Source organism: Triticum urartu, chromosome 6A (genome assembly GCF_056163025.1).
Source record: "Triticum urartu cultivar PI428250 chromosome 6A, HENAU_Tu73, whole genome shotgun sequence".
Classification (NCBI taxonomy): domain Eukaryota; kingdom Viridiplantae; phylum Streptophyta; class Magnoliopsida; order Poales; family Poaceae; genus Triticum; species Triticum urartu.
Genome location: NC_141878.1, coordinates 379,117,707 through 379,261,885, shown reverse-complemented (window position 1 = coordinate 379,261,885; position 144,179 = coordinate 379,117,707). Strand labels below are relative to the sequence as shown.

At 44.5% G+C, this 144,179-nt stretch overlaps 3 protein-coding genes across 4 annotated transcripts; 2 read left to right on the top strand and 1 right to left on the bottom strand.

Moving 5' to 3' along the window:
- Positions 1-65,371: 65,371 nt before the first annotated feature.
- LOC147965328 (uncharacterized) lies at positions 65,372-103,829 on the top strand. The gene is made up of 8 exons (XM_087530413.1): positions 65,372-65,536; positions 65,621-65,773; positions 67,285-67,561; positions 67,640-67,691; positions 102,864-103,057; positions 103,166-103,246; positions 103,323-103,486; positions 103,575-103,829. Exons 1-8 carry the CDS (start codon positions 65,372-65,374, stop codon positions 103,827-103,829), a joined length of 1,341 nt encoding a protein of 446 aa, XP_087386539.1.
- Positions 103,830-127,629: 23,800 nt separating this feature from the next.
- LOC125513366 (putative membrane protein At3g27390) lies at positions 127,630-132,757 on the top strand. Of its 2 annotated transcripts, none has more exons than XM_048678466.2 (10): positions 127,630-128,349; positions 129,227-129,335; positions 129,449-129,641; positions 129,953-130,089; positions 130,521-130,809; positions 130,921-131,027; positions 131,113-131,263; positions 131,582-131,780; positions 131,859-132,099; positions 132,182-132,757. In XM_048678466.2, the coding sequence occupies exons 1-10, from the start codon at positions 128,256-128,258 to the stop codon at positions 132,429-132,431; spliced, it is 1,770 nt and encodes a 589-aa protein (XP_048534423.1). In that variant the 5' UTR covers positions 127,630-128,255; the 3' UTR covers positions 132,432-132,757. The 2 variants fall into 2 exon arrangements, with proteins under 2 accessions (XP_048534423.1, XP_048534424.1); XM_048678467.2 differs by having other exon boundaries at positions 127,631-128,349; positions 129,445-129,641.
- A 217-nt stretch (positions 132,758-132,974) lies between these two features.
- LOC125513367 (very-long-chain 3-oxoacyl-CoA reductase 1) lies at positions 132,975-135,438 on the bottom strand. Its single transcript, XM_048678468.2, has 3 exons — positions 134,689-135,438; positions 134,147-134,216; positions 132,975-133,477 (listed from the first exon to the last, which is right to left on the bottom strand). Exons 1-3 carry the CDS (start codon positions 135,336-135,338, stop codon positions 133,220-133,222), a joined length of 978 nt encoding a protein of 325 aa, XP_048534425.1. The 5' UTR covers positions 135,339-135,438; the 3' UTR covers positions 132,975-133,219.
- Positions 135,439-144,179: the final 8,741 nt, after the last annotated feature.

The window sequence follows — 144,179 nt, the reverse complement described above, 5'->3', positions numbered from 1 at the left end:
ATGTACGCGTGGCGCAAATTTTGCTGCTTGACTAGGACTAGGATGGAGGCCGAATTGCTAGGCAATCTCTAAACGTGCCTGGCGATCCTCTTGCATGGTACTCCGGACTCGCTTGAAGGTGTCTGGGGTCTTTTTCACCGAATTGGCGGTTTGCCTCATAAGGTTGCTTTGCACTTCTGCTGCGAGGGCCGCAGTGTGCTCCTCTGTGCGGAGAGAGCGTTCTGTCTTTCCATTAACTGTTATAACCCCGTGAGGTCCTAGCATTTTGAGCTTGAGGTATGCATAATGTGGTACCGCATTGAATCTGGCAAATGCGGTTCGTCCGAGCAGTGCATGATAGCCACTGCGGAAGGGGACGATATCAAAGATTATATCCTCACTTCGGAAGTTATCCGGAGATCCGAAGACCACTTCCACTGTGATTGAGCCCGTGCAACAGGCCTCTACACCTGGGATGACACCTTTAAAGGTGGTTTTGGTGGGTCTGATCCTCGAGGGGTCTATACCCATTTTGCGCACTGTATCCTGATAAAGCAAGTTCAGGCTGCTGCCACCGTCCATAAGGACTCGAGTGAGGTGAAATCTGTCAATGATGGGTTCAAGGACCAATGCGGCAGAACCGCCATGAGGGATACTGGTGGGGTGGTCCCTGCGATCGAAGGTGATCGTACAAGAAGACCATGGGTTGAACTTTGTGGCGACTGGCTCCATCGCATAGACGTCCCTCAGTGCACGCTTCCGTTCCCGCTTGGGAATATGGGTTGCGTATATCATGTTTACCGTTTTCACTTGGGGAGGGAATTTCTTCTGTCCTCCTATGTTTGGCGGCCGGGGCTCCTCCTCGTCGTCGCTATGCAGCCCCTTTTCCTTGTTTTCAGCATTCAACTTGCCGGCCTGTTTGAACACCCAGCATTCTGTGTTGGTGTGGTTGGCTGGTTCATTGGGGGTGCCGTGAATTTGACACGAACGATCAAGTATGTGGTCCAAGCTGGACGGGCCCAGATTGCTTCTTTTGAACGGCTTTTTCGGCTGACTGGATTTAGAGCCACTGAATCCGGCATTAACTGTCGTGTCTTCAGCGTTGTCGCCGTTGTTGCGGCGCTTGTGTCTATTGCGACGTGGCCTGCCGTTCCTATCTTTGGCATCTGAATTGCCAGGGTTTCTTGATGTGTTGTTGCTACGAGCCAGCTAGCTATCCTCGCCCGCACAAAAGCGGGTCATGAGTGTCGTGAGGGCTGCCATGGATTTCGGCTTTTCTTGGCCGAGGTGTCGGGCGAGCCACTCGTCGCTGATGTTATGCTTAAATGCCGCTAAGGCCTTAGCATCCGGACAGTCGACGATTTGGTTCTTTTTAGTGAGGAACCGAGTCCAGAATTTCCTGGCTGATTACCCTGGCTGTTGGGTTATGTGACTCAAGTCATCGGCATCCGGTGGTCGCACATAAGTGCCCCGGAAGTTGTCAAGGAATGCGTCCTCCAAGTTCTCCCAACTGCCAATGGAGTTTGCCGGCAGGCTATTGAGCCAATGTCGAGCAGGTCCTTTGAGTTTTAATGGGAGGTACTTGATGGCATGTAGATCGTCACCGCGGGCCATGTGGATGTGGAGGAGGAAATCTTCGATCCATACCGCGGGGTTTGTTGTGCCATCATATGATTCAATATTCACGGGTTTAGAACCTTCTGGAAATTCGTGATCCATTACTTCATCAGTGAAGCATAGGGGGTGTGCGGGCCTCTGTGTCGGGCTATATCACGACGCAGTTCATACGAGTCTTGTCTGCTATATTCAGCCCGGCCGAATTTGCTTTTAGTATATCCGGCGTGACGGTCGTCGTCACGCGTTGGGGCGTGCCCCCGTGATCCGTAGATCAATCTTGTATGTCCTACTTTGTTTTCCAATACATCTCGCAGGTCCTGCGTGTTGCCCCGGGCCTTGGTGTTTTTGTTTGACTAGCGATGGGGCGCGAGCTGGACTTCGGGCTGATACGCCGCTTTGTCTCGGCCACGAGGTGGCCGGTCAGCCGCATCATACGCTGGTAGTGTAGGCTTTAATGCTTCCTCCTCGAGTTGGGGTAGCAACTTGCGCTTTCAGTAACTTTTGGTTGGGCGCTTGAGTTCGTATTCCTCGGCTGCCAGCACCTCGGTCCATCTATCTATTAGTAGATCTTGATCAGCTTGAAGCTGTTGTTGCTTTTTCTTCAGGCTTTTTGATGTGGCTATAAGACGGCGCTTGAAGCGCTCCTACTCGACGGGATCCTCAGGCACGATAAATTCTTCGTCACCGAGGCTCACCTCATCATCGGAGAGGGGCATGTAATTGTCATCCTCTGATTCTCCGTCTGCCGCCTGTTCCTTAGGGCTAGCTTGCCCATCCTCCCACTCGAAGCCTGGCTGGAGGGGATTGTCTTCGTCTTCGGCACTGTCCGCAGCGTTATTGTCTCTTGTGCCGGTATCGCTGCTTTTGCTATGGCGGTACTTAGAGCGGAGCCGATGACGCCGGTGCTTAGATTGCTTCTCGAGGGGATTATCCTCCGTTGCCTTATTGCCATCGCTTTCTTTGGGGGTGTCCACCATGTATATATCATATGATGAGGTGGCTGTCCAGCGCCCTGTGGCGGTGGTTCCTATTTTTCTCCTGCATCGTCGTCCATACCGTCGATGTCTTCGGAGCTGAAATCAAGCATGTCGGTTAAGTCGTCGACAGTTACTATTAAGTGGGTGGTGGGTGGGGAATGAATTTCTTCGTCGTCCGCTTCCCACTCAAGCTGGACATAGTTCGGCCAAGGGTCTCCTGACAAGGAGAGAGACCTCAATGAATTTAGCATGTCGCCCAAGGGGGAGTGCTGGAAGATATCCGCGGAGGTAAACTCCATGATCGGTGCCCAATCAGATTCGATAGGCACGGACGCAGGCGGTTCGGAGCCTGTGGCTGGGGACGAATCCAAGGGTTCGGCAACACAGATCTCTCAGGAGGTGAAGTCAGTATTCGGCTCTATCGCCGATGGGTGTGCGGCCTCCGTGGCGGGGTCCATCCACCTATCCCCGGACGGCATGATCTGCTCCAGATTGAGGGCCGGAGTAGCCACAGGTGTGATCTCCCGAACACCGTCCGGCGGCAGAGCTAAGTCATGCTCATTGCGACTGTGCGGCGCACCTGACATGGGCTCGAATCCGTCGAAGATCAAGTCTCCACGGATGTTTGCAGTATAGTTTGAGATTCCAAACCTGACCTGACGGCCTGGGGCGTAGCTCTCGATCTGCTCCAGATGGCTAAGCGAGTTGGCCCGTAGTGCGAAGCCCCCGAATACGAAGATCTGTCTGGGGAGAAAAACCTCACCCTGGATCGCATCGTTGCCGATGATCGAAGGAGCCATCAAGCCTTATGGTGACGGCATAGTGGAACTCTCAATGAAAGCACCAATGTCGGTGTCAAAACCGGCGGATCTCGGGTAGGGGGTCCCGAACTGTGCGTCTAAGGCGGATGGTAACAGGAGGCGGGGGACACAAGGTTTACCCAGGTTTGGGCCCTCTCGATGGAGGTAATACCCTACTTCCTGCTTGATTGATCTTGCCGATATGAGTATTACAAGAGTTGATCTACCACGAGATCATAGAGGCTAAACCCTAGAAGCTAGCCTATGATTATGATTGTTGTTGTCCTATGGACTAAACCATCCGGTTTATATAGACACCGGAGGGGGCTAGGTTTACACAGAGTCGGTTACAAGGGAGGAGATCTACATATCCGAATTGCCAAGCTTGCCTTCCACGCAAAGGAGAGTCCCACACGGACACGGGACAAAGTCTTCAATCTTGTATCTTTATAGTCCAATAGTTTGGCCAAAGTATATAGTCTGGCTGTCCGAGGACCCCCTAATCCAGGACTCCCTCGGGCCCCAGCTGTCATGGGGATCACTCATTATTTTTCGCTTAATAAGGAGACACCTCCTTCCGTGCCAAGATATAGCTGGTGGGGCCCAGCTGTCATTGGGAGGATTCATTCTTTTTGGCGTAATAAGGAGGTACTTGCCTACGTGCGGCCACGGACCATGTGGGTCCCAACTATCAGCCTCTCCATGTACATCCCTCTTCTGATGTTGTCATTTATTGACAACGTTGACAACGCCATGCCGAGAACACTAGCGCGACGGACGACAGCGAGACCCTGGAAGGGAATGGACCAGAGGCGGCGAAGCCGCAATAGTGGAGGGATGTGGGTGAGTAGAGGGATGGCCTGACCAGTGGTGGGAGTAGTAGGGGGCGGTGAGGCCTGCGCGGTTGCACAGCCGGCCACGGGAGGCGGGAGCAGGCAGCTAGAGCAAGAAGATCAAAGATTGAAGAAGCACGACAGCCGTTGGATTGACATCCAACAATACGTCTGCTAGAATCGTTTGTTGACATATATAATAAGTAAAAAAGCTTGCATACACGTCAACTTAATAGGCCCACAAGTCAGATCATTGCCTATTTTTTTAATAATTTACAGCTCATTGCAACTTCTTATGCAATTTATTGCAGTCCGTTTTTTTGTTGGCCAGGGCCAGGGTTAAAAATTTAAACAAAATTTCGCATATTTCTGTGGCTCCAAACTATTTTTAATACCAAAATGTCGAGTTATATTTAAAGTACTTTGAAGATATATTTAAATTAGGTTAATGCCCAGTGAAATTGGAATCTGAAAATGTGAAAAAAAATCAGAAATTTAAAAGTAATTGCCAATTTTTTGCCTAATTTTTATATTTACAACCCATTTCATATCACTTTCAAGATTTGCAGCCGTCTTGAAAGAGTTGCAGCCCATTAGGGCATAGAAAAATAAGTAGGCCCGGATTGGGTATTCTTTAGATAAAATAAACTGAGCTCATTTTAACAAAGAAAAAATAGCTGGGCTGGTCATGTGGTGAAGGTAAAATATAAGCCTGGGCTAGACAGGCCACAACCCAATTGAAACCCTGCTCTGTCTCAACAATAACAAAAAAATAATGCTCGAGTAGCTACGTCCTAGGTGTCAGCCGATCTTGTGTTGTTCTCTTGTCTACTGACTATATACGCTCATAATGCCAGGGGTCCCGGATGTCAGGAAACCACTAGGAGGAAGCATTTTCTTTTTCTATACGCTGACAATGGAGTATATATAACAAGAAATGAGGAACTTCCTTGCATACGGCCATCGACATGGTGGGCCCCTACTGTCATCCTCTCCACATATAGTCCTCTCCCGATTCCTCTTGTTTATTGACCATGTTGACAATGCGAGAGGGCGGCACCGCGGTGAGCGCACCAATGCGAGAGGCCTCGGACGTCGGCATTAACGATTTAGGAGACGGCGGGGCGGCGATGCGTGCGCCGAGGCGCAGCCAGTCGTGGGAGGCAGAAGCAGGCGGCCCCGCCGGCGCTGGTTTGGTTTTGGTGGCTGGAGGAAGATAGGACTGAAGAAACACGACAGACTGTAAAAGCAGTAGGAGTACTTAACAACCTTAACTGAAACCAGCAGGGGTACTTAACAGCCATAGCTGAAAGCAGTATGAGTACTTATACAGGTCCAACCGTACAAAGCACGCCTCGAACAGTGCTACTTTGCCTATAGTTAACCAAGGGTGAGGCCACCAAGCCCCAGGACAAGTCCCAAGCGCCACCCCGTGCATCCACAACCTTCTGAAAGTGGCTTCATCTCGCAATGTGGTCAATAAATAGGATATTCGCTTTAGAGCCATGGAAAAGCATGAGCATAACCTTCTGTCCTATTCTCCAAGATGGACGGCCTTCATTATTTGAGACCACCCATGAAAATATCTTTTCACCTCCAAGGGGAATCTGTATAGGAACAATAGAACTAGGCAGTTTCTATTTTAAGAAGATCACAGCTGTAAAACTGTGTATAAGTAAAAGTTTATGAACAACATATATAACACATAACAGCTCGTACCATAAGTTTCTCGACACAGTTGTACCTGTTCAACGTGTGCAGCAGTGGCACACATATCTCATGTGGCCTTCCACCATTGAAACGCCCCACAAGGACCTCAAGACAATCAATAAAGTGTAGGAACTTGTGGATGTCATCCCAGTCAACTTCAGTGCCATCAGTAACAGTCAAGTTCTTATAGAACAACAAACGAGTAGCCTTCTTAACTTTGAAATAACCTACATGTGCCACCAATTATAAGAAATATTAGTTAGAAGTAGCATCTTCGTGAGAGAAGGAATTCACAAATCGTTGCTACTTCTAAAGTTAAATTGTGATTAGTTAGACAGAATAGGTGGATTAAGAAGTAATCAAGGCAACAAGCAAGAACCAGATAACATGGATAAACTACTGGAACGATGTCGGGGTGGAAGATCACAATGAAGATGAGACCAGGTTCTGCTATTTCCATCAACATTCGTGCGCCAATGTTCAGTCTGTAACACTTGAGAAAGTTTATCCAAGTTTGCCCATAAAAAAGCAGCGATCTTCTTGGTTCATGAACCCAACTCGGAACGTATATCCATGGCTTATCTTCAATGTGACCATTAAACTGGTGTATTCAGTTATGGAAAGTCCGACCATCTTGAGTACATGTGTTCTGGCAGAGCAAGGAATGCATTGCAGGAAAAATAATATGAGAACACAATGTACTCCCTATCCAAATCTAGAAATAATTTCCTCCTTCACGTCAGTGTTGACCATGGTACTAGTACCTTTTATCCAAATATAGCAATCCAAATTTCCAAATTAGTCGACAGCATGTTCAAAAAACCCCACCCTCCCGGATAGAAAAGAGGATTCTAGGAACATACTGTGCGCGTTTTAAAATCCTGTGTTTGGATGAGAAGGAACAAGCAGTGTGGCATCTCGCCGAGGGCACAGAAACCTATAGGGTCCTCACATTTGGGCACTACAAATGAAACACACTAGATTGAGTAGGAAGAAAAATGTATCAATGGCGGCGGCTGCCATCCTAGGATTACCCGCGACCAAGGGACTTGGATTTCTCGGGGATGGATGAAGAATTCGCACCTGGTTCTCCATGAGAAAACCCTATGCAATCGCCGAGAGGGGGTTTTCTCTGAACAAGCAGACAAGGGAGAAGGGGTTTCAGGCCTAGTGAAACATTGTTGCTTCGTCCGTCCAGCTTACTACTAAAGTTGGAAAGGTGGGTTTTTTTGTGATTTGACGGCTCATTGGGCATTACTGTGGCGCTACGACCGAGGTGAGTCTACCATGTAGTAGTGCACTCTAATTTGTGCATGCCACGTGGACCCCATTGTTGGATGCCCCACATATCAGCGAAAGGAAGTAGAAAGGCAGGAGTAACTAGTTACACATAAATATATTTTTGACAGAGAGATACTCCCTCTATAAAGAAATATAAAAATCTTTTATATCACAACTTTATACATAAGAAAAATCAAGGGGCATATATATATAACATAATACGGGGGTTCAGCTGAGAATATAATATTTAGACAGGCTCACGGTTCTGGACTTTGGGCCACAGGCCGGTGGGCCTGCATGTTTGGGAGCCCATGTGTTCTAACTCAGCGCATTTCATATTGCAAGCGATCGGTACGTTGCTAGTTTTAGATGCTGTCACAAGGCGAATAAAGAAAATTGTATAAAGCACGGCAGTTGTTAGAATGAAATCAAACAACAGTTCCTAACCAGGAATCAAAGTTGCAATTCTTTCATGATATCCTACATGATAAATAATACGGTCGTACTAGTTATACACACGGGACACTTGTTTCACCATGCCATATTATTACATCAAAATCTCTCGGAGGATAGATCAGTTCGGCAGTTGCGTGCTGCTATTGAAGAATTTCAAAGTTGATTTTGACCAGCTCTCCTTGCCGAGAAAGTTTGATTTTCATATCATCCCCAACCGCAAGGTTTGATTTAGATTTGAACCTTGACCATCCTTTAGCATCAATCATCGTGCGACCATCCTTTGTACTTATGGTATATTGAGCAGGTTCACTCACACGAAGGCTACGCATGATAAGAGAAACTTGGCCACGGTCGCCCGGATTGTTGAACGACTCCCTCGTTGCTTTAGGAATTCTCTGATTGCAAACAAGAAGACATACACAGACAGTTAGATCAACACAATGAATCATGTGAAACAACATGGAAAGAAAAAAGAACGAAGCACTTGGGCGGCCAATGCTTACCAAGAAGGTGGAGATGTCAGTTTTTGTAAGGACTTTGGTATATGCAGTGCGAACTGCAGCCCAGTCTGTTGTCGGTGCAACTTCTGGTTCCGTTGCCGCTGCACGGGCCGAAGCAGATGCAAGTGCAACTTCAAGTGTTGGTGCAGGTGCCAGAGCCGTTGCTGGTGCCCATACCGGTGCGACTGGTAGTGTCGCTGCTGCTGCCGAAGATGGTGCTCCTTGTGTAGCTGGTGCCGGTGTCGAAGCAGGTGCCGGTGTCGATGCCCGATCCTCCGGTAGATCAGCCTGATCCGCTGGCGCGGTCAGTTCCCAATCCTCAGGTGGATCAGACTGAGTTGTTGCCGTTGTCAGTGCTAGAGCAAGTGTCGTCGGAGAAGGTGTCGGTGCTCGATCCATTGTTGAAGGTGGTACCGATGTGCTAGACAGCGGCAATCGTCTCTGGTCTGCTATGATCAGCTTTCTAACTTGACTAGGCTCCGTGACCTTGATCCAATCTTTTTCTTCATTTCTTTTAAACGCGAGAAGGACTAATTGTGGCATGTTTGTTAAACCAAATTGCAGTTCATCATAGGGCTTCATATTTTACTCAGACAACAGACTGATCCAATTGTGTCCAGTAATATAAGTGATGGACAGTGCCTTTGTTACTGACACGGCATAAGAAGTGAAACCTACAAAAATAACCATCATAGAGCAAACCAAAAGGTTTATTCTGTGACGAATGTCACATGGCAAAACCTGCATCGTAAAATTGCAGCAAAAGTAAGAAAACATGGCATTAAATCGATAAGATTTAGATGGTAAATCAATAAGATTTACTTGATGTGACACGAGTGAATCCTTACTAGGAAATCACTATGTTGAAGTTCTAAATAGAAGATTGATTGTCCAATTACGCGTGGCATGCAGGGCCCCCACTTACTCCCACAAGCAGGAAAGTCCAAAGGCCATGAAAAATCGTATGGACCGAACATCCATGGGACTAGAAATCCTGATGGGTGCAATAAACCCTACAATGCATACAGATATTGGAGTGGAACCATAACTGATAAACTGTCCTCGCAAAACACATGACCTAGATACTTCAGAATATACAGACTGAATTGAGTGGACAGACATTAACATAGACTGTTCTCAGGACTCACCACACAACAAAAGCGGCAGTACTAAACAATACAGGGTCCACACACACAAATCAAGTACTGAACAATAGTACATACTACAGACAAGCAAAGTTGCACTAATTAAACTCTGCAGACTATTTCTTGCCACTGACCTACAGGATGAACCCCGCATAACTGACTAGGCCATGGACTTCTCGAGAGATGTCTACCAGCACCATCACCATCTCGTCAACCTTGGTGAACCTAGCAGAGTGGCCTTTCCACTCATAAACATGATCATGAAGATGATGACCCACAAGTATAGGGGATCTATCATAGTCATTTCGATAAGTAAGAGTGTCGAACCCAATGAGGAGCAGAAGGAAATGATAAGCGGTTTTCAGCAAGGTATTCTCCACAAGCACTGAAATTATCGGTAACAGATAGTTTTGTGATAAGGTAATTGGTAACGAGTAGAAAATAATAAAAGTAAATAAGGTGCAGCAAGATGGCCCAATACTTTTTGTAGCAAAGGACAATCTTGGACAAACTCTTATATGAAGGAAAGCGCTCCCGAGGACACATGGGAATTATCGTCAAGCTAGTTTTCATCACGGTCATATGATTCGCGTTCAGTACTTTGATAATTTGATATATGGGTGGACTGGTGCTTGGGTACTGTCCTTACTTGGACAAGCATCCCACTTATGATTAACCCCCATTGCAAGCATCCACAACTACAATAGAAGTATTAAGGTAAACCTAACCATAGCATGAGACATGTGGATCCAAATCAGCCCCTTACAAAGCAACGCATAAACTAGGGTTTAAGCTTCTGTCACTCTAGCAACCCATCATCTACTTATTACTTCCCAATGCCTCCCTCTAGGCCCAAACAAAGGTGAAGTGTCATGTAGTCGATGTTCACATGACACCACTAGAGGGATGACAACATACATCTCATCAAAATATCGAACGAATACCAAATTCACATGACTACTTATAGCAAGACTTCTCCCATGTCCTCAGGAACAAACGTAACTACTCACAAAGCATATTTATGTTCATAATCAGAGGGGTATTAATATGCATATTGGATCTGAACATATGATCTTCCACCAAGTAAACCAACTAGCATCAACTACAAGGAGTAATCAACACTACGAGCAACCCACAGGTACCAATCTGAGGTTTGGATACAAGAGATGAACTAGGGTTTGAGATGAGATGGTGCTAGTGAAGATGTTGATGGAGATTGACCCCCTCCCGATGAGAGGATCGTTGGTGATGACGACGGTGATGATTTCCCCCTCCCGGATGGAAGTTTCCCCGGCAGAACAGCTCCGCCGGAGCCCTAGATTGGTTCCGCCAAGGTTCCGCCTCGTGGCGGCGGAGTTTCGTCTCGTAAGCTTGCTTATGAATTTTTTTTTCTCGGATGAAAGACTCCATATAGCCAAAGAGGGGCATCGGATGGCCACCAAGGGGCCCATGAGGCAGGGGATGCGCCCAGTGGGGTAGGGCGCGCCCCCACCCTCGTGGCTGGTGGGTGGCCCCCCTCTGGTGTTTTCTTTGCTCAGTATTTTTATATATTCTGAAAATAACTTCCGTGAAGTTTTAGGACTTTTGGAGCTATCCAGAATAGGTCTCTAATATTTGCTCCTTTTCCAGCCCAGAATTCCAGCTGCCGGCATTCCCCCTCTTCAAGTAAACCTTGTAAAATAAGAGAGAAAAGGCATAAGTATTGTGACATAATGTGTAATAACGGTCCATAATGCAATAAATAGCAATATAAAAGCATGATGCAAAATGGACGTATCAACTCCCCCAAGCTTAGACCTCGCTTGTCCTCAAGCGAAAGCCGAAATCAAAAAATATGTCCACATGTTTAGAGATAGAGGTGTCGATAAAAATAAAATACGGACATGAGGGCATCATGATCATTCTTAGAACATTAACATATATATTGTCATATGATCTCTTATGCTAAAGTAACAATTCAATCACAATTTCAAGTATGAATCGTAAACTTCATTGAAAACTAACAAACTACAATCTCAGTCATTGAAGCAATTGCAATTTATCATAACATCGGAAAGAGTTAAATAAGAGCTTTTCAGCAAGTCCACATACTCAACTATCATTTAGTCTTCCAGAATTGCTAACACTCACACGATATTTATGGTTATGAAGTTTTAGCCGGACACAGAGAAAGATAGGGGCTTACGGTTTTGCCTCCCAACCTTTTACCTCAAGGGTAATGTCAACCATAATAGTTCATGAAAACTCACATCCAATTAGCTATATATATATATATATGGATCTTTCCAACACATTGTGCTTGCCAAAGGATAAAATGTAAAAGGAAAGGTGAAGATCACCATGACTCTTATATAAGGTAGAAGATAAAAGTAAAAGATTGGCCCTTCGCAGAGAGAAGTAGAGGTTGTCATGCGCTTTTATGGTTGGATGCAAAAAAATCTTAATGCAAAAGAACGTCACTTTATATTGCCACTTGTGATATGGACCTTTATTATTCATTCCGTCGCTTTTATTTCTTCCACATCACAAGATCGTATAAAGCTTATTTTCTCCACATTAATAAATCATACATGGAAGGATCTTACTCAATCCATAGGTAGATATGGTGGACTCTCATGGCAAAAACGGGTTTAAGGATATTTGGAAGCACAAGTAGTATCTCTACTTGGTGCAAAGAAATTGGCTAGCATGAGAGGGAAAGGCAAGCTCAACATGTTGGATGATCCATGACAATATAATTTATCTCAGATGTAAGAAAAAACATAACCCATTACGTTGTCTTCCTTGTCCAACGTCAACTCTTAGCATGTCATACTTTAATGAGTGCTCACAATCATAAAAGATGTCCAAGATAGTATATTTATATGTGAACCTCTCTTTATTTATTACTTCCTATTAATTGCAACAATGACCAAAACTATGTTTGTCAACTCTCAACAACTTTTATTCATCATACTCTTTATATGTGAGCTCATTACTCTCCATAAGATCCATATGATCTCTTTTTTCTTTTTATTTCTTCTCTTTTATTTTGTTCCCTCAAGATCATAGAAAAATAATCAAGCCCTTGACTCAACACTAATCTTTATTATATATAGCTCATGTCTCGATTACATAGGAAGATCATAAAGAAAAACTCACAACTAGATCATACTAAAACATTATTCTACTAGATCAAGATATTATCAAAAGGATCGAACTAAGAAAAATAGTAAAGATAAAAGTTGTGATGGTGATACGATACCGGGGCACTCCCCCAAGCTTGGCGGTTGCCAAGGGGAGTGCCCATACCAGATACTCAGTTCTTCTTTGTTGGTGAAGAAGGTGGAGTTGTCGATGATGTAGGCTTGTCGTCCCTCTTCCAAGGCATAGGCTCACCATCATAGAAGGATGATCGAGTCTCATGAATCCTCAAATCTGCAGCCAAACTCATCCTCTTGAAGCTATATTCATACTCACAGTTTTGATTTTGCAGGTCATAGATCTGGGCTTGGAGGTGCTCGATTTTCCCATGAAGCTTGAAGATGGCCTCCTCAATGTCCTTGACGTCCGGCTTGTGGTTGTTGGTGCACTCCATGATCATTATGTGATTGGAGTTGAGTTCACGCTCCACCATCTCCTGAGACTTGAAAACTTGTTGCTCCAATGCCTTGAGCCTTGCCTCTGTGCTTCCGGTCCTCCTTGGTCCCTCAGCATCGCGGATGTGCAACAACCCATCACGCACCTCAATGGTTGGAGGGTGTTGCAGCACCTCCGTGAGGTAGGGGTTGATGACCTTCTCGAAGAACTTGTCCTTGGGGGCACTTGAAGATGACATGACGACCTAGATCTGTCAGAAAAATAGCTCGAAACAAAGACAAGAGATATTTGCGTGATATGGTGGTCAAAACCTTCGGGAGATTATATAATGAATTTTTACCGACCAATAGAAGTATCGTGCAAGAAAACGGAGTCCGGAAAGCACACAAGGTGCCCACGAGGCAGGGGGCGCGCCCTCCACCCTCGTGGAAGCCTCATGTCCTTTTCGGTCTGCTTCCTATTTCTCTATTTTCTTAAATATTCCAAAACGGAGAAATATTGCCATTAGAACTGTTTTGGAGTCGGTTTACTTACCATACCACGTCGTCCCAGAAAGTGTCCCTTTTGTATTCCTCCAGGGTTACGATTTCAATAATATTAGTTTCAACATTTATGGGATTACCTGAGATATAATGTTTGATTCTTTGACCGTTCACCACCTTCGGATTTGTGCCTTCGAAGTTGTTGATTTTTATGGCACCGGAACGATATACCTCCTCGATGACGTAAGGGCCTTACCATTTAGAGAGAAGTTTTCCTACAAAAAATCTTAAACGAGAGTTGTATAGCAATACATAATCACCTACATTAAACTCACGCTTTTGTATCCTTTTGTCACGCCATCTTTTAACTTTTTCTTTAAACAGTTTGGCATTCTCATAGGCCTGGGTTCTCCATTCATTAAGTGAGCTAATGTCAAATAGCCTCTTTTCACTGGCAAGTTTGAAATCATAATTGAGCTCTTTAATGGCCCAATATGCCTTACGCTCTAGTTCGATAGGTAAGTGACAAGCTTTTCCATAAACCATTTTATACGGAGACATACCCATAGGATTTTTGTATGCAGTTCTATAAGCCCATAATGCATCATCAAGTTTCTTGGACCAATTCTTTCTAGATCTATTAACAGTCTTTTGCAAAATTAATTTCAGCTCTCTATTACTTAATTCTACTTGACCACTAGACTGTGGGTGATATGGAGATGCAATTCTATGATTAACATCATACTTAGCAAGCATTTTACGAAAGGCACCATGAATAAAGTGTGAACCGCCATCAGTCATTAAATATCTAGGGACTCCAAACCTCGGGAAAATAACTTCTTTAAGCATTTTAATAGAGGTGTTATGATCAACACTACTAGTTGGAATAGCCTCTACCCACTTAGTAACGTAATCAACAGCAACTAAAATATGTGTACACCCATTAGAGGAAGGAAAAGGTCCCATATAATCAAAGCCCCAAACATCAAATGGTTCAATAACAAGTGAATAATTCATAGGCATTTCTTGACGTCTACTAATATTACCAATTCTTTGACATTCATCACAAGACAAGACAAACTTACGGGCATCCTTAAAGAGAGTAGGCCAATAAAAACGGGATTGCAATACCTTATGTGCAGTTCTATCTCCAGCATGGTGTCCTCCATAGGCTTCGGAGTGACACTTGCGTAGGATCTGTTCATGTTCATGCTCAGGTACACAACGTCTAATAACACCATCTACTCCTTCTTTATAAAGATGTATTAAATCATAGAAGAACTTTTTATTTTGCTGGTATGTGAAACTAGGTGGTATAAATTTAGCAACAATGTAATTAGCATAATCAGCATACCACGGAGCAGTACAAGAAGCATTTATGACATTTATTTGTTCATCGGGAAAGCTATCATCAGTAGGTAGTGGGTCATCAAGAACATTCTCTAACCTAGACAGGTTGTTTGCAACGGGGTTCTCAGCTCCCTTCCTATCAATAATATGCAAATCAAATTCTTATAGCAAGAGAACCCATCTAATAAGTCTAGGTTTAGCATCTTTCTTTTCCATAAGATATTTAATAGCAGCATGATCAGTGTGAATAGTTACTTTAGAATCAACAATATAAGGTATGAACTTATCACAAGCATATACAACTGCTAAGAATTCCTTTTCAGTAGTAGCATAATTTCTCTGGGCATTGTCTAGAGTTTTACTAGCATACTGTATAACATTCAATTTCTTATCAACACTTTGTCCTAGAATAGCACCTACAGCATAATCACTAGCATCGCACATAATTTCAAAGGGTAAATTCCAATCAGGTGGCTGAACAATAGGTGTAGAAATTAATGCTTTCTTAAGTATTTCAAATGCTTCTACACAATCATCATCAAAGACAAAAGGAATATCTTTTTGTAATAGATTAGTCAGAGGCCGAGAAATTTTTGAGAAGTCCTTAATGAACCTCCTACAAAAACTGCCATGACCAAGGAAACTTGTTATACCTTTGATGTCCTTGGGACATGGTATCTTTTCAATAGCATCAACTTTAGCTTTATCCACTTCAATACCTCTTTCCGAAATTTTATGCCCCAAGGCAATTCCTTCATTAACCATAAAGTGCCACTTCTCACAATGCAAGACAAGATTAGTTTCTTCACATCTATGCAAAACTCGATAAAGGTTGCTCAAACAATCCTCAAAAGGGGATCCATAAACTGAGAAATCATCCATGAAAACCTTGCAAATATTTTCACAAAAGTCAGAGAATATAGCCATCATGCATCTTTGAAAGGTAGCAGGTGCATTACATAAACCAAAAGGCATACGTCTATAAGCAAAGGTACCGAAAGGGCAAGTAAAAGTGCTATTTGCTTGATCATCGCCTGACACAGGTATTTGAGAGAAACCAGAGTAACCACCTAGAAAGCAAAAATGTGTATGTTTGGATAATCTTTCTAGCATCTGATCAATAAAAGGCAAAGGGTAATGATCTTTTTAGTAGCTTTATTTAATTTGTGGAAATCAATTACCATCCTATAACCTGTAATAATTCTTTGTGGGAGCAATTCATCTTTATCATTAGGAACAACGGTAATACCTCCCTTCTTAGGGACACAATGGACAGGACTTACCCACTGACTATCAGCAACGGGATAAATTATACCTGCCTCAAGGAGTTTTAATATTTCCTTTCTTACCACTTCTTTCATCTTAGGGTTTAGCCGTCGTTGGTGATCAATAACTGGTTTGGCATCCTTCTCCAAATTTATTTTGTGTTGACATAGAGTGGGACTAATGCCCTTAAGATCATCAAGAGTATATTCAATAGCAGCATGGTGCTTCTTTAGAGTTTTCAATAATTTCTTTTCTTCATGCTCTGAAAGGTTAGCACTAATAATAACAGGATATATCTTCTTTTCATCAAGATAAGCATATTTAAGAGTATGAGGTAACGGTTTCAGCTCAAACACGGGATCACCCTTGGGTGGAGGAGGATCCCCTAGGATTTCAACAAGAAAGTTGTGTATCAAAATAGGTCCCTGTTTAAAGAATACTTCATCTATTTCCCTTCTTTCATTTATAAACATATCATTTTCATGGTCGAGCAAATATTGTTCTAAAGGATCACTAAGAGGCACAACAATAGAAGCAAGACCAATAATTTCATCCTTACTAGGTAATTCCTCATCACGGGGTTGCCTACGAAATTTAGAGAAGTTAAACTCATGAGACATATCACCCAAACCAATAGTAACAACATCCTTTTCGCAGTCTCCTAGCATTAACAGTATTTTAGAAGGGTCTACCAAATAAAATGGGACAAAAGCTATCTTGTGGGGAACCAAGAACAAGAAAATCAGCAGGATATTTAACCTTCCCACACAAGACTTCAATATCTCTAACAATCCCAATCAGTGAAATAGTATCTCTATTGGAAAGCTTAATTGTAACATCCATATCTTCTATCTCAGCAGGTGCAATATCATGCATAATTTCTTTGTATAAGGTATGAGGTATTGCACTAGCACTAGCACCCATATCACATAAGCCATGATAACAATGATCTCCTATTTTAACAGAAATAACAGGCATGCCTATAACAGGTCTATGTTTATCCTTAGCACCAGGCTTAGCAATTCTAGCAGTTTCTTCACAGAAATAAAATAACCTGCCCATCAATATTATCGGCCAAGAGATCTTTAACCATAGCAATATTAGGTTCAACTTTAATTTGCTCAGGGGGTTTGTGTGTCCTAATATTACTCTTGTTGACTATAGTTGAAGCTTTAGCATGATCCTTAATTCTAACAGGGAAAGGTGGTTTCTCAACATAAGCAGTGGGAACAACAGGATCATCGTAAGTGATAGTTTTTTCTTCAACTTTAATAGGTGCAACTACTTTTGTTTCAATGGCAGGATTATATTTAAACCACTTATCCTTAGGGAGATCAACATGAGTAGCAAAAGATTCACAGAAAGAAGCTACTATCTCAGAGTCAAGTCCATATCTAGTGCAAAACATACGGAAAACATCAGTATCCATAAAAGATTTAACACAATCAAACTTAGGTGTCATACCTGACTCCTTACCTTCATCGAGATCTCAATCTTTAGAGTTGTGTTTAATCCTCTCCAATAAATCCCATCTGAATTCAATAGTCTTCATCATAAAAGAACCAGTACAAGAAGTATTGAGCATGGAGCGATTGTTGTCAGAAAGCCGAGCATAATTTTTTTGAATAATCATTTCTCTTGAGAGATCATGATTGGGGCATGAATACAACATTGAATTAAGCCTCCCCAAGCTTGAGTGATGCTTTCTCCTTCGTGAGGCCAAAAATTATATATATATATAGTTACAATCACGATGAACAAGATGCATAGGATAAAACTTCTGGTGAAATTCCAATTTCAATCGCTTATAGTCCCATGATCCCATATCATCACATAGCCTATACCATGTCAATGCATCTCCCTTCAAAGATAAAGGGAAGAACTTCTTCTTCTTCATAACATCATCGAGCATACCTGCAAGCTTAAATAATCCACAAACTTCATCCACATAGATTAAGTGCAAATCGGGATGCAATGTTCCATCTCCTACAAAAGAATTAGCTAGCAGTTTCTCTATCATACCCGAAGGAATTTCAAAGTAAACATTTTTAATACGTTCAGTAGGTTGAGGGGTAACAAACTGTGGTTCCGGACGAGGTGAAGATACCCCGAACAAATCCCTCAAAGGATTATGTTCCATAGTAACATTTGACAGTAAATTTCAGCACACTATATAAATTTTTCCTTACCAAATTCCACCTACCAAAGGCGCTTCACTCCCCGGCAACGGCGCCAGAAAAGAGTCTGGATGACCCACAAGTATAGGGGATCTATCATAGTCCTTTCAATAAGTAAGAGTGTCGAACCCAATGCGGAGCAGAAAGAAATGATAAGCGGTTTTCAGCAAGGTATTCTCCGCAAGCACTGAAATTATCGGTAACAGATAGTTTTGTGATAAGGTAATTGGTAACGAGTAGTAAATAATAAAAGTAAATAAGGTGTAGCAAGATGGCCCAATCCTTTTTGTAGCAAAGGACAAGCCTGTACAAACTCTTATATGAAGGAAAGCGCACCCGAGGACACATGGGAATTATCATCAAGCTAGTTTTCATCACAATCATATGATTCACGTTCGGTACTTCGATAATTTGATATGTGGGTGGACCTGTGCTTGGGTACTGTCCTTACTTGTACAAGCATCCCACTTATGATTAACCCCCATTGCAAGAATCCGCAACTACAACAGAAGTATTAAGGTAAGCCTAACCATAGCATGAGACATGTGGATCCAAATCAGCCCCTTATGAAGCAACGCATAAACTAGGGTTTAAGCTTCTGGCACTCTAGCAACCCATCATCTACTTATTACTTCCCAATGCCTCCCTCTAGGCCCAAACAAAGGTGAAGTGTCATGTAGTCGATGTTCACATGACACCACTAGAGGGATGAGAACATACATCTCATCAAAATATCGAACGAATACCAAATTCACATGACTACTTATAGCAAGACTTTTCCCATGTCCTTGGGAACAAACGTAACTACTCACAAAGCATATTTATGTTCATAATCACAGGGGTATTAATATGCATATTGGATCTGAACATATGATCTTCCACCAAGTAAACCAACTAGCATCAACTACAAGGAGTAATCAACACTACTAGCTACCCACAGGTACCAATCTGAGGTTTGGATACAAAGAATGGATACAAGAGATGAACTAGGGTTTGAGATGAGATGGTGCTGGTGAAGATGTGGATGGAGATTGACCCCCTCCTAGTGAGAGGATCGTTGGTGATGACGACGGTGATGATTTTCCCCTCCCGGAGGGAAGTTTCCCCGACAAAACAGCTCCGCCGGAGCCCTAGATTGGTTCCGCCAAGGTTCCGCCTCATGGCGGCGGAGTTTCGTCTCGTAAGCTTTCTTATGATTTTTTCTCAGGCGAAAGACTCCATATAGCCAAAGATGGGCATCGGAGGGCCACCAGGGGGTAGGGCGCACCCCCACCCTCGTGGCTGGTGGGTGGCCCCCCTCTGGTGCTTTCTTCGCTCAGTATTTTTTATATATTCTGAAAATAACTTCCGTGAAGTTTCAGGACTTTTGGAGCTGTGCAGAATAGGTCTCTAATATTTGCTCCTTTTCCAGCCCAGAATTCCAGCTGTCGGCATTCCCCCTCTTCAAGTAAACCTTGTAAAATAAGAGAGAAAAGGCATAAGTATTGTGACATAATGTGTAATAACAGTCCATAATGCAATAAATAGCAATATAAAAAGCATGATGCAAAATGGACGTATCAGAAGACAGCCCGCATCAGATTTGTCGGGAAGCTTTACAAGAACCACACCCTTCATAATCGAAAGCACAGCCAGGAAATTGTTGTGGTCAAGTACACCCTCGAGAACACGCCTGACAACAATGCTACAGGAAAACACTAGTTTAGGACACGTGGCGACAAGGACACATCAGCTGGATAGTTTAGTAGTAGAACTCATCCTCATGTCTTCCAGTTCACACGGCATGACTTTGAGAACTTCATCTCCACCGCGGACCTGGTTCTAATTCAAACAGAAACTAAATATTTTATTACTACCTCCGTTCAGAAATATAAGATGTTTTTCTATATTTTACTACATATAAGACTACATATACGCATAGAAATGAGTGAACAAAGACACTAGAACATGTCTTCAAAGGCATGAGAGCAGAGGGATTACTTGCAATATCCATGACACAAGTTACTAAGGCAAATATACTCTCTTCAAAGGTAGCATTAATGTTCATAAAGTAGTTGAAAGTAATCTATAAGAAATCAGTGTCAACGTCTCGCATGTTTTGGTCAAAAGAGGAATTTAGAACTGTCATTTGGCACACAAAAATCACATGCAAGATCACCCAGAAAGTTGTACTACTAGTACTAGTAGTGCGTGTTAGATGAAAAAACACGATCAAGATCGAGAAAAAGATCGTCAAGAAGAGATATTACCTAGACTTGCTTAATGAGGGATCCCGGAGAGGGGGGCTTGGACAGGGCGATGGCCTTAAGCTTGTCTGTGGTAGTCTCGGCGGGGTGCTTGCGCTTCTTCATACCCTGAGCCTCGACAGTTTTGGCCAGAGACATAGACATCACTTCGGCCGGTGCTCTAGGGTCCATCAACAAACTGTCAAATAGAACTAAAAAATAGAAACCATAATCACAAACCCAAAAGAAGAACAGAGAGGGAGTTATAGGATCAGTCTCAGGGTTGCAAGACCGGGCCTTGGCCAGAATCAACACCATTGATGCGCTCACCTTTCCTTCTTTGGGAGAGAAGAATAATGGCAGAAGCAGGTCGGGGTTTTCTTGAAGAAACGAGGAACAATATGAGGGAGAAGCGAGTTGGGGTTTTCTTCAAGAGAGGAAGCTGAGGGAGAAGAGTGAAATGATGGTTGCTTCGTCCGTCCAACTTACTGCTAGAAAGGTTGGAGTTTTGTGATTTGATGGCTCATTGGGCATTACTGTGACGCTTCGATCAGGGTAGTCTACTGTGCAGTTGGGCACTCTAGTGCAGAGTAATTTAGTGCATGGCTAGTGGACCCCGATGTTGGTTGTCCCACACGTCGGCGAAAGTGAGTAGCAAGGTTCCCGACGACCGTCGAGGAGGATCCGCACGGTAGAGTGTGTCCGCTGTTTCTGAAGAAAAAAAATGATTACAATAAGCATTTCCACTCTTACGATGGAGGAGTGCAAAACACGACAACCACTTGAACTCAGATAGTGCTCCTACTACTAGGCATGTGTAGTGGTTCATACATGAGTACTACATAATCTTGTTGCTAGTGTAGTAAGATATGACGATAACAAATGATGTTGTGCGCATGTCAACTATATGAACAGTAATGTAACATAGTACCCCATTTTTTGACTATTCGGTCGAGAATGAACGGTGAGATCAATGTTAACAGAACTAGGTCCATAGCGCGCGGAGAGTACGGTGCTACAGTACTCCACGGAACATGAACCATATGAAGCATGAATCAGTGTTAGGCAGGGTGTATGAAGGGTGCATGGGATGGGAGCAAAAGTTCCCTTCTCGACCCACTTTTGGGTGTTTGGCAGACTGCATGAAGGGTGCATGAGTCCACATTTGTGACGCCCCCGATTCAATCGTACACTAATCATACACGCAAACGTATACGATCAAGATCAGGGACTCACGGGAAGATATCACAACACAACTCTACAAATAAAATAAGTCATACAAGCATCATATTACAAGCCAGGGGCCTCGAAGGCTCGAATACAAGAGCTCGATCATAGACGAGTCAGCGGAAGCAACAATATCTGAGTACAGACATAAGTTAAACAAGTTTTCCTTAAGAAGGCTAGCACAAACTGGGATACAGATCGAAAGAGGCGCAGGCCTCCTGGGCCTCGAAGGCTCGAATACAAGAGCTCGATCATAGAAGAGTCAGCGGAAGCAACAATATCTGAGTACAGACATAAGTTAAACAAGTTTGCCTTAAGAAGGCTAGCACAAACTGGGATACAGATCGAAAGAGGCGCAGGACTCCTGCCTGGGATCCTCCTAAACTACTCCTGGTCGTCGTCAGCGGGCTGCATGTAGTAGTAGGCACCTCCAATGCAGTAGGAGTCGACGTCAACGGTGGCGTCTGGACCCTGGGCTCCAACATCTGGTCGCAGCAATCGAGTATAGAAAGGGGGAAAAGGGGGAACAAAGCAACCGTGAGTACTCATCCAAAGTATTCGCAAGCAAGGAGCTACACTACATATGTATGCATTGGTATCAAATGGAAAAGGCTATCATATGTGGACTGAACTGCAGAATGCCGGAATAAGAGGGGGATAGCTAGTCCTATCAAAGACTATGCTTCTGGTAACCTCCATCTTGCAGCAGGAGAAGAGAGTAGATGGTAAGTTCACCAAGTAACATCGCATAGCATAATCCTAACCGATGATCCTCCCCTCGTCGCCCTATGAGAGAGCGACCACCAGTTGTATCTGGCACTTGGAAGGGTGTGTTTTATTAAGTATCCGGTTCTAGTTGTCATAAGGTCAAGGTACAACTCCGGGTCGTCCTTTTACCGAGGGACACGGTTATTCGAATAGATCAACTTCCCTGCAGGGGTGCACATCCGGGAAAATATCCCCGGTGTTTCGCGTTTTCGGACAGATGAATCAGAGGGGGAAAGTTGCGTGTTTGCTATGCTAGGGATGTGTGGCGGACGAACGGGTTGCATATCCGGATTCATCTCGTTGTTCTGAGCAACTTTCATGTACAAAGTTTTTCCATTCGAGCTACGGTTTATTTTATATTAATTTTAAAAGATCTAAATCAATTTAGGATTTATTTATATTCCCTATTTAAATCGGTAATTACTTTTGTCACATAGTGCAGTGCCAGCCACAGTGTATTACAGGTGGGGTCAGGTCAAAGTCAATAGTCCAGATAGCACTTGACTAGGTGAACGTTGACTGGTCAAACTAGCTAGTGGAACCCAGCTATCATAGAGACATTGAAAATTAACAGTTTAATTAATTTAACAGATTAGGTGGGGCCACATGTCATTGACTTCGATATTCTTAAACAGGATTTTAAATGAAAAAGGGCCACATGTTATTTTGAGTTATTCAACTAAACAGTTTTATTAGGTTCTAAGTACTCCCTCCGTCCGAAAATACTTGTCATCAAAATGGACAAAAAAAGATGTATCTAGAACTAAAATACGTCTAGATACATCTCCTTTTATCCATTTTGATGACAAGTATTTCCGGACGGAGGGAGTACGTGGTTAGGGGAATGGTTAAAACAGGCGGGCCCACACGTCAGTGGGTCAACCCACTGTTAGAACGTGTGTGTGTGTGCGCGCGCGTGCGTGTGCTCGCCGGTGAGTTACAGAGGACGGTGGCACACGCGTAGCCGGCGGCTCCAGCGACCAAAAGGGGCAACCTCGGGTGCCAAACGGATAAGCGCGAGGCGCCGCGTCGAGACGTGCCTTCGTCTGGAGCTAGGAGTGGCTGGAACAGCGCCGAGGGCGATGGGTGGCGGTGACTACGACGGAGCTAGCGGCAAACGGTGCTGGAGGGCACGGGGAGGAGGGGGAAAAGGCCACGGAGAGCCGAAGGCTCACAACGGAAGCGGCAGGATGCGTGATGGAGCCAGAGGAGGTCGGGGTCGAGCAGATCGATGATGAGGTTAGCGGCGGCATCCAACGGTGTCGGAGAAGAGGGCGCCGGTCGACGAGGGGACTCCGGCGAGGGGAGCAAGGCGAGGGAGGCCGGATCCGTGACATGGTGCCCGGGATCCGTTCCTCTCCGACGAGGAGGCGGCTCGGCGGCGGTTCCCCGGGCGCGGGCGTGGTCGGGCGGTCGTGTACGGCGAGGCGCCGGCGGGGAAGGGCTCTGGCGCGGGAATGGCGGCGGAGGTGGGTGCAGGGGAGGGTGAGGCGAGCTTGGGGTGGTCTGGCGAGGCAGATAGTCGACGGGGGCGAGCTGGCGGCGACGGGGTCGAGGCGGAGGCGCTCCGGGCGGGCGACGGGCAGCGTCAGGGGCGTCGGTTGCCCCCGATCCTGATCCACTCGGGGCAGGGTGGGGAGACGAGGTGGATCGAGCGAGGAGTTGGGGTTACGGGCGACGTGGGTTAGGGTTTGGAGGGGTTATGGGGGCGCCGGTCGGGCCGGCCTGGCTACCCTAGTGGCCAGCTGGGCCGAGGCCCAGCGGGGGGGCTTTTCCTTTCTTTCTTTTTGTTTTGTTTTCTTTTCTTCTTTTTATTTTTATTTTACTGTTCTGTTTTATTTTAGATACATATTATTTTTAGTTTTAAAAAAATGATAACAACTCTTAAATTAATGTTTGAGAACCACCCACTGCCATAAATGTTTTACCCCGAAATAAATTAGTTTAGAATTTTATTAATTGAAAAAGGTATTCACTTAATTGTTTTTGCTGTTGTTTTAATCACTTTAGAGTAATTAATTATTTTATAAAAATGTTATTTCTCCACCAATACTATCCATGATTTATTTGTCACAATAAGAACATTTTAGTTTTGAGAATTGAAAACTTTTATTGCTTGACTTAAATTCGAATTTGAATTTGAATCGGTTTCGAACTAACACGAGATTAGCGATAGTAATCGAAGTGACGTGGCATCATTAGCAGAGAATTACTGTAGCTTAATTATACGGGTGTCACAATTCTCCTCCACTAAAAGAAATCTCGTCCCGAGATTTAAGAGGTGGGGTAATGGGGGAAAGGTTCTGGTTACGAATTTCTAATGGGTCTTCTCAGTGTTGGTCGCTCTTCTCGAAGAGGTCGATCCATTACATTGATGTCTTGATTCCTCTGCTTCAGGCCATCATGATGAAGTCATCATCCTTTTCTTCGGGAACTCCAACGTACTTACGAATAGGTAAGGGGCAGCTCGGCTACGACAGCATGTTTACGAGGGAAACAATCTGGGGTTAACCCATGAATGAGCATAAGATTATCTCTCGAGTTGAACATATAAAATACATCGAGAGTACGATACGAAGGTACAATGAGAGGGTCCAAGCAGATAGATAGTTGCTGAAAGTCTGAACCAGAGTGAGAAAGGGGTTCAGAGCAACGAGGATAAGTATTGCGTGTGTTACCAAATTAGATCACTAGGAAGGTGGTCCGTGAATTATATACGAGGCCACGCATAAGGCACAACCTTGCGAACAGAGGGTGTACAGGAGAGTCGGGTTTCGATCCTGTGGAACTGTGGGTTGTGGGACCACCATGTGGGTTAATAGTAGGAAGAGGGGTGACGTCTTGCACGATCATGCAAGCAAGGCATGTCAGTGAATGACCAGTCAGTTATGTTGGCAGCATCGTTGGTACCAAGGGCGAGGGATGAAGAGAACCATTTTCCTGCTCGTTGAACGAGGCGGACCAATAGGCAAAGTTCTCATCCATCGGTGGCTACCGGAATGTCATCAACAATAGTAACAGGGTCTTGCTGACAGAATTGCACACCGAGATGTTTACTTAAGCAGGAGAATATTACTGCTTAGATCATATAGATCACAAGCAACGTTAAACCAACCAATGGAAAGGAAAATAAGATTATCAGATTAAACAGGACAATGTAAAGGAAAATGTGTTTAAACACATATTTCAAGGGTATGTCCTTCCCAAGGACAAGCAGAGCATGATATCCATGACAGGATATAATGTAGAAAACTCCTTAGGTAGGGGAGAGAATTCTGATGACATTACCCATACAGCGGTGTTTGGATAATTGAGCAGGATACATTTATCATTGGGCTTCAAATGTTCTTGTTTGAAAATCGGAGTACCACAGACATGATTCGACATAGCATTGACATGGTCTTCAAGAAAAGGTCGGACTTTGGAAACACAAAGGATTCATCGGAAACAACTTATAGGATAAGTCTTACAATTTCCTCATGGAAGAATGGATAACCTTGCTGAAAAGGAATCTATAACAATAGGTCATCCGGCCAGGTGTGTTGGGCATGCCATCACCTTACCGGGTTATAAAAGACCAGTGTTATAACTCTTGGGAAAATGTTCCAACCATCATCTCTAACCGAGATTCAGATCTGATCAGTGTTAGGATACCTTGGCTCAGGATGCCTGAGAAGAAAAGGTGCAACACAAATTGTCAAGATGACATTGTAATATTCTCGGGAATTGAACTGTGGAAGCAAGTTCCAAATCATGAGTTCATTATTAAATCAAGGATAGAATGAGGAGGTGGCTGATGAACTCAGCGACAACTCATCGAGATTTCCAAAAGATGGATTTCCACAATTATGTGAACAAGGAGATAGCTTTTGTCGGTTCAAATGATATAATGAGGTATGCTCGAAGAGGCATACACGATTAAACATTGGTTGACGGTGCACCCGAATACGGACTTAGGTAGCACAGACAATGTTAGAATGGTGATTCGATAACCAATAGTCTAAGAATGAAATTTTGACCACTAACTTCAAAGCAATAAGGTTGCTAGAAGTTTTTTTAAAATTACTAGTCCATCTGTCGGTATTCCTGTTAGGAATAACACGGGGACCAAGAAAAGAATGGTGATGGTGAAGTATCACCTATATCAAGAATTCTCAAGAGGTGGTGAAATTCTCACAACCTTCTTGATATATAAGATGGTTCTACTCCAAGGTAGGACATAAGACAAGTTGGATTGCCAGGAACTCAAGGTATAACACAAAACAGGAACAAGTTTTGTGTTGGAGGGAATGCAAGAATGTTTTCGATGTTAATACCAATCATCGAGAGGAAGGGATGGTATTTCCCATCATGAATTCGATTTACACTTGGAAGAAGGCATATCATTGCAAATGATGATCACGACACTTTTGTCGAGAGATTTCATTAAGATGTAATCGATTGGCGATGACATCAAGTCAAGGGAATGATGGAGCGGAAGGTTATTCAAACCACTAGTACAATACAAACTCGAAATCAAAGATTGTTGTTCAAGGCGAAATGATATATGCCGAGGACGATCGCCGTAAGCTTAGCTCATCGTCGAAAGTTGTGCTCCAGGAATAAGGACCAGGTAGCACGGTTAAAATTTAGCATGATAACGATATAGGCGATCAGGCTGGAATGACTTGATGGAGTATTAAAATTCTCAACAATAAAGTACTGGGAGTACTGAATCACAGTGTTGATTTGATTCACAATTCGGTGTTCTTGGTTGACGACAACCCAGAACCCGTGGAGTGACTATGGCAGGGAAAGGTATTACTTCATCGGAAATTCATAAGAGGAAGTGCAATGGGTTGATATCCTTGAGATACAAGGGGGTAATACTCGAAGGTAGAGTAGAATAGATGCTTGATAGGTGAAATGAGGTGCAGAAGACAAGTATTTTAACTTGTCCGAGAAACGGGATCAAAGAAGAACAATATGGTCAGAACCATGATAGCAAAAGATCAAATCCCAGATATAAGATGAACTTATACCAAGGGGATAATTAATTTAAGAGAAGCTTCCATGATAAAATCTACATCGTGTCCATGGGCATGAACACAAAGTTCAAGGTCGACTCCCACTTCTTCAATGAATAACTATCGGTGTCAAAACCGGCGGATCTCGGGTAGGGGGTCCCGAACTGTGCGTCTAGGCCGGATGGTAACAGGAGGCAAGGGACACGAAGTTTTACCCAGGTTCGGGCCCTCTCGATGGAGGTAAAACCCTACATCCTGCTTGATTAATATTGATGATATGGGTAGTACAAGAGTAGATCTACCACAAGATCGAGGAGGCTAAACCCTAGAAGCTAGCCTATGGTATGATTGTTGATGTGTATGTTGTCCTACGGACTAAAACCCTCCGGTTTATATAGACACCGGGTAGGGTTAGGGTTACATAGAGTCGGTTACAATGGTAGGAGATCTACATATCCGTATCGCCAAGCTTGCCTTCCACGCCAAGGAAAGTCCCTTCCGGACACGGGATGAAGTCTTCAATCTTGTAACTTCATAGTCCAGGAGTCCGGCCGAAGGTATAGTCCGGCCATCCGGACACCCCCTAATCCAGGACTCCCTCAGTAGCCCCCGAACCAGGCTTCAATGACTATGAGTCCGGCGCGCAGATTGTCTTCGGCATTGCAAGGCGGGTTCTCCTCCAAATTCCGTGTACCTGTTGAATAAAGTCCGGTTTCTTGTAAATGTTGCGCTCCTTGGCTTCTACGCCCAATAATGGCCGTCTCCCACATGTCAAACGAATATGAAAAGCCTGAGTGTTTTTACATCCACACCCCTAGCCGTGTAAATGAGCCACCCTTTTAAGGGGACGAGGATTTAGATCCAAACCACACCTTCTCCCCTTCGCGAGTGTTCATCAGAGCGCATCCGACAAAGGTCCATACCACCATGGCTAGCCATCGCAACTCCTCCTTTCGCCCTTCTAGCCCTCAGCCTGGATATTGGGAGAGATGCTCCATCCCGCATAGCGAGCTAGTGACGCTCCAGACCAAGGGATTTCTCCCCCCCCGGCCTATATGGTCCCGGTTCGAGCCGGTCTTGCCATCTATAATGGCGGAGAGCAAGCGGAGAGTGCCCCTAATCCCTCCAAAGGAGAGCGGGTATGCCTCGTCCCTTATTTAATAAGAGGGCTCGGATTTCCAATCCATCCGTTTCTCCGGGGGCTCCTGGAGTTCTATGGCCTCCAGCTACACAATCTTACGCCTGCCTCTGTATTGCATATCGCGGGCTTCGTAGCCCTCTGCGAGCTGTTTTTGGGTGTTGAGGCTCATTTTGGGCTGTGGAAAGAGCTATTCTGCCTTGTGCCCCGTTCTCAGAAGGGGTCGATATATCAAGTGGGCGGAGCCGAAGTGTGGCGCATCGCCGGGACCGAATATCTATCCGGAACCCCAAAGAAGGCGTCCGAGGACTGGCCTTCAGAATGGTTTTACATAGAGGACGTCCCGCTGCCGGATCCTGTCCGGATCGGCCTCCCTGAGTTGGACAGTGCTCCACTAAAGAAGCGCCTAAGCTGGCGTCCACGGAGCCCTTAGAGGGAAAGTGACAAGGACGTCTGTTACGTGATGGGCCGGATAAGATTGTTAGCTCATTCCGGACTGACCATGATCGGGGTCATGGCCGCATGCATCATGCGAGGGGTGCAGCCGCTACAGTACAGAGGCCACCCCATGTGGGATTTCAACGGGGAGGACGACGCCACCCGCTACGGCCGTAAGGGACCGGATTCGACTGCAGCCCTAACAAAGACCTTGTCCGCTTTGTACAAGGGAGAAGAGGAGGAATTTCTTCGCGTCAACCCATAGGGTGGATTTTCTATGTACAATCCCCCAAGCTGGGTAAGTGGTTTACTTGCCCATCCGTTTTATATTCCCATTGTTAAATATTCAGTCTAACGACTTTAACGCAGGAACTGCGCCAGGCTGTTAAAGAAATAAACAGCCCTCCTCCACAACCCGAGGACCTAGGACGGTCCCTCGATCCGGCCTCTCAAGAGGATCCAGACTTATCTGTGGAGTTGATTGATGGAGTGTTCCATCAATTGAGCAAGGACAACGCCTTGGTGGCCATTACGGCCGATTACCCAGGGCTAATCCCAGCCTCCCAGGTAACTGAGATCGAAGTCCCAATACCCCGAATAGGGGTCCGCCCTCTCGTGTTTTCAGTTTCCTAATTACAACCGAGCTTTGCAGGGGAGGTTTTTGAGACGGGAGGCCGAACCTGCGGCGACAAGCCAACGAGGGGCCGCATGGCCCCGTGGGTAGAAAAGAGGTGCAGTCCGGACCGAGGCGTCAACGCAAAGGTATGGCGCGCCCCCTTATGCCAGGTGTTATACCTTCAAGGCATATTAACACTTGTGCTCTCTTCAGGACAAAGAGACCTCGCCGGACTATATTCGGAGAGGCTGCCAATCGCGCCTCCACCAGCCAGGCTCCAAAGCCTGGTCCGGAGGCGGAGGCGAACACAAGGCGCGCACCGGACGCTCCTCCCATGGAGGATGTGGACAAGTTGTCTGCCACCAACTCTGAGGTGGAGAGTGCCATGAACCACAGGCGTTGCCGGACAATTCTTCGCGACGCTTGTTTCTCCCGAGAGGCATTAGATGCCTTCAATTCGGGAGATGCGTACCTCCGTGCCGCTCAAAATGGTCTAGCCAGAGCCACGGAGCAATATGTAAAAGACATACGGGTAAGAAAATTTTGGTAATTATATATATATACCAGTAGCCCCCGAGACTTGAAACAGCTAGAATAACTGATTTAAGGATCATTTGTTATGCAGGTTCTTACAGAAAAGAATTCCCTACTGTCCCAGGAGCTGGAAGAGTGCAAAGCCCAACTTGAGGCCGCACTAGCCGCGGCAGGGGAGCCCAAGGAGACCCCCTCTGGTAATATACACTTCGAAAGATAAGTATTTTGCAAAGCACGGCATGGGTGCGAATCTGACAAATGAAATTGCAGATGGCGCCAGATTGAGTCAGGAAAGGCAACAACTCCTACGCCAGCTGAAGGCTGGTGAGAAGGTGCTGACAAAGGTGAGGCGGGAGAAGAATGATGTCCAAGATGCCAACACCAAGCTGGGCGTCGACCTGAAAGATGTTCGTGCCCAGCTGTCAGACTCCGTTAAGGAGAATCAGCGGCTTCGGCGCGGCATATTTAGTAAGTGCTTGAACGAACCTTTGAAAAAAAGTTCGGTGGGGAAGTCGACTAACAGAGTAATGTTTGTAGGTGTGCTAACAGGTCATCCTGCAGAGGAGATGCCCGGTTCTACGGGTGACCTTCTTCCCGAGCTCTCGCAACTGCTCGAGCGAGTTCGACAGGCGATGCAAGGCGTCGCCCAGGCCTTATGGCCATCCATCTCCATGCTCGAAGGTCTTGGAGAGCTTGCGGAGAAGCTAAAGGGAGCATGGCGGTGCTTCCGATTGTGGAAGATATTGGCTTGCCGTCAAGGCACTAGGGAGCCTGGGCCATGGTGAAGACGCGGTACACAAAGACTGACCCCAACCACATGGCCTAGGTCGGTCCTGTGGGGCCCAATGGGAAGGAGATCCATGTAAGCTTAGCATACGGCCAAGTAGAATTGGCCGCAAAGTATTCCCAGCAGGACTGTAAATTAGACAGTCTGTTAGATGGTATTGAAGAGGAATACAAGCAGTCAGAATGACTATGTAATTTAATTGACATTTATAATGCCTTCTAGCCGGATTGTAGATCGTTTGTCATGGCCGACCTTTTCGCTTCAGCCTCGGGACCTGACGGTCCAGAGTGTGTCCGAATTCCCATGCGGTTATATAAGAACCAGGGAATGCATGGAGACCAGGCGTAGGGGTCATTAGTGCGTGAACAGACAAGTGCCCGACTAGTTATGTTATATTACATGGTTAGTAAGAAACATCTTCCAGGGAGAATAGTTCTGTTAGGGGTTCCTTTCCCTGGGAGGCATGCCCTAAATTGCATGCCCATTCTGCGAAAAAGATGCGGGAAAAAGCATCTGGGGGCGCGTAAATAAATAAGTGAAAAGATCATCTTTTAGGTCACCGACCGAATATTCCCTTAAGAACGCTAGCTTTCGGCTTCACCCAGTCTGAGGTACACATCCGGCTGACCCGGCAGTAACAATCGCAGAGGTGCTCCCTTTACCGCCTAGCCGAATAATCGGGAACGTAGGGGTAAGCACAGGAGCCAGGCAACCCAGCTTGGCCAAAACTTAAGTCATATCGATGCATATAATGGTGAAATAAAAGGTACATGCGGAAGTGTAACACATGTGTTGGGCATGAAGCCCATATAAATAAGCTTCTGTTAAAAGAAGCCCCCGGGTTTAATGAGTGTGAATAGCACGTCATTTGATGAGCCTTTAAAGGCTATGAGAGAAAGGAAGGGGAGAAGGAGAGAAATGTAAGACAGACAGTATATAAAAAATGGACAGAGGAAGGAGATGAACACAGAGTCCAGTGCTAGGCATAGAATCTTCGGAGACGGGCTGCGTTCCATGGGTTCGGCTCGAGTCGGTTATCCAATGCATCTCGCAGGCGGTATGCTCCACCAGTCAGGACTTGGTCAATTGTGAAGGGACCTTCCCACTTTGTCACACCCTGATTTTCATGCCACAACACTTAAGCTAATAAATCATGATAAAATGTGGTTTGACAAAAACTTTTGAGTGTTTTGTACCTTGCCTTGTTTGGATCTTGTCTGTTGTTTGCAAGTGCTCTAAAAATCAAATAAATCCTCCAACTCCTATACTTCATCTCCTTGCTCCAAACTCTTGAACCAATGATCATGCCATGTGTATAGAGCAATATAGTATTTTCTTACAAAAATAATTTGGCCAAAAAGTATTTCCAAAAATTAGTTTTCCAAAAACCCCTGAATTAAGATTTGTACTGCAAGTACTTAATTCAGGGAAGTAAAAATCTTTCCAAAAATATGTTTGACTCCTATTAGATATAGGATACCCAGAAACCACAAAAATATAATTTTAGAAGTTATTTTCCTATTTTATTTAAAGGATTTTTCTTAAGTCCAGAAATGGTCTTTAATAGGTTAAAATTATTTTTAAGCTTTAAAAATAATTGAGAAAAAATAGGGAGACTCAATGGACATATATTTTCCATATATATGAGTTTCAACATATGGTCATGATCAAAATATTGGACAAAACCTCCGAAAACCATTTCTGCTCATTTCAAGGATTTGAAATATTTCTACAGGAAATATTTTCATAAAAATCCAAGAAAATTCTAACATGTCACATATCACATTTTTGATGATCTTGCCAAGTACCATGTCATAGAGAATAGTATAACCCCATGAAACCCTCTCAAAACCACTCCTGTCCTTTTTCAAGTTTGAACAACTTTGCACTGTCAAACATGTCCAAATGCTCTCAAACTTGGTGCACATGCTCAAATGGTGTAATAATTCATCTAAACCAAATGGCACAAGTTGGAGAGAATGTTATCTTGATCAAAGTGCCCCAAAACCCTCTCTGTCCAGAACCAAATTTGGACAAGTTTACATTGGCAACTTTCTCATTTTGATCTCAACTTTTGTGGACATGTTCAAATCCTCAAATGATGACACTACACCAAGTGGTGCATCAAGGAGAATAGATTTGCATGACTAAATCTTGGTAAAGTCATTTCTGCTGATTTCTAGGGTTTACAAAAGTTGCATTGGCAACTTTCTCAAAATGGACTCAAACTTGGTGGTCAACCTCAATTATGTGTGACACTTGATCCTGTTAATTCTCATGTCAAGTGGAGTTAATTTGCTTGCCCAAATTTTCATCAAACACCTTCTGTCACTTTTCAAAAATCACCATTTTGACCACTTACACTATTCTCCTTGAGCTCAACTTTTTACCACATCTCCTCCTAGTATTCTCCTATCTCCAGTAACTCTTCCCTGGCCTCAGCTCAATGATTGAGGGGTGAAACACCCCATTTACCCTTCTAGACAGCAGCATTCTTCTCCTTTCTCACCTCCCTCCTCATTCCAGTGGCCCTCCATGGCATCCAATGCTTCCTCCCCTTTCTTTACTCCCTCCTTGAGCTACCAGACATTAGTGGCCGCGCCCACAAGGCATATAAAATGCCATGGCATGCTATTTGGGTGCTCTGGAGCGTGCTACAGTGCGCTCCCGCACTGTAGCCGCCCCCTGCCAAGCACCTCCAGCCACCTCGGGCCTCCCCAGCGCGCCCAACGATGCTCCTCGACGTCCTCAACATGACAGCCGGTCGGCCCCCTCCTCCTTCTCCCTCCTCCTGCCCCTGCTCGCACGCGCGCCAGCCGCCCGAGTGCACCAGTGAGCAAGATCACACGCGCGGTGCCCCTGGCCCCCCTGCTCTCTCTCTTCTCTCCCCTAGCTCTGGACCGAATCCAGGAACGCCCCAGACACACCGCGATGAGCTCTTGTGACCCGTGGTGACGGCAACGAGCTCGCCGGCGCACGAGTCCTCGGTGGACCGTCGCCCGCCTATTTAAGGGCCTCCCCGAGCCCTCCTCTCCTCACCACTCGCCCTCTCTCCCTCCCAGAGACCCACGGGACGAAGCCAAACCTCTCCTCGAGCCCTCCATCGCTCCCCGTGGCCGGAGCCGAGCCGCCAGACTCCGCCTAAATTCGTGCCCACCTCTCCTCCTCCTTCCCTCTGGACCGCACTAGAGCACCACCACCATCACCGCGAGCCCCTCCCGTGCTTCTCCCTCTCCTCCCCGTGGCTGTTCCATGGAGTTCCATCACCACCGCTAGCTTCGCCCGCCACGGCCGATGGTGCACTCGCATCCGACCACCCCTGCGGACATGGCGCACCTCGGCGGATGCGTCTCGGCCTCCTGAACCCGCCGGTGTGCTGGGCATCGCCGGGGATGGCCGGTGACGCTGGGGAGAATGCCGGCACCCGCTCGGCCTCGCCTCTCCTGCCTCTGCTCTGTTCGAGCGGGAGGTAGGAGACGTCTTGAGCACCGGGCCCCGCTCGTCAGTGACCCGGTGGGTGGGCCCCGCCCGTTTAAGTGGAGACGGGCCGGGAGCAAACCCGCTTCACGCGCGGCCAAGGCGTACTCCGCCCGGGGCGCCTTCGACATTGCCCCTGCCACCCGCGCAACTGAGCCGCTGGGCCGGCCTGCTGCCTATCCCTCGCCCAGTGCGCAGGATAAGGGTAAAACCCTTCCCCTTTTATTTTTCTTTTTCTGTAAACTTGTAAATCCACAAATAATTCAAATGATATCCAAATTTGATGATTCAAATTTCTAGGGGATCCACTAATCATGATCTATCACATGGTGCTATTTGCACATTTTTCCAAAAACTTTCTCCTCAAAAATATTTATCAAAATCCTATTTTTCCATTTCTGTGATAAACTTTAGAAAATCACAGAGAGCCCATTTTTTATCCAAATTCCATGATTCAAAATCCTAGATGTCTATAAGTTCAAAACTTAGTTTTTGAACATTTTTACTAATACTTTCTGTATCACCTCAAATAGTGGTCTATTCCTTCATATATAGCCAACTTTGCAATTCATAGAGAAATCATTTGAACTCCAAATCCAGTGAAACCAACTCCTAGATGCTTCTAAAATCATGCCTTGTTAAATGGGTATCCTTGCTCATTTTTCAAAATAATATTTCTGTACACCTCTTGCAAATCCATAAACCCCTTGATTCCATCATATCCAAATGTTTAGAAATATCCAGTGACCCAATTCCAATGAAACCACTCTGGTTAATTTTCATATAACCAGAGATGTCCTAGAAAAGTCAAATCAATATTTTTAGAGCACTTTCATTTCCTGCCTTCTTGTGTTGCTTATTATGGTGGCTTTCGACAATAGTTGACGAAGTAGACGAAATGCTTGGAGTTGGACCAGAGATATTTGAAGACCTCGAAGACTTTGTTAAAACAGGCAAGCAGCCCTTTGACCGTATTTATGAAACCCTTTTTATGCATGTCATATAGCACTTTATTAGTGTTGCATCAGAATCAGGATGAGATGGTAACCACTTTGATGGGTTGCCTTTGTTACTTCCTCGTTGATACTTGCATTGTGCATGACCCTACCTCCTTATGAGGGTTATGCCGGTGGGATTAGATAGGATGCTAAAGTAGTTGCTACGCAAAAAGGGACGGGAATATGCATGGTGATGGAGACAAAGTATTTTCAAAGGACTTTTCGAAAACCCCGTCGGGTGCCACTTATGCCCGAGGGAGATGATGAGTTGGGTAGCCACTTGATGACGAAGTGGTGTACCGAGGCAAGTGTGTGTGTTGTTTTCAAAAACGGATTGGTTTAAGTTGCGACCGTTATTCCAACCTTACATGCGCAACCACTCTACCCTTGTATGGGAAAGGGCATTATTGATTACCTAGGCCGATACTAGCTTGGAGCCCGCATTACTAGTGACGGGGGAGAGTTGGTGCTCTCTCTCGGGATGGGGTCGTGCCAGGTAGGGCGGCCATGACTGTCTTCACAGGGCACCGGACACACCGTTGGTACCCCGTGCTTGTGGCATGTGATGAAAATGGGAGCGAGGCTCCACAATTTTAAGATGTGAAATGTTGGGCACGGGGGTTACTGCCAATCGAGTGGACTCTATGTTAGTGTCGTCTAGGTAAAGATAGTGATCGGGTGCTTACCCCGGGTACTTGAGGTACCACAGGTCGTGGATGACACGGAAGTTCCCCGGATCTTGTGGGTAAAGTGTGCAACCTCTGTAGAGTGTAAAACTATTCGAATAGCCGTGTCCATGGTCAAGGACAGTTGGGTAACCGCTCTTGGGCTACGTCCACTTGTTTACAAACCAGTGTGCCTGGGAAGAACTACTTGGGTCAAGTCAAAGGACTTGACATGATTGAGTTGGGTTGATGCCCACTCTATTTATGTTGATATCTATAACCTATCCTCTTGGTTACTTGAATTCTCCTGATGCATGTCTTACGAGTTGTTGAACATGTCATTGCACTCAAAAACTAGCTTTCCGCAAAAAAAATTACCTATATCATGCATTGTTGTATCTTGAACCAAAACATGGGTTGCTTGCGAGTACATTCAAAGTACTCATTGGCTTGCCACTGGTTATTTTATTGGCCAGGCATGAAAGAACATGATATGAAGAAGAGTACCTCGGTGACGAACATGCGAGCTAGGACGCTTCCCAGTCAGAATGCCTGTAGGGTTAAGGAAGATGGCATGGGTCCAAGTTATCGACGAAGATTTCCACTGCAATGTTATACTCAAGACTTGACCATAATGGTCCTACTTGTGTAATACGGTATGTATGGATGTAAGACTCTTGTTATTCAGCTTCTGTGTGCTCAGTGAGCATTGATCTCTGGGATCACTGTACACGTGCATTCGGTGATCACGACTTATGAGTCGGGGTCCCCACACACTTGGGCTTGAGTTTGTCCTTTTTCTTGTCCGGCAGGCGTAGAACTAATTCGCCAACGTTGTAATTTTTGGCCCATACTTCTCTGCTTTGGTATCTTCGAGCCTGCTGTTGATAGAATGCGGAACGGGCTTTTTCCATGTCACGCTCCTCCTCCAATGCGTCCAAACTGTCCTGCCGATCGAGCTCGGCTTCTCTTTCTTCGTACATGCGCACTCGAGGTGAGTCATGAATTATGTCGCAAGGCAAAACTGCCTCTGCGTCGTACACCATAAAGAATGGTGTGTATCCGGTGGTGCGATTCGGCGTGGTCTGTAGCCCCCAGAGTACGGAGTCGAGCTCCTCTACCCAGTGCGTGTTAGATTCCTTGAGGGACCGCACTAATCTGGGTTTGATGCCGCTCATGATAAGACCATTTGCACGTTCGACCTGGCCGTTAGTTTGTGGGTGATAGACGGAAGCATAATCGAGCTTGATGCCCATGTTTTTGCACCAGAGTTTTACCTCGTCGGCCGTAAAGTTCGTGCCGTTATCAGTGATGATGCTGTGGGGGACGCCGTAACGGTGTACAACCCCAGATATAAAGTCTATCACCGGTCCGGATTCGGCCGTCTTAACAGGCTTGGCTTCTATTCATTTGGTGAACTTATCCACCATGACCAGTAAGTATTTTTGCTTGTGGGTTCCGCCTTTAAGGGGTCCAACCATGTCAAGCCCCCAGACCGCGAAGGGCCAAGTGATGGGGATAGTTTGGAGGGTGGTGGGTGGCATATGGCTTTGATTTGCAAAGAGCTGGCAACCGACGCATCGTTGGACTAAGTCCTGGGCGTCTGCCCGGGCCGTCGGCCAATAAAAGCATGTACGGAAGGCCTTGATTACAAGGGACCAAGCTGCAGCGTGATGACCACCGAGTCCGGCATGAATTTCAGCCAGGAGGTTCCGCCCTTCCTCTTCGGAGATGCGCCTTTGAAGGACTCCGGTAGTGCTTTTCTTATAAAGCTCTCCCTCGTGGACTTTGTAGGCTTTGGATCGCCGCACTATGCAGCGTGCCTCATTTTGGTCCTCGGGGAGTTCCTGCCTAGTAAGGTAGGCGAGGAATGGTTCTGTCCACGGGGCGATGACGGCCATTATTACGTGGGCTGAAGGTGTTATTTCATTGGCAGAGCCTCCGATTGTGTCAGAATGTTCGGTGTCGGGCAGTGCGGTTGGGTCCGGGCTGTTATTGTTCGGCTCCCCTTCCCATACTACGGATGGCTTGAACAGCCTTTCCAAGAAGATGTTGGGGGGGGACTACATCGCGTTTTGCGCCGATGCGTGCCAGGACATCTGCCGCCTGATTATTTTCCCGGGCTATATGGTGAAATTCAAGCCCTTCGAACCGAGCTGACATTTTTAGGACGGCGTTGCGGTAAGCTGCCATTTTTGGATCCTTGGCATCAAAGTCTCCATTTATTCGGGATATTGCGAGGTTCGAGTCCCTGCGCACCTCTAGGCGTTGAATGCCCATGGATACTGCCATCCGGAGACCATGTAAAAGGGCCTCATATTCGGCTGCATTGTTGGAGTCTGTGTACATAATCTGGAGTACGTATTGAACTGTCTCTCCTGTGGGGGACGTCAAAACGATGCCAGCCCCTAGTCCGGCCAACATCTTGGAGCCGTCGAAATGCATGATCCAATTTGAATATGTGCCGTACTCTTTAGGGAGTTCGGCCTCCGTCCATTCTGCGACGAAGTCGGCCAAAACTTGCGACTTGATGGCTCGCCGTGGCTTATAAGTTATGTCGAACGGGAGGAGCTCAATGGCCCATTTTTCAATCCGTCCCGTTGCGTCACGGTTGTTTATAATATCGTTAAGTGGTACTTCCGAGGCTACTGTTATTGAACACTCTTGAAAGTAGTGTCATAGCTTCCGGGATGCCATGAATACCACGTAAGCAATCTTTTGATAATGTGGGTACCGTGATTTGCACGGAGTGAGGACAGTGGACACATAATAGACCGGCTTTTGAAGGGGGAATTTGTGTCCGTCCGTTTCTCGTTCGACGACGAGCACTGCGCTTACAACCTGATGTGTTGCTGCAATGTACAATAGCATTGGTTCGCCAATGTTTGGCGCGGCCAGGTCTGGGTTTGTTGCCAATATGGCTTTTATTTCATCGAGTCTGGCCGTGGCTGCATCCGTCCATTCGAAGTGTTTGGTGCGCCGAAGGAGGCGGTAGAGGGTTAGGGCCTTTTCTCCCAAACGGGAGATAAAGCGGCTTAGAGCCGCCACGCATCCGGTTAACTTTTGTATTTGTTTGAGGTCCTTTGGGATATCCATTTGTGACAGAGCTCGGATCTTGGCTGGATTTGCTTCAATTCCTCTACCGGATACAATGAAGCCTAAGAGCTTTCCGGCTGGGACGCCGAAAACGCATTTTTCCGGGTTGAGCTTGATGTCGTATGTTCGGAGGTTATCAAATGTGAGCCTCAAGTCGTCTACTAGAAATTCGACATGTCTTGTTTTGACAACCGCATCATCTACATATGCCCCCACTGTTTTGCCGATCTGGTTTGCCAGACATGTCTGAATCATGCGCTGATATGTTGCGTCGGCATTTTTGAGCCCGAAGGGCATTGTGTTGAAGCAGAATGGGTCGTATGGTGTGATAAATGTTTTTGCGGCTTGGTCTGATTCTGCCATCTTGATTTGATGGTAGCCGGAATATGCGTCAAGGAAACACAATGAATCGTGTCCTGTGGTAGCGTCGATAATTTGATCGATGCGGGGGAGGGGGAAGGGATCCTTTGGGCAAGCCTTGTTAAGGTCTTTAAAATCAACGCACAGGCGCCAGGATTTGTCCTCTGGTACCATCACCAGGTTTGCTAGCTAGTCCCGATGTTTTATATCTCTGATGAATCCGGCCTCCAATAGCTTTGCTAGCTCCTCTCCCATGGCATGTCTCTTAGGTTCGTAAAAACGCCGAAGAGCTTGTTTGACAGGTTTGAATCCTTTTAGGATATTTAAGCTATGCTCGGCCAGCCTGCGTGGGATTCCTGGCATATCTGAAGGGTGCCAGGCGAAAATGTCCCAGTTCTCTTGTAGGAACTCTCGCAGTGCGGCGTCTACATCAGGGTTTAACTGTGCCCCGATAGAAGCTATTTTATTGGGGTCCGTTGGATGGACCTGGAATTTGACTATTTCGTCTGCCGGTTTAAAGGAGGTGGACTTGGATCTTTTGTCGAGTACCACATCGTCCCTATTCACCGTGGAGCGCAACGCAGTTAGTTCCTCAGCCGCTAGGGCTTCGGATAGTGCCTCGAGGGCCAGTGCGGCTGTCTTGTTTTTGGCGCGGAGTGCTATGTCCAGATCACTAGCGAGAGTGATGATCCCGTTAGGCCCGGGCATCTTGAGCTTCATGTACCCGTAATGGGGTATTGCTTGGAAGATTGTAAACGCTTCCCTCCCTAGCAGAGCGTGATAACCGCTGCTGAATGGAGCCACATGGAACGTGACCTCTTCGGACCTGTAATTATCCGGCGTGCCGAACACCACATCTAGTGTGATTTTTCCTGTACAGCGCACTTCCCGACTGGGGATTATTCCTCTAAAGGTTGTGCTGCTTCGCTCAATGCGGTTCCAGTCTATTTCCATTTTTTGAAGGGTTTCCTCATAAATGAGGTTCAATCCGCTGCCGCCGTCCATGAGTACCTTGATAAGACGAAAGCCATCCACTATTGGACTGAGGACCAATGCGGCTGGTGCTCGGGCTGTTTGGAATTTAGGTTCATCACTGGCGTTAAAGGTAATAGCCGTGTCACTCCATGGGTTTATTGTTGCTACTTGGTAGATTTCGGCAAGGCTGCGGAGTGTCCTTTTTCGCATATTATTTGATGCGAAAGTCTCGAAGACTGTTAGTACCATATTGGTGTCTCTAGGGTGGCTTTCTGTGGCCTCCGGAATTAGGAGATCTTCACCAATTTTGGCCACCTGCCGGAGTATCCAACATGCTCTAAGGTTGTGAGTTGGTGTGGCGTCCTCTGCACTGTGAATTTTACAGGGTCCATTAAGCCATCCTTCCAGTACGGTTCCATGCCCTGTAGAGGGTTTTTGCTTTTTGGTGTTTGACCCGGGTGTCTGGCGATGATGCACCCTTTTATTTTAGACTGGGTTTGTATTCAGGGTCGGATCGTCCCAAAATTTTATATCGGTTTTCCAGGCTCTTTCCATCGCACAGTACTTTCGTATAATGGATGCTAAGTGAGGAAATGTGTAATATCACGGCGACTTATGGCGTTGAGGATTCCCTTGTCCATGCAATTATTGCAGAAGATTGAGATTGCGTCTTCCTCGCGGCAGTCCCTTATCCTGTTCCTAACCAGGAGGAATCTGGCCCAGTAATGATGTACTGTTTCATCGGGCTCTTGCCTGATTTGGGATAGATCGCTTATGTTCGGGTGCGTGGGTGGAATTAAATCCGAAGCCTCACCCAATCTGAGGCTCAGAGGCCGAGGAATTTCCGAACTCAAAAATTTGGATTCCTGGATGTTGTCCAATGAACCCAGCTCGTCGCCTGACTCTAATTTCAGGTCTTAAGTGATATCCTCCCCTCCGCGGGTATCTGGCTTGGAGGGATCGGGAATCCGGACGTAGCTAGTCCTTAAGATAGATGAAGGGTCGCCACACTGTCCCTCTACCACGGCAACGTGATGGGTGACTTGGGGAGAGTTAGTATCTCTCAGATCGGGTTTAGGCCCAATCTGGTCGTAATCCGTAGCGACTCCCAGGGCGGCGATGCGATCCAAGAGCTCGTTTATGGAGGAGAGCTCCATTGGATCTAATTTCTCGGCGAGTTCCGAGCTGACATGAAGATTGTTTTCGATGGCTCGAGAGGTCATCATCGGCGCAGAAGCCGAATAGGCGGTCATAAGAAAACCACCTAGCCGGAGGGTTTGGCCGACAGCCAAAGCTCCCTTAGCAACGGTGCCATCTTTAAAGATGGGGCGAGGCATCCTTCCTGATGGCGACGACACAGAGGAACTCTCAATGAAAGCACCAATGTCAGTGTCAAAACCGGCGTATCTCGGGTAGGGGGTCCCGAACTGTGCGTCTAGGCCAGATGGTAACAGGAGGCAGGGGACACGAAGTTTTACCCAGGTTCGGGCCCTCTCGATGGAGGTAAAACCCTATGTCCTGCTTGATTAATATTGATGATATGGGTAGTACAAGAGTAGATCTACCACGAGATCGGAGAGGCTAAACCCTAGAAGATAGCCTATGGTATGATTGTTGTTCTGTATGTTGTCCTACGGACTAAAACCCTCCGGTTTATATAGACACCAGAGAGGGTTAGGGTCACACAAAGTCGGTTACAATGGTATTAGATCTACATATCTGTATCGCCAAGCTTGCCTTCCACGCCAAGGAAAGTCCCTTCCGGACATGGGACGAAGTCTTCAATCTTGTATCTTCATAGTCCAGGAGTCCGGCCGAAGGTATAGTCCGGCCATCCGGACACCCCCTAATCCAGGACTCCCTCAATAACCTTTCATTCACTTCTCTACTAAACATGATTTGAGTGCAGAGATCTACCTGGTGAATTACCAGAGTATGACCCGTGAAAACATTCGGGTTCACACGGATTAAGGAAGGCATAGGTTCAAGCCATCGGGGCTTCTTAGAAGATATACCATGAACTTCAGGAGTAAATAACACAAGCTCAAAAGTAGAGCATGGTTGACAAAGCAGAGGATACAATTTACCAAAGGCATTGTGTATCCGAGGAAACGCTCACAAGCTTATAGAATATGAAGGACGCTATCGGATAAAATCCAACAAAGGATCTGGTGGTCCACAAGGGGTCTGATGTGAGCATCGGTACTCAACCAGAGGAAGAAGGAATGCAAGGAGATCAGTTTATGGAAACAACTGACGAACTCAAATCTCCAATGCAAAGGAATTATGAATTCCAAGATAAGGGATCAGAAGCAATGCTCTGATTAGGGATGGATAAGCTGAATAGCCTTAGGGGTACAATCGATGGCAATTTGATTGTCGAGATCCAGCTCATGTCCGGAATGACGTCTGAATCGGAAGGATAAATTCCAGGGATCAACTGATGATTGTGTGCATTCACACACATGTTGAATCAAGAGGATCATAATGACAATCACAAAGGTTTTTTTAAGTAAATAGCTAGACAAATAGTTTTGTAAGACTCTCTTTTACCTTGTACTCTGGTTACTCCTTGTAATCAACTTGTTGTATCTGTTATTTAATTCAATAAAGTTTTGATCTACTGTGGGGGTTTTGCCCCACAGTTCACAGTCAAAAAAATAGCTAGACAAATGGAATTAACAGGAATGCAAGTATGCAAGAGTTCCAAGAACAACAGGCTGTTGAGGATTTTCGAAAGACCAAATAGTATTTCGAAGTCCTTTGCGGAACACAAGAACAACTAGGGAGAAACAAATCCTCGGTATGTGTGAGGATTAAGTTGTAGGTGTATTTAGGTGACAAGGAACTGCAAGGAAGCAGGCACAAGGATTCTCGGAACAACGACGAGTATTTCGGGGTATCTTGTACTAACAAGAGCAACTGGGAACTAGTGTAAGAATGGCAAGTGCATGTAGTTATCTATAGGGGTGACGGTGGAAGGGAATTGCAAATGCAATGAGCAAAAGTTCTCGGGATAACATCGGAGAGTATCTTCGGAATCCTTTGGCGCACCATGCAATCATCTGGAGTGAGGGGCTCTCCAGGAGGAAGTAATTACGAGAACCTAGAGTTAGAGTTCGTAAAACCATTTAACCCGAATAGAAGAGAGTTCAGAGTCCCAGAGTAAAGGTCGAAGAATAAAAGATCCTACTACCACCCGATGGTGACGTGGTCCCTTAAGCCGCAAAGCCATGTTAGTAAAAGTTTTGCAATGTCTAGACTCAACTTCGGCCAAGGAGTATGGAAGGGGGATTCCTACAGGCAGTCGGCTCTGATACCAACTTGTGATGCCCCCGATTCAATCGTACACTAATCATACATGCAAACGTGTACGATCAAGATCAGGGACTCACGGGAAGATATCACAACACAACTCTACAAATAAAATAAGTCATACAAGCATCATATTACAAGCCAGGGGCCTCGAAGGCTCGAATACAAGAGCTCGATCATAGACGAGTCAGCGGAAGCAACAATATCCGAGTACAGACATAAGTTAAACAAGTTTGCCTTAAGAAGGCTAGCACAAACTGGGATACAGATCGAAAGAGGCGCAGGCCTCCTGCCTATGATCCTCCTAAACTACTCCTGGTCGTCGTCAGTGGGCTGCATGTAGTAGTAGGCACCTCCAATGTAGTAGGAGTCGACGTCAACAGTGGTGTCTGGATCCTGGGCTCCAACATCTGGTCGCAGCAATCGAGTATAGAAAGGGGGAAAGGGGGAGCAAAGCAACCGTGAGTACTCATCCAAAGTACTCGCAAGCAAGGAGCTACACTACATATGTATGCATTGGTATCAAATGGAAAAGGCTATCATATGTGGACTGAACTGCAGAATGCCGGAATAATAGGGGGATAGCTAGTCCTATCGAAGACTACGCTTCTGGTAACCTCCATCTTGCATCAGGAGAAGAGAGTAGATAGTAAGTTCACCAAGTAACATCGCATAGCATAATCCTAACCGATGATCCTCCCCTCGTCGCCCTGTGAGAGAGCGACCACCGGTTGTATCTGGCACTTGGAAGGGTATGTTTTATTAAGTATCTGGTTCTAGTTGTCATAAGGTCAAGGTACAACTCCGGGTCGTCCTTTTACCGAGGGACATGGCTATTCGAATAGATCAACTTCCCTGCAGGGGTGCACCACATTTCCCAACACGCTCGATCCCATTTGGCCGGACACACTTTTCTGGGTCATGTCTGGCCTCGGAAGATCAACACGTAGCAGCCCTACCTAGGCACAACAGAGAGGTTAGCACGCCGGTCTAAATCCTATGGCGCAGGGGTCTGGGCCCATCACCCATTGCACACCTGCACTTTGCGAGGGCGGCCGGAAGTAGAACTAGCCCACTTAATACAAGAGCAGGCTTACGGTCCAATCCGGTGCACGCCGCTCAGTCGCTGACGTCACGAAGGCTTCGGCTGATACCACGACGTCGAGTGCCCATAACTGTCCCCGCGTAGATGGTTAGTGTGTATAGGCCAGTAGCCAGACTCAGATCAAATACCAAGATCTCGTTAAGCGTGTTAAGTATCCACGAACGCCGACCAGGGTCAGGCCCACCTCTCTCCTAGGTAGTCTCAACCTGCCCTATCGCTCCGCCACAAAGTAATAGTCGGGGGCCGTCAGGAACCCAGGCCCACCTCTACCGGGATGGAGCCACCTGTCCTTTTAGCCCCCTCATCAGAATCACTTGCGGGTACTCAACGAGCTGACCCGACTTTAGTCACCACATGTGTCATGTATATAAAGTATATAGTATATACCCGTGATCACCTCCCTAGTGATCACGGCCCGATAGTATAGCATGGCAGACGGACAAGAATGTAGGGCCACTGATGGAACACTAGCATCCTATACTAAGCAGTAGGATATCAAGTAAGGGTAACAACTGTAGCAACAATGACAGGCTATGCAGCAGAATAGGATTAACGGAAAGTAGTAACATGCTACACTACTCTAATGCAAACAGTATAGAGAACAATAGGCGATATCTAGTGATCAAGGTGGGGCTTTCCTGGTTGCTCAGACAAGGAGGGGTCGTCGGTGACGTAGTCGACCACAGGGGCATCAACATCGTCACGGGGTCTACCGAAGAGAAGAGGGGGGGACAGTAAATACATAGAAAGCAAGTGCATAACATGACAACAGGCAGAGCTAAACGTGTTCTAACTCGATATGAGGTGATACCGATGAAGGGGGGAACATCCGAGAAAATATCCCCGGTGTTTCGCGTTTTCAGACAGATGAATCGGAGGGGGAAAGTTGCGTGTTTGCTATGCTAGGGATGTGTGGAGGACGAACGGGCTGCGTATCCGGATTCATCTCGTTGTTCTGAGCAATTTTCATGTACAAAGTTTTTCCATCCGAGCTATGGTTTATTTTATATTAATTTTAAAAGATTTAAATCAATTTTAGAATTTATTTATATTCCCAATTTAAATCAGTAATTACCTTTGTCACATAGTGCAGTGCCAGCCACAGTGTATTACAGGTGGGGTCAGGTCAAAGTCAATAGTCTAGATAGCAGTTGACTAGGTCAACGTTGACTGGTCAAACTAGCTGGTGTGACCCAGCTGTCATAGAGACATTGAAAATTAACAGTTTAATTAATTTAACAGATTAGGTGGGGCCACATGTCATTGACTTTGATATTCTTAAACAGGCTTTTAAATGAAAAGGGGCCACATGTCATTTTCAGTTATTCAACTAAACAGTTTTATTAGGTTCTAAGTACCTGGTTAGGGGAATGGTTAAAATGGGCGGGCCCACATGTCAGTGGGTCAACCCACTGTTAGAACGTGTGTGTGTGCGCGCGCGCACGTGTGCCCGCCGGTGAGTTACAGAGGACGGCGGCACACGCGTAGCCGGCGGCTCCAGCGACCAAAAGGGGCAACCCCGGGTGCCAAACGGATAAGTGCGAGGCGCCGCATCGAGACGTGCCTTCGTCTGGAGCTAGGAGCGGCTGGAACAGCGCCGAGGGCGATGGGTGGCGGTGACTACGACGGAGCTAGCGGCAAACGGTGCTGGAGGGCACGGGGAGGAGGGGGGAAAGGCCACGCAGGGCCGGAGGCTCACAACGGAAGCGGCAGGATGCATGATGGAGCCGGAGGAGGTCGGGGTCGAGCGGATCGATGACGAGGTTAGCGGCGGCGTCCGATGGTGTCGGAGAAGAGGGCGTCGGTCGACGAGGGGACTCCGGCGAGGGGAGCAAGGCGAGGGAGGCCGGATCCCTGATATGGCCCCCGGGATCCGTCCCTCTCCGACGAGGAGGCGGCTTGGCGGCGGTTCCCCGGGCGCGGGCATGGTCGGGCGGTCGTGTACGGTGAGGCGCCGGCGGGGGAGGGCTATGAGGCGGCAGTGGCGGTGGAGGTGGATGCTGGGGAGGGTGAGGCGAGCTTGGGGTGGTCCGGTGAGGCAGATAGTCGACGGGGGCGAGCTGGCGGCGACGGGGTCGAGGCGGAGGCGCTCCGGGCGGGCGACGGGCGGGGTCAAGGGCGTTGGTTGCCCCCGATCCAGATCCACTCGGGGCGGGTGGCGAGACGAGGTGGATCGAGCGAGGAGTGGGGGTTACGAGCGACGTGGGTTAGGGTTTGTAGGGATTATGGGGGCGCCGGCCGGGCCGGCCTGGCTACCCTAGTGGCCAGCTGGGCCGAGGCCTAGCGGGGGGGCTTTTCCTTTCTTTCTTTTTGTTTTGTTTTCTTTTCTTCTTTTTATTTTTATTTTTCTGTTATGTTTTATTTTAGATACACATTATTTTTAGTTTTAAAAAAAAGATAACAACTCTTAAATTAATGTTTGAGAACCACCCACTGCCATAAATGTTTTACCCCGAAATAAATTAGTTTAGAATTTTATTAATTGAAAAAGGTATTCACTTAATTGTTTTTGCTGTTGTTTTAATCACTTTAGAGTAATTAATTATTTTATAAAAATGTTATTTCTCCACCAATACTATCCATGATTTATTTGTCACAATAACAACATTTTAGTTTTGAGAATTGAAAACTTTTATTGCTTGACTTTAATTCGAATTTGAATTTGAATCGGTTTCGAACTAACACGAGATTAGCGATAGTAATCGAAGTGACGTGGCATCATTAGCAGAGAATTACTGTAGCTAAATTATCCGGGAATCATAACATTAGTAGGTTCACACAAATACACTAGGAGCATGCATGAAGTAAGGTGCTGAGATGCATGAGCATGCATGAAGAGGGAACAACTATATTGAGATGAGAATGCAACCAAACGCACCCACACGATTTTGCTACAATGACTGATCTGCACCGTCTGAGTTTGATCGGACGGTCATGTTGCGCCAAGACATGGACATGCCCATGTAGAGGATGCCTAAACACCATCGAAGTCCCTCTGCTTCTCGAGGCACACGACGTTGGTGATGCAGGGTGCCACCACTCGTAGAGCCCGCTCCCGGTCGACGGGAGCCGGCTCGTCAAAGACGATGTCCAATGGCACGAATGGATTCCGGTGACGGAGCCCTGGGAGGATTCGCCCGGCAATGGCGGCGGCAGCCTGGAACCCCTCCTTGTCCAGATCCGCCCCCACCATCGTGCAGAGACGGCTCAGGTCCTCGGAGATATAGGTGAAGAAGGAGACCGGGTTAGGAAGCCGCATTAGCCCGACGCCCAGCATGGTCGTGTTGGGACGACGGTAGACATTGTGTAGCCGTAACACATGCGTGGCAAAATGGTCCACCAAGTGGCTGAGGCGATCCTGGACCTCTTCACGATCGGCCTGCTCGCGTTCTAGGACGCTCGCCTGACCGCCTATCGTATATCCCTCTTTCTGCAGCAATGTCGTCGATGCTTCGAGCATCTTTGTGGTGGACGCCTGCCGCTTTTGAAGCTCCGTGAACTCCCACACATAAAGGAGGAGCATGGCACTCCTCTCTTCCTTGAGCACATGGAGCTCCATGTCCTTGGCTCTGAGCTCCGCATCGTTGGCCTAGAGCTCCTGCGTCAGGCGCCTCACCTTAGACTCCGTGATCTGGTGCGCTGCCATGGAACCAGGTAGAAGCAATGGGGAGAGGAAGCAAAGGGGGTGAAACGGCTGAAAGGCAATGCAATCCATGGGAAGGCGGAGGGAGCCAGCCGAGGAGCGGGGTGAATCTTTTGGTTTTCACCATGGGAAAACACCAGGGAGCATCAGGGAGCAGTAAGTTTTACAGGTGAAGTAATTGTGACTAATTTCTACCGCGCCTGCTCCCGTCAATCAAAGAATTAAAAATCCTGCCACGCCTGCTCCCGTTAATCAAAAAATTAAAAATCCTGTCGCACCCAAAGGCCAGAGCAATGCCGCGGTGGATATTTAAATTTACCTACAGGCAAGGAGATAAAGAAGGGGTGAAAAAACAAATGTGGCGGTAGGCTAGCTAATCGGTCGCACTAGCCCAACTAGCTAGCCACCGTGCTTCACTGATGTACTCGACAGGAAAGGTGGTCTTTCATGATTTGACGACTCATTTACTTGCTTCGGCGCTACGACCGAGGACCCAGAAAACACACGGTAGGGCATCCTACGTCTTGGCAAGGAAGAAAATATGTGTGCACCACCCGGGAGGACCCCAAAACCGTGTTGTAGGGTGTGCCACATCTCAGCACGGAGAAAAATGTGCGTGTAAAAATATACGGTATCAGACGTACTACCTATGGTTTGACCTCGGGACCCAACCAGTCGGTCAAAAACACCCCACTAGCCACGCAGCTTCATCATGCTAGCATGGCACGGAGGATAGGTGTGGTTAGCTTCGTCTCGACCAGCCACAGTGTCTCTTGTTCTAGGCGATTCTTCTATTTTCCAAGCTTTTTTAGTTATAATAACACCACGGCAAGCTAGCACTGCTCTTCGTGGTTGCCCCTGCGTCTAAAGGTTATACGATGGAGAGGAGAGAGAGATCGCAGACCTGGGATCCACCAGTAAGTCAGTCAACGGTCATGCACGTGTTGACGGGCCACTCCCTCTACTCTACTCAACGTAATACTGTACAAAATCAAGTTATGCGACAAAGCCAACAACCATTGTTGTTTCAGGCTATCGACTTACGCTTTGTAGTCTAGGTTTCCATTTCAAATCCCGTCTTTTATATTTGTTAGTTTTAGGTCCAAATTTAAACAATGACAAGTGGGACCCCCGTGTGTTGTTCCGATATTTCAGTGTAGGATGGTTTTTTGAATAAACATTTTGCACGGTTAGACAAGTAACGTCACGAGTTACACGTATTTTGCAAGTTTAGGAACAAAAATGACGGCGGCATAGAATATCACATCCATCCTGCAGCTTAGATGCTATGGTGATACGAGTTTTTACGTCGTTGGAACTGAGATCCAATGGCTTGGAAGTAGTCTTTTTAATTATGCACAATTTCCAAACTATCCAAGGTTTTTTTGCAAATAAAACATTTAGGCCTCATGTGTGCCGCTGCATCTTGGATCCAACGGCTCCCAGTTGCTCATATTAGGTGCTCCCCGTGCTTAATTAGCCGCTACGGTGATACGAGCATCTAGGTCGTATGATCTGTGATCAGATGCCACATATGTAGTACTTGTACTTTCTGCGCAATTCCTAAACTCTCTCAGGCGTATATTGCAAAAACATTCAAACCTCCTAATGTGAGCCGTTAGATCTCTGGGAACTCGTATCACCATAGAATCTACGGTGCGGGAGCACCTCATATTCTCCCGTGCGAGAAAACATCAGGTGCTCTCACAGCTTGGATGCTATGATGATACGAGCTTCGAGGTTGTTCGATCTGAGATCTAATGGCAGCTGAGCAGTCTTTGGGCTTGTAAGCAGTGGTCGAACTCTTTGGGATCTTTTCTGCAAAAAAACATTCGATCTACCGAGGAGTTGTTGGATCATAGATCCAACGGCTCCGAAGATTTTGCATTACCAAAGCATCTAAGGTGTGGTAGCACATGATATTCTTACATACAGGAGAATATGAGGTCCTCCATCTTAGATGCTACGGTGATACGAGCTTCAAGGCCGTTGGATATGACATCCAAGGGAATCTGAGTAGTTTTTGTACAAATTGTGTGCAATTCTCAAACTCATTAAGGTTTCCTGTAAAATATTAAGACATCTTGTGAGCTGCTATATCTCAGATGTACAAGCTCCAAGCAACTCGTATCAGCATATAGCATCTAAGTTGTGGGGGCACATGATATTCTCCTGGGGAGGGGGTGCACAACCAATCAATGTTTGGGAGGGTGGGGACAAATGTAATGTTCAAATAATATAATCTAAACAATCCTAAATAGAGCTTCACAATTTTATCTAAGGTCGAGGGGTTAACCCCTGACAATCTACATAGCTTCGCCTAAACACAACATTTGCATGTATGTAGTACTAGACTTAGTATTCATGTTTCATTTTCCTGTTCATTTTAAATATTGAATTGACCATGCATGTCTTACATTTTACTCCCTTCATTCCTAAATATTAGTCTTTTAGATATTTCAAATGTACTGCCACATACGGATGTATATAGACATATTTTACAGTGTAGATTCACTTATTTTTCTCAGTATGTAGTTACTTGTTGAAATCTCTAAAAGACAAATATTTAGGAACAGAGGGGGTATTTTTGAATTCATGTCATACATGCATGGTTTGGGAAAATAGATGCACTATACTTACTGGATTGTTGTTGTATTCGCGTGCGCGCGCTGATACGCCTCCAACATATCTATAATTTTTGATTGTTCCATGCTATATTATATCCTGTTTTGGACATTATTGGGCTTTATTATACACTTTTATATTATTTTTGGGACTAACCTATTAACCGGAGGCCCAGCCCAAAATTGTTGGTTTTTGCCTATTTCGGAGTTCCGCAGAAAAAGAACATCAAACGGAATGAAACCTTCAGGAATGTGATTTTTGGAACGAATGTGATCTAGAGGACTTGGACCCTACGTCAAAAAAGCTACCAGCAAGGCACGAGGTAGGGGGCGCGCCTACCCCCCCCCCCCAGGTGTGCCCTCCACCCTCGTGGGGCCCACGTTGCTCCACCGACGTACTTCTTCCTCCTATATATACCTACGTACACCCAAACTACCAGATACAGAGCCAAAACCCTAATTCCACCGCCGTAACTTTCTGTATCCGTGAGATCCCATCTTGGGGCCTTTTCCGGAGCTCCACCAGAGGGGGCTTCTATCACGGAGGGCTTCTACATCAACACCATAGCCTCTCCGATGAAGTGTGAGTAGTCTACTTCAGACCTTCGCGGCCATAGTTATTAGCTAGATGGCTTCTTCTCTCTTTTTGGATCTCAATACAAAGTCTCCCCCTCTCTTGTGGAGATCTATTCGATGTAATCTTGTTTTGCGGTGTGTTTGTTGAGACTGATGAATTGTGGGTTTATGATCAAGTTTATCTATGAACAATATTTGAATCTTCTCTGAAATATTTTATGTGTGATTGGTTATCTTTGCAAGTCTCTTCGAATTATCAGTTTGGTTTGGCCTACTAGATTGGTCTTTCTTGCAATGAGAGAAGTGCTTAGCTTTGGGTTCAATCTTGCGGTGTCCTTTCCCAATGACAGTAGTGGCAGCAAGGCACGTATTGTATTGTTGCCATCGAGGATAACAAGATGGGGTTTATATCATATTGCATGAGTTTATCCCTCTACATCATGTCATCTTGCTTAAAGCATTACTCTGTTCTTTTGAACTTAATACTCTAGATGCGTGCTGGATAGCGGTCGATGTGTGGAGTAATAGTAGTAGATGCAGGCAGGAGTCGGTCTACTTGTCTCGGACGTGATGCCTATATACATGATCATACCTAGATATTCTCATAACTATGCTCAATTCTGCCAATTGCTCAACAGTAATTTGTTTACCCACCGTAATACTTATGCTCTCGAGAGAAGCTACTAGTGAAACCTATGGCCCCCGGGTCTATTTTCCATCATATTAATCTTCCGTCAACAAGCTATTTCCTTTTCCATTTATTTTGCTTTCTTTACTTTGCATCTTTATCATAAAAATACCAAAAATAGTATCTTATCATATCTATCAGATCTCACTTTCGTAAGTGACCATGAAGGGATTGAGAACCTCTTTATTGTGATGGTTGCGAGGATTTTATTTGTTTGTGTAGGTGCGAGGGACTTGTGCGTGGCCTCCTACTGGATTGATACATACGCTACTTTGCTGCATCACCCTTTCCTCTTCAAGGGAAAACCAAGGCAGTGCTCAAGAGGTAGCAAGACGGATTTCTGGTGCCGTTGCCGGGGAATCTACGCAAAAGTCAACATACCAAGTACCCATCACAAACCCTTATCTCCCGCATTACATTATTTGCCATTTGCCTCTCGTTTTCCTCTCCCCCACTTCACCCTTGCCATTTTATTCGCCCTCTCACTCCGTCCTCCTTCTCTTTCTCTATTTGCCTCTTATTGCCTGTTTCTTGTTTGCTTGTGTGTTGGATTGCTTGCTTGTCACAATGGCTCTAGATAATACCAAATTGTGTGACTTTACTAATACCAACAACATTGATTTTATGGATGATTATACAAAAAATTTATGAAGGATTGAATTTTGCTTCTAGAAATATTTTAGATTCGGCCGCGGGAGGAACTTTTACGGAAATCACTTTACGAGAAGCTACTAAACTCCTAGATAATATTATGGTTAATTATTCTCAATGGCACACTGAAAGATCTACTAATAATAAAGTGCATGCGATAGAAGAAATTAATGTTTTGAGTGGAAAGATGGATGAACTTATGAAATTATTTGCTAATAAAAGTGTTTCTTCTGATCCTAATGATATGCCTTTGTCTACTTTAATTGAGAATAATAATGAATCTATGGATGTCAATTTGGTTGGTAGGAATAATTTTGGTAACAACGCGTATAGAGGAAACTTTAATCCTAGGTCGTATCCTAGTAATTCCTCTAATAATTATGGTAGTTCCTACAACAATTCTTATGGAAATTTTAATAAGATACCCTCTGATTTTGAATCTAATATTAAAGAATTTATTACTTCGCAAAAGAATTTCAATGCGTTGATTGAAGAAAAATTGCTTAAGATTGATGAGTTGGCTAGGAACGTTGATAGAATTTCTCTTGATGTTGATTACTTGAAACTTAGATCTATTCCATCTAAGCATGATATGAATGAGTCTCTCAAAGTCATGAGAATTTCCATTGATGAGTAGAAAGAAAGAACCGCTAGGATGCGTGCTAAGAAAGATTGTTCTATGAAAGCGTGTTCTTCTAGTTTCCATGAAAGTAAAGATGAAGATCTAAAAGTTATTGATGTGTCCCCTATTAAATATTTGTTTTGCAATATGAATCTTGATAATGATGGGACTTAATATGATCCACCTTTACCTAGAAGGCGTTCCAAAAATTCAGAGACTTTAGATCTTGATGCTAAAATTGTTAAAAGTGGGATTAAAGAGGTCAAAACTTTAAATCTCAATGAACCTGCTATTTTGGATCTCAAGGAATTTAATTATGATAATTGCTCTTTGATATATTTTATTTCCTTGTCACTATCCGTGCTAAATTCTCCTCATGCTTATAGTCAAAATAAAGCCTTTACCAAACATATCGTTGATGCTTTGATGCAATCTTATGAAGAAAAACTTGAGTTGGAAGTTTCTATCCCTAGAAAACTTTATGATGAGTGGGAACCTACTATTAAAATTAAAATTAAAGATCATGAATGCTATGCTTTGTGTGATTTGGGTGCTAGTGTTTCCACGATTCCAAAGACTTTGTGTGATTTGCTAGGTTTTCGTGATTTTGATGATTGCTCTTTAAACTTGCACCTTGCGGATTCAACTACTAAGAAACCTATGGGAAGAATTAATGATGTTCTTATTGTTGCAAATAGGAATTATGTGCCCGTAGATTTTATTGTTCTTGACATAGATTGCAATCCTTCATGTCCTATTATTCTTGGTAGACCTTTCCTTAGTACGATTGGTGCAATTATTGATATGAAGGAAGGGAATATTAGATTCCAATTTCCGTTAAGGAAAGGCATGGAACACTTCCCTATAAAGAAAATTAAATTACCATATGGATCTATTATGAGAGCCACTTATGGATTGCCTACCAAAGATGGCAATACCTAGATCTATCCTTGCTTTTATGCCTAACTAGGGGCGTTAAACGATAGCGCTTGTTGGGAGGCAACCCAATTTTACTTTTATTCCTTGCTTTTTGCTTCTGTTTAGTAATAAATAATTTATCTAGCCTCTGTTTTGGTTGTGTTTTTTGTGTTTAATTAGTGTTTGTGCCAAGTAGAACAGTTGGGAAGACTTGGGGAAAGTCTTTTTAATCTTGCTGTAAAAAACAGAAACTTTAGCGCTCACGAGAATTGCTGCCATTTTTATTTGGAAAGTGATATTTAGTTAATTCTTTTTGAAGATGATTAATAGATAAATTCCTCATGTCCAGCAATTTATTTTAGAATTTTTTGGTTACATAACTTGCGTTAGCTACATATTACTACAGACTGTTCTGTTTTTGACAGATTCTGTTTTTCGTGTGTTGTTTGCTTATTTTGATGAATCTATGGCTAGTAAAATAGTTTATAAACCATAGAGAAGTTGGAATACAGTAGGTTTAACACCAATATAAATAAATAATGAGTTCATTACAGTACCTTGAAATGGTGTTTTGTTTTCTTTCGCTAACGGAGCTCACGAGATTTTCTACTTTAAGTTTTGTGTTGTGAAGTTTTCAAGTTTTGGGTGAAAGATTTGATGGATTATGGAATAAGGAGTGGCAAGAGACTAAGCTTGGGGATGCCCATGGCACCCCAAGATAATCTAAGGACACCTAAAAGCCCAATCTTGGGGATGCCCCGGAAGGCATCCCCTCTTTCATCTACTTCCATCGGTAACTTTACTTGGAGCTATATTTTTATTTACCACATGATATGTGTTTTGCTTGGAGCGTCTTGTATTATTTGAGTATTTATTTGTTAGTTTTACACAATCATCCTTCCTGTACACACCTTTTGAGAGATAGACACATGATTCGGAAATTGTTAGAATACTCTATGTGCTTCACTTATTTCTTTTGAGTTATATAGTTTTTGCTCTAGTGCTTCACTTATATCTTTTAGAGCACGGTGGTGGATGTGTTTTATAGAAACTATTGTTCTCCGATGCTTCACTTAGATTATTTTGAGAGTCCTACAAAACAGCGTGGTAATTTTCTTTAATTATGTTAGGCATTCAAGATTAATTGATACTTGATAATTGTTTTGAGATATGGAGATGGTGATATTAGAGTCGTGCTAGTTGAGTAGTTGTGAATTTGAGAAATTCTTGTGTTGAAGTTTGTGATTCCCGTAGCATGCACGTATGGTGAACCGTTATGTGAAGAAGTTGGAGCATGATTTATTTATTGATTGTCTTCCTTATGAGTGGCGGTCGGGGACGAGCGATGGTCTTTTCCTACCAATCTATCCCCCTAGGAGCATGTGCGTAGTAGTTTGCTTCAATAACTAACAGATTTTTGCAATAAGTATGTGAGTTCTTTATGACTAATGTTGAGTCCATGGATTATACGCATTCTCACCCTTCCACCATTGCTAGCCTCTCTAATACCGCGCACATTTCACCGGTATCATACACCCACCATATACCTTTCTCAAAACAGCCACCATACCTACCTATCATGGCATTTCCATAGCCATTCCGAGATATATTGCCATGCAACTTTCCACCGTTCTGTTTACTATGACACGCTCCATCATTGTCATATTGCTTTGCATGATCATGTAGTTGACATTTTAGTTGTGGCAAAGCCACCGTTCATAATTCTTTCGTACAAGTCACTCATGCATCATTGCTATCCCGGTATACTGCCGGAGGCATTCATATAGAGTCATACTTTGTTCTAGTATCGAGTTGTAATCATTGAGTTGTAAATAAATAGAAGTGTGATGATCATCATTCATACAGTATTGTACCCAAAAAAGGAGAAAGGCCAAATAAAAAAGAGGCCCCAAAAAAGGACAATACTACTATCCTTTTTCCACACTTGTGCTTCAAAGTAGCACCATGATCTTCATGATAGAGAGTCTCCTATGTTATCACTTTCATATACTAGTGGGAATTTTTCATTATAGAACTTGGCTTGTATATTCCAATGATGGTCTTCCTCAAAATGCCCTAGGTCTTCGTGAGCAAGCGAGTTGGATGCACACCCACTTAGTTCTTTTGTTGAGCTTTCATATACTTATAGCTCTAGTGCATCCGTTGCATGGCAATCCCTACTCACTCACATTGATGTCTACTCCCTCCGTTCAGAATTACTTGTCTTAGATTTATCTAGATACGGAGGTATCTAGCATTAAAATGAGTCTAGATACATCCGTATCTAGACAAATCCAAGACAAATAATTCAGAACGGAGGGAGTATTAATGTGCATCTCCATAGCCCGTTGATACGCCTAGTTGATGTGAGACTATCTTCTCCCTTTTTGTCTTCCCCCCGACCACCATTCTATTCCACATATAGTGTTATGTCCATGGCTCAAGCTCATGTATTATTGCGTGAAGATTGAAAGAGTTTGAGAACACCAAAAGTATGAAACAATTTCTTAGCTTGTCATCGGGGTTGTGCATGTAAATACTTTGTGTGGTGAAGATGGAGCATAGCCAGACTATATGATTTTGTAGGGATAACTTTCTTTGGCCATGTTATTTTGAAGAGATATAATTGCTTAGTTAGTATGCTTGAAGTATTATTATTTCTATGACATAATTTCTTGAATCTTTCGGATCTAAATATTCATACCACAATTAAGAGAATTACATTCAAATTATGCCAAGTAGCATTCCACATCAAAAATTCTGTTTTTATTATTTACCTACTCGAGGACGAGAAAGAATTAAGCTTGGGGATGCTTGATACGTCTCCAACGTATCTATAATTTTTGATTGTTCCATGCTATATTATATCTTGTTTTGGACATTATTGGGTTTTATTATACACTTTTATATTATTTTTGGGACTAACCTATTAACCGGAGGCCCAGCCCAGAATTACTGTTTTTTGCCTATTTTAGAGTTTCACAGAAAAAGAATATCAAACAAAGTCCAAACGGAATGAAACCTTCGGGAATGTGATTTTTGCAACGAACGTGATCCAGAGGACTTGGACCCTATGTCAAGAAAGCTACCAGGAAGGCATGAGGTAGGGGGCGCGCCTACCCCCCCCCCCCCCCAGCCGCACCCTCCACCCTCATGGGGCCCACGTTGCTCCATCGACGTACTTCTTCCTCCTATATATACCTACGTACCCCCAAACTACCAGATACAGAGCCAAAACCCTAATTCCACCACCGTAACTTTCTGTATCCGTGAGATCCCATCTTGGGGCCTTTTCCGGAGCTCCGCCGGAGGGGGCATCTATCACGGAGGGCTTATACATCAACACCATAGCCTCTCCGATGAAGTGTGAGTAGTTTACTTCAGACCTTCGGGTCCATAGTTATTAGCTAGATGGCTTCTTCTCTCTTTTTGGATCTCAATACAAAGTTCTCCCCCTCTCTTGTGGAGATCTATTCGATGAATTGTGGGTTTATGATCAAGTTTATCTATGAACAATATTTGAATCTTCTCTGTTATTGGTTATCTTTGCAAGTCTCTTTGAATTATCAGTTTGGTTTGGCCTACTAGATTGATCCTTCTTGCAATGGGAGAAGTGCTTAGCTTTGGGTTGAATCTTGCGGTGTCCTTTCCTAGTGACAGTAGGGGCAGCAAGGCACGTATTGTATTGTTGCCATCGAGGATAACAAGATGGGGTTTATATCATATTGCATGAGTTTATCCCTCTACATCATGTCATCTTGCTTAAAGCGTTACTCTGTTCTTTTGAACTTAATACTCTAGATGCATGCTGGATAGCGGTCGATGTGTGGAATAATAGTAGTAGATGCAGGCAGGAGTCGGTCTACTTGTCTCGGACATGATGCCTATATACATGATCATACCTAGATATTCTCATAACTATGCTCAATTCTGCCAATTGCTCAACAGTAATTTGTTTACCAACCGTAATACTTATGCTCTCGAGAGAAGCCACTAGTGAAACCTATGGCCCCCGGGTCTATTTTCCATCATATTAATATTCCGTCAACAAGCTATTTCCTTTTCCTTTTATTTTGCTTTCTTTACTTTGCATCTTTATCATAAAAATACCAAAAATATTATATTATCATATCTATCAGATCTCACTTTCGTAAGTGACCATGAAGGGATTGACAACCGCTTTATTGCGTTGGTTGCGAGGATTTTATTGTTTGTGTAGGTGTGAGGGACTCGTGCGTGGCCTCCTGCTATATTGATACCTTGGTTCTCAAAAACTGAGGGAAATACTTACGCTACTTTACTGCATCACCCTTTCCTCTTCAAGGGAAAACCAACGCAGTGCTCAAGAGGTAGCACGCGCGCGCATGTGTGTGGTCATATGCTTGATACATACAAAGTTTTCTCACCACCATACCGTTCATCTTTTAAATTTGAATTTGCAATGAAAAACTTACTAGGGATACCATGAGATGTGAAATCCACGTTGAGATCACTATATCACAAACTCACTCTAATTCAAGAACTCTTCATAAATCAATTACCACGTTGAGATTACTATTTGCAAGGAAAATACGGGCATTGTAATACATATAGATTCGTTCGGCAATTTAAAAGATTCATTTTGTATTCTCGAATAGTAGCACCCAACGGCGTACTAGCCAGACCCTGGCTCGTGTTGATCTTCAAAAAAACCCGGGCTCGTGTCCTTCTGATGGCGTGCATGGTACACACATTAGCCAACTCCGACCAGTCGAGCCTCCGCGTTTCGAGTCGAAATATATGGCGGCCAGAATTCTAGCCCTAGGAAATTCCCCTCACGTCCGCGGTCCATAATGACTACTGATGAACAATGGAGGATTCTTTAGTAACTAGACAACGTTACCTACCATGCTGAGCATGGTTCAATTCCCTCGGTCGCCACTACCCAAGGTCACCCGTCAACTCCATTGCCTAGTACTAATAGGAGTACTACACCAGGATGAGCACAGAATTGAGCCCCGTTTGTTCGTGCCTAGTACTTGAGTTAATATATCAGGCAATGCACTAGTAGGGAGGGATTGTCCTTTTACTCTGCATATATAACTTGTCTGAAGTCTAACTAAGCAAAATGTTTGACCAAATCCTTTCTTAAGAAATATAACAGGAAAGATGTATCGCTTGAAAATTCATTGCATGATGCAGGTTGTGACATTGTTTCGAATCTTGGATTTTAAATCTCAGAAAATCCAAAAGTGACCGGAAATTCATGAAACTAAGCATGGTCTCGTGATGTGGAACAAATATTTCTATGTAATTTTTTTCTTCAATTTGAGACAAGCTACTTATGAGAAGTTGGACAAATGAAGAGTCAAGGTATTTTGGAACAAAGAACTGTCACGTTAAGGCGAACGCTTCCACTATTCAAACCGTGGGTGTTTACGTGGCGGCACAAGACCCACTTCTCATCGACAGGTGCCATCCGAGCAAGCGTGTGAGTCGACGGGAGGCGTGCGAGCAGACCGCTGCGCCGGCTAACCAGGAGGCGTGCGAGTAGACCGCTGGGCAGGCTCACTGGGAGGCGAGCCCTTTGACCAGGCTCCGCCACCCACCTTCGTCCCAACTGCCTCCACTATTAATGGCACCATCGCCGCAGTTTAAAATCAGCCCCGCACTACCCAGTATCGCTACAATCTTCTCTCTTCCTCTCTGATTCTCCCGTCGTCTACCTCCAACCAGCCTGACCTAACCGTACGCCATGCCGCATCACGATGGTCTTCCCTTAGTCCTCCAGTTTCCTGAGGAAGACACCCAGCCAGAGTCTCCAGAACATAAGGAGCTTTGGGACGAGCTTGAACCAGCCTTGCGGGAAGACGTCGCGCCTGTCCCCGCTCCCGTTCCGGCTCCCGTCGCCCCGAATGCGCCAGTCTCCATCCCCGTGGCATTGATGGGTTGGGAGCCGCACATTGTCACTGAGCTTGATGCCACGGGGTTCCACGAGGTCCCCGCCGACTTTCACGCGCCTGTGCACCTGCCAACGCCTGCGCCTGTGCGTGCACTGGCGCGCGCCAGTGCTGGTGCCCGTGCACATGAATGTCTTCATCGCGCCGTTGCTAGCGCCTGTCCCCGCGCGGGTGCCAATGCCCCCCCTCGACGGCATGGATGGCCGCTGTCGACTGCTTCCTTGCACCAACATCAGTCGCCTCCTCCCGCCAGTTGACTCTCTCCTGGAGACCAAAGTCCAGAACATTCTGGCCTTCCTTGAAGCTAGGGCCAACATCCAGGAGTACGCCAACAACGGCGCAAGACATCACCATCGTCGTCGCCGTCGGTCAGTGGCCTGACGACACACAGAGCACGGCAGCGGAGTCGCTTCCCACCGCAAGATGCCACCGTTGCCGCGTAATATAAATTTTCCATGAAAAATGTTCGGATTGCCATGCTTAAAATTTGAAAGTTTATCATTTACATTTATTTTAGATTGATCATCGTATGAATGTAAAGTCATAGTCAGACTGAATGAAATCTAAGGTTTGATCGATTGAATGTTCTGCTAGAGCCGTATCAAATTAAATATAAAACGTCATCAAGCCACATGTATTCCTTCTCATCCAATGACCTAGACTGCTTCAATGTTGAGAGCTCAACACGTTTGACATGCAGTTAATTTCATGCCAAAAATAGTGCTAATCACATAATAACATGCAAATAATATCCTACTTAATATCCGCATGCACTTAATATACTTCCAAATCAACATGCATTTCATGCACACAATGACTAGTACTACTAGTACGTGAAACTGGTGTTGTAACTTGTGAACGCGTCCAGATATGATCAACGGAAACATCGCCCGCGAGTTCTTCATGTTTTCCCATGCGTCTAAACGTAGAAGGGGAGGAGAGAGAGCAGACATGGAACCCACCAGTAAGTGAAGGCGAATAGTACGTGCTAACGAGCCGGTCCCACTAATGTACTAAAAATAATGTTAAAACATGTTATCCATTAAATAGGCTGTTATAATATATAAACATTATATCAACAAAGGGGGGTACAACAAACGTTTCTGTACTATGTTGCCCATTGATGTGCGGCTTGAAGGCCCTGGTCGCATGTTTGATCCTCGTCCTTTTTAATTTTTAATTTATATATGGGTCCAAATTTGTTTCATGACAAGTGGGCCCCTCGATGTGCAGTTTGTAGCACTTTAATTTGTGGGTCAAAATTTGTTCCATTATAGGTGGACTATCGGTTTGTAGTTTTGTAGCTTATTTGTAGTAATAATTAAAGAGAACAACAGAGTTTTTTGCAAAAATACCATGGTGCAACATTGAAGGCGAGAAAGGACGTGCCAGAGAGCGATGACCAATCGAGAGGGAAATCAATTGGGAGAGTTGTGGGGGTTGCAAGGTGTTTGGAGTAGTTGTGGGCCAAATGCTATGAAAATATAATCTAAACCCACAGGAATAAATGCCTTCACAAATTAATACAAGGTTGGAGTCCCCCTCGCAATGTAAATAGCTCTGGCTCTGCGAGGGATGGACAGGTAGGTTCAATGTGTGGAAGATACGGCGTGAAAAAGCAAAGTCAATCGAGACACGGATAGATAGAGAGACAAATGAGTGTGGTCCGGCATTCGTTGAAAAGATATATATATATATATATATATATATATATATATATATATATATATATATATGCTCTGGAGAGATATTCTCCGATTGAGCTTTTGGGAAGGGTGAGGGCTATAAGATAGAGCTTGAGAGATGATCCAGTCACAGACATGTAGATATATTTTGTGCGTGGGAGGAAGCAAGGTCAATCGATTACATATATAAAGGGAGAGAGATTGAGCGAGTGTGGGCCGTCGTGCGATTTAAAGAGTGAGACGGGTTGGAGAGAGTGACCTAGATAGACAATGTGCGTGAGAGAGTATACAATATGAATATGTCGAATTGGGCTCAAACATGGAGATATATTGTTTGTGTCCGAGAAAAAGCGAGGTTAATCGAGACATACAAAGAGAGACACAATCTATGTGAGAGAGTATAGAGTGTGTCGATCGAGGCCTGAACAGGGAGATATGTCATTTGTGTGTGAAAGAAAGTGAGGTTAATCGAGACTTAGATAAAGAGAGCGAGATTGAGCGAGTGTGGCCCGCCGTGCCAAAGAAAGAGTGAGACAGTCTCAAGAGAGTAACCCAGATAGACAACGTGCGTGCGTGCGCACGAGAGGGGGTAGATAGGCAATGCATGTACCTAGCAAGAGATGGTGGGAGGGAGAGAGAGAGCTCGGCATGGGGTGTAATGGAGGGTGTGTGAGGTAGATACATTTGGTAACAGAGTGGAAAAGGGGGGTTGTGTAGTTAAGAGAGTTAGAGATCGAAACATGGAGAGAAAGAATTTCGGAAACCGATAGCTTCCTAAGGTGGTTAGGAGAGGAAGATTGATCGATACAGGAAGTATGTAGCGTGTGTGCCGAGGGGGGTGTCGTGGGTTTGTCACGGCATATGTCCTCGTGAAAGGACTTAGTCGTGGAGCTATCGCTACAGGTTGGCTTAAAGGGGTTAAACCGGACAAGGGGACACAAGGGGTTTTATACTAGTTCGGCCCCTTCGATGAAGGTAAAAGCCTACGTCTAGTTGTGATTGGTACTGCTAGGGTTTCGATGACCAGGGAGTGAATCCGCTTTTCCCGGCTCTCGAGTTGTTGTCTGTTGTCCTCAAACTGTGGTCGGGTCATCCCTTTATTTGCATAGGTTGACACCCGCCGGTTTACAGAGTCCCAAGGCCGGATCATAGATGTGTCCGGCTCGGTCTCTATTCCTCTAACTTACAATACAAGTTATATGACAGAGTCGGTTTACATCTACAGGATTTAACCCGCCTTTGGGCCTTGGGCCTTCGTAAAGCGCCACCATCTTCACATCTTCATGGGCTTCTATCTTCATGGAGCTAATCCGGCCACTCCTAGCCGGTTTACCTCCAGTAACCACATCCCCGACATTAGGCCCCAGATTGATTTGAACTTGTTCATGTCAATCTTCCATACGAAAAATTCTTGCCCTGGCACCTTCGTATAAATCTGGTAAATCACCGTGATGTCATCCTTTAAATCCACAGTAAATCGTTATGACGTCATCTACCCGTTGAAGCCGAAGATACCCTTCATTAATGAATATCCAACCCTTGAGGGGACATCCTTATTAACTATCCATTTCCAGCTCCTCGATTTACTCACATGTCGCTTATCGGTTCACCTTATAAATAAGACCACGGGCCCTTCTCTTTTTCCCCTTCGTCTCCTTCACCTCTTCTTCCTCCTTGTGACATCTCTGTCCCTGAGCATCACCGCCATCACCGAGCTTTGCCTCCATCTCTCTGTCGGCCGCTGCATCAACCTGGTTGCACCAGAAAGCTGCGGCATTCCTTTGTTGCTTCAATCAGTCGCTGTAAGTCTTTTCCTTTCCCCCTTTGTAGATCTGTCTAGGGTTTCCTCATTCTTCGCAGTTCATCAAAATTCATCAAGGCTCCGGTGCGGCTCTTCCCTGTTCCTCCTTAGTCTATGGATAGAAAACCTCAAGCTTGATATATTCCTCGTAATGCTTACCTTCCGCCACCACAACAAACCTTTTGTGCGTGAAAAACTGATCTGAACCATTACGAACTGCTTTGGGTCCAACCCTTTTAGGTCAAAATATTTTTGCTTTCCTACCTTTCAGTAGATCCAAAATTCCCATGTCCCCTTGTGGAACCTGTTTTACTTTACTTAGTCATTCTTACCTTAGATCTGTATCCTCTTTACCACATAGGTGGTTTACCTTTGTAAAAGCACCCTATCACATACCATTAGTCCCCTAGTGAACCAGCAAGCCCTTTTTACCTCCGTTGTTATAATCTAGTTTAAGAGCATGTTTATACCTTTGTTCTGAGATTACCTTGTCATTCATTATTGTATCAGCCTCCGGTTTACGCAATTTTACATACCTGTATATCTTTATTCCGTCGCACCTTATGTACCACCATGAATGATTTGTAAACCGGTATTTACTTTCAGTTTTTCGTTTGCAATGGCCAAACAGTTTTATGCTTGCAACTGGGATCCTTCCCGGGTTACTGAAGAACAGTTGAACGGAATGGTCAATATTGGTACTTTGCCCAAAAAGACTGAGATTCGGTGGCGAGTTCTAGGAACAAAGAATCCTCCTACCCCGAAGCAGGGTGAGGTAGCGGTTTTTGTTGACCACATAGGCTGTGGTTTCAAACCGCCCGGGTCGAAGTTTTTCCGAGATGTTCTTGCCAGTTTTCAGCTCCACCCTCAAGATATTGGATCCAACTCCGTGTCCAATATATGCAACTTCCAAGTCTTCTGTGAAGTGTACTTACAAGAAGAGCCAACTACTGAGCTGTTCCGGGATTTCTTTCATCTGAACCGGCGCACAGAATTTGTAGACGGTCCCAACACTGAACTTGGTGGCGTCTCTATTCAAAAACGGAAAGAGGTTGAGTTCCCTCATGCCAAGCTGCACAGTCACCCCAAGGACTGGAAGCAAACTTGGTTCTACTGTAAGGATACCTCTCCTAAAGAGGAGAACCCTCTGCCAGGCTATCGTGCCCACCGACTTTCCAACACTCATCCATGGTCGCAATGTTTAAGTACTGTGGAATGGGCCTCATATGCCCCTCAACTCGCCAAGCTCCGAGCCTTTATGGACAACGGTTTATCGGGCGTCGACTTTGTGCATTGCTGGATATCTTGGAGCATCTTGCCATTAAGCCGCCGCTCCAGTTTAATGTGTGAGTACACCGGTGAATTAGAAGACTCCCAATGCCACATCAACATTCAGTTAACCGATGAAGAAGTCACTGAAGGTGTTAAGAAGATTTTGAATGAATCGGAATCTGTCTGCCGCCGAACCGGCTTGAACCCCTTCTACACAAAAAATAAACCGCCTGCTGTAAGTATTGTCCTTCCTTTTTATCTTCGACATCTTTTTTAAATTGTTCAACCCGTGAACATTCTTCTATTTGTTTATAAACAGGGTGATGATCCATTCTGGAAGAAGGAACCCGCAGATAAAGCGGCAAAGCCATCCCGTCCCAAAACAAAAGCCGTCAAGAGAACCTCAAAGCGGAAAACAGCTGAATGTATCAACATGGAACTTGACGAAGATGCAGATGAACCAGAAGTTGAGGTAGAAATTGATTCACTTGGCTCCCTTTTCATGCATCTCATTAACAATGATACTTATCGGGAGGACGTGGAAGGCTGATAGGCTGATGACGTAGAGGTATTACCCTTTCCTCTGGTTCAGACTCTATGCCAACACAAAAAACCCATCAAGCGGTCCGGAAAGTAAGCTTTTCTCATCCTCTTGCTTACTTGGATCCAACATTTATTTTGAAGACGCAGTAGCACGAGGCTCGCCGGACAACCCGGCACAACGGCCAACGGGTTACTTTGGCTGGTTTACGTGACACCCCGGTTTGGAAGCGCCGATCTGAGGTCTCCCCCATTTCTAACAATTCTTATCCCAAGGCAGGTTATTTCCGACAACCTCTTAATCCGTCCGATTCAAATTATCAGGTGACACCTCCCTCATCCTCTGGCGAGTCAACAGCAACCCAACTCCCTCCTCTCAAAACGGTAGCTGGGTAAGTACTCAAACCCTTTCTTCAAATGTTTGCATATCTTGAATACTATGCTTAATTTTCACCTCTTTTATCTTTGTTTGCAGAGCCAAAGCCAGACCCAGCAAAAAAGCTCGGGTGAACAATCCGTCTGAAGACCAGGTGGTTCTTGAACAGGAGCAAACTGATGAACCGGACCGAACTGGTGAACCAGAGGGTCCCCATCCTGAAGCTACCTTTGATGAGCCACCCCCTCAAGATCACAATATCGACGAACAATCGGAAGCTGATATTGTTGCACCTGATTCTGAACCGGCAGCTCCAATCCGGGCTAGTCCGGTGAGAGCTACTAACACTCCACCATCACCCGTAAAAACTACTGGAGGCCAAGGAGATGATGTTACCATTACCGACATGGGCCACAGCTCTCCTGGCCATCCTGTAATCTTGGCCAAACATAGTTCCAAGGAAGAGCGTGTTGCCATGGAGAAGGGTAAATGGAGCACTGATTTGTCAAGCTATGCTCATCTCAGCGGTGAAGAACTCCACTCTGGTTTTTTAAACCGTCTACACTCAAACCATGATTATGAAGCCGGTTTGGTAAATCTGATGAAGGAGCGCTATGAGGTATTTTCATCACCTTTCCTTTCTTGATTCCAAAGTACAGACATTAGTCCAAGTAGCCCCCAAGGTCCGGTTTATGATGTTAATCATAAACCGGGACTTTGTAATATCTTAATCCTTGCATGCTGATCCTCAATATGTCAAGTCCTTAGAAAAACAAAACCGATACTTTATCATTGTATTCATGTAATTTTCATTGGTGTAGCCCCCAAGGGCCGGTTTAGCTTTGCGAGGTAAACCGGGTCTTGAATCAATGCGTCAGTTTTTGAACAGATGTACATTAGCCCCCAAGTGTTAAGGATAATGCTTGCATTGTACTTGAGACTTGTGAAAGATTTGTTGATAATAGAGCAAATAGGCATTAGCCCCCAAGTACAAAGTGCATAACTTGTTATACGCTTGGTACTTAGAAAATACATATCCCGTTGTTGATATATCTTCGCCATTGCAGGCCGAGCTGAGTAAGAGGGATGCTCAAATCGCTGATCTTCGAGAGAACGTAAAGTCTCAACAAACAGAAGCTTCCAAAGCCAAAGAGGAGCTGACCAATGCCCTGGCAGCTATGGAGAAGCTGAAAGAGACTTTCAACAAGGAACGTGCTGACTGGGAAACAGAAAAGGCCGGTTTAACCAGGAAAGCTGAGGACGCAGAAGCAACCCTGAAGCTAGTGGTAGACGAACTGACCGGCTTGAAGCGGCAGATTGATGCCATGACATCCGCTGTATTTGGTAACTACCTCCTCATGTCATTTGCCGAATTCATAAGATCTTATCATTGACCGGTTTACTGATACTAAACCATGACAGGCACCCGTATTGCTCATCTGGGCTCCGACATGCGGATGAAGCTTAAAGCAGCGTACACCTTAATGGAACAGCTATATTCTGGATCCCAATGTGCTATTTGCACTGCAGCACATAACAAGCCGGCGCCATCATTGATAAAAGAAACCCTTGAGAAGCTGGCCATGCTACCTGCCCGGATTACAGAACTGAAGAAAGCAGACGCAAGAGCAGGAGCGCTGACCGCGCTAATCCGGGCCAAGGCATGGATTCCGGATCTTGAAGTAGCAGATATCATTAAAGGATATCCAGGTGTGAAGGAGGACGGTTCAGACTTCAACAATGATGATCTCCGAAAGCTGACAAAGGAGATGCGGCCAATAGCCAGCAAACTGGCGGAGGACACAGACTTATCTCATTTCCAGCCGGTTTACGATGCTGAAGGAAAGAGTCAGCCTGCCGTCATCCATGAAGTTGAAGAACTTGTGCCTCCAATCCATAAGCATACTTATGCTCCTGACATTGACCCCTCCAGCCTTATCCATGAAGAGGCCGTGCTTCAAGCTTTAACCGGAATCGATTGGTCAACGGTTGATTTCGAGCGTCTGGGGAGGGATGAAGAGAAGGTGATTGCACAAGATGACCCTCAATCATCAAGCCGTCTCGATGAAGCATCCTAAACCAGCAACCGGTTTATCAGCTACAGTGTGCCACTGCTTGAAACAAATTATTCAATTGGAGTTGTTTTGAAGCTTCTTGTAATAGGATAGCAGAAAAGCCTGTATCTGCCATACCATCGAGCATGTTTTGTGTTGCTTGATATTTTGAAAACTTTTTTCACTTTGGGGATCTATTTATGCATAGTCCATGATGATTTGTGTTCCTGCATACAAGAACTTGAAAGCGTCCTAGTGGTTTACCACTGGACGGGTCATGATACCCAAAAACATACATAACTTGGATGAATAACCAAGATTTGTATTAACCAGATAACATAAATAATATCTGTGACATACCTCGTTGGCTGACCAACTGCTTGTATGGTAGAGGTGAAAACACCAATCTGGAGTGTTTGATAACTCCTGGCCCTCTCGCCGGTTCATATAGAAATCATATTGAGATAGAAAAGCTGTTGATTTGTTCGTATAATGCTGGTGAAATCTAGTCAAAACCAGACCAGAGCAGTACACTACCAGTTTAAAAATTGATCATGTACTGAAAACTAAGCATTGAAAGTCATGCCGGGTTGTAATGAACACCGGTTTATCAGAAAAATATTGATAAATCCCTTATCATAAAAACAGCAAAAAGAAAAGAAATATGCAAGGCTTTTCATGGGCTGCCAGGCCCTAAGTCGAGGCTTTTCATGGGCTGCCAGGCCACTGAGTTAAACCATTTTGCAAAGCCTTTTAAGATGGACCTCAATCTTTAACCAATCACCGTTTTAACTTTGACAAGTTCAGGGTCCATGGGATTGACTTGTCAAACGTTCGATGGGTCATACCAGGTTTACCTGGATGGAGTGGCTTACTTAAAGAGGCAGGATAACCCAGGGTTTTAGGTGAATACACCTGGCTTCCAAGCCTGGCTTGATAGCCTATTACAAGGGTTCAAACTCACTTGTTCTTTGAGAAGCAAGGAGCCCCCCGGTAATATGTGAGCTATGCTCAATGGTTACCTATGTTTGAAATGTGCTTAATGCAACAGATTCTCTTTTGCTCCACATAATTTCCTTTTGGCTTAAAGCCTATCCAGAGGTGTAACTATGGTGTGAAAACAACCAAGCCCCCTAGTGATATCCCTTTTTGGTTTTAAAACGATCAAGATGTGTAGCGAGGGTTCAGATATGACCAAGCCCCCTAGTGATATCCCTTTTTAGTTTTAAACCGATAAAGAGGTGTAGCTATGATTCAGATATGACCAAGCCCCCTAGTGATTTTTTTATATCTGTGCGGCTGTAAAGGCCGGTTTAACAAAACTCCGCTTTGTCAGTAGAAGCTCTTTGTAGGCTCACACATGATGTAAAAAAGAACAGAGACCCCGCTTTATCCGAGGCTCCGGTTTATTATATAATATATACATTGTCATAAGTATGTACATAAGAAGAGCCTGTGGCTCAAGTATAGTAAGGCCGAAGAAGAGCTATATTCCACGGCCGCTTGGTCTCCTCCTTCGATTTACGAGAGTCTTTGTGCTCTCGAACATCAATGAAGTAGTATGACCCGTTGTGCAGATTCTTGCCGACCACAAAAGGTCCTTCCCAAGGTGGGGATAACTTGTGCATATCAGTCTGATCCTAGATGAGGCGGAGCACCAGATCGCCCTCTTGAGAAGTTCTGGTCTTAACCCGGCGGCTGTGATAACGTCGGAGATCTTGTTGATAAATCGCCGAACGTGCTGCTGCGAGATCATGCTCCTCATCCAACAGGTCCAGTGAGTCCTGACGTGCCATCTCATTATCAGCTTCAACATGAGCTGCCACACGAGGCGAGTCGTGATGGATGTCACTAGGAAGAACTGCCTCTGCTCCACAAACCATGAAGAAAGGCGTGTAACCCGTAGATCTGTTAGGTGTGGTGTTGATGCTCCATAACACAGATGGTAACTCCTCCACCCAACAACCCGGTGTCCGCTTTAAAGGAACCATAAGCCGGGGTTTAATACCTCTCAAAATTTCTTGATTTGCCCTCTCCGCTTGACCATTAGATTGGGGGTAAGCCACTGATGCTATATCAAGCCAGATGTGCTCACGTTGGCAAAATTCCTCCATCTCACCATTTGAAAGATTAGTACCATTATCAGTTATAATACTGTGTGGAAAGCCAAACCAGAATATCACCTTTTTGATGAACTGAACCGCTGTGGCTGCATCACACTTACTGACTGGCTCTGCTTCTACCCATTTGGTAAACTTGTCAACTGCCACTAACAGGTGAGTCTTTTTGTCGTTGGACCTTTTAAAGGGTCCAACCATATCAAGCCCCCAAGTTGCAAACGGCCAAGTGATTGGAATCATCCTCAACTCCTGAGCTGGAACATGAGCGCGACGTGCAAATTTTTGACAGCCGTCACACCTTTTGACTAGATCCTCAGCATCAGCATGAGCTGTCAACCAATAGAAACCGTGACGAAAAGCCTTAGCCACCAATGATTTTGAGCTAGCGTGGTGACCACAATCTCCTTCGTAGATTTCTCACAAAATCTCACAACCCTCTTGAGGAGATACACAACGCTGAATTGCTCATGTGACGCTGTAACGATGTAACTCCCGATTGATTATGGTCATTGACTTGGAACGCCGGATTATCTGACGGGCCGAGGTTTCATCCTCCGGTAACTCGCCCCGGTTCATGTAAGCTAGGTACGGGATTTTCCAGTCCGGTATAACATGCAAAGCTGCCACCAATTGGGCCTCCGGGTCAGGAATAGCCAACTCCTCCTATGTTGGTATCTTGACCGATGGATTATGTAGTATGTCAAGGAAGACATTGGGTGGGACCGGTTTACGCTGAGAGCCAAGGCGGCTTAAAGCGTTCGCCGCTTCATTCTTTCGTCGGTCTATATGGTCAACTAACCCTTGAAATGACCAGCCACTATGTCCACCTCTCATCGATATGCAGCCATGAGTGGGTCTTTAGAATCCCAAGTGCCAGATACCTGTTGAGCCACCAGATCCGAGTCACCGAAGCACTTAACCCGGCTTAAGTTCATCTCCTTAGCCATCCGAAGACCGTGGAGTAAGGCCTCGTACTCAGCTGCATTGTTAGTACAAGGGAACATTAAACGGAGGACATAACAAAACTTGTCACCTCGTGGGGAAGTTAATATGACTCCAGCCCCCGAGCCCTCCAACTGTCTGGATCCATCAAAGTGAATAGTCCAATACGTGTTATCTGGCTTTTCCTCTGGTGCCTGCAACTCTGTCCAATCATTGATGAAGTCCACGAGTGCTTGGGATTTAATCACTATGCGAGGTGTGTATTTGAGCCCGTGAGGTCCAAGCTCGATAGCCCACTTGGCAATCCAGCCAGTTGCTTCTCTGTTTTGAATGATATCTCCTAGAGGGGCTGAACTGACCACTGTGATAGGATGACCCTGAAAATAATGTTTGAGCTTCCGGCTTGCCATAAACACTCCATACACCAGCTTCTGCCAATGTGGATACATCTGCTTTGATTCAATAAGCACATCACTGATATAATAAACCGGCTGTTGAACCGGATATTCCTTTCCATCCTCCTTGCGCTCCACAACAATAGCCATGCTAACAGCCCTGGGTTAGCAGCCACATACAGCAGTAAAGGCTCTTTATCGATCAGAGCTGCAAGCACAGGCGGTTCAGCTAACTGCCTCTTCAGATCCTCAAACGCTTTATCAGCCGCATCGCTCCAGACAAAGTCATCCGTTTTCTTTAGCATCTAATATAAAGGGATAGCTTTCTCCCCGAGACGACTGATAAACCGGCTCAAAGCCGCAAACCGGCCGGCCAAACGTTGAACGTCATTGATACACGCCGGTTTAGCCAAAGATGTGATTGCTGAATTTTTTTCCGGATTAGCCTCAATGCCCCTGTTTGACACTAGAAAGCCCAAGAGTTTGCCTGCCGGGACACCAAAGACACATTTGTCCAGATTGAGCATCATCTTGTAAACCCGGAGTTGTCAAAGGTTTCTCTCGGGTCATCTATCAATGTTTCCTCCTTCCTGGATTTTATCACAATATCATCCACATATGCATGAACATTGCGCCCAATCTGCTTATGAAGACAATTCTGAACACAGCGTTGATAAGTCGCCTGGGCACTCTTGAGCCCAAAGGGCATGGAGACAAAGAAGAAGGCTCCAAAGGGAGTTATAAATACTGTCTTCTCATGGTCCTTAACTGCCATTTTGATCTGATGATAACCAGAATAAGCGTCCAAAAAACACAAGCGATCACAACTCGCCGTAGCATCAATAATCTGATCAATACGAGGGAGGGCAAAGGGATCTGCTAGGCAAGCCTTGTTCATGTCTGTGTAGTCCACACACATACGCCAAGTGCCGTTTTTCTTGAGAACGAGCACTGGATTAGCCAACCACTCCGGGTGAAAAACCTCCACGATAAACCATGCGGCCAACAACCGAGCTACCTCTTCACCAATAGCCTTACGCCTTTCTTCGTTGAAGCGGCGGAGAAACTGTCTGACCGATTTAAACTTAGGATCAATGTTAAGTGTGTGCTCAGCAAGTTCCCTCGGTACACCTGGAATGTCAGAAGGCTTCCATGCAAAGATGTCCCGGTTCTCACGGATGAACTCGATGAGCGCATTTTCCTATTTGGGATCCAGGTTAGCATTGATGCTGAATTGCTTGGATGAATCGCCGGGAACAAAATCAACCATCTTAGTATCTGTGGCCGATTTAAACTTCAACACCGGATCGTGTTCCGTAGTTGGCTTTTTCAAAGAAGTCATATCTGTCGGATCAACCTTGTCTTTGTAAAACTTCAGCTCTTCCGTGGCACAAACCGACTCAGTATAAGCTGCATCACCTTCCTCACATTCCAAAGCGATCTTCCTGCTCCCATGTACTGTGATGTTCCCCTTATGACCTGGCATCTTAAGCTGCAGATAAACATAACACGGCCTCGCCATGAACTTGGCGTAAGCCGGTCGCCCAAACAGAGCGTGATACGGACTTTTGATTTTCACCACCTCAAAAGTCAATGTTTATGACCTTGAATCATGATCATCTCCAAAAGCCACCTCTAGGGCTATCTTGCCCACTGGATATGCAGACTTACTGGGCACCACACCATGAAAAACGGTGTTCGATGGTTTAAGATTCTTATCTGTCAACCCCATACGACGGAAGGTATCATAATATAGAATGTTGATACTGCTTCCCCCATCCATGAGCACCTTGGTGAACTTATACCCCCAACCTGGGGTGCCACCACTAAGGCCAGATGACCTGTATTATCAACCCGTGGGGGGTGATCCTTTCTACTCCATAAAATGGGTTGCTCAGACCATCGCAGATACTGAGGCACTGCCGGTTCAACAGAGTTTACAGCCCTCTTGTGAAGCTTTTGATCACGCTTGCACAAGCTAGTGGTGAAGACATGATACTGCCCACTATTCAACTGCTTCGGATTACTCTGATAACCCGACTGCTGCTGCTGGTTTCCCTGATGGTTATAACCTCCCCGGTTGCCCTGGTTCCCTTGATTGTTATGGCCAGTTTGATTGCCTTGAAACCCTGGACCGGAGCTACCACCTCCATAACCCGGCCCATGAAAACCACCTCCTGAACCGCCGGGCGGGCCATTGTCGTACTGAAACATATTGGAGTTCTTGAACTCTCGCATTATATAACAGTCCTTCCAAAGATGTGACGCTGGCTTCTCCTTTGATCCATGCTTTGGACAAGGTTGATTTAACAGGCGCTCCAGATTGGGGCCTGAACCTCCGCCCCTCTGGTGCTGCTTGCCCTTACGACGCTGACTGTTATCCTGAGCATTGGTGTTAGCAACAAAGTCCAAACTATTGTCCGCCTTGCGCTTACCATTATTCCCATGACCTGTCGGGTTATGCTGTTGTCCCTTGTTGCCGTTTTTCTTTCCTTTCCCCGGTTTGTCCTCCTCTGAGTCGGGGTCTTTGGTATTATCTGAATCGGCATATTTAACCAAAGCGTCCATAAGCATTGACATATCATTGCAGTGACGTTTGAGCCTTCCTAACTTCTGTTTGAGCGGCAGAAACCGGCAATTTCCCTCCAACGTTAACACTGCGGTATCTACATTGATGCGATTCGTCGAATGAAAAATAGCTGAGACCCGTTTCAGCCAATGGGTTGTAGACTCCCCATCCTCTTGGACACAAGCTGCTAGATCCACAATTGACATAGGCTGCTTACAAGTATCCTTAAAATTCTGGATAAACCGGTGCTTTAATTCGGCCCATGATCCGACAGAGTTAGCTGGCAAGCTCTTTAACCAAGTACGAGCTATCCCCTCCAACATCATGGTGAAGTATTTAGCACACACCACTTCATCCACATCTAACATCTCCATTGCCATCTCGTAGCTTTCAACCCATGCCTCTGGTTGCAAATCAGCGGTGTAATTGGGTACCTTACGAGGTCCCTTGAAATCCTTGGGCAGTCTTACATTACGCAAAGCGGCGGTGAGACATGACACCCCTAAGGAACTGAAGACCACACCTGGCTCCACTGAAGCAGTAGGGTGAACTGGAGTAGGTTGACGAACTCCATGTAGAGCTGCTAACTTGGCCTCTCGACGTGCACGACCATGATCCACCACATCCTGTGCATTGGCAACTCCCCCGGCCGGGTTGTGCCCTCGCGGCGAGTTACGGCGACGTGCACTGCTTGACACGGCCGGTTCATCCTCAACGTGCCTGTTATAGCTCCGGATCAGGCGGGGGTGGAATGAATCCTCTCACGACTATGCGAATAAGCCTGCTGCTAGTTTAAAGCTATTTGAAGGAGCTCTCTGGCCCGTTGCGCCTCAATTGCAACCGGTGACTCACCGTTGGTTGGGAGGGCTGCCAATCGTGAAGCGGCAGCCACAATGTTGTCCAACGGGTTGGAGTAATGCCTCGGGGGCGTCGGAACATACTGCGGCACAATATTGTTTTGGTGAGGCGGGTCCATCGTGTGTGGCTGAACCGGCGCTCCTGTTCCCGGCGCCTCCGTTCGGTTTAACACTGGCTGGTTACTAGTTCCTGCTCCTGGCGTGTTGAAGAGATTTCTTGGCTCATAACCCGACGGGAGATGCGACCGGTATCTTCTTCTCATGACTTCCTCTGAGGCATTCTGATCCAGCCTAAGCCGGTAGGCCTGGGCTTCCAACTCGGCCCGTTCCGTAGCCATCCTAGCGTTCTCTGCTGCTAGGTCCGCTTTAGCCTGAGTTATCTGATCTTTCACCTTCACAATCTCCGCATTGTGTTGGTCCCGGGCTACTGCGTCCACCTCCGCGGCCATCAATGTTGCCAAAGCGTCGAACAAGTCAGACAGAACTTGAGCCGGAGGCGGCGCGGAGCCCGCTGCCCCCGCCGGCGTTGTTGTCGCTGAACTAGAGAGCATTGCCGCGGCGGTTGATGAGTGGTGTGCTGATTGTGTACCGGCCATGAAGATAGCGACCCGGTTTGGCAGATCGAGGGGGTCCGGAATACTGCTGCCATCGGACCCTCCGCTAATCCGGCCGTCCTGCAACTGATACAGCGATTCGGTCTCTCCAGTTGAAGACTCATCGTCGGAGCAGACAATGGTTTCTCCATCAGATGTCGGTCCATCCTCATATTCTGCTCTGTGGATGACACCTATGAAAACATGCCTTGCTGCGGGCTGAACCGGGGAAGGGCTTGCACACTGAGCCATCTCGACGATGTCGGTGCAGGTGTCCGGCTCAGGGCCCGGTTCGCCGATCTTGCCGACAAAGACATGAATCCCAACAAAGGGGACCCGGTACCCGTATTCGATTGAACCGGCCTCCGGACCCCATCCTGCATCGTCGATGTAGAGCTTGCCACGACGACTCTTCGTCATCCGGCCCACATCGTATCCCTTGAGTCCATCAAAGCTGCCCTTCAAGAACTCGAAACCATCATGCGATAGCCCCACGGTAGGCGCCAACTGACGTGGGTTTGTCACGGCAGATGTCCTCGTGAAAGAACTTAGTCGTGGAGCCATCGCTATGGGTTAGCTTAAAGGGGTTAAACCGGACAAGGGGACACATGGGGTTTTATACTAGTTCGGCCCCTTCGATGAAGGTAAAAGCCTACGTCTAGTTGTGATTGGTACTGCTAGGGTTTCGATGACCAGGGAGTGAATCCGCTTTTCCTGGCTCTCGAGTTGTTGTCTGTTGTCCTCAAACCGTGGTCGGGTCGTCCCTTTATATGCATAGGTTGACGCCTGCCGGTTTACAGAGTCCCGAGGCCGGATCATAGATGTGTCCGTCTCGGTTTCTATTCCTCTAACTTACAATACAAGTTATATGACAGAGTCGGTTCACATCTACAGGCTTTAACCCGCCTTTGGGCCTTGGGCCTTCGTAAAGCGCCACCATCTTCACATTTTCATGGGCTTCTATCTTCATGGAGCTAATCCGGCCACTCCTAGCCGGTTTACCTCTAGTAACCACATCCCCAACAGGGGGGTGGGGCTAAAAACAACATTTGAATGTAGATAGTACGAGACTTAATATCGCCGTTTCAATTTAGTGTACATTGTAAGATTTCAATTGAGGACCATTCATATGGGTAATTATTTCGAATTTGTGCCATACTAGCTAGGTTTGGAAAAGTTGACATTAACTCGATTGTTGTGCTATTTTGTAGGTCATATGTTTGAATCCATCCAAAGTTTTCTCACTACCATGGTGTTCATCATATGCATATGAATTTTTATTAAAAAAGTAGCGTGGATACCGTGAAATGCGAAATCCACGTTAGAATTGGAGATCGCTATGTGACGCACACTCTTATTCAAATAACTCCTCATTAATTAATTTATAGTAGCTCGTTTCGAATGACTAATTATTTGCAAGGAAAACACGGGCATGGTAATACATACAGATTCGTTTGCAAATGAAAGAAGATTCGTTTGCATTCTCAAATGTAGGCGCACCAGGCAGACCAGGGTCGTGTCGTGGTGATCATGTGTGTCGTACGGACACTAGCACCCAGCCACCCACCCCTCCCCCCCCCCCCCAAAAAAAGAACGACGACAAAATAAGTTCACGCTTCCACGTTTCGGCTTGAAATATCTGGCGGGCCCAATTCCAGCCCTGCAAAATCTCCCTTCTCCACCGTCCCCTTCTGCGCCCAGAGTGCTCAAATCCCTAATTCACCACCAACCCAAGCAAAGTTTGAATCGCCCCTCGTCTCGTCTCTTTCCCCACCTCCGTGCCGGACGACGACGAAGATGACGATGGTCGCGCTTCACCACCGCACCGGAGTTACCTCATCTACGCCCTCATCCACCGCACTGGGTGGTCCACCGACAACATCGGCCGCCGCAACCGATGTGCCTCATAGACACCAACTTCCACCGCATCAGGTGCGCTTCACCAACGTCGTATCCCACCTCACCGGGGCTACTTCACTGAGCACATCGTCGCACCTCTGCCCCCCGAGGCCATTGGGGCTTCACCGATGGTCTCGTCCACCGCATCATAGCGCTCCGCTGCCACTAAAGATATGCATCTGTGCATGGCTAGCCAACGCCAGTGTATCACCCTCAACGACTCTGAAGTGACCCCCACTCTAGCTAGGCGAGCATGCCCAAACGCTGGCCCGAACTAGGTATCCACATATCACTCCCTTGTGCACTGTTCCGATGATCTTTGGATATCCTTTCTCTACTCTCTTAGCTTACACGCCAATGCAACTCTGATTTTAACTCTTATTTCTTCTGGAGATATCATCTGAAACAAGCAAAACATTTTTTAGCGAAGCATGGCGGTGCTACGGGATCTGGTACACATCCAGCACACCGGTATAACCTTGTAAGTACCTGTCATCCGATACAACAGCAAGGTCGATTCCTCTTATTTGATCAACCATTCGCCGTGTCAAAAATGCAGAGGGGGTGCAAGGAGCACAAGGCATGCACATCCAAGCAAGTGGTAACATGGACTTGTACATGGAACATCCCAAGCGCAAGCAGAGCTGCAGTGAGCCTGTACAACAAGCTAGCGTAAGTCCCTGCATTTCATTTAATTTGTACTAGCCTGCGTGTATGATTTGTGTGCAGTGGCGGATCCACGAATTCAAGTTACCAGGGGCGAAAATTTAACATAAAAAATACAAAGGCTCTTGCACTCCAGAAACTAACATAACTTGAGAAATGTGAAGCTACATGCACTTTGAAAACCAGCTAATGATCCAAAGTAGTTCAGATTATAAAACACTAAATGATGTAAGCACCAAAAACACAAAATGCAACATGGTGAACAAGGACAACTAACATGGTATGTACCTGCTTGAATTATCCGTTCTGTGGCTGAAAATATCAAAGTGTAATAGCACCTATAACCAGTGCGCAAACTGCATATCAATATATCTATCATGCACAAGTATGCCAATAGTTTCAAACAACAGATTAGAAAAGTATTTATGCTACGTTGTCATGATATTGGGACTTCCAGGTAGATGGCCTCGACGTTTCCTCAAGCCATGAAAATGTACTATAATTTGCTTGTCATCAATGCCTGCAAATCTATGTCTCTCGCAACATACCAGATCATCATTAGACACTAAATCCTTCAATGGGAGTGTAGCGACCAGACCTCAAACGGTCTGATCTCTGTGCTCTGTTGTCATCCCTTGATCAGTAATGCTGACACCACACAGTACTCAGAGGATTTATAGCAGAGTAGCAATCACACACTTATTACATCAAGTGTCTCAAAAGAGAACTTATTACAATAAATATGGCTTAAGGCCATCTAATAACGATAACAGCGGAAGGCTTGGAAGATAAGTGAGTCCATCAACTCCAACGGCATCACTGAGTATAGAACCACGACCCTAAAACTCCTTAATCGTCGTCTGAAAAGTCTGCAACATTAACGTTGCAGCCCGAAATGGGTCAACACATGGAATATGCTGGCAATGTAACACATAGAGAGTAATGGAATGAAATAACTATACTATATGCATATTTGGCTGGTGGAAACCTCTATGGTTACAGTTTTTGCGAAAAGCCAATTTTTCCCTACTACAAAGGAATAAAGTTATTTAACAATCATGGTAGTTGTTAAACATTGAGAATGGTTGACAGCATTCTCAATCCCAATTAAGCATCATCATTAACATAACCCAACAAAATTAATTTACAGTAACATGTTGAGATTCACATGATAATCCAAGTACTAGATACTCAAGATGTCCATAACCGGGGACACGGCTAACCATGATTAGTTTGTTACACTCTGCAGAGGTTTGCGCACTTTTCCCCACAAGACTCGATCGCCTCCGTTTGGTTTCTCGCACTACATGGTGTTTGAGAAAACGGATGACCGAGCCATAGTCTTTCAGAAGCGCTAGCACCTTACGATCGGGTAGACCGTACCACCTACATCCCCTACATCTGCTAGTCTACCACTATAAGAGTTCGCACGACTTAGTTAACTATGCTAGAGCCCATAATAGCTTGCGGCTGCACACGGAAGTTTCTAGTATGAATAGTCTCATGATCCCTTTGAGCCTGGGTGGCGGTCCAAAAGAAAACAGGCAAGTCCTGGAATACCCAGGTGCCTCAATCCACCCAGATGTGTGTTTAAGTTGCCACCTTAGATAAACCATTAATTAAAAATCTCACATCTGTCATGGATATCACTCACCCAATCCACGTCTACTAGCATAGCATGGCACAATAAGCAAACCTAGAAGTAACTCCCAAAGGTTTGATAATAAACAGGTAATAGGTACTACCTCATCTACTTCCCATCCCGCAATTTAATTAGATCCTAACCATGCAATGTGTGAGGATTGATCTAATGCAATAAAACTGGGTAGTAGAAAAGGTATGATCAAAGTGTTACTTGCCTTGCTGATGATCCGCGAAACCTAGAGATCCGAAGTAACAAGCGGCGCATTCCGGGTATTCTATCGCAGACAAACAAACAAGCATACAATAAGTACTCACCTAATGCACAGGTAAAACTCAAATAAGAGATCTAACCAGAAGGTTCAACTTAACAACTCCGGTTGGCAAAAAGAATCAAATCGAACGAGGCAACGAAAGTCAAATGGCGAAACAAACAACTTCGTTCTAGAAATCTGGATCTAGGGAAAATTTTACGGTAGCAAAATCTCGTTTAAGTTGGTTAAACGGATAGAGGGTTTCGAGACGAAACTCTAGGCGCTTGAATTGCCTGATTCCGATAAACAAGCGAAAAGTTATAATAAAATGAAAATCGGATCAGGAATCGCGATCAGAAAAATCCCGGATTTAATCCGAGAAAAAGAAAAACGACGAACGCTCGCTAGAACGAATGAACGGACGAACGCTCACTATTTAAATAAACCGGAAAAACCGATCTATTTAATAAAACCGAAACTAAAAAACCGACGAAAAATCGACGGTTTTTCGAAAAAAACGGCGGCACGAAAAACGAGGCGGCAGCGAACCTCGGGCGGCGTGCGGCGGCGCGGCGAGGCGGCCCGGCGGCGGCGGCGGGCGGAGCTAGGGTTTGGGGCGCGGGTGGCTGGCTTCGGCTGGGCCTCCCCCCCGGCTTATAAAGCCTAGTGGGCCGGGAGTCCGGGTCGGACACGGCCCCTAAGTTGGTTCGTTTTTTTATTCCGCTCAGAAAAAAAATAAAAAGAAATACTAAACAGACTCCAAAAATTCCGAAATAAATTTTCACGGGCTTTTAAAATCAAGCCGCACAAGGTGAACATTTATTTGGGACCTAAATGCAATTTTGAAAAACGCACATTTTTCCTAAATTCAAATAAAATACCGAAAAACTCCGAAATAAAATCTTATTTGATTTTATTATTAAATCCTTAATATTTCTTTATTTTGGGAAAGTCATTTTATTCCCTCTCTCATATTTTTGTAATAGAAATAATTGATGATAAAATAAATAAAATCAAATGATCCTATTCTCAAAATTTGAGAGAACTCAAATATGAAAATAACGAAATCCCCAATTCTCTCCGTGGGTCACTGAGTTGCGTAGAATTTCTAGGATCAACCAAAATGCAAAATAAAATATGATATGCATTGATGATCTAATGTATAACATTCCAAATTGGAAATTTGGGATGTTGCAGGGAGCATGCAAAATGCTTGCATTAGATCCCTCATTAGACACAATATGTTCATCACCAGGAGCATGTAAAATGTTTGCATCAAATCCTTCATTAGCAGTCTCTTCATTAGACACTTCAGGCTCAAGAACAACATGAGCTTGTATGTTTGCACTAGAAACTTGATTAGATACATCAGGTTCAGTCAGTTCAGTATTGATTGGGGGAGTTATAAAATAAGAAGAAATTGGTTTCATTTTCTCATATTCCCTACATGCAAGAAGTTTTACAACACCGCCAGGTTTAACTATTGGCCAGAAATTGAACAGCTGAATTAGATATAATCAGGGATGTGATGTACCTTGTCATTTCGCATGCTGCTCTTGCAAGCTCCGACTGTCCGTTTGCGCAAGCTCGATGCCATGCCCGTGCTGTTGCCGCTGCCTCCCATGCAGGCTACACCCAGGGTTGGATCTGCAACTTCTTGTCCTTCCATTCGCTTGAAGCCCAGCGACCGGTGTCCAACAAGGGCACGAGGAAGTGTTGTGTCGGTCTGTCAGGCGGCGGCTAGGTTAGGAGTGAACTAGACTAGAGGCTGGAGCAAACGAATTGGGATTTTTTGTTGGCGAACGTAGTAATTTCAAAAAATTTCCTACGCACACATAGGATCATGGTGATGCATAGCAACGAGAGGGAAGAGTGTTGTCCACGTACCCTCGTACACCGAAAGAGGAAGCATTAGCACAACGCGGTTGATGTAGTCGTACGTCTTCACGATCCGACCGATCAAGTACCGAACGTACGGCACCTCCAAGTTCAGCACACGTTCAGCTCGATGACGTCCCTCGAACTCCGATCCAGCCGAGCTTTGAGGGAGAGTTCTGTTAGCACAACGGCATGGTGATGATGATGATGTTCTACCGACGTAGGGCTTCGCCTAAGCACCGCTACGATATTATCGAGGTGGACTATGGTGGAGGGGGGCACCGCACACGGCTAAGAGATCCAAGAGATCAATTGTTGTGTCTCGAGGTGCCCCCTGCCCCCGTATATAAAGCAGCAAGGGGGAGAGGCGCCTGGCCAGGAGGAGGCATGCCAGGGAGGAGTCCTACTCCCACCGGGAGTAGGACTCCCTCCTTTCCTAGTTGGAGTGGGAGAAGGGGGAAGGAGGAGGGAGAGAGGAAGGAAAGGGGGTGCCCCCCCCTCCTTGTCCAATTCGGACTAGAGGGGGAGGGGGCGCGTGGCCTGCCCTAGCCGCCCCTCCTTTTCTCCACTAAGGCCCATCTTGGCCCATTAAACCCCCGGGGTGTTCCGGTAACCCCCGGTACTCCGGTAAAATCCTGATTTCACCCGGAACAATTTCGATATCCAAATATAGGCTTCCAATATATCAATCTTTATGTCTCGAACATTTCGAGACTCCTCGTCATGTCCGTGATCACATCAGGGACTCCGAACTACCTTCGGTACATCAAAACACATAAACTCATAATATAAAGGTCATCGAACTTTAAGCGTGCGGACCCTACGGGTTCGAGAACTATGTAGACATGACCGAGACACGTCTCCGGTCAATAACCAATAGCGGAACCTGGATGCTCATATTGGCTCCTACATATTCTACGAAGATCTTTATCAGTCAAACCGCATAACAACATAGTTCCCTTTGTCATCGGTATGTTACTTGCCCGAGATTCGATCGTCGGTATCTTAATACCTAGTTCAATCTCGTTACTGGCAAGTATCTTTACTCGTTGTGTATTACATTATCCCGCAACTAACTCATTAGTTGCAATGCTTGCAAGGCTTATAGTGATGTGCATTACCGAGTGGGCCTAGAGATACCTCTCCGGCAATCGAAGTGACAAATCCTAATCTCGAAATATGCCAACCCAACAAGTACCTTCGGAGACACCTGTAGAGCACCTTTATAATCACCTAGTTACGTTGTGACGTTTGGTGGCACACAAAGTGTTGCTTCGGTAAACGGGAGTTGCATAATCTCATAGTCATAGGAACATGTATAAGTCATGAAGAAAGCAATAGCAGAATACTAAACGATCGAGTGCTAAGCTAACGGAATGGGTCAAGTCAATCACATCATTCTCCTAATGATGTGATCCCGTTAATCAAATGACAACTCATGTCAATGGTTAGGAAACATAACCATCTTTGATCAACGAGCTAGTCAAGTAGAGGCATACTAGTGACACAATGTATTATGTTTCTGGTTAATACAATTCTAGCATGAATAATAAACATTTATCATGATATAAGGAAATAAATAATAACTTTATTATTGCCTCTAGGGCATATTTCCTTCAGTCTCCCACTTGCATTAGAGTCAATAATCTAGATTACAAAGTAATGATTCTAACACCCATGGAGCCTTGGTGCTGATCATGTTTTGCTCGTGGAAGAGGCTTAGTCAACGGGTCTGCAACATTTAGATCCATATGTATCTTGCAAATTTCTATGTCTCCCACCTGGACTTGATCCCGCATGGAGTTGAAGCGTCTCTTGATGTGCTTGGTTCTCTTGTGAAATTTGGATTCCTTTGCTAAGGCAATTGCACCAGTATTGTCACAAAAGATTTTCATTGGACCCGATGCACTAGGTATGTACTCCTTAATCGGATATGAACTCCTTAATCCAGACTCCTTCATTTGCTGCTTCCGAAGCAGCTATGTGCTCCGCTTCGCACGTAGATCCCGCCACAACCCTTTGTTTAGAACTGCACCAACTGACAGCTCCACAGTTCAATGTAAATACGTATCCGGTTTGCAATTTAGAATCGTCCGGATCAATGCCAAAGCTTGCATCGACGTAACCATTTACGACGAGCTCTTTGTCACCTCATAAACGAGAAACATATCCGTAGTCCTTTTCAGGTATTTCAGGAAGTTCCTGACCGTTGTCCAGTGATCCATTCCTGGATTACTTTGGTACCTCCCTGCTAAACTAATAGCAAGGCACACATCAGGTCTGGTACACATCATTGCATACATGATATAGCCTGTGGCTGAAGCATAGGGAACATCTTTCATTTTCTCTCTATCTTCTGCAGTGGTTGGGCATTGAGTCTTACTCAACTTCACACCTTGTAACACAGGCAAGAACCCTTTCTTTGCCTGATCCATTTTGAACTTCTTCAAAACTTTGTCAAGGTATGTGCTTTGTGAAAGTCCAATTAAGCGTATTGATCTATCTCTATAGATCTTGATTCCCAATATATAAGCAACTTCTCCGAGGTCCTTCATTGAAAAACTCTTATTCAAGTATCCCTTTATGCTATCCAGAAATTCTATATCATTTCCAATCAGCAATATGTCATCCACATATAATATAAGAAATGCTACAGAGCTCTCACTCACTTTCTTGTAAATACAGGCTTCTCCAAAAGTCTGTATAAAACCATATGCTTTGATCACACTATCAAAACGTTTATTCCAACTCCGAGAGGCTTGCACCAGTCCATAAATGGATCGCTGGAGCTTGCACACTTTGTTAGCTCCCTTTGGATCGACAAAACCTTCTGGTTGCATCATATACAACTCTTCTTCCAGAAATCCATTCAAGAATGCAGTTTTGACATCCATTTGCCAAATTTCATAATCATAAAATGCAGCAATTTCTAACATGATTCGGACAGACTTAAGCATCACTACGGGTGAGAAAGTCTCATCGTAGTCAATCCCTTGAACTTGTCGAAAACCTTTTGCAACAAGTCGAGCTTTATAGACAGTAACATTACCGTTGGCGTCAGTCTTCTCCTTGCAGATCCATTTATTTTCAATGGCTTGCCGATCATCAAGCAAGTCAACCAAAGTCCACACTTTGTTCTCATACATGGATCCCATCTCAGATTTCATGGCCTCAAGCCATTTTGCGGAATCTGGGCTCACCATCGCTTCTTCATAGTTCGTAGGTTCGTCATGGTCTAGCAACATAACCTCCAGAACAGGATTACCGTACCACTCTGGTGCAGATCTTACTCTGGTTGACCTACGAGGTTCAGTAGTAACTTGATCTGAAGTTTCATGATCAATATCATTAGCTTCCTCACTAATTGGTGTAGGTGTCACAAGAACCGGTTTCTATGATGAACTACTTCCCAACAAGGGAGCAGGTACAATTACCTCATCAAGTTCTACTTTCCTCCCACTCACTTCTTTCGAGAGAAACTCCTTCTCTAGAAAGGATCCAAATTTAGCAGCAAAAGTCTTGCCTTCAGATCTGTGATAGAAGGTGTACCCAACAGTTTCCTTTGGGTATCCTATGAAGACACATTTCTCCGATTTGGGTTCGAGCTTATCAAGTTGAAGCTTTTTCACATAAGCATAGCAGCCCCAAACTTTAAGAAACGAAAACTATGGTTTCTTGCCAAACCACAGTTCATAAGGCATTGTCTCAACGGATTTTGATGGTGCCCTATTTAACATGAATGCAGCCTTCTCTAAAGCATAACCCCAAAACGATAGCGGTAAATTAGTAAGAGACATCATAGATCGCACCATATCTAGTAAAGTACGATTACGACGTTCGGACACACCATTACGTTGTGGTGTTCCGGGTGGCGTGAGTTGCGAAACTATTCCGCATTGTTTCAAATGTAGGCCAAACTCGTAATTCAAATATTCTCCTCCATGATCAGATCGTAGAAACTTTATTTTCTTGTTACGATGATTTTCCACTTCACTCTGAAATTCCTTGAACTTTTCAAATTTTTCATTAGGTAGATATACCCATATCTGCTTAAATCATCTGTGAAGGTGAGAAAATAACGATACCCGCCGCGAGCCTCAACATTCATTAGGCCACATACATCAGTATGTATGACCTCTAACAAATCAGCTGCTCGCTCCATAGTTCCGGAGAATGGCAGTTTAGTCATCTTGCCCATGAGGCATGCTTCGCAAGTACCAAGTGATTCATAATATAGTGATTCCAAAAGTCCATCAGTATGGAGTTTCTTCATGCGCTTTACACCAATATGACCCAAACGGCAGTGCCACAAATAAGTTGCACTATCATTATCAACTCTGCATCTTTTGGCTTCAACATTATGAATATGTGTATCACTACTATCGAGATTCAACAAAAATAGACCACTCTTCAAGGGTGCATGACCATAAAAGATATTACTCATATAAATAGAACAACCATTATTCTCTGATTTAAATGAATAATCGTCTCGCATCAACCAAGATCCAGAAATAATGTTCATGCTCAACGCTGGCACCAAATAACAATTATTTAGGTCTAAAACTAATCCTGAAGGTAGATGTAGAGATAGCGTGCCGACCGCGATCACATCGACTTTGGAACCATTTCCCACGCGCATCGTCACCTCATCCTTAGCCAATCTTCGCTTAATCTGTAGTCCCTGTTTCGAGTTGCAAATATTAGCAACAGAACCAGTATCAAATACCCAGGTGCTACTGCAAGCATTAGTAAGGTACACATCAATAACATGTATATCACATATACCTTTGTTCACTTTGCCATCCTTCTTATCCGCCAAATACTTGGGACGGTTCCGCTTCCCGTGACCAGTCTGTTTGCAGTAGAAGCACTCAATCTCAGGCTTAGATCCAGTCTTGGGTTTCTTCTCCTGAGCAGCAACTTGTTTGCCGTTCTTTTCGAAGTTCCCCTTCTTCTTCCCTTTACCCTTTTTCTTGAAACTGGTGGTCTTATTGACCATCAACACTTGATGCTCCTTTTTGATTTCTACCTCCGCAGCCTTTAGCATCGCGAAGAGCTCGGGAATTGTCTTATTCATCCCTTGCATATTATAGTTCATCACGAAGCTTTTGTAGCTTGGTGGCGGTGATTGAAGAACTCTGTTAATGACACTATCAACAGGAAGATTAACTCCCAGTTGAGTCAAGTGATTATGATACCCAGACATTTTGAGTATATGTTCACTGACAGAACTATTCTCCTCCATCTTGTAGCTATAGAACTTACTGGAGACTTCATATCTCTCAATCCGGGCATTTGCTTGAAATATTAACTTCAACTCCTGGAACATCTCATATGCTCCATGACGTTCAAAACGTTGTTGAAGTCCCGGTTCTAAGCCGCAAAGCATGGCACACTGAACTATCGAGTAGTCATTAGCTTTACTCTGCCAGACGTTCTTAACGTCATCAGCAGCATCTGCAGCAGGCCTGGCACCCAGCGGTGCTTCCAGGATGTAATTCTTCTGTGCAGCAATGAGGATAATCCTCAAGTTACGGACCCAGTCTGTGTAATTGGTACCATCATCTTTCAACTTTGCTTTCTCAAGGAACGCATTAAATTTTAACGGAACAACAGCACGGGCCATCTATCTACAATCAACATAGACAAGCAAAATACTATCAGGTACTAAGTTCATGATAAATTTAAGTTCAATTAATCATATTATTTAAGAACTCCCACTTAGATAGACATCCCTCTAATCCTCTAAGTGATCACGTGATCCAAATCAACTAAACCATGTTCGATCATCACGTGAGATGGAGTAGTTTTCAATGGTGAACATCACTATGTTGATCATATCTACTATATGATTCACGCTTGACCTATAGGTCTCAGTGTTCCGAGGCCATATCTGCATATGCTAGGCTCATCAAGTTTAACCTGAGTATTCCGCGTGTGCAAATGTTTTGCACCCGTTGTATTTGAACGTAGAGCCTATCACACCCGATCATCACGTGGTGTCTCATCACGAAGAACTTTCACAACGGTGCATACTCAGGGAGAACACTTATACATTGATAATTTAGTGAGATATCATCTTATAATGCTACCGTCAATCAAAGCAAGATAAGATGCATAAAAGATAAACATCACATGCAATCAATATAAGTGATATGATATGGCCACCATCATCTTGTGCTTGTGATCTTCATCTCCGAAGCACCGTCATGATCACCATTGTCACTGGCGCGACACTTTGATCTACATCGTAGCATCGTTGTCGTCTCGCCAACTTATGCTTCTACGAATATCGCTGCCGCTTAGTGATAAAGTACAGCATTACAGGACGATCGCATTGCATACAATAAAGCGACAACCATATGGCTCCTGCCACTTGCCGATAACTCGGTTACAAAACATGATCATCTCATACAATAAAATATAGCATCATGCCTTGACCATATCACATCACAACATGCCCTGCAAAAACAAGTTAGACGTCTTCTACTTTGTTGTTGCAAGTTTTATGTGGCTGCTATGGGCTGAGCAAGAACCGTTCTTACCTACGCATCAAAACCACAATGATAGTTTGTCAAGTTAGTGTTGTTTCAACCTTCTCAAGGATCGGGCGTAGCCACACTTGGTTCAACTAAAGTTGGAGAAACTGACACCTGCTAGCCACCTGTGTGCAAAGCACATCGATAGAACCAGTCTCGCGTAAGCGTACGCGTAATGTCGTCCGGGCCGCTTCATCCAACAATACCGCTGAACCAAAGTATGACATGCTGGTAAGCAGTATGTCTTATATCACCCACAACTCACTTGTGTTCTACTCGTGCATATAACATCTACGCATAAAACCTGGCTCGGATGCCACTGTTGGGGAACGTACTAATTTCAAAAAAAAATCCTACGCATACACAGGATCATGGTGATGCATAGCAACGAGAGGGAAGAGTGTTGTCCACGTACCCTCATAGACCGAAAGCAGAAGCGTTAGCACAACGCGGTTGATGTAGTTGTACGTATTCACGATCCGACCGATCAAGTACCAAACGTATGGCACCTCCGAGTTCAGCACATGTTCAGCTCGATGACATCCCTCGAACTCCGATCCAGACAAGCTTTGAGGGAGAGTTCCTTCAGCACGACAGCGTGGTGACGATGATGATGTTCTACCGACGCAGGGCTTCGCCTAAGCACCGCTACGATATTATCGAGGTGGACTATGGTGGAGGGGGGCACCGCACACGGCTAAGAGATCCAAGAGATTAATTGTTGTGTCTCGAGGTGCCCCCATGCCCCCGTATATAAAGGAGCAAGGGGGGAGATGTGGCCGGCCAGGAGGAGGCGTGCTACCTCTTGAGCACTGCATTGGTTTTCCCTTGAAGAGGAAAGGGTGACGCAGCAAAGCAGCGTAAGTATTTCCCTCAGTTTTTTAGAACCAAGGTATCAATCCAGTAGGAGGCCACGCACGAGTCCCTCGCACCTACACAAACAAATAAACTCCTCGCAACCAACGCGATAAAGGGGTTGTAATTCCCTTCACGGTCACCTACAAGAGTGAGATCTGATAGATGTGATAAGACAATATTTTTGGTATTTTTATGATAAAGAGAAATAAAGATGCAAGTAAAATAAATGGCAAAGGAAATAACTAAGTATTGGAAGATTAATATGATGGAAAATAGACCCGAGGGCCATAGGTTTCACTAGAGGCTTCTCTCGAGAGCATAATATTATGGTGGGTCAACAAATTACTGTTGAGCAATTGACAGAATTGAGCATAGTTATGAGAATATCTAGGTATGGTCATGTATATAGGCATCACCTCCGAGACAAGTAGACCAACTCCTGCCTGCATCTACTACTATTACTCCACACATCGACCGCTATCTAGCATGCATCTAGAGTATTAAGTTCAAGAGAACAGAGTAACGCTTTAAGCAAGATGACATGATGTAGAGGGATAAACTCATGCAATATGATATAAACACCATCTTGTTATCCTCGATGGCAACAATACAATACGTGCCTTGCTGCCCTTACTGTCACTGGGAAAGGACACCACAAGATTGAACCCAAAGCTAAGCACTTCTCCCATTGCAAGAAAGATCAATCTAGTAGGCCAAACCAAACTGATAATTTGAAGAGACTTGCAAAGATAACCAATCATACATAAAAGAATCCAGAGAAGATTCAAATATGGTTCATAGATAAACTTCATAAACCCACAATTCATCGGTCTCAACAAACACACCGCAAAATAAGATTACATCGAATAGATCTCCACAAGAGTGGGGGAGAACTTTGTATTGAGATCCAAAAAGAGAGAAGAAGCCATCTAGCTAATAACTATGGACCCGTAGGTCTGAAGTAAACTACTCACACTTCATCGGAGGGGCTATGGTGTTGATGTATAAGCCCTCCATGATCGATACCCACTCCGGCGGAGCTCCGGAAAAGGCCCCAAGATGGGATCTCATGGATACAGAAAGTTACGGCGGTGGAATTAGGGTTTTGGCTCCGTATCTGGTAGTTTGGGGTACGTAGGTATATATAGGAGGAAGGAATACGTCGGTGGAGCAACGTGGGCCCCACGAGGGTGGAGGGCGCACCTGGGGGGGCTAGGCGTGCCCCCCTACCTCGTGCCTTCCTGGTTGATTGCTTGACGTAGGGTCCAAGTCCTCTGGATCATGTTCATTCCAAAAATCACGTTCCCGAAGGTTTCATTCCGTTTGGACTCCGTTTGATATTCTTTTTCTGCGAAAACCTAAAATAGGCAAAAAAAAAAAAGCAATTCTGGGTTGGGCCTCCGGTTAATAGGTTAGTCCCAAAAATAATATAAAAGTGTATAATAAAGCCCAATAATGTCCAAAACAGGATATAATATAGCATGGAACAATCAAAAATTATAGATACATTGGAGACGCATCAAGCATCCCCAAGCTTAATTCCTGCTCGTCCTCGAGTAGGTAAATGATTAAAACATAATTTTTGATGTGGAATGCTACTTGACATAATTTCAATGTAATTCTCTTAATTGTGGTATGAATATTTAGATCCGAAAGATTCAAGACAAAAGTTTAATATGGCATAGAAATAATAATACTTCAAGCATACTAACTAAGCAATTATGTCTCTTCAAAATAACATGGCCAAAGAAAGTTATCCCTACATAATCATATAGTCTGGCTATGCTCCATCTTCACCACACAAAGTATTCAAATCATGCACAACCCCGATGACAAGCCAAGCAATTGTTTCATACTTTTGGTGTTCTCAAACTTTTTCAATCTTCACGCAATACATGAGCATGAGCCATGGACATAGCACTATATGTGGAATAGAATGGTGGTTGTGGAGAAGACAAAAAGGGAGAAGATAGTCTCACATCAACTAGGCGTATCAATGGGCTATGGAGATGCCCATTAATAGATATCAATGTGAGTGAGTAGGGATTGCCATGCAACGGATGCACTAGAGCTATAAGTATATGAAAGCTCAACAAAAAGAACTAAGTGGGTGTGCATCCTTGCTTGCCCATGAAGACCTAGGGCACCTTGAGGAAGCCCATCGTTGGAATATACAAGCCAAGTTCTATAATGAAAAATTCCCTCTAGTATATGAAAGTGATAGCATAGGAGACTCTCTATCATGAAGATCATGGTGCTACTTTGAAGCACAAGTGTGGAAAAAAGGAGAGTAGTATTGCCCCTTTTTTGGGCCTTCTTTTTTTGGCCTTTTTTGGGACAATACTCTATGAATGATGATCATCACACTTCTATTTATTTACAACTCAATGATTACAACTCGATACTAGAACAAAGTATGACTCTATATGAATGCCTCCGACGGTATACCGGGATAGCAATGATGCATGAGTGACTTATATGAAAGAATTATGAATGGTGGCTTTGCCACAATGAAAATGTCAACTACATGATCATGCGAAGCAATATGACAATGATGGAGCGTGTCATAGTAAACGAAACAGTGGAAAGTTGCATGGCAAAATATCTCAAAATGGCTATGGAAATGCCATGATAGGTAGGTATGGTGGCTGTTTTGAGGAAGGTATATGGTGGGTGTATGATACCGGTGAAAGGTGTGCGGTATTAGAGAGGCTAGCAATGGTGGAAGGATGAGAGTGCATATAATCCATGGACTCAACATTAGTCATAAAGAACTCACATACTTATTGCAAAAATCTATTAGTTATCAAAGCAAAGTACTACGCGCATGCTCCTAGGGGGATAGATTGGTAGGAAAAGACCATCGCTTGTCCCCGACCGCCACTCATAAGGAGGACAATCAATAAATACATCATGCTCCGACTTCTTAACATAACGGTTCACCATACGTGCATGCTACGGGAATCACAAACTTGAACACAAGCATTTCTCAAATTAACAACTACTCAACTAGCACGAGTCTAATATCACCATCTCCATATCTCAAAACAATTATCAAGTTTGAAACTTCTCATAGTATTCAACACACTCATAAGATTTTTTTTATTAATCTTGAATGCCTAAAATGATTAAAGCAAATTGCCATGCTGTTTTGTAGGACTCCCAAAATAATATAAGCAAAGCATGAGAGAACAATGGTTTCTATAAAACAAATCTACCAACGTGCTCTAAAAGATATAAGTGAAGCACTAGAGCAAAAACTATATAATTCAAAAGATATAAGTGAAGCACATAGAGTATTCTAACAATTTACGAATCATGTGTGTCTCTCTAAAAAAGGTGTGTGCAGCAAGTATGATTGTGGAAAACTAACAAATAAAGACTCAAATAATACAAGGCGCTCCAAGCAAAACACATATCATGTGGTAAATAAAAATATAGCTCCAAGTAAAGTTACCGATAGAAGTAGACGACAGAGGGGATGCCTTCCGGGGCATCCCCAAGCTTTGGATTTTAGGTGTCCTTAGATTATCTTGTGGGTGCCATGGGAATCCTGAAGCTTAGTCTATTTCCACTCCTTGTTCCATAATCCAGCAGCTCTTTACCCAAAACTTGAAAACTTCACAACACAAAACTTAAAGTACAAAATCTCGTGAGCTCCGTTGGTGAAAAAAAACAAAACACCACTTCAAGATACTGTAATGAACTAATTATTTATTTGTATTGGTATTAAACCTACTGTATTAAAACATCTCTATGGTTTATAAACTACTTTACTAGCCATAGATTCATCAAAATAAGCAAACAACACACGGAAAACAGAATCTGTCAAAAACAGAACAGTCTGTAGTAATATGTAGCTAACGTAAGATCTGGAACCCCAAAAATTCTAAAATAAATTTCTGGACGTGAGTAATTTATCTATTAATCATCTTCAAAAATAATTAACTAAATATCACTTTCCAAATAAAAATGGCAGCAGTTCTCGTGAGCACTAAAGTTTCTGTTTTTTACAGCAAGATTAAAAAGACTTTCCCCAAGTCTTCCCAACGGTTCTACTTGGCACAAACACTAATTAAACACAAAAAACACAACCAAAACATAGGCTAGATAAATTATTTATTACTAAAAAGGAGCAAAAATCAAGGAATAAAAATAAAATTGGGTTGCCTCCCAACAAGCGCTATCGTTTAACGCCCCTAGCTAGGCATGAAAGCAAGGATAGATCTAGGTATTGCCATCTTTGGAAGGCAATCCATAAGTCACTCTCATAATAGATTCATAAGGTAATTTAATTTTCTTCCTAGGGAAGTGTTCCATGCCTTTCCTTAACAGAAATTGGAATCTAATATTCCCTTCCTTCATATCAATAATTGCACCAATCGTTCTAAGGAAATGTCTACCAAGAATAATAGGACATGAAGGATTGCAATCTATGTCAAGAACAATAAAATCCACGGGGACATAATTCCTATTTGCAACAATAAGAACATCATTAATTCTTACCATAGGTTTCTTAATAGTGGAATCCTCAAGGTGCAAGTTTAAAGAGCAATCATCAAAATCACGGAAACCTAGCAAATCACACAAAGTCTTTGGAATCGTGGAAACACTAGCACCCAAATCACACAAAGCATAACATTGATGATCTTTAATATTAATTTTAATAGTATGTTCCCACTCATCATAAAGTTTTCTAGGGATAGAAACTCATAAGATTGCATCAAAGCATCAATGATATGTTTGGTAAAGGCTTTATTTTGACTATAAGCATGAGGAGAATTCAGCACGGATTGCAACAAGGAAATACAATCTATCAAAGCACAATTATCATAACTAAATTCCTTTAAATCCAAAATAGTGGGTTCATGAATATTTAAAGTTTTGACTTCTTCAATCTCACTTTTAACAATTTTAGCATCAAGATCTAAAGATCCGAATTTTTGGAACGCCTTCTAGGTAAAGGTGGATCATATTCAGTCCCATCATTATCAAGATTCATATTACAAAACAAAGATTTAATAGCGGACACATCAATAACTTTTAGATCTTCATCTTTATTATCATGAAAACTAGAAGAACACACTTTTATAATGCAATCTTTCTTAGCACGCATCCTAGCGGTTCATTCTTTGCACTCATCAATGGAAATTCGCATGGCTTTGAGAGACTCATCGATATAATGCTTAGGAGGAATAGATCTAAGTTTCAAATAATAAACATCAAGAGAAATTATATCAACGTTCCTAGCCAACTCATCAATCTTAAGCAATTTTTCTTCAATCAAAGCATTGAAATTATTTTGTGAGGTAATAAATCATTTAATATTAGATTCAAAATCAGAGGGTATTTTATTAAAATTTCCATAAGAATTGTTGTAGGAATTACCATAATTATTAGAGGAATTACTAGGATACGGCCTAGGATTAAAGTTTCCTCTATACGCGTTGTTACCAAAATTATTCCTACCAACAAAATTCACATCCAAAGATTCATTATTATTCTCAATCAAAGTAGACAAAGGCATATCATTCTGATCAGAAGCAACACTTTTATCAGCAAATAATTTCATAAGTTCATCCATCTTACCACTCAAAACATTAATTTCTTCTATCGCATGCACTTTCTTATTAGTAGATCTTTCAGTGTGCCATTGAGAATAATTAACCATAATATTATCTAGGAGTTTAGTAGCTTCTCCTAAAGTGATTTCCATAAAAGTGCCTCCCGCGGCCGAATCTAAAAGATCTCTAGAAGAAAAATTCAATCTGGCATAAAAATTTTGTATAATCATCCACAAATTCAAACCATGTGTAGGGCAATTATGTATCATTAATTTCATCCTCTCCCAAGCTTGTGCAACATGTTCATGATCAAGTTGCTTAAAATTCATAATATCATTTCTAAGAGAGATGATCTTAGCGGGAGGAAAATACTTAGAGATAAAAGAATCTTTGCACTTATTCCACGAATCAATACTATTTTTAGGCAAAGATGAAAACCAAGCTTTAGCACGATCTCTAAGCGAAAAAGGAAATAGCTTCAATTTAACAATATCATTGTCCACATCTTTCTTCTTTTGCATATCACACAGATCAAAAAAGTTTTTTAGATGGGTAGTGGCATCTTGACTAGGAAGGCCGGAAAACGGATCTTTCATGACAAGATTCAGCAATGCAACATTAACTTCACAAGATTCGGCATCGGTAAGAGGAGCAATTGGAGTGCTAATAAAATCATTGTTGTTAGTATTGGTAAAGTCACACAATTTGGTATTATCTTGAGACATCGGGACAAGCAAGCAATCTGGCACACAAGCAAACAAGAAACAGGCAAAAAGAGGCGAATAGAGAAAGAGAGGGAGGATGGAGAGAGAGAGGGTGAATAAAACGGCAAGGGTGAAGTGGGGGGAGAGGAAAACGAGAGGCAAATGGCAAATAATGTAATGCGGAGATAAGGGTTTGTGATGGGTACTTGATATGTTGACTTTTGCGTAGACTCCCCGGCAACGGCGCTAGAAATCCTTCTTGCTACCTCTTGAGCACTACGTTGGTTTTCCCTTGAAGAGGAAAGGGTGATGCAGCAGAGCAGCATAAGTATTTCCCTCAGTTTTTAAGAACCAAGGTATCAATCCAGTAGGAGGACACGCACGAGTCCCTCGCACCTACACAAACAAATAAACTCCTCGCAACCAACACGATAAAGGGGTTGTCAATCCCTTCACAGTCACCTACGAGAGTGAGATCTGATAGATATGATAAGATAATATTTTTGGTATTTTTATGATAAAGAGAAATAAAGATGCAAGTAAAATAAATGGCAAAGGAAATAACTAAGTATTGGAAGATTAATATGATGGAAAATAGACCCCGGGGCCATAGGTTTCACTAGAGGCTTCTCTCACAGCATAAGTATTATGATGGGTGAACAAATTATTGTTGAGCAATTGAAAGAATTGAGCATAGTTATGAGAATATCTAGGTATGATCATTTATATAGGCATCACGTCCGAGACAAGTAGACCGACTCCGGCCTGCATCTACTATTATTACTCCACACATCGACCGCTATCCAGCATGCATCTAGAGTATTAAGTTCAAGAGAACAGAGTAACGCTTTAAGCAAGATGACATGATGTAGAGGGATAAACTCATGCAATATGATATAAACCCCATCTTGTTATCCTCAATGGCAACAATACAATATGTGCCTTGCTGCCCTTACTGTCACTGGGAAAGGACACCACAAGATTGAACCCAAAGCTAAGTACTTCTCCCATTACAAGAAAGATCAATCTAGTATGCCAAACCAAACTGATAATTCGAAGAGAGTTGCAAAGATAACCAATCATACATAAAAGAATTCAGAGAAGATTCAAATATTGTTCATAGATAAACTTGATCATAAACCCACAATTCGTCGGTCTCAACAAACACACCGCAAAAGAAGATTACATCGAATAGATCTCCACAAGAGAGGGGGAGAACTTTGTATTGAGATCCAAAAAGAGAGAAGAAGCCATCTAGCTAATAACTATGGACCCGTAGGTCTGATGTAAACTACTCACACTTCATCGGAGGGGCTATGGTGTTGATATAGAAGCCCTCCGTGATCGATACCCCCTCCGGCGGAGCTCCGGAAAAGACCCCAAGATGGGATCTTGTGGATACAGAAAGTTACGGCGATGGAATTAGGGTTTTGGCTCCGTATCTGGGAGTTTGGGGGTACGTAGGTATATATAGGAGGAAGGAGTACGTCGGTGGAGCAACATGGGCCCCACAAGGGTGGAGGGCGCGCCTGGGGGGGTAGGCGCGCCCCCTACCTCGTGCCTTCCTGGTTGATTGCTTGACGTAGGGTCCAAATCCTCTTAATGATGTTCGTTCCAAAAATCACGTTCCCGAAGGTTTCATTCCGTTTGGACTCCGTTTGTTATTCTTTTTCTGCGAAACCCTAAAATAGGCAAAAAAACAGCAATTCTGGGCTGGGCCTCCGGTTAATAGGTTAGTCCCAAAAATAATATAAAAGTGTATCATAAAGCCCAAAATTATAGATACGTTGGAGACGTATCAAGGCGCGCCAGGGAGGAGTCCTACTCCCACCGGGAGTAGGACTCCCTCCTTTCCTAGTTGGAGTAGGAGAAGGGGGAAGGAGGAGGGAGAGAGGAAGGAAAGGGGGGCGCGCCCCCCCTCCTTGTCCAATTTGGACTAGAGGGGGAGGGGCGCGTGTCCTGACCTGGCCGCCCCTCCTTTTCTCCACTAAGGCACATCTTGGCCCATTAAACCCCCGGGGGGTTCCGGTAACCCCCGGTACTCCGGTAAAATCCCGATTTCACCCGGAACACTTCTGATATCCAAATATAGGCTTCCAATATATCAATATTTATGTCTCAACTATTTCGAGACTCCTCGTCATGTCCGCGATCACATCCGAAACTCCGAACTACCTTCGGTACATCAAAACACATAAACTCATAATATAACTGTCATCAAACTTTAAGCGTGCGGACCCTACGGGTTCGAGAACTATGTAGACATGACCAAGACACGTCTCCGGTCAATAACCAATAGTGGAACCTGGATGCTCATATTGGCTCCTACATATTCTACGAAGATCTTTATCGGTCAAACCGCATAACAACATACGTTGTTCCCTTTGTCATCGGTAAGTTACTTGCCCGAGATTCGATCGTCGGTATCTTAATACCTAGTTCAATCTCGTTACCGGCAAGTCTCTTTACTCGTTCTGTAATACATCATCCCGCAACTAACTCATTAGTTGCAATGCTTGCAAGGCTTATAGTGATGTGCATTACCGAGTGGGCCCAGAGATACCTCTCCGACAATCGGAGTGACAAATCCTAATCTCGAAATACGCCAACCCAACAAGTACCTTCGGAGACACCTATAGAGCACCTTTATAATCACCCAGTTACGTTGTGATGTTTGGTGGCACACAAAGTGTTCTTCCGGTAAACGGGAGTTGCATAATCTCATAGTCATAGGAACATGTATAAGTCATGAAGAAAGCAATAGCAGAATACTAAACGATCGAGTGCTAAGCTAACGGAATGGGTCAAGTCAATCACATCATTCTCCTAATGATGTGATCCCATTAATCAAATGACAACTCATGTCAATGGTTAGGAAACATAACCATCTTTGATCAACGAGCTAGTCAAGTAGAGGCATACTAGTGACACTCTGTTTGTTTATGTATTCACACTAGTATTATGTTTCCGGTTAATACAATTCTAGCATGAATAACAAACATTTATCATGATATAAGGAAATAAATAATAACTTTAGTATTGCCTCTAGGGCATATTTCCTTCATTTTTCCTGCTGTCGATCGATATGGGAGGTGCTCGTTTGGGCCGCGAGCCTGCTATAGGGCCTACCTTTCACTTACGTTATTGACCGATCAAAATTGAAATGTTTTTCTTCATTTTTTACATTGTCTGCTCGTGCGCTGGGACGAACAAAACTAGCATGGGCCAACCTGGATGACTCAAACTAGGCGCATAGTTTCCAGCCACCCGAGGCGGCCGCCCATACCAGCCCCTACGGTGGCGTCACCCCTTTTTGCGTGTATGATTGGGGTAGTGAAAAATATTCCAGTGGCACTTTTGATTTACCCACAAAATGGTTGAATTGCCATTTTCTATGAACTGAGTTCGCCAATAATGTGAAGGATGCCAGTCTTTTCATCCTATGTAGATTGCTTAGATCTCGATATGCCAAATGTAATCGCATGAAATATACAGTAAAAGCCAATGTGATGTGTGTGGCTATAACTAGTCTGACAACCCGTCCTCATATAACATATCAAGGACGCACCATCTTATCAGATTAACCATTCGACTTACCAATGCACTGTGGCAAGAAAGAAGTATTGGGACTGCGAATCCAAGCAATTGATGCCATGGACTCCTTTGTAGAACCTTGTAAGTGAAAAAGAAGTTGCAGTGTGCCTGTACAAAGAGCTACCGTAAGTTCAGTTACCTGCTTCATAGAATTTTAGTTAGCCACTTATTGCAAAATTGTTCAATTACGTTGCTTGGCTTAATTTAGTTTGCTACTGATTACATAATGTCATAGCCTATTAATCCTATTATTGACTGCGTCTATCTATGTGTGTCATACTTACTGTTAAGAATTACCTGTTTGCCTGAACTTAAATAGCTACTTAAGTATGTAGATAGTTGGCCATACGTACTTCTAGGGTGCAGCAGAATTCACGTGTAATTTACGTTTTGATACCTTGTTTATATTATATTATATATATAAGCACTATTCTAATCCTGGGATCAGAATAGTTATTAGGATCACAGCTCGCCCTATAAGGAGGCGCGTAGATCTTTCTGAACTCCACGAACTGCCCCACCAGTCCCAGCTAAAAAAACCCCGCCACGAGGCCACAACCACGACCCCCACCACCTCCCCCCAATCCCATCGCCGCCGATCTCGCCATGGATCCACTCGCCCCGGCCTGGACTCTCTGCCGCCGGAGCCCCACTCGTCGCCGGCCCTACCAACCGCGCGAGCCGCCCCCCTTAGCCCGGCCGTCACTCCCCGACATCGACCCGGATGCATCTCCTGCCCCCTCGGTCCATACCCTTCCCCCCGGACTCCCTCCCCTCCATAGCACCGCCGACCTCCCTCCACTGCGCCGCCAGGCTTCCTCCACTGTGTCGCCGGCCTCCCTCCAGTGCGCCCCCAGCCTCCCCGAGCCAAACGCGGCACTCACCACCAACAGGCGACCCCGTCGCCGCTCCTCCCTCAGCCGGTGACACCGCCGCCGCCCATCCCCAAGCAGGCGCCTCCGTGTCCGGCCCGGCCCCAGCCGCAGACGCGCTGCAGCCCCGACCCCAACCGGCGACACACCACACCCCGCCTCCAATAGATCGGGAGGAGACATCGCCACACCACCTCCCGGAGCACGTCGGGGGTCGTCAGATCCGGCAAGATCCTTCACCACCCTTTACTCGCTGGTGACCACTTTCCATTTTTTTGGAATTGAAGTTCAGGTACAACAGAGGAAGAAAACTTTAGATAGTTCTTGCATATAAATTCAGAAGAATGTTGTTCATACACTGTTTGACTTTCCATTATAAATGTACATACATGTTTATGCCTGCGCACCACCGCTGCCTGCAACCCGCCTGACGCAGCCGCTCAAATTTCCCATCGCTGGCGGTCGCGGCATCAATTGTGGCTGGATGGAGATGCAAAAATGGTCGTACGCACTAAAACAAATCCTCCCAACAGTCCGTCAGTAGCAGAGGGTAATTCAGTTACTTGTTCTTGCAGATGCTAGAGTAATTTCCTTCGGTCCACATTGAGCAGAGGTCATGGCATCTATTTCTTTTTTTTCTGTATGAAAAATTATGAAAAGGAAGGAATGGTCTGGCTGGATGAGCAGTTCTATTTGAGTTCTCCCTACGGATACTTAGAATTATATTTCCAAATATTAAGTTCCCTTTGATATTTGATTAGTACTCCACCTTGCAAGCAAGGATGCTCTAAAAATTGAACACATGATGCTTGATACACTGCGGCTCAAGTTCTCTGTTATTTCCTGTTGAAGGTCATCAGCAGGGCACAAGGCACATGAGGACGGTTGCCCGGACCTGACTTGTATCCATTCTGCCTCCATCAGAACTGTGACGGCCATGCGTCCGTTGAGCGTCGACTTCGTCTGTCCGTGAGCACCTCTTCCACACAATCAACCACAGATACACGGATACACATGTACTCGTATACTTGTACTTCATAGCTGCTGACCTCTCTGAATTTGTGTGCATGTTTTTTGGTGCATGTCATTGCATAACTCCACCACTGAATTTGGAATTTCAGTCAATGCTTAAACTTGGTAAAAAAGAGCGAGAAACAATGACAAATGATGTGTGTTTTTCAGGGAAGTGAGCTGAGAATTTAGATGTTCCTTTCACAATATTGAGGGCATCGATCAAGCTAGTGTATGGTCATAAAAAACTAGTATGATGTTATGTATTTATGGTTCTAGGAAAGATGGTTTCTACGTCAAAAGTATGTGGTAGTTGTGTGTGCGTGTGCCCGCGCGCGTGTTTCTGTGTGTGCTTGTGTGATGGGTGTGTCCTTTTATTTTACTAGTTGACCCGTTGCGCCAAATGGCGCAGATACCCGCTGAAGACATGTTGTTGATGAAAAGAGTTTCATGCTGCAAGAACCTTGAACTGAACCATAGTTTGGGAAAAGGGAAATTTTGCATAATATGAATATGTTCAATCTGAAAAAATGGCCACTATGATGAGGTAGTAAAGTTGGCATCTTTGAAAAAATTTAGCAAGTTTGAAATGATGGTTATCATGATGAAAAATTTGTGCATGCATATATTTCTTGGGATGATGAGAGAGTAAAGTTGGCTTGGCTGCATTTTTTCAGCAAGTTTGAAAACATGCAGTATGATGAGAAAGCAAAGTTGGCTTGGTTGTAATTTTTTTAGCAAGTTTGAAAACATGGTTATCATGATGAAAAAGTTGGGCATGCATATATTTCTTGGAAAAAAGAGGGGAAAAGATAAGAAACCTAAGGGAAAAAGACATAATATAGTCGGTTTATCTTAAAATAGTTGATTTATTTTAATAGCATAGAGTGAAAGCCGAAACAAAAAAATTCGTTGGTATGAAAAATGAAGATAGAAGTGTTTTGAAATGTTGTCTCTCTTGATAAAAATCGGCTGTACCAATTACTAAGGCATATATGAATATAGTTGGTTTATTTTAATATACTTGGTTTACTTTAATACCATAGAGTCAAAGTTGAAACAAAAAAACAGCCATTGCTATGAAAAATTAAATTAGAAGTGTTTTGAAAAGGTTGTGTCTCTCAATAAAAAACGGTTGTACCAATTAGTGAGGCATATGCATGTATTATGTGCACTGAAAGTTATGGGCCTGTTTCTCCTAAAAGAAAAGAGCTATGTGTCTATTTTCTTTTAGAAGCATGTCTAATATTATTTAAAGAGTATTTAAGGCTTACTAGGCTGGCCTGCTTGTTGTTTGGCCCACGGGCAATTTTTCTGCCTGGCCCGCTCGTTGTAGAATATCAAGCGGTAGGCATCGGTCCCCTGCCATTCCTCTTACTCGGCATCTCCGTCTGGTGGTCGAACCCTTCCTTGAGAGATGAACCCTAGCGTTTGCGTGCTGGTGAGATTTCTTCCCCTTTTTGACTGGCTGGGGCTTATTTGAAACATGGATCTGGTCCGCATTCATTTGGATTTGGCAACTCCTTTCGTTTTCAGCCGACTCCTACTCCATTGCTGTCTTTTTTCAGTATGATGTTTTCTGCCTGTTTCCACATAGTTTGTGCCGATTGAAAATCTTTGCTGTTTAGGTTTGAAGGCATGAGGGGAGATCGCATCAACGATCCTTGAACATTAGCTCTGATGAGAGCGTGGACAGCAGCTCTGATGAAGCTCTGGACACGAGCTCTGATGAACCCGCGTACACCAGCTCTGATGAAGGTGTGGACACGAGCTCTGATGAACGGGCGTACAGCAGCTCTGATGATGGCGTGGACACAAGCTCTGATGAAGGTAATTTTAGTAATGGTAAACATCAGACATTTAATCTAATAAAATGTGGCCATGATCTGTACTTTAGTCATTTGCGCTTATGGGCCATTTGTTTGTTGAATTATTGAGGCATGTGCTACCGTATGAAGAAAAAGAAGGTTCAGAAGACATGCAAGGATGTGTGTGACTGCCCTAGAGAGTACTCAGTTGGTAAGGACTAATGCTATATAATCCAAAGTGTTTCTTTCTATAGATAGGAAATTAATTATTTTACTTTTATTGTTAGGATATGATCCTAATTCTGAAGCCGACTGGATGTATTCAAAGAAATTTATGATGTCAAAGTGTGCTCGAAAGCGTCTTAGCTGCTATGTTCGTTCTGTTAAGCCTGCTATTAGGCACTATGTGTGTGAGATGAACAAGACTTTTACCAAAGCTGGGCAGAGAATGGTGAGAAGCGAATTTATTTGCCTATATGTGTATTTTGCCTGCTCTATCAATCATAATGTATAACTATAAGTCTGTTGAATGCTTGTAGTACTTCTCTACTTTGTTCACTGAGAAGCACCTCATGAAGTTTCTCTCCAGTCCGGTTGACCGAATGCGGATTAAGCTTTCATCTGGGCATTGTTTAACCTATGTTCGACTGATAAAAGGGGTTGATAAGAGGGCTGCTATAACACATAACTGGAGCCGCTTTGCGGAAAGAGCGAAGCTAAAAGAACGGGAAATCTATGTCTTTTTTCTCCGACATTGCAAGGAGGTGCCAGAGTTCACTGTGCACAAAATCTGAAGAGGTTGGTGTATGGAACATAATTTTATTTCTGAAAGAAATATTTAGTTTATTTCCTAGTCTAAGTAAGTATGGGTTTTTGTAGGTTTCTGTGATGAAGTTTGGAAGTAGGAAGATGGGAAGGTGTTCTGCAAGGACATGTAGATATGTTCTCTAGTATGATGGTATGCCTATGTTTAGTAATGTTCAGTCGTTTGATAGACTATGGTCGGGTTTGTTGGGCCAAGGGAACCAGGATGCTTTTCTTTTGGCAGTAATGTATCCTCTATGCTATCTATGTAATGTAATGATGATGAAGACTCTAAACTATTAGTGAGCTATATGCGTTTTCCTAACATTGTAATTCTGTTTGTCTGAAGTAATTAAGCGTACGCACATAGATATAGCATAGTTAGTACATGGGATTTCATAAGATAGGATTAAAGTTTTGGCTGCATGAAAATACTCCCCACAAAGGATAATAAGTTTTGGTAATGCCTTTGAGCTAGCTTTCAAAAGTATCCTGGTCGACGTTGTTGCTTGGGTTTATAGCTCATTGCCATGGTCGAACAACGCTCTTTTTGCACTTCTTTTTCCATACACCCTGCATACAGTGCTTTGTTGGTTGGTCAAAGAGGAAGATAGTTGATTTAGTAGGTTTTTCTTGTGAGTGTTTTACCTAGTAGTTCCATTGCCTGCGATTTCCGGGTCCAGCTTGCTGGTGGCAGGAAAGAGGTTAGAGATCACTTCAGCTGGCGGTGTGTTCGTTGCGCTGCCATTGAACTGTGGTTCTTCTTCAGGTGTTGGAACCAATTCATCATCGGGTTCCTGAAACTTGTCATGATATATACATGGACTATTTTTTGTATGTGTAAAACTGGTACACAAACTAAGACAAAAGTATGTCTAATATACCTCAAGAAGCAGTGTATTTGGACTGTCATCGTTGGATGAAAGCAGCAATGTTAATGGTTGCACCCTATCTCTTTCCATGGCTTCGACTTGTTTTTTAAGCTGCATAGTAGATTGCTCAAAACCCCATGACCAGGATGTTGCTTGTAGAAGTTCTCTTCTGCATTTCTTTAGGGGTTGTAGGTTTGCATCATCAAATACTACTATGTTGTTTTCTTGTAGATAGCTTATTGCAGCTACATTAGCTGATTCAGCAGCTTCGAGGGATGTAGTTTTGAAATCCCCATAAAAAAATTGGTTCTCTGGCTGCCCAGCCTCTATGAGGTGGTAAGTTGATTGAAAGAGAGGCAATTAGGCCATGCTCTCACATGTCAAGTATGTCATGGACAGTTATTTGCAGCTTAAGAGTGTTCGTGGCTTGTTGAAGAATGTAACGTTTGCTTATGTTGACATGGGTTGGCGACATCGGCAAGTTGTAAATTAGGCATGAATCACGCAAATGCACAAAGATGTCATTGCATAAATGCTTTAATCGACTATATAAATAGGAAGTAAATTACCCAATTGTCTTGAGGCACGTACCTGTGGAAGGCCCCTGACCATGAGTTCTTCGTCCAATGGAGAATCCGGATTCTCTCTCGCCATATCCTTGCACTGGATGCGTGGTTTACGGAGTTGGAAGATAGAGGCGGCTCGGGGGGAGGTAGATCGAACTGGAAATGGATGCGGCTGATAGAAACCCTAGAATCTGTGAGTTGGAGCCAGTGTGCTTGCTGTATATGGACTGCTGTGGGCTTGTCAAGGGTTTTCAGTGCGGCCTGATATGGACACCAGGCCCAAGGCTTTATTCATTTTTTTAGCACGTGTATTTTAGAATATGATCCCACTTTCACAGCCGTGCGATCGAATTTTCACAGGCAGATAGAAACGAGCTATTTTGCACTGCATTAGCGAATTTAGTTTTGCTATCTACAGAAACAGGAATTGTATACGCAATAGGAATCCTGTAGTATATTGATGGCCTTGGCTATGCCAGTTATAGAGACATACATGGCACTAAAAATTAAATAAAAAGTCACACAGACATAAACGGTACAAGCAACAGAGTCTTAACAGGGCCATCATTACTTCTTACACAGTCTTCGCAAGTCTTACACAGACAGAGAAATATAATTATACATTACGGTTAATCTATGCGGTTAAACAAAAGGATCGAAATAGACTACAATTCTAAAAGGTCTGGTTTAGGATCCATTCTTGTAGAACAGAACTCTAGAAACCTCTCCTGATGCTTTTTAGTTGCTTTTCTGATTTGAGCACCCTGCGCTTGAGCCTTTCTGCTATCTTCTCAATGTTGTTAAGAGGTTCGTTCATAAGTTGATCCATGGGTTCTTTCCCAGATGATCTGTTGGGCGGTCACATTGCATATATGATCAGATAATCCATGCATGTATCTTGTAAGAATGAACCAGCCCATAGCATTTTTCTTGTTCTTATACCTAGCCATCATTAATCTGTTCTTGATGGATCTGTTCTTCGCCTTTGTTTTCTGCTTGTTATACTTCGCCACTGCTAGCTCATGCTTTAGAGACTAATTTTCCTCATCCAGTTTCTTCATGTTGTTGTAATTGTAGTCTCTTAGTTCAGTCTTAACCATGCATTTTATGTATCCAATTGCCTCCATGGCAGCACTGTCCTCTGACATTGCATGATCGATACATTGTACCCCGGGAGTAGCCATACGACTGCCATGATCTTCAACATATGATGTGGGCGTATGGAAAAAAACAGTGACACATACTCTATCGTCGTCACATGCTTTGCTTCGATATTCAGCTGCTGGAAGTTCTAAAGTCTGTAAAAGAACATCCAGCATCATCCTGTAAGGGATTTTGATCATCGGTGGTATGGCCTGTGATTTTAAACGGATGTCATTAGGCGCGAGGGCATGAATCATATTTCGGCAGGTAAAAGCTTTTACAAGGGAAAGTGTACTTTGAATAACCCAAGCAGAACTAACACCATATTAGTTTTTTCTATGGTAACAGCTGAATGAAGATAACTAATTTATCCTGGAAAACTTTATGCATAAGAGCATAAGGTATGCACCGACGGTGTAGACCACAACATTCACTACCTGGTAGGTTCTAATTATCACAAGCATGAATTAATGACTATCACAAGTGTGAATTGAATCCTGAATGCAATGTATAAACAGGAGTAGTGTGCCTGTATGAAACAAAAAGACACACATCTAACACTGAAATAATGCAGGAAGCTCTCTAGTACTGTGCCTATATGAAACAAAAAGACTTTGGTGTGTGCTTGTATGGAAGTATTTGGTGTATTCTTTTTAGATGACCACGCCAGCATTGGTTTTCATGGTTCAAAATTTGCCTTGCTGAGTGGTGTCAGTACAGGCATATCTTTTAGCCTGCTTAAAACTTCATGACACTAAGAAATAGTTTTCATAACAAGCCCACGAATCTTAAACTACGAATCTTCCTGAGAGGAAATAGGCACAGAAAAAGTATCCACAACAGATGACTAAAGTATAAGTTGTTTTCTACTATATAACCACCAACCTCATAGCGGGGCTGCGAATTCACATACTGAGTGTAGGCCTCTTCCATGCCTGCCATCTCCTCCTGCATCAAAAATTCGAACAGCTTCAGTGCATACCAAGGAAAATCATTCTGGTCAAAGGAATGCTTTTTTATTTTTCTGAAAGAAAGCCACCTCAAGCAGCTGGCCTTCAGATTGGTTATTGTTGGAGTATTCTTCATCCGGAGAAAACCTAGAATGTATCTCCTCTGCATCCAGTGGCATCTCCTGTGAAATCAGGTAGATAGATTAAGCACCGACCACAGCTGCAAGCTTAATCAGAAAGAGGGCACATAGATCTGCGGCTACATCACTGAATTGTAAGGGTAGTTACTGAAGGAAATATGCCCTAGAGGCAATAATAAAATTATTATTTATTTCCTTATATCATGATAAATGTTTATTATTCATGCTAGAATTGTATTAACCGGAAACATAATACATGTGTGAATACATAGACAAACAAAGTGTCACTAGTATGCCTCTACTTGACTAGCTTGTTAATCAAAGATGGTTATGTTTCCTAACCATGAGCAATGAGTTGTTATTTGATTAACGGGATCACATCATTAAGTGAATGATCTGATTGACATGACCCATTCCATTAGCTTAGCACCCGATCGTTTAGTATGTTGCTATTGCTTTCTTCATGACTTATACATGTTCCTATAACTATGAGATTATGCAACTCCCGTTTTCCGGAGGAGCACTTTGGGTGCTACCAAACGTCACAATGTAACTGGGTGATTATAAAGGAGTACTACAGGTGTCTCCAAAGGTACATGTTGGGTTGGCGTATTTCGAGATTAGGATTTGTTACTCCGATTGTCGGAGAGGTATCTCTGGGCCCTCTCGGTAATGCACATCACTTAAGCCTTGCAAGCATTGCAACTAATAAGTTAGTTGCGAGATGATGTATTACAGAACAAGTAAAGAGACTTGCCAGTAACGAGATTGAACTAGGTATTTGGAATACCGACGATCGAATCTCGGGCAAGTAACATACCGATGACAAAGGGAACGACGTATGTTGTTATGCGGTCTGACCGATAAAGATCTTCATAGAATATGTAGGAGCCAATATGGGCATCCAGGTCCCGCTATTGGTTATTGACCGGAGACGTGTCTCAGTCATGTCTACATTGTTCTCGAACCCGTAGGGTCCGCACGCTTAAGGTTACGATGACAGTTATATTATGAGTTTATGCATTTTGATGTACCGAAGGTTGTTCGGAGTCCCGGTGTGATCACGGACATGACGAGGAGTCTCGAAATGGTCGAGACATAAAGATTGATATATTGGAAGCCTATGTTTGGATATCGGAAGTGTTCCGGGTGAAATCGGGATTTTACCGGAGTACCGGGAGGTTACCGGAACCCCCCGGGAGCTATATGGGCCTTAGTGGGCTTTAGTGGAAAAGAGAAGGGGCAGCCCAAGATGGGCCACGCGCCTCCCCCCTCCCCTAGTCCTATTAGGACAAGGAGAGGTGGCCGGCCCCCCCTCTCTCTTTTCCCCCTTCGCGAATCCTATTCCAACTAGGATTGGGGAGGAATCCTACTCCCAGAGGGAGTAGGACTCTCCTGGCGCACCATCCTCGGCCGGCCAGCCTCCCCCCCTTATTCCTTTATATACGGAGGCAGGGGCACCCCAGAGACACACAAGTTGATCCACGTGATCTATTTCTTAGCCGTGTGCGGCGCCCCAGCCACCATAGTCCTCGATAATATTGTAGCGGTGCTTAGGCGAAGCCCTGCAGCAGTAGCACGTCAAGATCATCACCACGCCGTCGTGCTGACGGAACTCTTCCCCGACACTTTGCTGGATCGGAGTCCGAGGATCGTCATCGAGCTGAACGTGTGCCAAAACTCGGAGGTGCCGTAGTTTCGGTGCTTGATCGGTCGGATCGTGAAGACGTACGACTACATCAACCAAACGCTTCCGTTGTCGATCTACTAGGTATGTAGATCATACTCTCCCCTCTCGTTGGTATGCATCACATGATCTTGCGTGTCCGTAGGAAATTTTTTGAAATTACTACGAAACCCAACAGTGGTATCAGAGCCAAGTTTTATATGTTGATGTTATATGCACGAGTAGAACACAAGTGAGTTGTGGGCGATATAAGTCATACTGCCTACCAGCATGTCATACTTTGGTTCGGTGGTATTGTTGGATGAAGCGGCCCAGAGCGACATTACGCGTACGCTTACGCGAGACCGGTTCTCCCGACGTGCTTTGCACAGAGGTGGCTTGTGGGTGATAGTTTCTCCAACTTTAGTTGAACCGAGTATGGCTACGCCCGGTCCTTGCGAAAGTTAAAACGGAGTCAAATTGACAAACTATCGTTGTGGTTTTGATGCGTAGGTGAGATTGGTTCTTACTTAAGCCCGTAGCAGCCACGTAAAACTTGCAACAACAAAGTAGAGGACATCTAACTTGTTTTTGCAGGGCATGTTGTGATGTGATATGGTCAAAGCATGATGCTGAATTTTATTGTATGAGATGATCATGTTTTGTAACCGAGTTATCGGCAACCGGCAGGAGCCATATGGTTGTCGCTTTATTGTATGCAATGCAATCGCGATGTAATGCTTTACTTTATCACTAAACGGTAGCGATAGTCGTGGAAGCATAAGCTTGGCGAGACGACAATGATGCTACGATGGAGATCAAGGTGTCACGCCGATGACGATGGTGATCACGACGGTGCTTCGGAGATGGAGATCACAAGCACAAGATGATGATGGCCATATCATATCACTTATATTGATTGCATGTGATGTTTATCTTTTATGCATCTTATCTTGCTTTGATTGACGGTAGCATTATAAGATGATCTCTCACTAAATTATCAAGTAGTGTTCTCCCTGAGTATGCACCGTTGCGAAAGTTCTTCGTGCTGAGACACCACGTGATGATCGGGTGTGATAGGTTCTACGTTCAAATACAACGGGTGCAAAACAGTTGCACACGCGGAATACTCAGGTTAAACTTGACGAGCCAAGCATATACAGATATGGCCACGGAACACGGAGACCGAAAGGTCGAGCGTGAATCATATAGTAGATATGATCAACATAAAGATGTTCACCAATGAAACTACTCCATCTCACATGATGATCGGACATGGTTTAGTTGATTTGGATCACGTGATCACTTAGAGGATTAGAGGGATGTCTATCTAAGTGGGAGTTCTTAAGTAATATGATTAATTGAACTTAAATTTATCATGAACTTAGTCCCTGATAGTATCTTGCTTGTTTATGTTGATTGTAGATAGATGGCTCGTGCTGCTGTTCCGTTGAATTTTAATGCGTTCCTTGAGAAAGCAAAGTTGAAAGATGATGGTAGCAATTACACGGACTGGGTCCGTAACTTGAGGATTATCCTCATTGCTGCACAGAAGAATTACGTCCTGGAAGCACCGCTGGGTGCCAGGCCTACTGCAGGAGCAACGCCGAATGTTATGAACGTCTGGCAGAGCAAAGCTGATGACTACTCGATAGTTCAGTGTGCCATGCTTTACGGCTTAGAATCGGGACTTCAACGACGTTTTGAACGTCATGGAGCATATGAGATGTTCCAGGAGTTGAAGTTAATATTTCAAGCAAATGCTCGGATTGAGAGATACGAAGTCTCCAATAAGTTCTATAGCTGCAAGATGGAGGAGAACAGTTCTGTCAGTGAGCATATACTCAAAATGTCTGGGTATAATAATCACTTGATTCAGTTGGGAGTTAATCTTCCGGATGACTGCGTCATTGACAGAATTCTCCAATCACTGCCACCAAGCTACAAGAGCTTCGTGATGAACTATAATATGCAAGGGATGAATAAGACTATTCCCGAGCTCTTCGCGATGCTGAAAGCTGCGGAGGTAGAAATCAAGAAGGAGCATCAAGTGTTGATGGTCAACAAGACCACTAGTTTCAAGAAAAAGGGCAAAGGGAAGAAGAAGGGGAACTTCAAAAAGAACGGCAAGCAAGTTGCTACTCAAGAGAAGAAACCCAAACCTGGACCTAAGCCTGAAACTGAGTGCTTCTATTGCAAGCAGACTGGTCACTTGAAGCGGAACTGCCCCAAGTATTTGGCGGATAAGAAGGATGGCAAGGTGAACAAAGGTATATGTGATATACATGTTATTGATGTGTACCTTACTAATGCTCGCAGTAGCACCTGGGTATTTGATACTGGTTCTGTTGCTAATATTTGCAACTCGAAACAGGGACTACGGATTAAGCGAAGATTGGCTAAGGACGAGGTGACGATGCGCGTGGGAAACGGTTCCAAAGTCGATGTGATCGCAGTCGGCACGCTACCTCTACATCTACCTTCGGGATTAATATTAGACCTGAATAATTGTTATTTGGTGCCAGCGTTGAGCATGAACATTATATCTGGATCTTGTTTGATGCGAGACGGTTATTCATTTAAATCGGAGAATAATGGTTGTTCTATTTATATGAGTAATATCTTTTATGGTCATGCACCCTTGAAGAGTGGTCTATTCTTGTTAAATCTCGATAGTAGTAATACACATATTCATAATGTTGAAACCAAAAGATGTAGAGTTGATAATGATAGTGCAACTTATTTGTGGCACTGCCGTTTAGGTCATATCGGTGTAAAGCGCATGAAGAAACTCCATGCTGATGGACTTTTGGAACCACTTGATTATGAATCACTTGGTACTTGCGAACCGTGCCTCATAGGCAAGATGACAAAAACACCGTTCTCCGGTACTATGGAGAGAGCAACAGATTTGTTGGAAATCATACATACAGATGTATGTGGTCCAATGAATATTGAGGCTCGTGGCGGATATCGTTATTTTCTCACCTTCACAGATGATTTAAGCAGATATGGGTATATCTACTTAATGAAACATAAGTCTGAAACATTTGAAAAGTTCAAGGAATTTCAGAGTGAAGTTGAAAATCATCGTAACAAGAAAATAAAGTTTCTACGATCTGATCGTGGAGGAGAATATTTGAGTTACGAGTTTGGTGTACATTTGAAAAATTGGGGAATAGTTTCGCAACTCACGCCACCCGGAACACCACAGCGTAATGGTGTATCCGAACGTCGTAATCGTACTTTACTGGATATGGTGCGATCTATGATGTCTCTTACTGATTTACCGCTATCGTTTTGGGGATACGCTCTAGAGACGGCCGCATTCACGTTAAATAGGGCACCATCAAAATCCGTTGAAATGACGCCTTATGAACTGTGGTTTGGCAAGAAACCAAAGTTGTCGTTTCTGAAAGTTTGGGGCTGCGATGCTTATGTGAAAAAGCTTCAACCTGATAAGCTCGAACCCAAATCGGAGAAATGTGTCTTCATAGGATATCCAAAGGAGACTATTGGATACACCTTCTATCACAGATCCGAAGGCAAGACTTTGTTGCTAAATTCGGAAACTTTCTAGAGAAGGAGTTTCTCTCGAAAGAAGTGAGTGGGAGGAAAGTAGAACATGATGAGGTAACTATACCTGCTCCCTTATTGGAAAGTAGTACATCACAGAAAACTGTTTGTGTGACACCTACACCAGTTAGTGAGGAAGTTAATGATAATGATCATGAAACTTCAGAACAAGATACTACTGAACCTCGTAGATCAACCAGAGTAAGATCCGCGCTAGAGTGGTACGGTAATCCCGTTCTGGAAGTCATGATGCTAGATCATGATGAACCTACGAACTATGAAGGAGCAATGGTGAGCCCAGATTCCGCAAAGTGGCTTGAAGCCATGAAATCTGAGATGGGATCCATGTATGAAAACAAAGTATGGACTTTGGTTGACTTGCCCGATGATCAGCAAGCAATTGAGAATAAATGGATCTTCAAGAAGAAGACTGACGCTGACGGTAATATTACTGTCTACAAAGCTCGACTTGTCGCAAAAGGTTTTCGGCAAGTTCAAGGGATTGACTACGATGAGACCTTCTCACCCGTAGCGATGCTTAAGTTTGTCCGAATCATGTTAGAGATTGCCGCATTTTATGATTATGAAATTTGGCAGATGGATGTAAAAACTGCATTCCTGAATGGATTTCTGGAAGAAGAGTTGTATATGATGCAACCAGAAGGTTTTGTCGATCCAAAGGGAGCTAACAAAGTGTGCAAGCTCCAGCGATCCATTTATGGACTGGTGCAAGCCTCTCAGAGTTGGAATAAACGTTTTGATAGTGTGATCAAAGCATTTGGTTTTATACAGACTTTTGGAGAAGCCTGTATTTACAAGAAAGTGAGTGGGAGCTCTGTAGCATTTCTGATATTATATGTGGATGACATATTACTAATTGGAAATGATGTAGAATTTCTGGATAGCATAAAGGGATACTTGAATAAGAGTTTTTCAATGAAAGACCTCGGTGAAGCTGCTTACATATTAGGCATTAAGATCTATAGAGATAGATCAAAACGCTTAATTGGACTTTCACAAACCACATACCTTGACAAAATTTTGAAGAAGTTCAAAATGGATCAAGCAAAGAAAGGGTTCTTGCCTGTGTTACAAGGTGTGAAGTTGAGTAAGACTCAATGCCCGACCACTGCAGAAGATAGAGAGAATATGAAAGATGTTCCCTATGCATCAGCCATAGGATCTATCATGTATGCAATGCTGTGTACCAGACCTGATGTGTGCCTTGCTATAAGTCTAGTAGGGAGGTACCAAAGTAATCCAGGAGTGGATCACTGGACAGCGGTCAAGAACATCCTGAAATACCTGAAAAGGACTAAGGATATGTTTCTCGTATATGGAGGTGACAAAGAGCTCATCGTAAAAGGTTACGTTGATGCAAGCTTTGACACAGATCTGGACGATTCTAAATCGCAAACCGGATACGTGTTAACATTAAACGGTGGGGCTGTAAGTTGGTGCAGTTCTAAACAAAGCGTTGTAGTGGGATCTACATGTGAAGCGGAGTACATAGCTGCTTCGGAAGTAGCAAATGAAGGAGTCTAGATGAAGGAGTTCATATCCGATCTAGGTGTCATACCTAGTGCATCGGGTCCAATGAAAATCTTTTGTGACAATACTGGTGCAATTGCCTTGGCAAAGGAATCCAGATTTCACAAGAGAACCAAGCACATCAAGAGACGCTTCAATTCCATCCGGGATCTAGTCCAGGTGGGAGACATAGAGATTTGCAAGATACATACGGATCTGAATGTAGCAGACCCGTTGACTAAGCCTCTTCCACGAGCAAAACATGATCAGCACCAAGGCTCCATGGGTGTGAGAATCATTACTGTGTAATCTAGATTATTGACTCTAGTGCAAGTGGGAGACTGAAGGAAATATGCCCTAGAGGCAATAATAAAGTTATTATTTATTTCCTTATATCATGATAAATGTTTATTATTCATGCTAGAATTGTATTAACCGGAAACATAATACATGTGTGAATACATAGACAAACAAAGTGTCACTAGTATGCCTCTACTTGACTAGCTTGTTAATCAAAGATGGTTATGTTTCCTAACCATGAACAATGAGTTGTTATTTGATTAACGGGATCACATCATTAAGTGAATGATCTGATTGACATGACCCATTCCATTAGCTTAGCACCCGATCGTTTAGTATGTTGCTATTGCTTTCTTCATGACTTATACATGTTCCTATAACTATGAGATTATGCAACTCCCGTTTGCCGGAGGAACACTTTGGGTGCTACCAAACGTCACAACGTAACTGGGTGATTATAAAGGAGTACTACAGGTGTCTCCAAAGGTACATGTTGGGTTGGCGTATTTCGAGATTAGGATTTGTTACTCCGATTGTCGGAGAGGTATCTCTGGGCCCTCTCGATAATGCACATCACTTAAGCCTTGCAAGCATTGCAACTAATAAGTTAGTTGCGGGATGATGTATTACAGAACGAGTAAAGAGACTTGCTAGTAACGAGATTGAACTAGGTATTTGGAATACCGACGATCGAATCTCGGGCAAGTAACATACCGATGACAAAGGGAACGACGTATGTTGTTATGCGGTCTGACCGATAAAGATCTTCGTAGAATATGTAGGAGCCAATATGGGCATCCAGGTCCCGCTATTGGTTATTGACCGGAGACGTGTCTCGGTCATGTCTACATTGTTCTCGAACCCGTAGGGTCCGCACGCTTAAGGTTACGATGACAGTTATATTATGAGTTTATGCATTTTGATGTACCGAAGGTTGTTCGGAGTCCCGGATGTGATCACGGACATGACGAGGAGTCTCGAAATGGTCGAGACATAAAGATTGATATATTGGAAGCCTATGTTTGGATATCGGAACTGTTCCGGGTGAAATCGGGATTTTACCGGAGTACCGGGAGGTTACCTGAACCCCCCGGGAGCTATATGGGCCTTAGTGGGCTTTAGTGGAAAAGAGAAGGGGCAGCCCAAGATGGGCCACGCACCTCCCCCCTCCCCTAGTCCTATTAGGACAAGGAGAGGTGGCCGGCTCCCCCTCTCTCTTTTCCCCCTTCGCGAATCCTATTCCAACTAGGATTGGGGGGAATCCTACTCCCAGAGGGAGTAGGACTATACTGGCGCACCATCCTTGGCCGGCCAGCCTCCCCCCTTAGTCCTTTATATACGGAGGCAGGGGCACCCCAGAGACACACAAGTTGATCCACGTGATCTATTCCTTAGCCGTGTGCGGCGCCCCAGCCACCATAGTCCTCGATAATATTGTAGCGGTGCTTAGGCGAAGCCCTGCAGCAGTAGCACGTCAAGATCGTCACCACGCCGTCGTGCTGACAGAACTCTTCCCCGACACTTTGCTGGATCGGAGTCCGGGGATCGTCATCTAGCTAAACGTGTGCTAGAACTCGGAGGTGCCGTAGTTTCGATGCTTGATCGGTCGGATCGTGAAGACGTACGACTACATCAACCAAACGCTTCCGTTGTCGATCTACTAGGTATGTAGATCATACTCTCCCCTCTCGTTGCTATGCATCACATGATCTTGCGTGTGCGTAGGAAATTTTTTGAAATTACTACGAAACCCAACAGTTACATGTGGTCCTGCTGAGGAGTTCTCCGGGCATCCAGATGCTGAAACACATGGAGAAACAACGGTTAGTAATATTGACTGCGCTCGCGCCGGTGTGGTCATTGTTTGGGAGCGAGGCACTGAACGTGCGGGAGAGAACACTCTGCCGATCTAGGGTTTCATCTGGCTGCCTTCATAGCAATATATGATATGTCTATATGGGCCTTTTGGCTGGGCTATTGTCTCTGGGCCCATACACCACAACTTTCAAGGGCCTCCATAGTAGTAGTTGGAAAGAAAAAAATGCGAATAGAAAGGTATACAGAGGGCCACTATAATTGTTCATCGCAAGTAATAGAAAAGAGAAGCAGGTAATACAGGTCTTAAACTGGCGTTACAGTTTGAAAATAAAAATACACTGGTGGCATAGTAAGGTTGCTTGCTAATAAGACATTTGTAATAGGTAGTTGAAGTTTTTGATCTTCTCCCCTATTTGATGTATAGCAGTTTGCTCAGAGAGCAGAATACATCAACTTTTGTAGGCTTCATCACAGCAATATTCCTGTGGGAAATGAAGAAATAAGTTAACTGCTATATCATAGGACCTTGTCAGTATGTGTACATAAATTGACTCACACATATAGTATACCTTAGTTTTCCAGCATAGTTGGAGATCAAACCGTTATCTTTGCCTGTCGCGTGTACAGCGGCATGTAATGATGTCCTGTATGCATATAGTCTGATTCGCATCCACGTGGCGTTATGTAGATGGTAATATAATCTGGGATATCAATCACACTGTCAACCTAGCCAAAACAGTCATATCTAAGTGTATTTATGAAGCCCTGTCCAGGCAAACCATTCTCTTCAACCAAGACAAACGGGCTCAACAGCTGGCTTGCTATTTCGTGTCGGAGGATTCCAGCCGGAAGTTCACTTATACTCACACGAATAAATCGGGTAAGTGAAATTTGCTGGCCACCATAAGAAGAACACCAAGGAATAGCCCTGAAGATGTGGCCGCCTAGCTCAATGTGTCCCCTTGCCAGAACAGTTGATCTGAATGCTGCAAATGTAGCATACTGAACACCCCCTTGATAGTATACAAGGAAAGCATCAAAGCTAATTGGCTTCACCATGACGTATCTTGACGCTGGTATATACCGAATGACCGCAGAAAATATTTCATTTGTGTCTATGGGTTCAACACCGTCTTCTCGTTTGAGGATTATAGAATGTGATAGCTCTTGGAATCTATCGGGGTCGACCTCCGTGTCTTGAAGAAAATAGTGTGGGGCAGTAGCATCGACAGTGATGTCCCGAGCATTTGGCACAGGTGGTAATGGCTCAATGGGCCTCATTATCTTGCTGAGAGGGTTTTTAAGCACACTAATAAGCACTGTGAACATGTCCAGGTGGATCCCTATTGCTGTGTTTGCTGGATCCCTAAACCTACGTCTGATCTTGATATTCATCCGCAATGGCACATTTTCTGGCGCGTCTGTCCAACAGATGCACCGGAACGTGAGAAGATCATTATAGGTGATTGTGTCAGGGTAAAGCTCAGAGACGACACAATATGGATGCAGCATAAAATCCACTGTCTTGAATGTCCAAAGATGCAGCGGGAGGTTTGTTATTTCAACTAAAACCTGGGATCCAGCATGATTATCATTGAAATCATAGGCTGGTGTGCCATAAAATATTGAGTTTTCATCTGCACAGAGGGTGGTAAAGTATATATTACCCAGGTTAAGCTTCTGTTCGGACTGAAGGAACTCGACTGCTTGTTTGTTCTGCTGCTTGTTTGGGATGCTAATTAAGAACTCCTGGTCAGGAGTATCAATAGTAACAATTTCATCGCACTTAAGATGAAAAGCTTTAGCCAATGCATCATCAAAGTGCCTTCGTGCAGTTCTACTATCAGGAGAGAAAATGATTTGGAAATGGTAGTGTGTCCGGATCTCTGGGCATTTTGTTTCACCATATGAAAGAAAAGCTCTTGTAATATTTCTTCTGGAACAGACAGACGAGGACGAAATACCTAGCAAGATTATAATATAGTTTAGACTATCCGCCATCTTAGGCACTGAGAAAGGACAACTGGATCTAAGAATACAGGGGCAGCGGCTGAGCTTAGAGGAATAGGGAAAGAATGGGATCTACCTTGAACTGAAATGGCAGTATAGGATGCAGCTTCATCGGTTGAAGAAGACGCCATAAGCCCAGGGCACCAAGAGATGTAGCAAGGGAAGAAACCCTAGAAATGGATGCGCGGAGAGTGTGACGGCGGGATTGGTGGGGTGGAGTAAGAGAGTGTGCAGGTTACGGGGGACAGCACATAGGCCAGTCTTCAGCCACACAACCCACACCTTGTCTGGATATGAGGCACGACCAAGAATGGGCCTACTGGGCCGAAGTAAAAACAGGAATGGGCCAGAGCCTTAAAGGCTATGAAAAAAAGGAGGAGATGACCAGAGTCTAAAACAGAGGGGAGACAAAATCATCTATGAAAAGAAGAAATCATCTGCAGACATGGGGCAGCATATCACGCATAAAAAAGGCAAATGATAATCGAACAGCACACACATAATAGGCTAGAGTTCACTTGATTATATAGAGGAGTTATTTGTTTTGTCGTGCTTTGACACTGCTACTTGAGCAGCCAAAGACTTTTTAGCACACAGACATATAAACAGAGGAGTTTTAGACATGCTTCGTAAGAAGCATACAACCACACCAAGGTCTATGCAAGAAGCATACACGGCAACGGACTCTGCTTGTAGCTGGTCAAAGAGCATTGTGATGGAGTGTTGTCGAGAGCAAAGCTAGATGCATAAACCGCCATCTTTCTCCTTCGATCTTGCTGAGGAGAAGCTAATGTACATAGGATAGATAACCTACAGCAGAATGCAAAGTTTCAGAAACCAGTTCCAAGTATGAGAATGGCAAAACAAGTCCAAGAACAATAGTATATAGGGAAATTGTGGTGTACTTATAGATATTTTAAGGTTGCATAGGCAGGGCAAAGGAGTCACTGTTGCTTTGTTTTCTTCCCTCCTCCAGCTCCTTTTCCAGCAACAGGGTTCCTTTATTTCAAGGTGTGTCAGTCAAAAATAAATAAGCGGGATGCTATACACAGGTTTGGAAACAAGCTATATTAATGGAACGTAAGAAGCAGTACTTACTTCTTGTTTTTCTGAAGTGGACTCTTATCATCTTTTGCATCAGCAGCACCAGAAGGATCTTCAACCTTTTCATCATCGTTCACCTGGAGTACCCAACATACACATAAGCTTGATAATAGAGAGATATAGCATATTGATATTGGATGGTTATTAGGTTATACAATAGTAAGATTTTGCCTTGACACCTGTGTATCAATGTGTGACTATGCTGCTCATTTACTGAACGTATATCGTGCATTTATAGTATTATGCATTAGTTAGCACATGTGTGTTAACAGGTATCTCAGGCGGAGCAGAGAAATATTTACCGCGACTATTTCGTCACACTTCTTTGGAGGATCTTGTGCCAAAGGGAGCTTCTTGTCATTGCCGATAAATAAAGCACACCTGGTCCTACTGGGTGGGCATGGTGATTTGCTAGAAAAGAAAATACGATCATAAATGTAAGCAAGTATTAGAAAATACTGCATTAGTCCTTTCTAAAGAGGCATACCCTGGAGATGTAGATGAAAGGAGACCAACACTGAGCTTTGAAGTTGGTGTCTGCATCTCAGTGTAAAAAAGGAAATGAGAAGAACTGGATTAGTTTGTGGGCATCTTTATTGAATAAATCGAAAGAGAGATGGTAGACTAAGAAAACAACACACCGCGCCTGTAGGTGATGGAAAAGTTATAGCAGGGCTCCCTGACGAGCTGCCAGGCTGGGCTTGCTTGATGCTTGGGGTACTGGGTGTAAACATCTCATATGGTACTGGACTGTCAGTGAGGGAAGCAGAGGATGATGCTCCAGATGATCCAGGGACATAGTCAAAGGCAGATGAGCTTAACTCAGGCTTATAGGTTTCCATAATTTTCACAACTTGAAATGATAACTGTGTGCTTGTGGTTGCAAAGCTTCTCTTTGCAATGGACACAAGAAGTTTATACTTCCGCCCAATAATCTGGGTAATCTATGGTGGAGCAATTTTATCAACCATCGGTACACGGGCTATCTCTTGTATGGTTGGAAGTCCTGGGTTTCTAAACTTCAGTAAATTGAGGAGTGGTTTTCCAACAGCTACTTTTCCAACTTTATCAAACATGGTGAACTCAGCCTCACCTACATCATCACTCGCAAATACCGAAATACAGTACCTGCACATGGCACGAATAGAATGAGGATTGTAGTAAAGGACTAATAAAACATAGAAGAGGCATATCTAAATAAATCAGGCAGGAAGCCTAAGGAAACAAACAACACAAAACAAAAGAAACAGGAGACAAAGGTCTTGGAAGGCACATACGTTTCCTGTGCTGCTATGGATGAGCAGTTAGGATTGGCGCATCGGTAGTTCGATGCGACTATTGTAGAGGTCTTGTTGCAGGAGGAGCAAGAGAAGAACCACCAGCGCTGATCAGGATTGAGCCTCTGGACAGTAACGGTACATATGAACCGTTTTTCCTGTCGAAGTAACATAACTTGCAGTTGAGCACATGACCAGGAAAAATTGGGAACAACATATAGAGGAAAAGACAGCGAGGATACCTCGTTTTCGTAAGGGTTCAGGTGGAGGAGCTCTGACACGGTCTTTTCAACAGGATCAGCGTAGATACGGGTAGTAAATGCACCCTCGGTCAAAGCAGCATTGCTATCAATGGGTTTGAAATTAGTCCCCAACCTATTTTAATACGCAACAGGGGGGATAGTTAGCAGCGTGACAAAGAAAACAACACTGTCTTCATATTCATGGTTAAAGCAAGAGAAGCCAATTAGAAGGCATATAGAAATCACCTGTTGTGGAAGTCATTTATCACTGGGAGATCCTCGTCAATGTACCAACGGCAAGCAGAACTACCACTAAGTCCTTGAACACCTGCATAGTTATTGAACAATATAGAGGGGTAAGAGGCTGCATTGAACATAGAATGAAAAGGTTGTACAATATAGAATGCATAAATGTATAAGATGCAATAGGTTGACCACCTTGATTTATTTTAGGTAGTGTTCCTACGAAAATTGCAATCACAGCTTCCTTTTCGTCTCTTGCCCGCACTGCTTCTTCTTCGAATTCAATCGTTCGATCACCCCAGAGGACAAGCCTTAGCTCCTTGCCCCTGTAGGTTTCATATGACGAACAAATCAGTAAACAAATGAACGAGCAGGTGGCCTAGAATGGTGCATGCATAATAATAAGCAAATGCCACTTACTGTAAGTCAGTCAGGATTATTGTCCTTGTGTTTGATGGCTCTGGCTGATGCATTGATTGGATAGTGACCACATCAGAAACGGCAGTTATTCTTCCAATGAAATCTTCAAAACCATAGAATTTGCAAGAGCATCAGACTCCAGATATTTGACAAGTGGTTTTTAATGTACTTAGGCGTGCAGTGACACAACTTACCAAGGAAATGAGGCGGTGGCCCACATGGCCTGGGGATGTCCTGAAATGGGATCAAATTGTAGGTGCAGAATGGGTAATCTGCTTCCAAGCCCGAGCGTAAAACATCGTTGCTAAACCTGGCGAACTGAATCATGAAGCGACTCTCAACAGGTCTATAGCTTGTCTGCTCATCATGTAGACTTTTCCTTCCTGCAGCTCATTCTTCAGTTCTTCTGCTCGCTGAGGAGGTATCTGCACATACATATGGTTGCCCTGCCAACAAAAACAATAATCAGAAAGGTATCCTAGGCCAAATATGGACAGTTGGCGTTGAGCTAGCTATGTAAAGGCAAACCTGGCTATCAAGAACAACTAAGTCCATGTGCTGGATAGGCCCATTGTCAGTGCCCCCACGATAAAACCATAGGCGCGAGACAAGGACAGAGACAACCCACTTCCTGTTGTGCTTGTGTATCTGAGAGAGCATCTGATGCGCCATCTGGAAACATAAAGACACTTTTGTTTAGGAAGGTAAAAATACATAAAGAAGCAACATATTAGGTTTTGCAATATAATGGCATACCTAATTGAAGTCAAGTGAACAGACATACTAAGCGAACTACCAAAATACCTTCAACGCGTACATAGATGCGCAGAAAAGAACAGTATTCGCTATCTTAGGTAATGAGCAGCAATAGATAAAACAACATTTACAAACTCAAATCTTATTGAAAAGGGAGCAGACAATAGAAATATTTCACCAAATCAAGAAGCATATAATAATAGAGACTAAGAGGCAGCAAGTAGTAGTGAGACCAAAAGGAGCTCGCAAAATAAAGCACGATGTAGGTACTATTCCAAAGACTCAAAGATCTCAGAGAAAACTATGTTTCTAGTCTGAGACCCAAGTGTGCCATCTTCGTTCTCGATAAGTATTTTCAAGTTTTTCTTGGAAGCCACACGTGAAACCGCCACGTAAAGCTGGCCATGAGTGAAAACAGGGCTTTTCAGGTATAATCCAACAACTGAGAGAGTCTGTCCCTGGCTCTTATTGATAGTCATGGCATAACAAACCCTGACCAGAAACTGGCGACGATGTAAAGTAAATGGCCATTTAGGATCCTTGGCAGTGAGGCAAATCCTTGGAATGTACACAACATCCCCAATATTAGAACCAGTCATGATAATAGCCTGAATGACTTTCTCACCAAGTTTAGAGACAACAAGACGAGTACCGTTACAAAGACCAGTTGCTTGACTCAAATTTCGAAGGAGCATAATCGGCACACCTTTTTTCAATAGCAACTTGTGTTGTGGGAAATTGTTAATTTTAATTGTATTTAGGTACTTGATAGGATAAAACACATCCATATTACGCATTGAGTCAGCAGCATTTCCTATAGAATCATAGCTTAAGTACTCTCTCTCAGCAGAAGGCGTTAAGGCTAGCACATGGTCATTAACTTCCTGAGCTAAATCATTTGTTGTTGTTGTTAAGATAGCCCTTTGGCATAAGTACTTTCGATTAGAACAATTTTTAGCAAAGTTTGTATATACAGCATTAACAATAGCGCCTATTCTATTTTCCTCAGAATGGATCAACATATCATCAGGAATTGTTACCCAACTTGGCTCACACTCCCCTTGCCTAGTAACACAAGGCGCTGTACCATCACCAATACTCAAGATCCAACCAGCAAAAGAAGCTATCTCAGCCTGTAAAACAGGATCTGTTGTTTGCACAGCCAAATGCATGTTCACTTTAAGATGTAGAACCTCTATAAAACGCCATAGTGGTGAATTTGTTATAGCAGCATTTATAACCTGTGAGCGAGTCCCACCCTCAATGACTGGTAAAATCTGTCTCAAATCGCCACCCAAAACCATAACCTTACCACCAAAAGGCATGTCAGCTATAGAAGGATCGTCGGCAGACAGGATATCACGCAAGCTACGATCCAAAGCCTCAAAACATCTACGATGCATCATTAAAGCCTCATCCCATATTATTAGGGAGGCCGATTCGATCATCTCTGCTAATTTGCTAGATCTTTTTATATCACATGTTCCATTGTCATCTAGACTGATTGGTATTTTAAACCTAGAATGAGCAGTCCTACCGCCAGGTAAAAGAAGTGCTGCAACCCCAGAAGATGCAACTGTGAGAACAATCCTTTCTTTACCTCTAAGATAAGCAATTATGGAACTCCAGAGAAAAGTTTTCCCAGTTCCACCATATCCAGAAACAAAGAAGAAGCTAGGTTTTCCAGACACAACTCGGTCGATAATATTCTTATAAGCTAGGAGTTGATCTGGATTTAATTGGTTGTACATGGTTTCTGCCTTTAGCAGTTCACTTTTAGGATCAACAGATAGTTCATCAGTTATCATCTCATTGTCATCAGAGTTATCGTCATATGTAGTCTTTAATGGCAGTTTGTGGTCTAGAATATTAGAACCATTTTTACTAAATAGAACTGTCAACTTATCAAGCAAGATGTCTCTCAGCTCATCAGGAGGTACAACATGATTATCATCACGAAAAGAGCGCTTGGTATTGTACTTAATATCCTCAGCTAAGTGTGACCAATATTTTTCGAAGAAAACATTTTCATCGTTAACACCACAATGAACAAGGATTGTAACAAAAAGCCTGTGCAGCTGAGCTCCCATACCCCTGGTCAAAGCCTCATCAAATGCACTATACCATTCAAGATCATCTCCAAGTAAGCCCCTAGCAGCACATGCCTCCTTAAAGGTTTCATACACAATCTCAATATAAGTTCTAACATCTGTATAAGACATGGCACCTTTGACAACCATCAAGAGCATTCTAAGATAGAAAATTTCTCCAGTTGTATGGTGAACAAAATAAATTCTACCAATCCTATAACTCAAGGTCTTAGGAATCCATTGTTTTTTGCTTGGTAGCCAAGTCCATTTGGTTGGGAAGTCACAATAAGTAAGAGACTTAGCATTTTCATGGCATCTATTAGCTACAAACCACTCGGTTAACATTGTTCTCTGTAGCCACTCATCGTCAGCAACTGACTTCAGGTTTGCTTTAACATTGAAACACACCATGTGTTTATTTAATAAATGAACAGGCAATCTTTCAACAGAAGGCATCTTACTGTGTATATCAAAACCATATATCCTCCAGCAACCATCTTTATCACATATGTAACGGCATTGTCTATATTCCATGATCTCATTAATCTCAATACCATGCTTGTTTTTGATTCTTTCAAACAAAGTTTTTTGAAAAATCAGGACCCTTTGTAACATACTTATAAAGATACTTGATGACATGGGTTTTGTTGCACCACTCAACGTTAATATGCGCTTGTTATTTTTTTAGCATAAGCAGATTATAAGGAACAACATGCCTATTATCAAGCCTGACCTTTTTAATTATAAAACGGCCGTTGTCTGGGCGACTATACATAGGGAATCCACTATCATCTAGAGAGGTCTCGAGCTGAAATGACTTAGGAAATTTTTTTGAACACAATCCATCTTTCATGCAAGGACATTTAACACCATCTTCCCCGCAAGGGCCGTGCATCATGTGTTCAGAAACAAGAACGTATCCAAGAGGATCCGCAACAGAATCAGGGATGGAGGCCGATATAAAAGAGTCAATTAAAGCAGGGCTAACCTCCCGTTTTTTTCCTATCAAGCTAGATCAGGATATGGGCATGAGGAAGCCCTCTTTTCTGGAACTCCACAGTGTGCAGTACTGTGAACAAAGGGATAAAAAATATCACGAGCTGAGGTGGAAAATAACAGGCAAAAAGAGATGAGAGGAATCCCAAAGCACGTTTTACCCGCTACGATAGGACCAAAGGCCTCCCCACTCTTAATATCATGAATATAGTCATTGAGCTTCATGTGATAAACCCTGACTAGAAGATCCGCTCTGTCTGAAGGCATCTGGCCAGGCTCAGAACACAGGGCTTCTGTTATCTCAGGCCACTTGGGATTACAGGTAAAGGTGGTGAAAAGGTCTGGTGGGCCAAACACACGTGAAATAGCCACCTCTTCCTGGAAGTTCTCAATCATATAACGCCGGCCATCGGTAAAAGAGGATGGAAGTATGTTTTTTTTTGCCAACAGAACTTGCATCTGTTTGCCCTTTTCCAACAGCATCAGTGGCTCCTTGCAAGTTCTCTGCTCTAAGATCATTATTAGCCTTCATGATGAAATGCAGCCTCCACTCGTCTATGCAAGCGCGTGCATCTACAATGGCCTATGAGGAAAGCAAACCACAACAAAGGTATGGATTATGCTGCTCTGGTCTATAGTGGAGACAACAGGAATAGTAGTCCTGCATAGTGAGCTTGGTTCTTTTGCTAGTATCTAAAGGGTCTGAACCAATATATTTAAGCCCGAGCTGAAACCCACGTTCTGCATAGGGGAAGAGAAGAGGATACTGCAAAGGCATATATGTAGTTTGCAAAGAAGATATTTGCTGCAGATTTTCATCTCTACCGTGTATTATTATGGCCCAGTTCTTTTGAGGTGTGGCTTCTGCATAAGCTGCAGTGGGAATAAGTCATTGATAAGCTGCAATGGAAATAAGCCCCCTAGCATAAGCCATCCAGTTCTTTTGTCCAAGCTTATGTTCTGGGTCTTTGATGAAAAGTCTACAATACCCCTAAAATGTAATTGTATGATTTAACTGCAGTTTCTGTGAATTGTAGCAGCAACTTGGACAACTTCATTCGTACTCTCTTGCACTTGCAAAAGGTATAGCAGGACCAAACCAAACAACAATCAAAATGTTAGTGTTTGCATACAAATTTCTGAACATTCACTAGCAACATTTATCCTTTTTTTACAACAGATAGAAACTTGGACATGGCCAAAAACTAAGGTGCACATGAGCACTGCACTTCCTGAAGATATGTCAGCAAAATTCATATGCATCTCTGAAATAAAATTTGAAATAGGCAAAGAGAATACTACTCCTAATCACCATGAGATTGTCAAGCATTTGCTACTCGATGGACAATCAGAGAACTAGCAGTGGGTGGCCATGGCGTCCAGAGAAGTGCAGGTGCCGGGCGTCAGGGCAGTGCGTTGACGACGACGGCGACGAACCAGGGGCGTCTCAGCCATGGAAGGAGAGTGGGGCGGAGTGGGGCATCGGGGAGGAGCAGCCGCCGTCGATATCAGCGGAGAAGGGGGTCGGCGTCCATCCAGTCGAGCTCGGAAGCCGATGTCCACGGCGCCGGAGGCGGGCAGCCGTCCTGCTTGACAAAGGGGTCTGTGGCGGCGGCTTGAGGCGGGTCTGGTAGTGGCGGCTTGAGGCACGGCCAGCGGGCGGCGGCTTGAGGCGCGGCCAGCGGACGGTGGCTTGAGGCGGGGCCGCCGGCGGCGGCTGGAGGCGGCGGCAGCGGGGAAACCCTAATCGCGGGAGGAGAGGGACGACAGGGGCGCGGGGCGTTGCGAGCAATTTTTCTTCGGGGCTGGTACACTGGAGGGGCGCGGTGGCATTTCCTGCGTAATTGTGTTCAAGTGTGAGGGCAAAGGAATATACCGTTTCGTTTTTTAAGTGATTGCCGCGAGAAGCTGCGGGAAGCTGCCATACCCCCAGCTTTTTTTCATTGTGAAGGGAAGGGCTGTGGAAATAAGTTAAGCTCCATCCCTAAAATGAGTTCTTTTTGGCTTTTGGCTTATTTTCACAATAAGCTGAAATAAGCTGCAAAAGAACTGGCCCTTAGCAGCCACAACTACGCACGAATCTGTGTGACCATTCGTTGTCCCGTCCCTTTCGTCTTCCTCCCCCCTTGCAACCTGCACCCCACCAGCAAACCATCTGGGCTCCTTTCCTTTTCCAAATCTCCGTATTAAACTAACAATCTGAATCGCGCAGCCCCAAGAGCAAGCAACCTCTGCTCTGCTCCAGTTGCCTCCCTCCCTGCCAGTGGCTTAGCATCAGATTCTCTCTCCCTCAGGGCACAGCCAAAACAGCAGTGACAGCACAGGGCGGCTGCGGCTGCCGCTGCGAAGCCAGTTCCACTTTTTTCTCGATTTATTGCTAGTTTTCTCGCTTCCCCTTTGGCGCTGATTCTTGTTTACTTAGTTAACCGCCCGTACCCACCGCCAATCCCCAGGCCGCCGCCTGCTCTTGCCGAACCCCAACCACCCATAGCAGTCAGCACAGCCCGCTTTCTTCTGCATATCTTGCCGGTTCTTCGGCCTTGGGATTGATTGCTAAGTGCTAACGGTTCTTGGAAATTCTTCCTGGAAGCAAGCTCAGTTTAGTTTTCTCATTCTTCTGTTGCCGTCTTGCCAAGTTCGTGCGGTTGGATAGCGTTGATTGCTCTTGAAGGGAATACAAAGGGAATTAGCAGAGTCTCGAGTTGACCGAGCTTGTCATGGAGCCATCGGCTGGGTTCCGGGCCTCTGTCTGGAGCTGCTTCAAGTTCTTGCCCTTCTTCTGTGGCCTTCTTCTCCTGGGGATCATCAAAGGTGACCACAACGCCTGCTCCTGTCTATTACTTCACTTCGCTTCTCTTTGCTGTCCTAAGAAAGTACTATGGATTGGAATTGCATCACATGATATTTTCTCATATGACCATAGGATGGCAATTTTACACATCAGTACCTGCTTGTCTATGTTTGATACATTTATTTGTTTTAGAATGCAGAATGATAAATTAAAGAGTTATTTGTCTCAAGTATTTGGGCTTCATTCCATCTTGTGGTTGCTTTGCTTGTGTTGTGTTGATCACCCTGTTATCTTGTATGAAGAGGCTTTGTTCTTTTACTTTCTTGGAGCATTCCACAAATTCTCATTATGGAATCTAGAAGTGAATACTTGTTGTACATATTCCATATATAGTAACGACCCTATGTGGTACTTTTGGCTTCAATAGTGATGGAACCAATAGAGTTCATATTAGCTGGCTGTAGGCATGTTTCCTGAAATGAAACATCAGCTGGCCAGATTCACAGGTCTTCTGTAGTACTCCCTCCGCCCCGAATTACTTGTCTTAGATTTGTTTACAATGAATGTATCTAGACAAGTAATTCGGAACGGAGGTAATATACGATAATGAGTTTTCTTTCTTGTTTCTGAAAATGATCATGTGCACTTTGGACTTTAAGCCATTTTCCCTGCTTCAACTTTTGTATGTGCAATATAACGGGTTGCTACTGGTCATTGCAACTGACAATTCAAGTCATATCAAAGGAAAGATATGTAACTGTGGTATTGGAAGTAAATGAACACAAGGGTGATCGAAATTTGTTACTTCCAGAAATCAAAGTTGCCATTTTGCTACACATGTGTTGTTTCATAGTCTGATTTGCTAATCCTGTGTTCTTGTTGCTTTTGCCTATCCAGGTGTTCTGTTTGGCCCATGGGCCTGGCTTATTATAGCGATCGGTATTTCTGCACTCGTCCTGGGGTTATGGCCTATGCATGTGATTTGGACGTACTACTGCATCATAAGGTAGCGTTCACAGTTTTGCACAAATCTATCTGAAAAGAAAATATCATGTTATGGATCTATGTAGATAGATGTGCTGAGTTGCTGACCACTGATCCCCTTTTTCATGAAGGCAGAACCAAGCTGGTGGGACCTGTTGTGAAGCTGCTGCTTCTTATTTCTGTATCTGGGATTTTAGTCTTGTGGCTGATAGTTGGCATCGTTGGAAGTGTACTTGCTGGGTTAGCATACGGCTTTCTAGCACCAGTAATGGCCACATTTGATGCACTCGGTGAAGGAAAAAAAAGGCCACTCGTTCATTGCTTTGTGGTATGTTCATGATTTTACTTTTTATGGTGCTACTTTGAAATTATGCTGTTTAAGCACCTCTCAAATTTTCAATTGTCAAAATCCATGTTGGGGCCAACAATAAATCCAATAATATGTGGATTATGTTACAGAAAATTAGTACTGTTGGATTATTGTTCAAAATCAATTTATTATGTTTGTAATTTTGTATCTATTAACAAAATACTGTACAAGAAATTCACGCTCAAATTAAAAAATTGGCCGGTCAAATATTCCCTACATAAAAAACAAGGGAGTGCTTGTTTTACATGAGTAGCTAAATTGAAATGCAGGATGGAACATGGAGCACTATCACAGGAGGCTGTACAGTAGTCAGGGACCTGAAAGACATGCTATTCCATTCATATCTTGCATATATGGATGATCTACGGTTCCACGAACCTCCTGGTGGAAAACCATTTGAAATAAGGTTTGCTTGCTTCTTTTATTTTTAGCTATTTCTCTTCTATCCAAGAAGGCTGCAAATTTCTCTGTGCTAGCTTTTCCATCTGATATTTGGACAAACTCCATGAGTTCCAAGGACTAACTTGAGTAGTGCAATTGTATTATTAAATATGTAATTGTAAGCGTGGAATCATGGAACCTTCATATAGGGATGCTAATTGCTAATATCATTATATGTGTCACTGTAATTATTATTATGTTCTTTTGTTATATGGTGCATTTGTTTTTGCTATGGACAAACATTTCAGGATTGCGGTGAAGTAAAGAATAATTTCTATGTGAAGTTTGCCATGTCAAATGAAATTCCACCGTGCTATATTTGAATACCCTATGTATCTTTTTTTCTCGAAGAATTTTGTTGAACAAATTCAAACAGTTAACTGTGCATTTTCCCAGAGTGCTTGATATTCCTGGCGCAGTACTCGCTGCGGCATGTGGACTCTTAATGGATGGGATAATGTTCACAGCAATTGCCTTGTACAAGTTCCCTGTGATGCTTTTTAAAGGATGGAAGCGACTGATTGAAGATCTAGTTGGCAGAGAAGGACCTTTCCTTGAGACAGCGTGTGTGCCATTCGCTGGTCTGGCTATTCTTCTCTGGCCATTTGCTGTTTTAGGAGCCTTCCTAGCCTCCATGATCTCCAGTGTTCCTCTAGGCGCATATGCTGCCATTGTGGTTTATCAGGTATAAGCAGGAAACAAAAATATTTTTACTTCCAACGTCAAGCATTAGCTGCACTGACGTATCAAAGGTGAAGCCACGGAGCTTACTCCTACAATCTTGCTGATGTGCCAGGAATCCTCGCTTTTCATGGGACTATCTTATGCAATATCATCAGTATCCATCTTTGATGAGTATACAAATGATGTACTTGACATGGCACCAGGATCTTGCTTTCCTAGGTACAAATGATGTATTTCATATTGCATTATTCTCCTTGCGTTGTCCCTTCTGAATAAACCGAGTTAACACGAAAATCATGCCTAGGTTTGTATACCAGAAGAATGAAGCTTCCGTGGAAAGTACCCGTGGCCCGCTGTCAAGGCCCGCCTCATTCAGGGATAAGCAAGATGGAAAGAAAGCTCCAGCACGGGTTACATCATTTAAGAGTAGCTTTGATGAGTTCAATCCATTTAAGGTGAATTTTTCCTGGCTTCGAGAGATTTTTTTACTCTGTGTTCACTGCACAATTTTATTTTGTTGCTGCCGTTTGGTTGATATATACTCTGTATCTAGACGTATTTTAGTTCTAGATACATCCATTTCCGAGACAAGTAATTCCGAACGGAGGGAGTACCTTCCATGTATTCTTATATGCTGGGAATGGCGCCTGTTTTAGACTTTGAAAGGTTACATTGTGCTAATTAATCTTGCCATTTCGAATTTACTTTGCAAGGCAGGCTACAATTCAATTGGCTTAAATTTGTGCAGTTTAATAATTTATAATGTTGTATAGTTGCTAGATCACCTATTCGAAGAGTGTCACCACCGTGGCGAGGCTCTGGTCGCTGAAGGAGTGATAACACCGAAAGATATCGAAGAAACAAAGTCAGGCAAAGGCGGCAGCGGAGTGCTTAATGTGGGTTTGCCAGCATATGTTATTCTCAATGCACTCCTACGATCTGCAAAGGCTGATTCCGATGGCCTGATTCTCAGTGAGTAAAAATAGGTCTTCTTCTCCATTCAAGAGGTGTCGTTATGGCTTAGCTTGACTTGCCCTGTGCAATTTGCAGGAGATGGCTGTGAAATAACATCTGACAACAGGCCTAAGAATACACTATTTGATTGGTTCTTTGACCCTCTGATGGTCATCAAAGATCAAATCAAAGCCGAGAATTTTACAGAAGAGGAGGAGGCGTACCTTCAGAAACGCGTACTGTTGATCAGCGACCCGAAACGCCTCAAGGCGACTCTTCCGCATTTGTCATCCCTGAATGAGCGAAAACAAGCAGAAATAGATGCATTTGCTCGGAGGTACTTCTGCCCACCACTCTCCCCATTTGCAAAAGGGAAATGCACCAATTTTTGTTTTGTAATTATTTCGATCTTGTGCTAGATTGCAAGGGATCACAAAGTCGATATCAAGATACCCGACATTCAAGCGCCGTTTCGACGACCTAGTGAAAGCACTTTCTGAGGAGCTGGAGAGGGCAATGGCCGGCAGCCGATCTGTCAGTGGATCACAGTTTCAGAAGCTCAGAAGCGGCCTTGTTCGAATGCTTAGCCAGAGATCGATGGGGAAGACGGCAAGCATCCGAGGAGGTGATCAAGAGGCGCAGCTCACAAACGACGCTGGTGCTGCGTAATATTTCAAAAAAGCGGTGAAGAGAAGATCGCCGTTGTCCATATGTGTTTCCTGAGTTGATTTTCACTAACTTTGTGCAGAGAGCTGACTCTAGTGTATGGGTTATATATTGCAAACTTGCAAAGCTCCATGTTTCAGAAAGCAAAGTTCGCCTCGTTTTTTTATCTCAAAAATGTCGACTTATGTGGATTTTATTAGCTTTTATCCACCAAAATGGTGTTACACTGAAAATAGGATGAGTCCAAATTTGAGGATCATTCATTCAAGTTTGTGTTATTTTGGTGCCTTCACATGAATGTTGCACTAAATAAATTACGAACACGAATATCCAGTAGTTGTTTTTTTTTCTTCATGATTGTTGCACTAATGAGTCTGACTAAATATGAACAGAGAATTGAAGATATGAAGTCCAGCTGGCTCAAAGCCTAGGTTGCATAGCAATGTTCTACAAATTATATTTGCAGCTAAAGGAAGGAACACCATTCTAGAAGAACATTATAATTGCAAAAAACAAGCAGCTAGACAAAGATGCAAAATAATCATAGGAAGCCAGCAAAAAATTTAGTTAGTTTCATTTTCACCTTTAGTGCAGCTGGCGTTACATTCATTTGGAGATAAAGTATTACAGGCTTGTGCTTTCGTAACCGTGGAACGAACAACAACAGTCTCAACCTAGTGTGATGGGAAGGTAATGATACTGAAATGCCGACAACAGAGCTACAAGTACTAGTCCATTACACATAATGAAGAAACATGGCAGATCTCAACAATGAACTAGCAGCGGAATCATCACTGCGCTTTCTTCTTGGCATCCTTAGCCTGCCCCTTCTTGCGGATCTTGATGCACATGCTGAGGCGTGTACTATCCACAAGTGACTCTGGGAGAAGGGAGATCAAGAACCACAGAACAGAGTGTGGCCAGTACGGTGTGCACCTCGGCTCATAGCCAATGTGGCGAATAGCAGCACGAGCATAGGTGTCCGCGGATGGCACAAGGAAGGAAGACCTCCTGATTGATGCCATCTTTGTCGCCACGTACAAGGGCACCTGAACAGATCGCAGGAGTTAAGTTAGAGCTCAGCAATTCGTATAAAAAAACAACATCCTAAAACAACAGAGAGGGCGAAACAATTCAAATGAGTAGTTCTCGGTAGACTTTCAAGGATCCTCCAAGGGACTACAAATATGAATCACGTGCTAACATCATCATGATACTGGTATTTAACTCATTTCTCATTGCATAAATAATCTATCAACATATCTCCTTGAGCAAGGACGGAGCACTTAGGGACTGAATTCTCAGATGATCAATAAGCAGCAGCAAAAGGTAGGTATAGCATGATAAGATAGAAATACATGCTTCATTAGTTCAGTTGATAGAGACATGGTAATTTTTCTCGCAAAGCCTTGTTTGTTATCTAGTCTGATCTATAAGTAACGCAGAAGTCAGAACATATCCTTATTAGAACAAATTCAGAACCTGCTTGTCGCATTCGATTGATTGTATCACAAAATATATACTATTTACATTCACCAAAGGTGATGTGTTTTGTTGTTTCAGTTGAAATTTCAGTTGTCCAGACATATAAATTAGCTAAATTAGACAACCCAGCTACTTTCATTTTATAACAAACAGTTATTAACCACAAAAGGACAGCAACTGAGTTAAAGAAAGCAGATAACAGAAAGATAAAAGAACGAGAGACTAGTTGTTACCTGGCATTGCACATCAATGCCCTTGCCCTTGTACTCAACATAGAGGCATCTTGAGAACTGGTCAACGTACCTGAAAACAAAAACAAATTAGTATTCCCTCTGCTGTCAATGTAGTCATAATTTGTGAATGACAATTCACTAAAATATTTTAGTAACCGATCTGGACAGGGTCTGAACTGAAGACATACATCAAGCAAACTATCCTAACAGTTTGTTACACATCTAAATCCAAGACTAGCACCAGAATCTGGCATGAGTATGACACGCGAGCTAACAAGTCACACCGAAAGTGCTTGTTCGATTCCCTATCCCAATTCTTCCTAGCATAGCTCCTTCCGGATCCTAACAAACATCTAAAATTTCTAAATCAAGTACAGGTAGGCAAGAAAGTAGTGCCCTCTGTTCGCAGGGGTTGCTTCCGCTACCACCATCTGTGAGCACGAACATTTAACATGGCATGCCATAGTATGTAGTACGCGCAGAGCAAATTAAGTACAGTAGTAATTTCGATCGAGAAGAAGAAGAAGAAGGTTAGTACTCACGCTTTCGTGGCGGCGTAGACGGAGTAGAGTGGATCGGACGGCACAACAGAGGCAGCACCGGAGCCGATGTTGACGATTGCGCCACGCTTCCTGTCGACCATGCCCGGGAGCACGGCGTGGGTGACCCGCGTTACCCCCTCGACGTTGACCCGGATGAGGCTCCGCATGAGCTCCTCGTCCACCTCATGGAAGTAGCGGGCGTACGGGTACGAGACCCCGGCGTTGTTGACGAGCACGCCGACGTCGAGGCCCCGGATGGAGTCCTTGAGCGCCTCCACCCCAGCGGCGAGCCCCTCGGAAGCGAAGTCGAGCACGAAGGTGCGGACCTCGGTCTTGGGGTACTTGCCCCTGATCTCCTCGGAGACGGCGGCGAGCTTGTCCGGGTTGCGGCCGACGAGCACGAGGCCGAGGCCGGAGGCGGCAAGGCGGAAGGCGATGGCGCGGCCGATGCCGTCGGTGGCGCCGGTGACGACGGCCCAGGGCCCGTAGCGGCGGCGCAGGGGCTTGCCGGGGCGGAGGAAGGCGGCGTAGACCCAGAGGGCGAGGCGCAGGGCGGCGCGGGCGGCGACGAGGAGGCCGACGGCCGCGAGGGCCAGCGCCCACGCCGGCTGCGCGCGGAGGAATTCGACGTGGGCGCACGTGCCGGCCATGGTGCTTGCTGGGTTGGCTTGAGCGTTCGCTCGATCCGCGGTGGGGAGCGGCGAGTTATAGCGGAGCGGCGCGGGTCGGATCGGGTGGGCTGGATCTTTGATGGGGTTGGTGGAGCCGGTGCACCAGTCCAACGCTCGACTCAGCCATAAAAAAGACGGTTGCGCGTCGTGTCAGTCTCAGACCCCAGTTCTTCTTCTTCTTCTTCTTCTTTTTCTCTTTTTTTTGAATTGTTTTCTCTTTTTTTAGTTGGACTCGAACCCCAGTTCTAAGGGCATGCACGATGATGACATATGGATACAGATGTCTCATAGCAAAAAGTAATTTGAGGTATATGTGTTGATTTTTTCTTTCAAATGCAAGCTACTACTAGTGGGGTTCATCAAAGAATAGAAAGTGACTCTCACTACCGCAAATTTGACAATTTTGACCTCGGGACGAAATCAATTCACAGAATGAACTGCTCGTGAAACTATTTCACGTCAATGACATTTTTATGTAGCGCTCGCCACGCAGGCGCCACACCCAACGGTGCAGCGCCTATCTCTGGGGCGTTACACGCTAGTCCACCGTGGCAACTCCTGGGCCCGCACCCAGCAGTGCAGCGCCTAGGAGCTAGGCGCCACACGTTTAGGCGTTGTTTGGATAAGGAGGATTAGCGATCGGTATATAGAAAACAAGTTTTCAGCTGGATTTTAGCCGAATCAGTTTTAGTTGTGATTTTACAAATAACCAGTATATAGAAAGTCACGTTTGGGTTGAGAGAGTGTAAAATCTGGTACGTACACTTCCTTGTTTGGATAAGCCCGTTCCTATTCTCTCGGTGAGTGGATCTCCCGCAGCAAAACACAAAACGTCAACAAAGTTGTTGAGAAACGAGCGGGTGAAGAAAAAAATTGTTGCGCTCACGCATGTAGCAATCGCGTTTGTGAAAAAATGGATAATACTCATTTTTCTATAAACCCGAAATCCTGGGTTGTACAGTTCCTAGTTCCCTATATACGTGGATTCGTTTTAGTAACCAAATGAGGTTTTGTTCGGCTCAACCATTTTCCTAGTTTTTAGAGTACGGGTTTTGTATATATCACCTATCCAAACAACGCCTTAATGTGCAGCGCCTAGCGTTCGGGTGCTGCACTGTGACTTATCCAACCGCTTGGCTGGGCCCCACTCCCCCACCCCACACACCCCAACCCGTGCTTTGCCCCCTCTCTCACTCTCTCCCCCTCTCAAATCCTCTCCCAAATCTTGCAAATTTGAAGAATTTGTCTGTGGATTTCGAAGTCAAACCCTCCCTCAAGGTAATCTTCTCCGATCCCCTTGTTTTGATCCAAGTAATGTTATCAAATTGCTCATTTGTTGCTAGTTTGGGGAAACCCTAGTTTTGTTTGGATCTAGAGATTTGCATGGAGATGTGAGATCTTTGTTTGCTAATTTCCTATGATTAGACTTTGTTAGTATGTTAGGGTTATTCTTAGGGGTGTTCTTATGTTGGTGCTAGGGTTAGGTTTAGGGATAGGGTTATGGTTATGGTTAGGGTTAGGGTTGTTGTTTGATATATATTTTAGGGTTTGTATTCCGTGTTAATCCGTAAATTAGTACTCATGGAAGCAATGTTACGTTGTGTTGTTTGAATGCTTATAGGGAAGGGAAGAACATGTGTGTTTGTTCATCATGGGGACAAAGACGCCTTCTTGAAAGGCAATATTGAACCGGACCCGGATGAGCTTGACATGGTGTTTGATAGTAGTCCTAACTATGCGAAGCTCTTGCAACAAGTGAGGAAAGATTTGAATTGGATGGAACCTAGTGATATCGTTGAGTTGGAGGGAAGGCATAATGTAGGTTTTCGAATGCACATCTGTTGGAAGACAATGTGTGTCAACTCGGAGCAACGTTGGGTTGCATACAAGGAAACGATGGCCCAATCACTTGACAAGGCTCTTGAGTTATTTGCAACGAAGAAGGTTGATTCAAGTTTGCATTTGGACTTGAATCGGAAACCCTCCCCTTTGGTTGCTAGTAGCCCCCATGTAACGCCCTCGATGCGGCTATAGCTCCCACGTGTCGAGGCACGACTTAGAGACATAACCGCATTGAAAGCAATGTCGCAAGTTAGGAAATCATCACAAACATCCCATGTAATATATGATAAAAGGGGGAGATACATAGTTGGCTTACACTCGCCACGTCACATCAGAGTACATAAATAACATCCATCATACAAACACTCATGGCCCGACTACGGCGCCAAAATAGAAGAAAACCCAACATGCGACAAGGCCCTGAATCAAACCCCAACTAGGCACCACTACTGATCATCGGAAAAGGAAACATAATAACGCTGAGAGTCCTCGTCGAACTCCCACTTGAGCTCGTACTCGTCACCTGGAGCGGAATCACCTGGACCTGCATCTGGAGTTATAGTATCTGTGAGCCACAGGGACTCAGCAATCTCGCACCCTCGCGATCAAAACTATTTAACCTTATAGGAATGGATAAGGCAAATATATGTGGAGCTGCAGCAAGCGACTAGCATATGTGGTGGCTAACTTATCCGCAAAAGAGAGCGAGAAGAGGAGGCAAAGCACGAGCGAGAATCTAGAGGAACAACCTGCGCAAGCATAACTCCAACACCGTGTCCACTTCCCGGACTCCGCCGAGAAGAGGTCATCACGGTAACACACTCAATTGATTCATTTTAGTTAATTAAGGTTCAAGTTATCTACAACCGGACATTAACAAATTCCCATCTGCCCATAACCGCGGGCACGGCTTTCGAAAGTTCAATCCCTGCAGGGGAGTCCCAACTTAGCCCATGACAAGCTCTCACGGTCAACGAAGGAATAGACCTCCGCCCGAGACACACCGATCAGACTCGGTAACCCGGTACAACAAGACAATTCGACAGGTTAAAACAAGACCAGCAACACCACCCGTTGTGCCGACAAATCCCGATAGGAGCTACACATATCTCGTTCTCAGGGCACACCGGATAAGCTAAGCGTACGGGAGCCAACGTAACCCAAGTTGCCGAGGGACGGCCCCGCACGGTGCTCTAGGTTGGACCAACACTCAGAGGAGCACTGGCCTGGGAGGAGTAAAATAAGATGACCCTTGAGTCTGCAGAACCCAAGGGAAAGAAAAGGCTAGGTGGCAAATGGTAAAACCAATGTTGGGCATTGCTGGAAAAGTTTTAATCAAGGCGAACTATCAAGGGGTTCCCATTATAACCCAACCGCGTAAGGAACGCAAAAATCCGGGAACATAACACCGATATGACGAAAACTAGGGCGGCAAGAATGGAACAAAACACTAGGCGAGAGGCCGAGCCTTCCACCCTTTACCAAGTATATAGATGCATTAAGATAACATAGCAATATAATGATATCCCAACAAGTAAATAAATGTTCCAACAAGGTACGGCCTCCAAACTTCACCTGCAACTAGCAATGCTATAAGAGGGGCTGAGCAAAGCGGTAACATAGCCAATCAACGGTTTGCTAGGATAAGGTGGGTTAGAGGTTGACATGGCAATTAGGAGGCTGACAAGCAAAAGGTAGGCATCATAGCATTGGCATAGCAAGAGCGAGCAAACTAGCATAGCAAAGATAGTAGTGATTTCGAGGGTATGATCATCTTGCCTGCACAGTTGTCAGAGTTGACTGGATCCTCACAAGCAAACTCAACGGGCTCCTCGGTAGCGAACGCGTCTCCCGGCTCTACCCAACAAGACAAACAAGCAACAAGGATACAATCAACCACGTGCAAGACCAAGCAATATGATGAGATGAAGATATGCTATGCGGGATGCGATGCGGGATGCAAAATGCAAGATATGACAAGAAATTCATGAACCTGGCCTCAACTTGGAAAATCAAGTGTGCCACTGGATAGAGGGGATGAAATCGCTTGAAAACGATATAAAGATCATTGGAATCGGAGTTACGGTTTGGAAATGGCAAGCGTTTTAAGATATGACACCGGTCTGCGATTTACAGCAAGTAGGCATCTAAACGCAATGAAATGAACATGCTACAGCCACCAAACAAGACAACAAAAGACATGGCAGGGATGCACACAAGATGCTTAACAAAATACTAGCACTGAGCCACGGCCAATTCATCCATTATGAGGTTCAAACAAGCATGGCAAAAACGCAAATGCAAAACAGATTCCAGACTTAGTGAAATTAACACTAGTCTGAAATTTCAGATCACGAAGCCCTCTTCGGAGCAGCAAAACAACATGATACATGACCTGAACATGACAAGTAAGAACATGGCATGGAGCTACTCAACAAGCTTAACAAAAGTCCCAAAGTTACCTGGGGCCAAAAGGGATCACAAAAAATATTAACGGGCACACGAACATAGCTAAAACCCAATCAGTTTTCAGACTTAGTGAAAACTGAGACATGCTGAAATATAACTCACAAAGGCATGTAAACGAGCTCGATGCACTCACCACGGTGCAAGTCATGGCAAGGCAAGCATACATCCATTAAGAAGGCACAAAATACTAGCTATACATGGCAAGAACAATGGCATAGCATGCACGGATCAACTACAACAACGCCGGCAAAATCGCAAACGAGTTGACGATCTGCCCAGATTCACCACGAAGCAAAAGTAGAGCTCGATTGACTCAAGCTAGGGTGCTCCATAATTGCATAAAAAGACATGGATGGAAAGAGCATAACATGATTAACAAAACTCCTTTACTGATCATCCTCAAAAGAGGCACAGATCACTAGGAAACAAGCTGAACATATGGCATCATGAACTAAAATATCCCAGACTTCGTGAAAACAACTAAGTCTCTGAAAACAGATTTCCCAGGTGCCTCTCTTTGCGAGCTTGCGCAGGTCACCACACACATCCTAAAAATGCATGGGTTGCACCTCTGGAAAGAAGACAAAATGCTTAACAAAACATATGAAGGACTCACAGGCATAGCATGCACACAATAATCATGGCAAAAATGACAAAAGTCTAAGATGAACTAGTAGATCTGACAATTAACTCACGAAGCCTCCTTCTAACAGCATTTTGGGCATCAAGATGAGCTCAAATGAAAATGATGCAATGGAATGAAATGATGTACTCGTCGAGACTAACATTTTGATATGCTATATGTCCAAATCGGAGCTACGGATGCAAAGTTACGGGCGGTCAAAGTATGCATAAAAAACTAGGGTTAGGGACGAAAGTCAACCGAAATGACCCAGATCCAGATCTGGCGCATTCTTCGATGCTCGCCGGAAACACTGTAGCTCGAACCGCCGGAGAGGAGAGGGACGACCGGAGCTCGGGGAAGAGGCCAGGGCTCACCGGCCGGAGCAAGGCGGCGGGGCGTGGCCGGCTCGGGCGGCGGCCGGGCCGGGCGGCGGGCGGCGGCGAGCGCCGGGGAGGCGGCGAGGCGTCGGGCGGAGGAGGCGGTGAGGCGTCGGGCGGAGGAGGCAGCGAGCTCCGGCGCCGGCGTCGATGGCGCGGTGGTGGCGCGGGCTCCCGGAGCCGTGGAAGACGGGCGGCGCGGCGGCGGCTGGGACTGGCCCGGAGAGGCGCGGGAGCGGGCCCGCCTCGGGCCGGTGCGGGCTGGCGGGAGCGGCTGGCGGGGAAGTGGTCCGCCCGCCACTTGGCGGCGCGGGATTGGCGGCGGAGAAATGTCCGGCCGGGTCGGACGTGTCCGGCTCGGCGCGGAGATGTTTTTTTATAGCTAGGGTTTCGAGGGGAAGACGAGATCCGAAAATGGAGGGGGTATATATAGGCATAAGTAGAGCTAGGAGAGTCCAAATGAGGTGCGGTTTTCGGCCACGCGATCGTGATCGAACGCTCTAGGACATGGAGCTGGGTTTGGTGGGTTTTTGGGCCAAATTTGACGGGTGTTGGGCTGCAACACACACGAGGCCTTTTCGGTCCCTCGGTTAACCGTTGGAGTATCAAACGAAGTCCAAATGATACGAAACTTGACAGGCGGTCTACTGGTAGTAAACCAAGGCTGCATGACAAGTCTCGGTCCAATCCGGAGATGTTTAATCCCCACACACGAAAGAAAGCTAGAAATGGCCACCGGAGGAGAACGAAGCGCCGGAATGCAAAACGGACAACGGGGAAAATGCTCGAATGCATGAGATGAACACGTATGCAAATGCAATGCACATGATGACATGATATGAGATGCATGAAAACGAAAACAACACACAGAGACAAAACCCGAACCCGAGGAAATAAATATAACTTAACGCCGGAAACGGCAAGAGTTGGAGTACAAATAGGGAAAGTTACATCTGGGGCGTTACACCCACCCTTGAAGCGAGATGAAATTGTTGAATCTCTTTTGACCCAAGAAGTGAGGCCAACATTGAGCCCGTTTACAAACAACCAAGATGAAGCTTTGCAAGAGGACAATGATGAGTATGCGAACGATGACAATGAAGTTGATCTCCATGACAACAATGTGGGTGATCTCGACAAATATCATTTGCAAGAGACAATGGACTATTCCATCCCTTTTTCCCATGCATATGCATCGGATTCGGATGACGAAGGTCCAGATGAACAAGTTGATGAGGAGGGGTTCACGGTGAAGGAGGCCGAAGCTTTCGAGAAGGTATTCGGTCGGGATCACAAGACACCATTGTGCAAGGATGTTAGTCTCACGGATGAAGCCGTTGTGGATGGTGGCAAATCTATATCTCTTGGGGTTAGGCCAAGGTCTCACCGTGATTTGGGAGATGACAAGAACTGGATTGCTAAAGGGTCTAAGTTCGAAACCTTCTTGAAATTGAAGATGTGGCTTGACAACTACTCGGTTACGCATTATCGTCCACACAAGGTGGTGCACTCGGACGTCAATGTGCGCTACACGGTTGCATGTGCATGTGAAGATGAAATATGTCCGTGAATTGTGCGTGCAAGACCATGGAAATGAGGTCCCACTTGGCACGTAGTGAGTTGTGTGCCAACTCACATGTGCCGAGGCAAAAGGGTGGATGGCAAGATTGTGTTCCAAGACCACAGACAACTCACGTCCGAGTTCATCGCTTACAGGTGTTGGGGAACGTAGTAATTTCATAAAATTTCCTACGCACACGCAAGATCATGGTGATGCATAGCAACGAGAGGGGAGAGTGTGATCTACGTACCCTTGTAGATCAACAACGGAAGCGTTAGCACAACGTGGTTGATGTAGTCGTACGTCTTCACGGCCCGACCGATCAAGCACCGAAACTACGGCACCTCCGAGTTCTAGCACACGTTCAGCTTGATGACGATCCTCGGACTCTGATCCAGCAAAGTGTTAGGGAAGAGTTCCGTCAGCACGACGGCGTGGTGACGATCTTGATGTACTACCGTCGCAGGGCTTCGCCTAAGCACCGCTACAATATTATCAAGGACTATGGTGGAAGGGGGCACCGTACACGGCTAAGAATATGATCACGTGGATCAACTTGTGTGTCTAGGGGTGCCCTCTGCCTCCGTATATAAAGGATCAAAGGGGGGGTGCGGCCGACCAGGAGAGGGCGCGCCAGGAGCAGTCCTACTCCCTCCGGGAGTAGGATTCCCCCCTTTTCTAGTTGGAATAGGATTCGGGAGGGGGGAAAGAGGAGAGAGAGAAGGAAGGGGGGCGACGGCCCCCTCTCCTTGTCCTATTCGGACTAGGGGGGAGGGGCGCGCAGCCCAGCCCTGGCCACCTCTCCTCTCTTCCACTAAAGCCCACTAAGGCCCATATACCTCCCGGGGGGTTCCGGTAACCTCCCGGTACTCCGGTAAAATCCCGATTTCACCCGGAACACTTCCGATATCCAAATATAGGCTTCCAATATATCAATCTTTATGTCTCGACCATTTCGAGACTCCTCGTCATGTCCGTGATCACATACGGGACTCCGAAAAAACTTCGGTACATCAAAATGCATAAACTCATAATATAACTGTCATCGAAACCTTAAGCGTGCGGACCCTACGGGTTCGAGAACAATGTAGACATGACCGAGACACATCTCCGGTCAATAACCAATAGCGGAACCTGGATGCTCATATTGGCTCCCACATATTCTACGAAGATCTTTATCGGTCAGACAACAACATACGTTGTTCCCTTTGTCATCGGTATGTTACTTACCCGAGATTCGATCGTCGGTATCTCAATACCTAGTTCAATCTCGTTACCGGCAAGTCTCTTTACTTGTTCCATAATACATCATCTCAAAACTAATTCATTAGTTGCAATGCTTGCAAGGCTTATGTGATGTGCATTACCGAGAGGGCCCAGAGATACCTCTCCGACAATCGGAGTGACAAATCCTAATCTCGAAATACGCCAACCCAACATGTACCTTTGGAGACACCTGTAGAGCACCTTTATAATCACCCAGTTACTTTGTGACGTTTGGTAGCACATAAAGTGTTCCTCTGGCAAACGGGAGTTGCATAATCTCATAGTCATAGGAACATGTATAAGTCATGAAGAAAGCAATAGCAACATACTAAACGATCGGGTGCTAAGCTAATGGTATGGGTCATGTCAATCAGATCATTCATCCGATGATGTGATCCCGTTAATCAAATAACAACTCTTTGTCCATGGTTAGGAAACATAACCATCTTTGATTAACGAGCTAGTCAAGTAGAGGCATACTAGTGACACTCTGTTTGTCTATGTATTCACACATGTATTATGTTTCCGTTTAATACAATTCTAGCATGAATAATAAACATTTATCATGATATAAGGAAATAAATAATAACTTTATTATTTCCTCTAGGGCATATTTCCTCCAGTCTCCCACTTGCACTAGAGTCAATAATCTAGATTACATAGTAATGATTCTAACACCC

What these genes read in the sequence shown, in the direction of transcription:
- LOC125513366 (XM_048678466.2), top strand. Translation starts at nt 128,256, where the DNA reads ATGGAGCCATCGGCTGGGTTCCGGGCCTCTGTCTGGAGCTGCTTCAAG. An exon ending in GGAAAACCATTTGAAATAAG is followed by an intron (nt 130,090 to 130,520) that starts GTTTGCTTGCTT and finishes GCATTTTCCCAG; the next exon opens with AGTGCTTGATATTCCTGGCG. An exon ending in CTGCCATTGTGGTTTATCAG is followed by an intron (nt 130,810 to 130,920) that starts GTATAAGCAGGA and finishes CTGATGTGCCAG; the next exon opens with GAATCCTCGCTTTTCATGGG.
- LOC125513367 (XM_048678468.2), bottom strand. Translation starts at nt 135,338, where the DNA reads ATGGCCGGCACGTGCGCCCACGTCGAATTCCTCCGCGCGCAGCCGGCG. An exon ending in GTCTACGCCGCCACGAAAGC is followed by an intron (nt 134,217 to 134,688) that starts GTGAGTACTAAC and finishes TTTTGTTTTCAG; the next exon opens with GTACGTTGACCAGTTCTCAA. An exon ending in GCATTGATGTGCAATGCCAG is followed by an intron (nt 133,478 to 134,146) that starts GTAACAACTAGT and finishes CGATCTGTTCAG; the next exon opens with GTGCCCTTGTACGTGGCGAC.
- LOC147965328 (XM_087530413.1), top strand. Translation starts at nt 65,372, where the DNA reads ATGTGTGAGTACACCGGTGAATTAGAAGACTCCCAATGCCACATCAAC. An exon ending in CAAAAAATAAACCGCCTGCT is followed by an intron (nt 65,537 to 65,620) that starts GTAAGTATTGTC and finishes GTTTATAAACAG; the next exon opens with GGTGATGATCCATTCTGGAA. An exon ending in CGGATGAAGCTTAAAGCAGC is followed by an intron (nt 67,692 to 102,863) that starts GTACACCTTAAT and finishes TTAGGTTTGAAG; the next exon opens with GCATGAGGGGAGATCGCATC.